The 122,555-nt window shown below is 39.2% G+C and overlaps 4 protein-coding genes and 2 long non-coding RNA genes across 11 annotated transcripts in view; 5 read left to right on the top strand and 1 right to left on the bottom strand.

Annotated features, from left to right (window-relative positions):
- The first annotated feature begins 2,154 nt into the window (after window positions 1-2,154).
- Window positions 2,155-5,790, top strand: LOC122997508 (zinc finger protein 2 homolog). Its single transcript, XM_044373683.1, has 2 exons — window positions 2,155-2,461; window positions 4,448-5,790. The coding sequence occupies exons 1-2, from the start codon at window positions 2,281-2,283 to the stop codon at window positions 5,407-5,409; spliced, it is 1,143 nt and encodes a 380-aa protein (XP_044229618.1). The 5' UTR covers window positions 2,155-2,280; the 3' UTR covers window positions 5,410-5,790.
- Window positions 5,791-9,001: 3,211 nt separating this feature from the next.
- On the top strand, window positions 9,002-51,335 carry LOC122996949 (equilibrative nucleoside transporter 1-like). Of its 4 annotated transcripts, XM_044372761.1 has the most exons (14): window positions 9,002-9,149; window positions 9,604-9,828; window positions 37,351-37,441; window positions 37,582-37,663; window positions 39,742-39,923; window positions 41,385-41,524; window positions 42,845-42,979; window positions 44,501-44,598; window positions 44,934-45,015; window positions 45,563-45,648; window positions 46,041-46,149; window positions 46,972-47,057; window positions 48,552-48,751; window positions 49,471-51,335. In XM_044372761.1, exons 3-14 carry the CDS (start codon window positions 37,413-37,415, stop codon window positions 49,580-49,582), a joined length of 1,341 nt encoding a protein of 446 aa, XP_044228696.1. In that variant the 5' UTR covers window positions 9,002-9,149; window positions 9,604-9,828; window positions 37,351-37,412; the 3' UTR covers window positions 49,583-51,335. The 4 variants fall into 4 exon arrangements, with proteins under 4 accessions (XP_044228696.1, XP_044228695.1, XP_044228698.1 ...); XM_044372760.1 differs by lacking the exons at window positions 9,002-9,149; window positions 9,604-9,828 and adding an exon at window positions 26,558-26,648; XM_044372763.1 differs by lacking the exons at window positions 9,002-9,149; window positions 9,604-9,828 and adding an exon at window positions 26,700-27,005.
- A 1,447-nt stretch (window positions 51,336-52,782) lies between these two features.
- On the bottom strand, window positions 52,783-73,414 carry atl2 (atlastin GTPase 2). 2 transcript variants are annotated; one of them, XM_044372764.1, is made up of 14 exons: window positions 73,311-73,414; window positions 65,595-65,764; window positions 64,470-64,682; window positions 61,102-61,236; window positions 60,915-61,019; window positions 60,763-60,813; window positions 60,598-60,654; window positions 60,323-60,415; window positions 59,885-60,023; window positions 59,642-59,769; window positions 59,187-59,243; window positions 58,989-59,060; window positions 57,869-58,300; window positions 52,783-55,629 (listed from the first exon to the last, which is right to left on the bottom strand). In XM_044372764.1, exons 1-14 carry the CDS (start codon window positions 73,381-73,383, stop codon window positions 55,510-55,512), a joined length of 1,845 nt encoding a protein of 614 aa, XP_044228699.1. In that variant the 5' UTR covers window positions 73,384-73,414; the 3' UTR covers window positions 52,783-55,509. The 2 variants fall into 2 exon arrangements, with proteins under 2 accessions (XP_044228699.1, XP_044228700.1); XM_044372765.1 differs by having other exon boundaries at window positions 65,595-65,761.
- Window positions 73,415-81,243: 7,829 nt separating this feature from the next.
- LOC122997305 lies at window positions 81,244-83,041 on the top strand. The gene is made up of 2 exons (XM_044373363.1): window positions 81,244-81,358; window positions 82,148-83,041. Exons 1-2 carry the CDS (start codon window positions 81,337-81,339, stop codon window positions 82,765-82,767), a joined length of 642 nt encoding a protein of 213 aa, XP_044229298.1. The 5' UTR covers window positions 81,244-81,336; the 3' UTR covers window positions 82,768-83,041.
- A 10,656-nt stretch (window positions 83,042-93,697) lies between these two features.
- Window positions 93,698-96,757, top strand: LOC122997439. Of its 2 annotated transcripts, none has more exons than XR_006407211.1 (3): window positions 93,698-93,862; window positions 95,480-95,982; window positions 96,617-96,757. It is a non-coding gene; the product is annotated as an uncharacterized LOC122997439 (long non-coding RNA). The 2 variants fall into 2 exon arrangements; XR_006407212.1 differs by lacking the exon at window positions 93,698-93,862 and adding an exon at window positions 94,855-95,230.
- Window positions 96,758-117,304: 20,547 nt separating this feature from the next.
- LOC122997148 overlaps window positions 117,305-122,555 on the top strand; it is a 5,812-nt gene continuing 561 nt past the window's right edge. Inside the window, exons 1-3 of the long non-coding RNA XR_006407156.1 lie at window positions 117,305-117,665; window positions 117,841-118,035; window positions 121,305-122,555. The exon at window positions 121,305-122,555 is cut by the window's right edge and continues 561 nt beyond it. This is a non-coding gene — a long non-coding RNA (uncharacterized LOC122997148). The remainder of the gene's footprint in view (window positions 117,666-117,840; window positions 118,036-121,304) is intronic.

Raw genomic sequence — 122,555 nt, 5'->3', positions numbered from 1 at the left:
GTAGTTTGCTTTAATTTGTTCCTTGTCTGTCAACAGAAAGAGGGACTTTGGCACTAAAAAGGCTGTAACATTGAAATACATCTACTTGATTTGACTAATTAGAACAAATTAAGTTTCATATTAGCTTCAGATAAACTTATTAAATACATTTTTGCACAGAAGGAGGCCTGTGGATTTTGGCCTCCATCACTTACTTTGTAAGTGCATAATGAATGTCAGAATGAGGAATGATTATAGCAAGAAAAACATGTTTCAGTGTTCATTTGGGCACCTAACTATTGTTTTAATTTAATATTTACTATTGTTTTTAGTCCTGCATGAAAGATCCTACTTAAGTAAAAGTACATAAATATTTGCAGCAAAATGTACTTAGAGTATCAAAGTAAAAGTACTTGTTCTACAGTGACTGATATATTATTATATATGACAGAATTAGATTGTTAATACTGAAGCATCAGTGTTTAAGCAGCATGTTACTGTTGTAGCTGCTGGAGGTGGAGCTTGTTTGAACTACTTTATATACAGGTAGCTAGTTTAGTCCAGTAGTTCCCAACCTACCCACCTGCCCCATAAAGTATGTATGAATGAAACAAGCAGATGAGTCATAACATATCAACACTGCTGTTTTCCATCAAAATATTCTTACTGAAGCTCTAAATTGGAGAGATTTCTTGTATCCTGAAGTACATGCTTCCCTCTAGTGGTCACAGTAAAGTCTTGCAAGTGCCTTACTGCTCTCACATTATGGAGCATTATGGCTATATGGTGGTGTATCGAACCAGTTTAACATGTTTATTCTCTTTCCTTAAATATGTTGAGAGGTTGAAAACATAAAATAAAAAAGCAACATAAAACAATAGTTATTTTGAAATACTGCTGAAACAATGAGTGTGGAATACAACATTTAGTTTGTCAAAGCAATAAGAAGTGAGGTCTGATAGTTCAACCTGTTCTGTCATTCTCAAACTTTTTTCTTTTTTTGAGAGCTCCACATTCTTGTTTGTTCCTGTATGTACCTGCTGCAGATGGAGATGCACAGCGTCCTCGCATCACGACTGTCCTTTCGTCTCCTTTGAGCTCAGTATGGGACAGATGGTCAACTGGGAGGACATGGAAGAGCACTGGGAGCAGTGGGTATAGATCACGACTCAGGCTACTCCTGACAAAAGGGCCTTTAATAAAAAAACAAAAAAACTGATGTCGTTCCTGCAATAACGCAGCATATTTTATATGTTTTGTCTGTGAAATCAAGGCAACTACTGTTAAATTAAATGCAAAAAAAAAGAAAAAAGTAAAAATAAAAAGTAGAATGTTAGTAAAGTACAGGTATAAAGTATACATATGACTGTGAAATGTTGGCATTGAAAATAAAACCTGACCTGAAAAAGGAAACACCGATATTGAAGCACTTTTTTTTTTTTTTTTACAAAAAATTACTATCGTATCATCTTATTTTATTTATTTTTAGAGTTTTTGCACTATGATGTGTTTCAATGTCAATCATCAGATTTTTTCTTCATGTTTGTCTTTTTTCAGTGACAGATTTTTGTTTTTTACACTCGTTTTTTTTCAGTGTCAGTGGTTTTCAGTTTTAACTTTTTGGTTTTCAGTTTAAGCTTTCTGTCACTGTTTTTGCGTTTAGAGGAGGGGTTTTCGGGGAGGGGCAAGGAGGGCATGATTTACATATAATCTGCATATAGATATAATCTACATATGTGACATATGCTCCTCCCCTCAAACCCTTCCTCTAAATGCCAAAACAGTGACAGAAAGTTGAAACTGAAAACAGTGACACTAAAAAAATACCCAACAGTGTAAAAAAAAAAAAAAAAAAAAAAAAAAAACTGTCGCTGTAAAAAAGACAGACATGAAGAAAAACATCTGAAGATTGACATTTAAAAACACATTGTAATGCAAAAAAATATCCAAGATAATAAGATTGTAAGTTTTTTAATGCCTGGATTTTACTTTTTAGTGGAACTTTTTCTAATACAAGTAGCAAAATTGGAAATACAAGTACTTAAAAGTGTACTTAAGTAAATGTTCTTTCCACCACTGTTAATCAGAAGGTAATAATGACACTATTCATCCTCCGTACATTGCTGTCGTTCATACCTGCTGTTGTCCACTAGAGGGCAGCAAAAGTCTGACATGCGCAGACGCTCTTTACTCTGTTTGTTTGTTGTTACTTCCGTAGCCTGTCTAGCTAGGCTAACACCACAGGGGACTGGAACCATAAAACCTGCTCACACACACCCACTTGATAACAGTTATTTTAAGATGTCCACCCCGCTGCTCCTCAGGGCTTTCGTTAACGAGCGGCTGACAGCTGCTGCAGAGGAAATATTTGAGGTTTTTGAACGAACGATAGCAAAATATGAAGAAGAAGCTTCCAGCTCTCAGCAGGAGATTGAGCGTCTCAGAGGACTGCTGCTGGATTTAGTTTCAAACCAGAAAACAGGTCTGTTTACTTTTCTTTACTCACATCTGTCTGTGTCAGTTGGAATAATGTTTTCACCGCTTTACATTTTATGTTTCTGTAACGTTATTGTAAATGTGGCATTTTTATGGCCCTGAATTAAGTAGCTAAGCTCTAATTAGTGCTGCAGTCAGTATTTTTTCACAATTGGTTGTTTAAAAAAAAAAAAAAGAAAGAAATTTCACATTTTGTTCTTCAAACAGTTATAAGTATAACCCTTTAGTAATGTGTTTAAATGTGTTTTTCCATGATTTTTACATAGGCAATGTCTAATAAATACTGAATCATCATTGTAATCAAATTTGTATTCTTTCATTGTCAACAAGTTAGTTAATTAATAGACTAACTAGTACAGCACAATTTACTGAATTGATTCACTAATTGAGGGTCTGTAGTATCCAGATGATAAAATAAGAACATTTCTCATTAACTTTAAGACAACTTTTAAAGCCTTACTGATATTAGGGTGATACCAATATATTTAAGAGCTTTAAAGATTCCCACCAGAGATGTTTTTAGATATATAAACATACTTTGAATAATCATTTATGTTTAATATGTTTCCTTTTATTTGTCCACAAAAAAAGTACAATTATCTCATCAAAATCATTAAAATTACATCTAGTTATTCTCCCTCATGAAAAAATCCAAAATCTATGAATAAGTAAACATTTTTCATTTCAAAAGTTTAACTATTGGACACAAGATGTCCCTTTCTACATTGTAAAGTCCAATGTTTCCACATCCCACTTGTGTCAGTTGAATATTAACCCACATTTTATGCCATTACGTGCACGTGAAACTGAGAATTAAGGTGAGCACAGAGAAACTTTCCCCCTTCATCAGGTAAAATGGGAAAACAGCCTTTTAGTGTCAAACTTTGCACAAACATCATTCTGCACAGTGAAGCTGAAACATCACAGTGAGAGAACAAAAAGCAAATCACATTTTTGAGTGGAGCGGGACTTTAAAATAATCCCATCACAATATACCGGCTGATGTTGATCCCTTAGATTTGTTTTTAAATAACTGTGACCAAGGTATGTACCGAGCGTTGCATTTTACATTTGAAAAAAACCTCTCAGCACTTTCTGTCGGACAAACTATGTCACAGTGACACAGTTTCTAAATAACCCCAACATATCTTTAGCATGGCTGTATTGCAGTTTCTTGTTACTTATCAGTGAACATATACGCTGATACCAATACATCTTTTATAAGATAATATCGGCTTTGAACATGAACCGTGTCACAACATCCATTTATTGTGGGAACACAGTGATCTTGTCAGCACAACATCATGGTTCTTGTTCCCACATGATGATATATTCATAAAATGTAAGATCCTTTTCCAAGTTGATAATATCTTGTTCTCACAAGAAACAGCAAATACCATCTTCTGGACTAGCTGCTGTCTGCTAAATGACTCAATTGTTCAATTTAAATAAGGAAAGTTTTTATTTGACCACTTAAAGTTTAATATAGTCAACATAACACCCTCTTGAGAGCATAGACACTATTATTTTGCCTTTCTGCCATAGAGGATTGAACACAGAACAACTGGATGATCATTAAATATTGTTTGTATTTTATATCCATATAAATGTATTACGACAAAATTCTCACATTGAGATATTTTACTCCACAGGTGTCATAAATCTGACTTAAATCTTGAAATAATAAATAAATAATGAAATAATAAAAAATATTTTTTAATTTTTTAAAATTTTTTTTATTTATTTATTTATTAAATGTCTAAAACAGTGAAAAACACAAATTTAACATTTTATCAAGTGATTTTAATACTTTTTAGTGGGTTGAATTTTGCAACATGTCAATATAAGATATAGGAATATAAGAAAAATATATTCCTCCAGCTCATATCTGGCATCATATAACCTGTTTGTCACTATTTTGGGGATAAAACTGAAGCAGAATTTAAAACAAAATCTTTACTCTTTTCTCCAGAGATCTCTCAATCGTTGGTCTGTAAAGAGGAAACTCCCCCTGAGCAGCAACACTGTGAGCAGGAGTCGAGTCTCAGCGTCTGTCAGAGGGAACCAGAACCCCGACAAGTCAAAGAGGAAAATCAGGAACTCTGGACCAGTCAGCAACAAGAAGATCAGGTTCAGGAGTTTAAGGAGGCCGATGTCCTGTACCTGCCGCATTCCTCTGCTTGGGGACAAAATGAGCAGGAGGACACGAAACCGTCTTTGCAGCCTCAGACTCAGATCGGTGAAAGTGAGGAGCAGTTTCAGGAGTTGCAGGAAACAGAAGAGGCACACTTCATGCTACCTCTGTCTTCACAACCTCTGATCCAAAATGAAAGTGCCCAAGATGGAAGAGAAAGGGCAAATCACACACAGACAGAACAAAATCAGATCTGTGCTATCTCTGATTCATCTAATTTGAATTCAGTTATACCCAACTTTCACTGTTACTTGTGTGACAAATCTTTTTCCTCCAATCATCACTTGATAAATCACGCTTTCCGCATGCATTCGAAGGACGCAGGTGTCCTCTGCGCCGTGTGCGGAAAGACCTTGGAGGCCACCGAAAGTCTTAGCGTGCACCTTAAATCGCACAAGGGCTCGAAATGTTGTCACGTGTGCGGTAAACAGTGCAACAGTACGACCATCCTGACTGAGCACATGGCCAGCCACGCCGGGGTAAAACTACATCGCTGCCATGTTTGTGGGAAAGAGTGCAGCCGGAAAGGGGATCTGAAGATACACATGAGGATCCACACGGGTGAGAAACCTTTCCGCTGCTCTCACTGTTTTAAAAGTTTCACCCACAGCGGACATCTGAGGAAACACATGCGAAGCCACACAGGAGAGAGACCGCACCAGTGTGATGTCTGCGGCAGAGGGTTTCTACAGAGTGCACACCTGAAATACCACTTACGGACTCACGCTCGGAAATACTGACTGTTTTCTAAATATTTTTTTTTGGGGGGGGGGGGGTTTATGCCTTTTTATTATAGCGACAACGGAGAGAGTCGACAGGAAATGAAGGAGAGAGAGAGAGAGATGGGGTGGTGACATGCAATAAAGGTCTGCTGCCGTAATCGAACCGCGGATGTTGCAGTTATGTGGAAGGCATCTTAAGCAGTAGGCTACAGAAATATTGACTGTTTTATGCACCTGAGGTACTTTACATGTTCCTCTTCACTGTTAACATAACCTGTGTTGTTGTGGGAACTCAATAGCAACTAACAGGAATGTGCTTTTTTTCTCAGTAGAGTCACTATTTTGATTAATAACACTTCTGTTAACAGGAAAAATAAACACTATTTGAATGATGTTAAATCTGTGTGGCTTGTTTTAATGGTTTATCTCAACCTATGCTTTAATCACATGCTCATAACTGATCATTAAAACAACCCCTAGAGACAGGACACCCACTAGAGATGACTTCTTGTCTTAGGATTCATATCCCATTGTGCTGGTCTGAGTCGCATCCAGAGAGAAATCCTGACAGCAGCACCAAGAGCTTCTATGTTGTTTTAAAAGAATAAATGAGTCAGTTAGTGTGTTTTTGATTTGGAGGGGTTGGGTTTTAACCAAAAATACGCAAAATATGCTTAGCTGATATTTTGACATATCACAGTAGGAAAAGCACAGGCGTAAATAATGAAATTAACGATGGCTGAATTCCTTTCAGCTGCTTCAGTTTCAGAGTCTTGTTATTGTGTATTATGGTCACTGTCTTCAATACCAGTTTTCTTGTAGCGTGCGTTTAGTGGCCAATTGAGTTACTGCAGCTTCAGACACCTCATCATTGGAAACACCTGGATTTTTTTTCAGGACTTCAGTATCTCTGAGATGGCCTGTTTGCTGAATAGCATGAATAAAGTGTGTTTGCAGCATCAAACTCTTTATGGTCAGTAAACTGTTACTGTGTTATTGATGGGAGCAGTTGCAGCCACTAATATGTGATATCACTAAAACAATATAAGACATGTTTCCTGACATTTTATGCTTTTCCCAAAGAACTTTGACTTTACATTGACCAGTTGTACTTGTGAATTTTAAGAGAAGTATTTAAAGGGTCAAACAAAACAGGAGGATTCATAACCAATTACGTGACTACTCTTCTTTGGCAGTAGTGCTGATAACAAAGATTTTGGCATCATTTTGCATTCCTGAAGTTTAAGTTTCGAGTGTCTGTGGTATCAAAGTATCAAAAACCTCTTCATTTAGTTTAGACACAGATATAAAAACTTATCTGTTAATTTTAGGCTGACAGATACGATGTCCTCCCCCAGACATGTAAAAGCCACTGAATGTGACCTGAAATGAACCTGTAAAACAAAGTGAGGACACATCTGCAGCTACATCTGGCAGTAGTTATGTGTTTAAATGAGAGCAAATACTAGTGTTAATAAGCCTTTTCTAGCCAAGATTGGCTTCATGTGCTCAACCATTAAATGCTCATGAGATTTGTGTGATTAGCCATTATTGCATTACTCACTAAAATGTAAACTTATCTGCACAATTAGTGATAAAATCTTTGCCTGCTTCTGCTCTGAGGAATGTGATTTACCAGTAGGTGGCACTGCAGGAGCTTTTAATTTATCCATCTACCCTGCAACTCAGCTGCTTATTGCTTAAAATGAGATGTCTGCTGAGGTTAAATTAAAAAGAACATTATATTTTTTCATCCTTTGATTGTGATTTTGCCACAAACTCAGTTGTGAAAAAATATTTGTAGATTATTGACAAAGTGCATTAAGTGATTATTGTGATATTTGGTACATCTTGTACATTCTGAGAGCAAATTTAATTCAAAGGCAACCAAGTAAAAATCGTTACAAGTCAGTAAATTTGTCATTGCCTTTTACTAAAGGCTCTGTCTTTATGTATTTATTTAATGTCCAAAGCTCTGAATTCCTCAGACAGCAGGTTTAGATTACTCTTCATGGAAAATCAGCTGCAAAATTACATTCACACAGTCGCCAGGATTTGAACCATTTTTCCATGATTTCTTGGTATAATCAAATAACCACAAAGACCAAAAAAAACTGGACTTCGATCTCTCCCTGGTGGCCTCAAATTCTAAGATAGAAGAAAAGGAGCTCACTCAGGAATCTCTGTGTTTGGGAAGCTGCTTCAGGCGATTCAGATTGTAGATTGTAAAGCTAAAGAGCTAATCGGGCCTCAGTGACCCTCCACCCTAAAACCAACTACCCTAATCTGGTTATGCAACCACCCCTACAGACACAGGATCACCAGCAAACACCCCTGGACCTTTGGGAACGATTTCTCACATGTTAGCTCATGTCTAATGGGAAGTCAATGACCAGATTCAAATCTAATCAGATATTTCGTTTACAAGATCCTCAGATGGCCTGATCCACCCAAATCACTGCTAAATGACTCTATACCTTATCTTATACCAAACTACTTATCTTATACCAAACTACTAAGGAGCTACAGTATGTTAAATTAGAATATTGCTGGATTTTGACCCAGACTGTGCCTATTGGAGCAAATTGCCCCATACTTTCCTGAAGAAAAAAAAGAGGGCAAGAGGTTAATCTCCTGTGAAGTTAAATTATGTGAAACTTAGCCAAGGGAGCTGGAGGGATTTTCTTTATGTGGGTCAGGCTGTCTCTGAGATTAACACAGAAAAAAGAAGGGGTTACATAGGCAGTTTTTTTTGTATGTGTGTGCAGTGTGTGTGAAAAGTGACAATTTGCACCCACAAACTGTTACGAAGAATTTCGCTGGCACTCAGCAACCATCAGGAATTCCACTAGCTCTCGGTTGCATAACTGGGTCATTGAGTTACTCACCCATGAGGTCTTCCCACAGGATCCAAAGTATTTGAAGGGATTCCAGATCTACAGTATATGCAGGTGTGGATGAAGAGGGATTTTCGGGTGTGGGGGAGATGGATGGATAGGGAGATCTGACAGACTCATCCTCATGGGTTGAGTTCCATGTGGAGGAGGCAGCAAACATCTGGTGAACACCCTCTGGAAACTAAAACATGCACACACAAACATGCAGAGTCTTGGGCAATAGAAATAAAAATTGATGATCATGTTACTGCGGTTTAAAATGAATGTTTTTCATATTTTTTTTCATTTGTGTTTAATGTGGGAGGTGTCACAATGAGACAAAATGCAGACACATGAACTCTTGTTTTTTTTTTTGAGTTTACTGGACAGATTCTCAAATACTGATGTAGTTTCCTGTGTTAAATTTGCAGTCCATCAAATCACATTCCTGAAATACAAGTTTTAGATCCATGTGTAAACTCAAGGACAATTTGTTTGTAGAAAATCTTGAAGAGGGCCAGAAGATACATTTACCTGATTGTTTACTCTCTGTTGCTAATCTCAGTATACATTAATCACGCGCTGGACCTTTCACGCAGTGAGTAGTGCTGCTATTAAAAGCAAAGAGAATGAGTGACACTGCTGCTGCAGTTGCTGCCGTGGGAAGGTTTCCAACGCAGTTGTTTCCTCACGTATGCCCACATGCTCGTCCTCTTACAGATCTGATGACTGGATCGAGTGAAGCCTTGTTGTCAGTTGTTGCTTTACTAAATGATTTAAGCCAAAAATGGCATGTGAGCCTGTAAAGTACGCAAGTTTTTAAAAAGAAAAATCAATAAGGAAGATCTCTTGTCTTCACCTCTCCTTCTTATTCTTCTGTTGGTGAGTTGTCAGAACATCACCACTCCTTCCCACATTCTGCAAAACAACCAGCTGGTTAATGCTGCTCTTTTAATGTTATTGTCTTACAAAACAAGTATTTTATATGGTAATTTCTTCCAAACTACTACACTGTGAATGATTGTCTTTCATTGTCTATTTTGATCAAGATCCAAATAACAAATGTTTTCTGTTAACAAAATTTAGAGGATTCTGTTCTTATTAGGGATGTATTTGATAGTAGGTTCAGTGCCCATAACTCTTTACACCCCTGCTTATGTTAAATCACCTGAATTAGTAGTAGTGGTAGGGGTACAGAACCAGAAAGGAGTTGATTTTATAAATAGAGACCTTTTTATTTGGTAATATATCCTCTCTCGCTCTCTCTGACCCAATATCTGGCCTTGGACTCTGACGCATGTTTTAAAGGGATTACAATCTGCTGGTTTATTTGCAGAAATCCAAAGTAACCAGCTGGCCCGCTATTTGTCGGAATCTGGACCAGTCAGACACCCCCCTGCAGCCCGTCTCTCTCTGCCAACTGCATGAATGTGCAGCGTTGAGTTGAGTTTTACTGCTGAGTGAGACGAGGGAAAAACAGACGAATGCATGCATGAATGCTGTTGTTTGGGCACCGACGTGCTGCTCAAATGTGAGGGCATTGCCAACCATTTGTGTGAAGGTAAGTCTCTTTCTCATACATCTATGATAGAAACTAAAGGATAATAGAGAGACTGCTGACACAGCCTGCCAAAAATACTGTGCCTGGGGAGGAGGTGGGGGGGGGATGCCCATGTTATTATTCTCTGCTAAGTGCAACTCCAGATGTTTGGTTAATAGCACCAGCCGATTCTGTTTGAATGTGGAGCTCCGGCAGAAATGGTGACAAGGTCAAATGGTCACGAAGTCGCAGTGCGCTGCTTGGACGTGACAGGCGCATCACATCTCCAACAGTGCATAGTGTTGAAAGTGCGCCAGATGATGTATGACTACAGTCCTTTGCTCATAGCTATACTTGATATATGATATCAGTCTAATGCACGCATGCTGACTCGCAGTATCTCTCTGTAAATAATCCAGCATGCATGTTGTGATAGCTGCAAAGGAAGTTGAAAGCTGACCTCGCTTTGGACTCAAAGTTTCTGGGCCAGAGGTTGAGACTTGTGCACAGTCTGAGTTGAGACATCACAGCAGGTGATAGTGTGAGACTATAGATCCTCCTCACACACACACACACACATACTCACTTCACAGCAGGGGACAGCATGAAAGAGCTCTGAGAATAGACCCCACTGAGCTAAAAATCACTACTGTATCATGTAAACACTTGATACTATGTTCTCACCATGCACACACGCACACACACACACACACACACACGCCATCTCTCTCCTCAGTGTGCTTGATTCAATGTTGGCGGAGTGTTTGACGACCTTTTCAGCTACTTTCTTATCAAGACAGGTGCTATTCTCACAGTGATAAGCTGCTGTGTTGTCAGTTTTCACTGCAGTAGTTTTTGGAGAACAACGGAGCTCAGCTACAGCACAGACGAATAAAATGAACAGGCTTTGGATACATACATAGTACTTGTAAATCGGATCAGTTCATTTTTAGTTAGACTCTGCACATAAGATTTATTGACAATATGAAAAATATAGCCTAGAAAATAACTGGATATGTCCCAAACATTGTGCTTTTTTGTGTCTCTGATCACCTGATCCCCCATAATGACCTTGTGTCCCGAGACAACTAGACAACTATAATTAGAAAGCTCTATCTCAAAAACCAGACCAGGGCAACAGACAGCACACAAGTATGTAGCAGGGTAATATGATGCACTGGAGTGCAACCAGGTGACTAAGACTGGTTCATCAAAAGCGTCATTATGTTTACAACCAGATGCCCTCCGGGACACGACATGAATTCTGATGAATCAGTGAGATTTGCTGAAAGGCAAAGCAAGAGCACAAAGGTCAACAAGAGTTGACTGTATTTTGCAGGGCTGCACCAATTTGTCGATTATTCTCTCAATTATCAGATGAATCGTTGAGTCGTTTCAACCAAAACTATCAAACTCTCAAGTGATGGTAGTGTTGATTGACCACCACTTTGGTCCAGATTCAAATATCTCAACAAATATTGGCTATTTATTATCTGGTTTGACCATATTTGGCTTTTTTAAATTATTGTTTTTATTTCTCTTACTTCTCTTTTCTTTTTATTATCCCTAAAAATATACTGTCTCACTCAACATGTGAATTTAAGCACGTTTAAACACATTAAGTACGTTTAATCCTGAATGTATGTATGTGTGTATGTATGATCTATGTTTTATGTGTACATGTGCATTGTGACACTGCTGGTAAGTGTGTTGTGTGATGCAGTGGCTCGGAGCCCAAGACAAATTTCCTTTGTGGGATGATAAATTATAAGATAAATTAACTTATCTTATCTTAAAGCCAGAGGGAGCTTCAGGTGAGCGAACTGTCAATCACAGACATCAAAGCTACTATAAGTCTTCAAATCTTATTAACGGAGCAAAAATTTCCCAAATTTAAACTGAGACCATAATGACGTTGAAAAAAATGATTAACTTAGTATTTATAGAGAGAAGTTGAAACTTTTTAAATGGGAGTCATCGTTGCCAGATGTACGATAATTATCGTATTTGTACGATAATTTTGCTCTCGTCGGATGTACAATGAATAATGCCAAAAGTCCCATAACGCACGATAATTTGACCATTTTGTGACATTTAGAAGATCAGTCTATCTCATTTTAATTAATTTCCTGACACAATCAGGATAGTAAAATATGGATCTTATGTCTGTGTTTACGCCTCTCTTCTCAAGGGACGTTTTCATGCTTGTTGTGATGATGGAAGTGACTCACTAGCACAGCTGTCATTTGCATGAGAGATAGCTTACTGCTGCTGCATCCAGGAAAAAAAAGTTAAGAAAATGTATTTATTTATTGAACAGCTATGCTTTTGTTTTCAATATTGGGACATTTTTATTTGAGTGAGTCCTGAAAGACTACCTCCTTCCACGCACATATAAGTACGTCAGCAATTTTTTTTTTTTTTAAACAATGTGGCTAGATTTGTAGGCAGTGTCAAAAAAGTAATTGTCTCAATAAATACATGTTTTCTGAAATTACACATTTACGCCTATTTGTTCTTTTGGTTAGTACGATAATTTTCCTCAAAATAAGATAATTTTAAGTCTCTGGTACGTACGATACTTTAACATTGCACATCTGGCAACACCAATGGGAGTCAATTAGAGCCCACATCTAGTGGCTGTTGGTGGTATTTCACCTTTGACCCCGTTTCGAGACAGCAAATGTGTCAGATGTGTTTTTCATGTTCATGTCACACACAACAGATACGCTGTCATTGTAATCTATGTAGCTGTCTGCACCGGACACAAAACTGTTTTTTGTACCAGGCTGTAAACATGTTTATTTCTGCTGTAAAGTTGGGCGTTTTAACATGGGGGAATATGGGGATTGACTTGCTTTTGGAGCCAGCCTCAAGTGGCCATTCGAGGAACTGCAGTTTTTGTCACTTCCGCTTTGGCTTCATTTTTCAGGCCTGGAGGTTGCCGCTTGGTATTTGGCTCTGAGTGCTTCCAACATGCAGGTGACCTATGCTCAACACTGCACCTGAACGCCTCCAGTGCAGATACACAGACAGAGCACTGGTTGCTTTTGCTGCTCTGCTGACGGGCTGCTCACGCTTCGTTTGCTGTCTAGACATGGGGTTAAGGTACTTCCACATTGGCTTCAACCTCACGCTGTGCTAGTGGCCACTTGGGATGAACTGTAATAACTTGGGTGCAGTGGTGGAAAGTAACATTTGAAAAAGTACATTTACTCAAGTACTGTACTTAAGTATAATTTTGAGGAACTTGTACTTTACTTGAATATTTCCATTTGGTGCTACTTTATATTTTCTACTCCACTACATTTATTTGACAGCTTTAGTTACTTTTCAGATGAAAATTTGACACAATGGATAATATAACAAACTTTTAAAAGACAACACATGTTAAAGATGAAACCAGTGTTTTCCAACCTTTTTGATTGTAGTCGGGGTCACGTATCAGATGTGTATGAGTTGTTAACAGCTCCACCAAATACTGATTTTTCCCTCTAAAATTCTCACATGGTTTCATTTCAATAAATGTTCAAATGATCCAATATTTCTCCAAAAATCAAAGATTAGAAAAAAAATCCAAAAACTGAAAACAGATTTGTGTATCAGAACTTTGTTTTTTATTCTTTTCTCTCCCATTAATCATCTCACAACCCCTCAGATTCATCTGGTGACCCTTTGGAGGGGCCCAACCCCTAGGTTTGGAACCACTGGACTAAACTAGCTAACTGTGTATAAAGTAGTTCAAACCAGCTCTACCTCCAGCAGCTACAACAGTAACATGCTGCTTACACACTGATGATTCAGTATTAATAATCTAATGATGTCATATATAATAATATATCAGTCAGAGGGACCAAACCTCTACTTTTACTGCAATACTTTAACTACATCAAGGTGCTAATACTTGTACTTTTACTCAAGTAAGAGTTTTCATGCAGTACTTTTACTTGTAATGAAGTATTTTTTTTACATTGCTGTATTAGTACTTATACTGTACTTAAGTAAAGGATCTGAGTACTTCTTCCACCCCTGCTTTGGTGATTCCCTAAGACATAAACTAAGACATTTGGCATAGCATGTTATCAGATTGATTCTGTCAATCAACCAATCAATTAATCGACTTATCGTTTCAGCACTAATATTTAGTATGTGTGTATTTGTGTGTGGTCTCTGTAGGTATTTAGTTTGTTTGCTGTATCAGATTCTCACACATAAACAAGGAAGTAGAGAGAGACTTAGAGAGATCCTATAGTTGTCTGAAAGAAAATACTGACTTAAGCATATTTGTTCAGAAAATAAGTCTTGATTCAGATCAGTTTAGTTTAAATACACTGGAATGTGGTCTAATTAACTTTCCATAAGTAAATAAGCTTAAGTTTGCTTTTACATCTTGAATAAAGCATCTCACAGTCACTCACTTACTCAAACACACATACACACACGTTTGTTGAGTTTATAGGAGGCAAATTGGGGTCAGTATGACTTTTATCAACAAATATTCATGCAGGTTTGTATTCATCACATAATCAATACAGTACATTTCACAATGAAAGAATGTGTCAGCGCTGTGTTTCTGCATGAAGAATGGAAGGGTAAGAAAACCGTTTTTCATCAGGGGATGAGATTACATAACTTCCCCATGTTGGTTCAGGGAAACTCCTTGAAATAATCAGAAACATATGTTTGCCATTTCAGTCTTTCGAATAACGTTGGATCTTGATCTAATTTTTGCCAGTGGTTTTCTGTTGTAAACCACGTTCTGTCCACAAAGTGACAAAGTGTGTCAGACTGGTCTAACTGAGAGTGGAGCCTAAGATTCAGGCAGAACAACTTGGAACAATTTGACACAGATACACGTCTCTGCATGTCTTTAGTAGGAGGCATTCAGCCGTACTATTGTGTATCTGTTGAGTTTCTGTGGGAATATGATGTTTTTGGGTCACTGCCATTTCGCACTTGATACACCTAACATCACATAGTGTGAGAGCTGCCGTCATATTTGGCTCGATTAAAAGCAATGTTTGACATTTTGACTTATTCAAGTTCTTGCCAAGACTTAGATGAGAAGATTGTTACCTCTCATATATGTTAGATGTTAGAAGCTGGAGCTGGAGGCTTGTTGCCATGACAAGATACCCAGGAAATCACTGCTCCCAGCCAAGAAATAGTCAGACTCATATTACCCTGTAAAAACATACAAACGTCTATGGATTAAACAAAGAAGATAAAATTTGTTAAGGCTTCACTCAGACTGAAATCAGCCCTGAGTTAAAACAATGCAAGGGGCTGCAGTGGTGAGGTACCAGTGAGATAATGAAATACAATCCAGGAAGTCCAGTTGGAGCTACAGATTAATGCGTTTAAAGGCTTATTACACCAAAACACCTCACAGCAGTTAGTAATACTCACAAACAGATTTTGCAACTCTGGAAAGTTATAACAGCAGCAACTGTGTTATCTTTTGTTGCGACAATTGTTGGATAGATAGACCAATACAACATTCACGCTACAAAGTAATCCACCAAGGAGCTTGCATGTACTGTATGTGACTGGCCATAATCATTCCTCCTGTTCATACTGACTATTAGAAGATCCCTTCATAATGCACTTACAATGTAAGTGATGGGGGCCAAAATCCACAAACCTCCTTCTGTGCAAAAATGTATTTAAAAGTTGATCTGAAGCTAATATGAAGCTTCAACTGTCTACATAAGTCAAATCATGTGGATATCTTTCAATGTTACAGTCTTCTTAGTCCAAAAGTTCCTCTTTTTGTTACTATACTTTCACTGCAGCTCAACAGGGAAACGCAAAGAGGAAATTAGATGCTAAAAAGGCTGTTAAAAGGCTGACAGATATGACTAACTCAGACTGCTGAAGTCTCATATAAGGTCAGATCAACTTTTAAATGCATTTTTGCACAAAATGACTGTGTGGACACACTGTGGATTTTGGCCCCAATCACTTACATTGAAAGTGCATTTAAAGAAGATCTTTTAACAGCCAGTATGAGCAGGAGGAGTGATTACAGCAAGGAAAACCTCTTTCAGTGTTCATATGGACACTTGACTGTTGTTTTAAGATAGACTTGAAAAATGTGAACCTATCCTTTAAACGCACAATATGTAATTTCAGCAGCTAGGGGGTCTCTCAATCAAAACAATAACAAAAGACGGAGTGTGATGACAGTGTGAAGTAGCAAGGGATCATAGGAGTTGTTGTCTTCATTGTTAAACAACCAGCTTCTCCGGGATAGGATTACTCCAGTGTTCGTTAAGGATGTTTTTACTGGGAGCCGAATTATCCGCAGAGGTCTCCTCCTCTCCAAAAACAAATGTACACGCAGATTAAAATCAGTAAAAATACTGAATAAAGCTGTTTCACCTAAAAAATCAATGTTTCTCCGACGATGTTCTGCGAGCACCGGACTTCCTGGGGGGGGCTGTTAGCTGCACTGCTGCTAATGCTGCCAACATTTGCCCAGTTAATTTCTCTGATAACTTAAGATAACAGTTTCTATCGAACAACCACAACACCGATGCATTATCTTGTATGTGTGCAAGTTACTCTTCGGTAGACGCAATTGTAGCGGACAAACACAACGCTGATGCATGCATCTTGTGCACTATACTCTTCGGTAGAGGGGTCTGATGCCATAGACAGGCGACCAAATGAAACGGTCAGTTACCTTGATTAAAATTACAGATTTCTCTGGGTATGAAAAATGTTGGAAGCTTTTGGGATAATGTAAGTACACAACTCAACAAAATATATAACATAGGTCTAGTTGTTTTTAGAAATTTTAATGCGGAATAATTACATATTATAGCTTTAAGGTGAACGTTGGACTCCATACGCCTCCTTCTTCGTATCTGGTTTGCTGATACTGTTGTCTGTCTGTGTTGACTGATGTGCACTGGGTATAATGGAATCACGATCAGGAGTAAGAGATTTAGGGAACTAATTGTAATTTTTCTGAACAATATTGCCCTTGCACTTGCACTTCAGCTGTTCGGCCAGCTCCTGCAGACTAAGCCTTCATTAAAATGTTTTTCCAAGAAAGAAATCAGATGATTTTGATACTGAGATGTATTTAGGAAATTTGTGTTGTGTGAGACGGAGCCAAGACCACACACAGAGCCTGAGTCGAGGGCTAACATTTACATGATTATGGGCACGAGCCTTTCAGGGTGATTTAGATGTCATGGCCTTATTTTCCGTACTTACTAGCACTGAATTGAACTGGCACATTTTCTCTGATGTGGGCTATCCACAGATTAATGAGATGAAACTCATCAAAGTCTGTATGAGTCACAGGATGAAAGAGTAAAAACGCTGGGACAATTGAAAAAAAATTCCACTGATTTTATAAAACTTTATTTCTGGGTCATTGTTTAGACTGGTATAGACTTCCCACAGTTTATGTTTTGTTTTGTTTTTTTTAGGTCTGCACAGCCACGATACTGAAGCCAGAGGAATAATATTGCTGCACTGCCTGTCATATTTGAGCCTACTGGCTAAGCCATATCCAGGAAATTGCATTTGAGTCTTCAGATTAAGTTTTAGATGTGGTTGCATTTCTGAAGAACGCACACACACACACACACACACACACAAACATCCATAGTCACTTTTTGAGGTTTGTGTTTTGATGATTCGGACAATATTACTCAACCAGGCTAGACTGCTTTATTTTCTAGACAACCACAACTTAATCAGCATAGTTTAGTCACCTAACTTGACTGTCTTACTTTCCTCTGCACCTTCGCCTGTGTCATGACAAGCTCATCTAACATGAAGCCTGACATGTTGTAAGACCTTCAACTTTGAAACCACATGGACATGCTACAGTCTCTGCCATGTTCAGCTTAAATTATTTAAAATATTGTCTATAATACTGTCTTCAATTTAAATACTTTTTGTGGTTTGATATTCAGGCTCTTTTATCTGTTTCATATTTAATGTATCTTTATTATCAAAACAAGTTGCTATGCACATGAGAAGTCAATTCATTGATTAGTCAGTTAATAGGATTTTTTAGATATCAAACATTTTGTCCACATTAGTAATGGTTTTAATCATTTTTGCAGTAAAAAATAAGGAGGGAAAACTTAAGGATGTTCTTGCTTTTCTGTTTAATCGTAAATTACTTTTGGGTTTTTTGACTGTTTGTTTAGAGAAAGTTTCTGACTAAAATCCAAAGTAGTTTTTATGTAATCTCAAAGGGATTTTCCAATGATTTAGTTCTCATTTCCATGATGTAGGACTTCAAAGAGACCTTTTTTTTTTTTTTTTTTTAAATGGTCAAAGTGTAAGCAGCAGAGATATCATGACTTTTAGTCCTCAGTATGTGTCAATCTCCCAAAACACTGGATTCTACAGTTCCCATAATGCATCTCAAAGGCATCTCTCGTTAGACCCTCCCTGCCTGGTAAAAGCCCATTTCTTTCAAACACCATTTAACATTGTTTGTAACAAAGGTTTCTGTTAAAAATATTTAGTCTCCAAGCTCAAACTGAGATGACCCTGATGACATCATTAGGGTTATTTTTCATTTCCTACCTCATAAAACATTACTACCTGTTACAGATCATTGCTGCCACCAACCTTTGATATATTTAAAATGCCTCTGCTGTACTGTGTATCACATCATCCCCATGCTTGAGGATGGTGCTTTGCTCCTCTGTTTATTGTTAGCTATAAATACCAGCTACTGTCAGGTTTCCATCTGTAAACTGAGGTTTCACCTTTCATTGTGTTGCACACTGACCCCCGAGCCATGCAGGGACAAAATACACAACTAAAAACAGCACTGTGAAGAAAATAAAGCTGTGTCTCAAATGCAGAAATTTGACTTTAAATCAACATGTGAACCTTTTTTATATAAGAATTGAAAGTATTTATGGGTAAAAGGTCTTTAATAGAAATATTATAGCAGCATATCAGCAGAAAAGTGAAACTGAAGTTAGTTAGTTGACCTGTTAGTTGGCTTTTCATTTCAAAGTGGTGATGCTCACATTTCACATGCAGTCAGGACATGCATGTGGCAGATGCATCTTAGTTAATCATATGGATGTCACATTGCCATGCGGTCCACATGCAGCTGAAGGATCTGGTGACAGCCCCTCAATTTACTTTATTTCAGCCTGTAAAAATACAGGGTGCTTAAAAAATGGAATATGGTTTGATAAAAGCATGTGAATAATGAATGACTTCTTGTTGCTTGGAGCTGTTTTCCACTAAATGTATACAAGAGAAAGATGTTTTCACTTATGTAGGCTGATTAGACCTCATGTCAGGCTTGTGTGGGTGTGTACAGACTGGTTGACCTCCAAATCTTCTGATTTTCTTGCAATTGTTAAGGTTGGACAACTTCCATCTTTACCGTTATTTAGTGACCTTATGTAAATCCTAGCAGAGCTCCACCCACCTTCAAGCAGAGCTCTAATCAGCCAGAATAAATGAAAACACCTGAGTTGGTGTGTATGGTCTTTAATAATATGATAAGACTCTTAGCATTGGTGGAAACAAGAAGTCATTCATTATTCAAATGCTTTTATCAAACCATATTCCATTTTTTAAGCACCCTGTGTTTTACTTAAGTGAATTAAGTCTACTCAAGCCTACTAAAAACTGCTTTTGTAAAAGTACAAGAACTCTTTTGAAAACATTTCAAATATGTACCAAATTTAATTGTAATCCATCCAATCATCAAGATATTTCACTCAAAACCACAAATGTGAACTTCATGGTGGCGATATAGAGGAAAAGTCAGGAGATCGCCAGAGTATCAGGGACTATGAAAGTCTGTACAACATTTTGTGCCAATTATTCTAGTAGATGTTGAGATATTTCACTGAATAAGTGAAGATTTTGACCTGCTGGTGGAGCTACATAAAAAGTCAGTGAATCACCCAAACCAAGACTAACAATTCATTAACAGCATGTATTTCTAACCACAGTGTCCCCATCACTCTGAATAATTCACAGAACACACTGTCAACACTTTCATTTGAACTTCTTTTTGAGAAAGCATAGTTCATATAAATCATCAGTTACTCATCCCTGGAAGACGGCCAAAGTCCTTCACTGGTGACTTACTGTAGACTTGAAAAATCCTCAACCTTCGATTCTGGCAGCATGACTGTTAAAAATATATAAAAATATAATTTCCTCGTCATCTTTTGTACTCATATTATAAGTTCGCTTCAATAACAACCTTGCATTTGTCGTCGTGGATGATGGCTTCAACAGATGGCCTCTGGGATCCAGACAGTAAAGCAAACAATTGGAACGGGTTGCAAACATGTCATGGTGTAATGGGCTGGTATCAGTGAGACTGGAAAACACAACTGGTGCCGTCTCACACTGTAAAAGAGAGAGAACAATTGAATAATGGGTTTTAAATGGGCAAACAGGATGTTAAATGGACATAACCACGCCATAGAAAACATGGTAATGGCAGCACTCCAATATAGTCTGAGAAAAAAAAAAGACCTTGCCCTCTGTTACCTCCATTTAATTATTTTCCAGATGAGAACATACCCACAGGATTGCTGACAGTCCCTGATAAGATAAAAGGATGGTCCAGGATGAGGACTGATAAGGATGATCTTTAAAAAAAAAAAAAAAAAAAAAGAGTGACAAGGATACTAAAAACACTGAAGAGAAGAGCAGATCCAAAGATGGTCATGAGCTGACAGCAAGATTTACTCACAGGACCAGAAGTGTCTTAACAGCTGAGACTGTCAACAGGGAATTCAGATTTCCTGAATTGATTTAACAGGTGATGCTATGGTATGTGGGGATGTACAGTGCACGTACAAAGAAAACATGTCTGCTTGCATGCAAACACACATTTATACAAATAACACACATGCACACACTTTAGAAGTACGGTAGATATATTGTGTAGCGTGCATATCGTGTGCAGGAACGAGCTGACACACAGGAAACCCCACATGCGTACATGCTGGTACAGACTGTACCATGATAAACAACAGCACAACAACCAAATATGCTATTAAAATATATCTTATCTGTACATCAGAAATTAATGTAACAGAATTCCTCTGCAAAGACCATTCATCATTAAGCTGCTGATGCTTTTTCTTGGTGGGGAAGGAAAAAGGATATGTACTCAAAATGCACTTCAAAGTACCTAAAAGACTGATGCACGCAAAATTGAACAATAAGCTTTCCAGAGTGGAAGTTCGTGAAGGACTCACAGTGTTTTGTAAAAATTTTGGACACAACTGCAAGGCCACAGGAAGAACATGTGATTCCTTAAAGAACAAGCCAATAACCAAATAACCTTGTGAAGTGAAATGATCTTCAAAACTTTTAATGCAGCTGGTTTTCTCTAGTTAATCATAACAATATGCACCAAAATCTCAGTAAAATGTATATTCAACACCAAATTAAACACCTATCTGCTGTTTAAGTTGCATCTAATTTTCTTCCATGTACAATTAAAGTATATCAAAAGGCTTGCAACATAATCAGCTTTCAACTTGTAGAGGTGGAATTCACAGCAAACACATAAAGCTCAATATCGCAGTAACTCACCATCCAACAATATAGCTGTCTAAGCTTTGTATTATTGTAGCTTCCCTAGTTAGTTAGCTGCCAGTTGTCTTTGCAGATAAGTAATCTGGAAGTAGAACATTATTGAGGAACGTAAGGCTCTTAATGAAGCCTGTTTGTTCTTACAATTGTCCAAACAAGCTCCATAAATCAGTTTTAGGTACTACAGGTAAATGATTTGTTGTGTTTTTAATAGAGGGAAAGAGCTCTGCCAGAGAAGAGCACTGTGAGAAAGAGAAACTCTCTGAGATGTCGGTCTGTTGAGACCAAAGTTTGTTTGTACATGAAGCTGAATTGTAACATTTCTGAATTGGACTTTTGCAAAATTGCAAGGTCTTGCTAAAGATTTGGGAAATGGTTGAATTTGATTATATTGTAAAGATATCGATGCTACTGTGTCCATCGTCTGTACCTTAGTTCCTTCATGGCAATTATTGTGAGTGGCGCAAATAAACACAATCATCCTACATTAGTCAGTTGAGGCTGTGACCATCATCAGGAGGTTTGAGTGTAATTGTGAATAGCCAGACATGCATCTTACAAGTTTGTGAAAGTATGGAGATTATTGTTCAAATAACTGAGATAAAGAAACCATTAGAAACTGCGAGGCTGTGTGTCCTCAAGCCTCTATAAGATATAACTCAATAACAAGTCATATATATATATAAATGTGTGTATATCAGAACTTAACATGTCCAATGTTTTTTGGAACACCAAGTTTCAACATAGCCACCAAGAAACCCATTAAAATAAGTTAAATAATTTATCTGAGATGCTAACTTCTTAACTATTAATGAAAAACACTTGTTGTGACATCAATAATTAGGTTGATGTCTCAAAGATTTGACCTCTCGACAGCAGCAGTTTTCGGTGTGGATTTGACCTTTAACCCCAACTTTCTCTGGAACACTGAATTCAACCCTGTCATCAGGACAATACTGTTAATACACATGTTAAATTCAAGCATAACAGCACATGAGTGTAAAAATGAAAAGAACGCACACTGGCACCATCGTCCTCATACGCAGAACAAATTTTGAACTGTTACATAATTTTATGAGCATTTATTGGACGAACATTGAGAACTGCTTGTTGGCAGAAATGATTGATGTGAACTCTCAGCTCTTAGCTTCAAGGCCTGTTTCAGTCTTTTCTCACAGTATGTGATATAAAGGATTACACTTGTTTCTCTTCGCTGAAATAAAAAAATGAAGTTACTGATAAGTGGAAAATGCAAAGGGAGTTATCGAGTTTTATTCTCCGTACATAATCCTTGAAAAAATAGAGAGGGCTGCATCTGAGCGATAAACGTTTCACTTACAAATTATAGGCTGCTAAATCTAAAGAACATTTGGCAACGATGCTTCATTTTTTAGATAAGTTTGTGCCCAAAATCTAAGCCTTTGTTATGAGGAGTGTAAAAATTGAAGGGTTGAACAGTGTAAATACAGCAAAGAGAAGTGAGATGTTCTTTTAGAGGTTTAGAGATTTTTTAAAGGTGAACAGACAGAAAAAGAAAGCAAATACACACAAGAATCTCAAATATGTTTAAATGTAGATATATCAATGTACACGCATGTATCAAGGAGAAGTGTTTAGTCCCTCTAATCAGTAGTTTATATCACAGCTCACACAAGTGAATTCATCTGCTGACATATTGAGAACATCCAGATATCGTACTGAAAGGAACGGGCCCTCCACAAATTCCAAATCCCAATGGTTTTTGAGGCTTTTCAAAGATTTACAAGTTACAACAAGAATGTGAGCAATAACCCACCACAAGTGCAGAATTTTGGTACTAATCCCAATTCTGCAGTTGCTGGTCTCCCCCTAAAGAGGTGAATCCCATAATGGACTGCCTCAAACTCGGCTCTTGTCCTTAAATGCACCACTGGATTGAGAGGAATTCATTGTCTGTAGCAGATTTGTGGATCATCCAACGTGACAGGGATTTCATACTAGTACGTGACCTTTGCAGACCTCTCACAATCTTACACTCTGTTGGGAATTTGAAGGGGCTACCAAGGTAAAGATGAGGAGGGATTTCACTCTCTCAGACCTCCCTGAGGAGTTTTTTTCTTTGTTTGCCCGTCTTCGTTGCGTCAGTCCAAAGCTTAATCCTTGAAAACGTAGCCATGCCTCAAAATTCTTAATCCCAAATGGGATTTACTTCACTCTCTGTGTGTCTCCTGAGCCATTTAGGGGTTGAAGAGGCCATCCATTGGAATTCCTTTTTCTACCGCTGTCCTCTTAAATCTCAGTATGTGGTCAGAAAGCCACTTCCAGCTCATTCATGTCATGCCCTCCGCCTCTCCCTGAGATCGCCTCTTATGCCACAGACTTCACAGGATACTCTTGAATTAGTATGATGTTTGTTTGCTCATAAACTTTGCGTTCTAAATATGGCACCAGAGGGAACTGTAAGGGGTCAGCAGGAAGTTGAAGGAGTTGGAGACATAAGATTGTCCTCTGACAATAGAAATGCCTTCAACCATGCATCAAAGGCCAGTGATTCTCCTTTACAATAACTTACGCGCTACTATGGAAAGATATGGGTTTATTAATAGGTTGATATGGCTGCATGTTCAGTTTTTGCACGCTGCAAATGACTCCACTGGATATAGGATGATATATTGGCACACAGGTGCCTCACAGAAATCAGTTGCTGGCAAAGACCTCAACCACAAATGCACCTGTTGATTTACAGTTGTTGAGACTGTTTTCACTGTTGCAGTTTGCTTTGCTCTTCATCATATGCAGTCATCTTTCTTACATTTTCTTTTCTGTATGGATAGTGTTTGTCTGATGGAGGATGAGGAGGTACTTGCTGTTGCTGTGTTGTAGGAACCAATGTCTCTCTTCTGTGTTTTCTATGTCTCACTCCTTCCCTCTTTTCCTCTTATTTTCTTTCGCCCTCTCCTTTCACCCCGTTGTGGAAAAACCCGGCTGTGCCCCACTACACTGAGGAAGCTGCTGACTGACTTTTCCCTGTGGTTATACAAGTCAGTAAAAAGCCAAAGGCTCAGAGAAACACAGAGAGTAGGGAGAGGGCAGGATACATTTTCAGCTGGTTGTGTAGGAAATAAAGAAGTTTGAATATGAATTATGGAAATCAAGTGCGTCTTTGTGTCTTTATACAAGCAGAGAGAGAGAGACAGTGGATCCTCAGTCTTGTTGGATCCAGCTCCTCCTCCTCCTTGTTGGGTACAGGTTAGTGAAGCAGCCAGACTAATGCTCCTTCACAGATGGTTTCTGTGCAAAACCACAGCAAGCTTTTTTTAGACGGGAGGGGGGGAGGGGGGGGGGCAGGGTGTGGATGACTGTTTACCTACCATGACTATATGAGCAAACAGCGGAGATGGACGCTTAGTGTGTGCAGACTCACACGCAACACAAAACCAGCCATAAACATCGCCTCTGCGCGGCGGTTCAGACAGGCCCATGTGTTATGATGGAATTATACATGGGTGTCACTTCTCACAGACACTTCAGAAAACAGGCTGTACTTTAAAAGCAATGGAAGGGAGGATTGTAGCATGTTTACTTCACATGCTCTCCTTTTTTGGACAGATTTACAACAGGACTTTGTGTTGCATAATAGTACCAATTGATTGTACATTTTTCCTGAAGGGCTCTTGTTCCATCTCATGTAAAGGACAAGAATTCAACATTTAGAATTGCTCTTTGTGTGGAGAAAACTTGCTTTCACATTTTACACTGTCTTTCTTATTCTCTATTTGTGTTGTTTTGTCTTTGACTGGGAGCCATAGACTGTTAAACACAGTCGGCATTGACATTCAGCCCAAATTCATGTGGTGTCTTTGCATTTGTAAAAACACGACAGTTAAGTCTGAGTAATGCAGACATTACAAAGTTTGATAATAGCTCCCTCCATGCCTGTTTTGTCCCATTTCCTCCCATGCATGCACACAAACAAGAGTGTTTAGCTGTGTAATTTGTGTCATAAAACTTTAAACTGTACTTCCAGGGTGGCACTGAGCTTTCGGGACAGAACACAAATAGCCCACTGCTACTGAAAGAGTGTTTGTATTTGAGGAATGTCTTTTTTAACATCTCTCTTGCTCCAAAAAGATGGACTGCTGTTTCTGGAAATGAACTCTCTGTTGTGCAAATCAACACAGAGCAGCATTGAATTAATACCAGCAGTCTTCTTTTACACACGCAGAGCAAGCTGACCAGCCAGCAAATGACTCTTAGATAAGAGACTGATTGTCTTCATACATTTCAGCGGCTGCTGCATGGCGTTTATATAAAACTTAAGGTCGGAGTGGTATTATTAGCCATGGTATACTTTAGTTATTTGTCATCGCTCTATCTCTCTGCTTGTGACAGTTGGTAATCACTGAAAGGTGAAGTTGTCATCTTTGCATACACATCACTAAGCTATATGGAAACACCCACTGTAGACAGCAAGTGAAGATGTTCGGGAAGTGGCGACAGGTGAGCAGGTGGATGTGGGAACCAGGCAGGAAAGTCAGTTGGCATCTGGTGGACAAGTGGAGAATGGCAAAGCCAAGAGAAGAGAGTGTGGGGCTGCAGACAGAGACAGGGACAGAAAGGGGAAGGGAAACAACATAAACAGGACTAAGGCAGGAATCATGACAGTTCTCTCTGTAGACTTTATTGACATCAATCATCAAAACAGCGCTGTAAAAAAAAATAAAAAACAAGGACACACAAGAATAATAACATAGAGTAAAAAATGTGAAAGGCACAGTTAAAGTATAATTATACTGTATATTATAAAATGAATAGACAAAAGAAAGAACTAGCCTGTAACCACTGCGTCTGTCTCTTTTTTTGGGTATGTCTTTTTATGTGTCAGTAAAGACTTGCGTCATCGCAAGACAGATGGTGCGGAAACAATCAAAAAGCTGGCAGATTGTTAACAAATGACATTTTGATGCCATCCCACAACAAAATACTATGAAATTCTCTGCGCCTCCTCCCTCGACTTCATGTAAAATCGGAAATTCTGGTTTCAATGTGGTTGAACTGAAATTGTGACATTACTGGTATGTCTTGGTGAACACCACACCATTGAATATTGAGAAATACATAAATTCTCTAAAAGATACTAATTCTGTTACATGGTCAGTCGCTGAAAATGTGTTGAAATGACTGCGCAGTAAGCAGAAATTTAACTTTTACGAGGAGCACGTGAATGCAACACGAGTGCTATGAAGACAGAGAGGTTCAGACACAACAAGACTGCACAGACTCTGATGATAAAGGTAGGTTATCTCAGTGTGTTGAACTAAGGACAGAGTTAACTGACTTAAAAGTCACTGTCAACCTGCTAGGACCGTTATTTCTGAGGCGAAAGCGCTGTTTTCACTTGTAATTCACTGCAAAACTGACGGTTAAAAGCGAATTTGCTGTTAAAATAACGTTAACGGTTACTCGTTTAAGATGGAATTCTCTCTAATTTCGGGTTGGTGGTGCGACTTTGGTCGATTCTGTGACTTAATGTGATGTATCTAACTCTTCCTGAGAGATAGAAATGAAGAAGGGTAGCGGTGTTTTGATGCTGGAAGTCCTGTGTCTTCTTTGTTTCCTGGGAATTAAATTTAGCGCCAACTTCGAGCGTGGTAAGTCCAGCCAGGGCAGCGAAGTTAACTAGCCGGACTGTTAAGCTTACCGGCGGGCGTTACAGTCACGGTGTTGTGGGTGAGATAGTTAGCCACATGTCGGCAAATGTTTAGTCTAAAAATAACATTTAGCGTTATTTTCACTGGTAATAAAATGATGAAATTGCTTCGTTTTATACGGGAGAAACCCCACACATGTTTCTTGCACATAGAAAACATTTAATAATATGATCTTATTGTCAGCCAACATGTGACACGGTATTTTTTGTTCATTTTAAATAAATCAGATTGTGATAAATAACAGTATTGAATGCAGAATTTGACTCCTAAATGTTGCAGTTTTTACCTAATTTTTGGGATGGGAACCAGCCAGTCACATTAAGCTCTTTACCTATATTTAACGTAGTAATTTTCTTGTAGTATTTTTATATTTTAGACCAAGATCTTAACTCTCAAGTGCATTCACTCTGTTTTAAAGACCATATGGACCGCATGACTGTTGCTGTCTACAGAAAAGCACGTGTGTGACTGGCAGCTTTAATGCAGTTTTATGCTATCACGTGCAGATAGTGGTTCACATGACCTGACAATAAGAGAGGAAAAAGAAGTAAAAAGTCCATTTAATGCTTCATAAGCATGCTGGTGATGTCACAAAACGGAAATGTGATGGGTTTCAACAGCAAGCACCAATGTAGCAGAGGAATCTGTGTCAAATCTGTGTTTGTCAGTCACTAATACGGTGATACGGCAATTACTAATGATAGTAATGATATTTATGTTTTTACCACAGTAGGGTTTGCTGTGGAGTATTTTTTCCATTAATATGTACATCTTTTTAGGGTATAGCTGTGTTGTATCCTGTTAAAATTTATTACAGGATTACTCTCACTCTCCTAAATGATAAGGGATGTATGTGACTCTGAGGGAGAAATGTGTTTTCTGGTTCGGCTCCATGTCACACGTGTCTGTGCTATTTGTGACTCTGCTCTTCATGGAGCAAGGAGAGGAGCACACCAGAATGGTGGCTTTGTTTTCCAATGAACAGCTGATGGGGCAGCAGCATCGACCCACCACCGCTGGGTGCCCATGAGCATCTGTTTTACATGAGTGGGAGTTTAGTTTTCCTCCACCTGTTGCCTGAGTTGACCGGTGTGATGCTATTGTCTACGCCGGCAGAAGAAAGCACTCATCATTTTTGGCTGGTGGCAGCTCCTCTTGTGAAGATTAGATAAGACTAGACTGACTCATCAAAGGGAATATGAAAACCATGGCCTCTCCCAGTGTTACTCATTTAAACCCAGAATCGCTGACTATAATGGAGTAGTGTTGAGTGGAGTTCCCAGTTCATCAGTCAGCTATTTATTCAGACTACTTGAACCAACTAAAAAGACAGGCAGCAGGAGATGGGCTTTGTTCCTGCTCTCTCGGAGTGGCGGGAAATTTTTTAGGGCATAAAAGGGGGGGGGGGGGGGGGGGGGGGGGGGGGGTCAGGGTGAAGACAATGGATTTGGAGATCTTTTTTGCTCCCTCCCTCTATTGGTGTGGACGTGATGTGTTTTTTTCCCTTTCCAGAATTTTCACCAAGGATTATTTACCGTTATGCTGTGTCATTAATGTTTCTTTTCCTGTCTCTGTGTCATTGTTTCCTGCCTGTTTTTTTTTGGTATTACCTTGATTACATCTGCGCAGACCTTTGTCTGAATGTAAGCTGCTTTGTCACAAAAGAAGAGTTTAATCATATGATTCACATAACCTGTCCAAGCTGAATAATGAGTAGAAAGCACAGTAGGTTCAGATTTCATCAGATATGCTCAGTTTAGTAGCAATTCATGTATGAAAAGAAAGAGAAGGAGTGGAGAGTGGTTTTGTTTGGTATGAAGCTGCACCCTGTTTCCATTCAGTTCTTCGTGCCTCCCCAAAAAGGATGTTTGCAGTCTTGTTAGAGCCAAAATACTCCAGTCCAAATTTAAGATTCTCAAATTTAATTCTTTGAAATAAATCAACAGTTTTAGCTTATTGCCATTGGAATAAAAACATTCCAGCTGGCTATATTGATATAATTTGATTCCACTTTTCCAAGAGCCGTAAGGTTTACAATGAAGGATGCAGCGTCTTCTCTTTGTGATGAATTATCTTGCAGAGACAAGCAACATGTACCAAGCAAAGTTTTATGCTTTGATTGGATTTTTGCCCCCCAGCTTCCCATAAAACAACAAAAAAAATCAGTTCCACCAGTTTTTTTTTTTAGAGGTTTGTTTGGTTTTATTTTCATCAGTCTGCATGTTTCTTTGTCTATCCGGGTACAGCGTTACTTAGGCCTGCTGTGCCTTCCTTGTTTGCCGCTGAATATCTGAATGCCTCTGTGCCCATGTGTAAGTGATGAGTTGACTGTGTATTTGGCCACCTGTCAGGGTCACAGTTTGTGTTCCCTGAAATGAGCTTTGGTAATTTAATCTGGTTTTTTTTTTTTTTTTTTTCTTTTTTTTTTCTATCAATAGGATTTAATTTGGCTACCAGTATAAAGCCAGCGGGTGACATGACAGGCCTGTGAGGACAAGCCATTTGAAGGGATGGCTGCCGACTGTGAAAACAGCCTCCGACCAAACCAAAGTGTGTGCGTTTGTTGGAAACTTGTGAAATTTTTTTAGGCGGTGTTTCATTTGGTGCCATGGTAACTGGCTGCAAATACTATCAAAAGTCAGATCGACAATACACAGCCTGCTGGTGCTCAAAAAGGCAACCCGAGTCACCACAGAATGTGATGATTAGTGATTAGTGGTTGTCAGCTTTTTTTTTTTTTCTCACAGACTTTTGTACAAAACAAAGGAAGCAGCCCTTGCTTGCAGGTTTAGATGCATGATTGCTGCTGTTAATTTAAAAAACAAATTGGGTTTTAACGCAGAATATAGTATGGACTTTGTGCTAAGCTAATTTGGTAATTTGTCAGCACAAGTAGCTCATAACGTGCATTTCAAGGTTAGCTGATTATCTGTGAATCATGTATTGCCCATTGTAGCTCTGCAACGCTTCCAATGAACACTCTCAGGAAGCTGACTCAAAGTGTGATTTTAATGACAGTATTTATTTTCATCAGATAATTTGGCAGAGCGGAACTTGCGGAAGTGTGCTTTGCTTTTGCTGTCTTCATTTATCATAAAATATCTCCAAACAGCTGACATTTCTCTTCCTGCACCTGCTCAAATACTGACAGTCTAATGTAACGTCGCTGTTATGTGATATCGGGTGCATTTGAATGGCAGCAATATCATTTTTATGGAAGTATTTTAATGATTATTAGTAGTTTATGAGCACAGTACTGGACTGATACCTGGGCAGTGCATCCCTACTAAGAGGTGTGATTAGCTGAGTGAAGCTAACACGGAGCAATTTGTAGAAAAGCTCCTTTCCAATCACTTAATACACATCTAAATTTGATAATATATCAAAGCCATTTCCTTTCTCTCATTGCAGCTGTTGATCTCTATCACAAAGTTAATATACAGTAATGATTGGACTTCCCAGTAATCATCTCCCTTTCAATAGTTAAACAAATTTGAGTGAATGAAAGAGTGTGAACATGATTACTTTGGGCATGTAATGAATGCATTACATGGCTTGATAATGTTGAGTACGACAGATCCGTATAGTGTTGTTGGTGCTCTAACGGGTTAAATCTACTGATCCGCTGATCTTTAAATGGTTTCTGCCCTGGAGGCTTTGTGGTGTAACCACTGGAACCACAACTGAAGCAGAAATTGCTCATGAATCTCTCTTCATTATTTAAAAAACAGACAAGACATCTTGAGAAATAGCAGTTTCTCATGTTTTTCTCGATGGTAATATTTGAGAGTTACATCGGTTAGGCAACGGTCACCCACATGTTCCTCCATTTTTCCAGTTTGTCTGATCGTTTGCTGAAATGTGTAATCTTTCCTGTTCTGGCAGACCAAGGGCAGTCACTAATATCGTCCTTGAAAGAAGAACAGGGGCAAATGCAGTGTGAAATGAGAACCGAGATTGTAAAAGTCAATGTGCTGCAACGTAACTGTAAAGTGTTCTCGGGCAGAGCTGTGGAGCAAGCTGCTTTTTGTCGGTCATTCTAGGAAGGGTGTGAAACTAGAAACCTGGTCGTCAGGCGCAGATGTGAACGGCATATGAATCATCATCACTGTATGGATTTATGAGTTTGGCATAGGAAACAAGGAAAACTTTATAAATTGCATGACGGTAATGTTGTACTTTTGCTTCTACTTTCGATCTGATGATATTTAGAACAAGAGGTCAGTTTGAGGATTGTCTGACCAACAGTCCAAGACCATGAAATATTCAATTTACTATAATGAAAGCCCAGAAAATGTCGCAAATTCTCACATTTGAGAACTTGGCACCATTAAATATTGCATTTTTGCTTGAAAAATGACTTTAATAAATTGGTTGATTTATTAATCTATTTACTGTTGCAGCTCTAATCTGATCCAGGCCCCTGAGAGCTTGTTCCCACTCCAACCCTAGATGGTAACCTCACTGATAATTTATGCACTTGATATGTTTTGTTGGAGTAGTGTAACATGACTTTAACAAATAAGGGTTTTGTCTGGTTTTTCTCCATGTAAGGAAATAATCGTTCTCTTGTTTGTTATTGACACTGTAGCAGCACTTCCTGTTTTGATTAATTTTAAGAAAACATGTTAGTATGACATGTCAACACTGAAGGGACACAGCGCACAGTTTGTAAGCTTTAATGTGATGAGTGCAGAGTGCTGTGATACTACATTATTATCCTGTTTGTTCTTCTTCTACTGCAAAAAAACACTATAACACTGTACACACAAGTTCAGTATTTACATTTTTACACTGTTTTTGCTCACAAAGGGGAAACAATACTTTCCAACTACTACTTCCACTTTAATTTAGTATCCCTTGTCCCCAGTTTACTGTTGTTATCCCATTTGTGAAATAACCTCTAATTAGATCGCTTTAATGGAAACCAGTAGTTCTTTAGATCCTTAGCACCAGGGTTGAGAAACTGGATTTGGTGATAGCTTAAGTTGTACTTCATTCAGAGGTGTACATTTCGAGGTTTTGAACATTTTTGTAGATTTGTAGCGCTGACAAATCACATCACATATATTTAATTGACTGATATTAAGCACTACAACTCCAGCTTAGCATGCTTATTGCTGTTATTCATATTAATTTTTGAAGATGTCACGTCTGATGGTGTAAGAATATATCTCCCCCGTTATCCATTTACTCTGGTTAGTTTCAAGAATGGCATCTCAGTCTGGGTAAAGCAAATGTCACGACTTTGATGGCAGTGTTCCCTTTCTATAAGCGGTGGGAAACGACCTCGAGGAAGGAGGGTATCGTTCCTTCTGACTCATCATATGACCAGCATCAAACTGTTGTGTGTGTGTTAGCCTGGGAATAAAGGCGACCCTGTTAGAGAGGTATGCTGGTGAGACAAGAAAAATGAACTCCTGTCCTTTTGCATTAAGATTTAGCCTTGTGCTCAATAGGTCACACTTAAAGATATATATTTCAATGTATTTTTTGTTTGTTTTTTTTAACCCACATTTTCTCCAAGTTTGTCATGTCAGCTGTACTGTAGTCCTTGTCGTTGCTGGGCACTGTTGACCCGGAAACAGCCGCAGACAGACATGTGCTACCTCTATTACACATGGAGTACTTTCCGTTCTGCTAATTATGCTTCCGTCCATCCTTGCTCCTTCGACCCTGGCCTGGAAATTCGTTGAGGTCTGCCATCATTCAGGATGTCTGGATTGTTAAAGGTGCTTTCCAAATCTTAGAGTAAGGAACCACAGGTGTATCCTATGTGGATGTTTTTTTTTTATTTTACCAGATCACAATGCCCCTTCGATTGTAATCTGTTTATTGATCAGTCAGCTGACCTAAAAGGAGCAGTCAGCTGTTGTGGAAACAGCTTTACTTTAATATTTATAACATAGCATGATCGAAATACTGACTACTCATTAACTTTAGTCACATCTCTTCATAAAATAGACATTTAGTGTGTAGAATCTGAATCATGAACGAATCCTAAAAACACTTTTGCAACTTTGTCTACTTCATCAAGTCAAAAGGTTTTTCTTCCTCTTTCCGTCTAACTTCGAGTGCACTTTCTGTTCTTTCTTTTGGTTTTCTTCAAACTAATTAGGCTATATTTTATTTAAAACATTTATAGCTGTTTTAATTGCTCCTTCACGTCATTTTTGTGCTGTCAGGAATTAACAGACTTTTATTGTCTATTTCTGTTATTTCTATCAGTTATGTTCTGACCAACAGCAGATGCTTAATGAATACAGTTTCTTGTGAGAAGAAACTTCAAGCAGGAAATTTAAATTTTGCAAGCTGTTAAAGGAAAAAAAAAAGTGGTGTGACCAGGCCGGGGTTCCAAGTTGCATAATTAAAATTTTAGGCACAAATGGGACCACCTACTGCCCCAGTTTGGCAAGATTTGAACTATATTTTATACCTTGACATTAGAGGAAACAACAAATTACCGTCACTCCTGGTAAAATCTTTTTTCATTGGAGTGCTTATTGTTGGAGTTGGATGTCGCTGAGAGGCCAACCAGTTAAAGTGTCAGACTGATGCCAAACTGCAGTTTTGTACCACTCTACAGACTGCAAAGTGCCTGTGTTAGTGTGTGTGTGTGTGTGTGTGTGTGTGTGTGTGTGGTGGGCAGAATTTCAACACCAGGCAACTCATGCCAGCTGGCTTGTTTTGATGATGCGTTAGGTTGAGAAAGGCATACTTTACAGGAATCTGGGACATGGTTGAACCAGTGTGTTTTAAACTGTGAGACATAGAGACACCAGAGGCTTGTCTCTGGTGAACACACTATATGCTAATTTTATATACTACAGTATACTAATCTTTATAGTATACTGTTTTTGCAGTTAGTATACAAGAAATCAATCAAAATCACTTACCGTCTTCTACAGGAAATGATACAATACTTGTACCGTCAAACGTTAATCACAGTGAAACTTATGCCACTGCCAGTTAATAAGTTTCAGTTTTACTGTTCCACCTACCATGGAACTTTTTTTTCCAGCTGTGACTTGCTCCTCTATTTTGTTTGTGGATTGCATTGTGAGGGAGTTATTACTTTTTGAGTGTACTTAAAGAGGTACTGCACACTGAAACGTGTTTTTTGAGCTGTTAACTAAATGATATGACTGTACTGTAACGAAACACATCAATGCTGGTGTTAATATTGACATTGACGCCAAATTTATAACAAAAAAATCTGCCCTGAAAAGGCGGGGCTAATGCTGACGTGGAGTCAACCATTGGGGAGTTCTATATGTCATGAAATTTATGTAAATGGTAGGATGATAACGCCCACCTCATCCAGCATATGCTTATTTTCAAATATATGCTGATTGAGAGAGACAGTTTTAGCTTCAGCAGCTAGCAGCAGCTAACAGCGGTGCTGGCCAGCTGGAGGGGGTCTCTTCATCTGCGACTGTCCGTAGGAGGAAGAGCTGCTGGCAGCCACAAAAACAACGGAAATCCTCCTCGCATCTCGCCGTGCAGTTCATCAACTCTCAGTTAATACAGTTATCAGCTGGTAAAATCTTGTTTTAAAATGTTAAATCGAGGCGTAATTGGAGCTCTGCTGAAACCGTCTGTCCTGTCTGTCAGTTGAACCTGACCGCTGCAGAGCAGAGCTGCGTCCCGGACAGGTTCAGTGACGTTTCAGTTTACACTGCGATTTACCATTTTAAAACAAGATTTTTACCAGCTGGTAACTGCAGGAACAGACAGCCGGAAAGTTAGCGAGCTCCAGGGCGGATTTTCAGGAGGATTTCTGCTGTTTTTGTAGCTACCAGCTCTGACTTCTGGCTCGTTTAAATGTGGATGCACTGTTTGTCTTTCTCTCATTATTATTATTATTATTATTACATGTCACTGGGCAACTCCTGCCCTCCTGCCTCACACAGCCACACTCCCCCCTCCCCTCTCCCCTCCTCAGCCCCTCTCCTCCCCTCAGCCCCCCTCTCAGCCCCTTTTTTTTTTTGTCATTTTTCAAAATTATGCGGTGGGTGGAGTAAGGCTCAGACTGAGGGGTGCAGTTACACTTTAGTAGAAGTAGTCTTCTCATTTCCCAATATGAACAAACTACATACACAAACCCTGCTTAGAATCAGTATGTAATTTGTGACACAGCTACAGTTCCTATATTACCTCAAAGATATCTTTGCTACTTTTCTATTGGGAATTCTTGTTACTTATCAGCTGACATATACACCACTATGTACGAGTGATGACCTAAAATTGATATGTTGGCCTGATTAATCAGACTTTTGTCCCGTCTCACATGCCACTCAGACTCTTCTCAATCAGTCCAATATAGTTTAGATGCATGTCACACAGGGAGCTATAGTATGTGTGTGGTTCCCTTCATATAGAGCAGTCTCTGTCCTTAACTGAGAGCATACTCATGACTAGGCAGATCAACCATGGGATTCATCATGTCTGTCAGCAACAAGTAAAATAGACGATGCACTTGGGAAGAGCTGAAAACAACAATGTATTCAAGTGTGAATAAATTAAATCATAGATGCCGGTCTTATGTTTTCTTAATGTAATTAATGAATAGATGACGTTTCGTGGTGCCAGAACTTTAACAGCGTGACTGACTATTGAAATGATGCGTTTATTGTTTTGACCACTTGAAAAAGCTGTGTTAAAATCTGTTGCTGGTTGATTCTTGGTTTACATTCTTGAGGTCTAACAAACATATTGAATGCATTTCCTTCCTTTTTAATATCTTTTCTTAACAGTTTAAAACCTACATGTTATATATTATTCGGCAATAATGTGTATCACATTACATGAAGACGCAATCAGCACAGTGAATTCAGAGCTGTCGAGTTTAAGTGCTCATGATTCATGTGCGTACTGAGACAACCTAAACTTTGCCCTGTGTTGTTTAGCTTGATTTGATGCCAAATTACTTGGTGTTGTTAACGAAGAAGTTTCTTTGACAAAAGTTGTTCTGTTTGGAGAAGGTGTCACACAGCTATCTGAGCAAATGTCTTCCATCAATTAAAGTAGAAAAGATGTTAGGAAGCCAGGAGGAAAGAGCACAAAGTTAAGGCTGGAGATGAAAGAAGAATGAAGGGGGAGAAATTGAAGGGCATAGGAGAAAGTAGGACAAGAAAATATGAGCTGCACAAGAAAGCCCAAGGGTGCAACAGACATGAAAATAATAATAATAATAGAGGTGCAGAAGAGGAACAGTGAATGAAATGAGATGAGAAATTAGTTGAAAGTGAGAAACATGGTGGGGAAATGGAGGGAGAAATGAAGAGGATAGACTCATGCTGAGAATAGATGGGGGTGTAAAGGCTTGTTAAATGCTGATAAGAGAAAGCAAGCCCTCACATTCTCTCCTTGAGGTGTTACATTTTCTTTTTACAAGCACTTCTTGTTTAATTTTCATAGGAATCTTGTCAAGGAAGAATCTGACCTTCGATATTTACAGTCGACCTGAAATGATAGACATGTAGGAGTTAATATCTGTATGCCAAAGAGCGTCACACATGCTTGAAATGTAAAAATGTGTAATGAGGGTTGGGTCGAAGAGAAAGGGGAGTTTGAGACGGAGGGAAGAGGGGAGGGATGGACAGTGAGATGCAAAGACTAGGGGCAGGTCCAACAGGCAGCAGACAGTTGGGTATCCACCTACTAAACCTTCTGTATGGTATAAAATGAATGTACTGCTCCTTTGCTTCTAACCAGAGGAAAGAGGAGTCTGTTGTGCCTGCTTGAACTCTTCTCTAAGTAAGTTTAAATTTTCTAAAAAAAAGTGTTTTTCTTTAAAGGTTAAGGGGGCAGGGAATTGTTATTGTTCATGTTTTTAGTATATTTAAAAGAAATGCTGTATTTTGAGCTTTTTGAAGGAGGTTTTTTGAATTTCAAAACTGTTGCTGTCTTGTGGATTTTTTTTTATCTCACTCTGTAATGACTAAAACATGTTCACAACACCAAAGTTTGGAAGCAGAGTTGTTGCTGTGTCTCTGTTGCTAAGCATGAGGTTTTCTACTGGTGGTGCTGGTCAAAGACAGCCTCTGAATTTGGCTAGCTGACTTTAAACTTCACCTGCCAGTTTAAACTAAATCACCTAGTTACCTTATTTTCTGTACACTCTGCAGCTTATTTTTGAATTGATGTGTTGGCTCTTCAATTAATGCGCTCATTAAAATAAAACTAAATATAGAAAGGCGATACAGATGGCGGCTGCTGATGATATTTGCATGTGCTGGTATGCTAAATGTTTTCTAAGTTACATGTTATCTGTGTGTTTCAGACCTGGTGCCACCCTGATTAAACCCTGACTGAACCTGTTTCTCTCGCTTACTAAAAACAACCATGACGGCAATTAATGCACCTCGGGACAAGTAAGAAAAACTCTCATTAGAATCAATATTTGTTTCCAGTGTCTGTTTTAGTTCCCATTGTTGATTGAGTTGTTTGTTGATATTAACTTGAATGACTTCATTGATGTACTTTCATGTGAACTTCCTTGTCTCTTTCCCAGATACTATGCTGTGTGGCTAATTTTTTTTGTCCTGGGCTTGGGAACCCTTCTACCGTGGAATTTCTTTATGACAGCAACAATGGTCAGTGAAGTATATTTTTAGGACAATTGTAAGCTTCTCGATGTGAGAATATTTGCTGGCTAATGCAGTTAATCTCTGAAACAACAGACAGATGGAGGTGATAAGAAAAGCCCTGTTGGTGGCCTGGTGGTTAGTGATTAGCTAATTAAAAGGTTGGCCGCTACTTAAAGGAAGGTCATCTAACTTAGAGAAAAGAAATATTGTTTGTTTGCATTCCCTCCTAAAATCACCTGGTTTCACTCAGAATGTCTGACTTGACTCTAGCCAGATGGATTTCCATTGCAGTGGTATATCCTCTCTAATCCTCTGCCAATTCTTTTTGAGTTTTAAGGAGTTAACTTCTTAAAATGTGGAATTTCAGTTTCATTATCCTGGGGGAGTTGATTTTTTTTCCCTTAGGGGAAGAACAAATAGCCTTCTTCCTTTTAGAGTGTTTATTTTGTTTGACAAAGAAAAGTTGGCTGGCTGACTTTAAAGGCTCCATATGTAAGAATTATGAAGCAATTTACATTTATTGTTTTTTATTGCCAATGAGTGAACAGGTTGTGACGTTTTTGCGTTAGTAGTAGTGCCTTGAAACTCTCTCGCTAACGTCTACTTTGCAGAAACATGATGGAAAACACGTTAGAGATCTTTTATGTTATTATAAGAAGTGTAAGTGAGGAAAAAGACATCACCTGTGATAGTCTTCTGCTGCTGCTCACGCAATGACAGGATGCTGACGACAGGATGCAGTTAACAACAGGATACTGACTGATTGCAGCTCGCTTAATGGCCACTGGTATCACTAATGAGAAGGAATTTCTGATTCCTACATATAGAACCTTTAAATGTTTCAGTTCAGCCATTTTTGTTGTGCTCTTAAGTATGTTTTATCTGTGCATTGTTTAAGGAATTATAAATGTTTCACCCAAGCAACCTCCCACCTTTTTTTTTTTTTTTTTTAACACAGTCAGTTATTAGTTTATTATATCCATCTTGCTACAAAACTAATTCAGTCCAATACAACAGTTAGTTGTACAAAGTTATAATGTTCAGTTGTTGAAACTGTTTTAGAGAGATGTTGATTCAAACTTGGTCATTTTTGGATGCTGTAGTTTGTGGTGCTGTTGTATTGCATTATACAGAGAGGTTTTTTTTCTAACATTTAGTCTATCTCACTGATATAAATGTGTTGGACAAAATATTAGAAACGCTCTCAGTATTGGCCTTTTGGTACAGCTACTTTTGTGCTTTTAATTGGTTGATAGCATATTTCCTGAAATAGATTGAAAGCAATAGTCAGGTGCCCAAATTAATATTGAAATAGGTTTTTCTTGTCATAATTATTCTTCCTGTTCACTCACGATGTAAGTGATGGAGGCCAAAATCCACAGTCCTCCTTCTGTGCAAAAATGTATTCAAAAGTTTAAAGATAATATGAAACTTCAGTCGTCCTAATTAGTCAAATCAAATAGATATCTTTCAACATTAGTCTGTTTGGTGCCAAAGTCCCTCTTTTTGTTTCTATACTTCCACTACAGCTCTACAGGGAAACACTGTCCAAGGAAACACAAAGACAAACACAAAGGAATTTGATGCCATAAAGTACTGTACTATATAGTATAAACTATATAGATTACTATAAACTGTAAATGTGGCAGATATCCACTTTATATGACTAACTCAGACTGCTGAATCCTCATATAAGCTTCAGATGAACTTTTAAATGCATTTCTGCGCGAATTGACTTTTTACACAATGGATTTTGGCCCCCATCACTTATTTTGAAAGCACATTTGAAGGGGATCTTTAATAGCCTGTATGAACAGGAGGAATAATTGCAGCAAATGATTACAACTTCTTTCAGTGTTTATATTGGCACCTGACTGTTGTTTTAAGACCTGACCTTACCTGTGAACCTATCCTTTTGATGTTAGAGAAAGATCACTTTTTTCTTGTGATACAAACTGTGTGCCTCTTACAGCTATGGACTTGTGGTGTTATCCAGTGTTACTGTTAAAGACTAGTGTGAGAAAAAAAAAAAAAGTAAGGTACTTATCGTGATAAATGAGCATTCCTCTATCCTCCGTCCTCAGTACTTCACCAGTAGGCTGAAGGACCCACTCAGTGACTTCCCCTCCAATCAGACGGATAATGTGACGCTGGAGGACGACGGCCATCGCAGCGTTCTGGAGTCAAAGTTCAACAACGTGATGACGCTCTGTGCCATGGTTCCTCTGCTCATTTTCACCTGCCTCAACTCTTTCATACACCAGAGGTATCACCACCCCGCTCCTGTTAATTTATGTAGCTTGTAGTCTTGTCTAGTATGTACACATACCCACCTAAAGAAAGAGATAACTTAAAAATGTCAGTACTTAAAGTCCAGCTGAACGAGAGTATCTAACCTCCGTATTGTGACGTATTTCCGAGTGAAACAGGATAGACAGTAGCGCTGTGCCCAAATACAAATACATTATTCGGCAAAGCACAAATAGTGGTTGTTTTTTTTTGTTTTTTTTTTTTTTTTAACGAATATTTGTTTTATACAAATATTTCAGAAATTATTTGTTTTCAGGGTTAGGGAAGAAAAATAAACCATGTCAAATACCAGAGTGCCGGTCGGTTACATCGCTATCTCAGCGTCTCTCCTCTGCTCCGCTGTGACGTCTATCAGTAGGTCTCAGTGCCTACGTAAGCACACGTCATATTTTGTTTTACAGGAAGAAAACATGATTGGATTTTGATATAAAAATACAAAATTTTTGTAATTTTTTGGGCATATTTGTTAAATAGGTGCACAATATGACCAGGGTTAGATCTGAAACAGTTTAAAAGGCATTTTTCATTTCATCTTGACTTTAAGTATGATTAAAACATACTTGCTGTTTACAGTGAAAAATTCCCCAAATACAAGGTATCAACTTTTTTGAGGCAAATACTGCACCTGTGCCCTCCATTCTTCTCTGCCTTTCCTCCTGATTATTGGTACCCCTTGGTCACCCCATGCCACTAAAGGTAACATGATCCTGTTATACCTCCAGTATGTTTGCTTTAATTAGAGTCGGATTGAGAGATCTGGGCTGGACCCCGACCACGGCGGACTCTTCCCCTGCACAAACACACCGAGGAATGCTATTTATGTTCTCTGCTTCTCCCCCATCTTCTTCTTTACCTCTGTTTACCTTCTCCTCTGTTCCTTTTTTCTCACTGTTTCTCTCTTCCTTAAATATACTCACTTTCCTTTTTAGAGAATTTTGTCTATTTTTTCCTCTTTTTTTGATGAACTAATTGTGAATTGACCTTTTGTACATTCCACTGGAGGACATCAACTTCCTCAAAATAGCAATGACCCTCTCTTTTCATCAGAAAAATGTTGTTTTCATTTCAGGTCAATGACTCATATCTACCCTTCCATATTCCCCCTCTCTTACTGCTCTTAACACATTTGAAAACACAACCTGCTCTTTTCCTCCTGCTCTTTCCTCAAATGATACAATGAACATAATTGGTTGAATATTTGTTAACCAGAAATTGAGGAAATTTACTTTTAATGTCTAATTTTTTTAATGAATAAATGTCACCAACTATTTCCTTTTTAAAATTACTTCTTAAAGTTTCCTAAAATGGGTACGTTTCATTGTCTTGACTATTGTTTTGGGTTGGTTAGTAGTTTACTGAAATACTGAAATGTATTTCTAAATTAAAGTTCCTTACGTTTTCACTCTTTCTCTCTCAGTATTCCTCAGAAGCTGCGGATCTCAGGCAGCCTGCTCGTCATCCTGTTGGTTTTCTTGGTGACAGCTGTGCTCGTCAAGGTGGACATAGCCCCCCTACCCTTCTTCACCGTCACTATGATCAAAATCGTCTGCATCAATTGTGAGTTTACAATATGTCACTAATAATAATTCAAGCTGAAATTATAAGTCGATTAATCATTTAGTTGATCGACAGAATAATAATCAGCAACTACTTTGATAATCATTCGTTAAATTGTTTATCATTTTTCATACAAAAATAGTGAAAAAATGCTGGTTCCAGCATCTAAAATGACAATATTTGCTGCTCCTCTTTGTCATTATAATAGGAAACTGAATATCTTTGGGTTTTTCGACTTTTGATTGGACAAAACAAGACATTTGAAGAAGTTGTGATTGGCATTTTTTCACTTACATGACATTTCATAGACCAAACGATTGATCCATTGATTGAAAAAACAATCACCTGATAAATTGGTCAGTTGCAGTCCTAATAAGTCTCTCTGCTCTCTGATCAGTTGGGGAAAGCTCCAATCTGTGACATAGTCACATAGCAAATTGAATGAAAAGATATTACAACCCTCCCTAAAGTAAACTACATGATACCACAAACTTTTTAGCTGACACAGTCCTCACTTGCGCTTGTCAGCATTTTTCTTACAGCGTTTTTCATAAATTTAGCTAAACAGCTGTGAAGGAAGATGACGTCCTCATTTTTGTTTCCACACTGAACTCATGCAAGTGATTATTTCCACATGTCATCTCCCTCTTTGACTCAAAATCATCTTCATTCACCGTGTTATGGAAAAACCCTTACACATAGGTACACACACACACACACACACTCCCTCGTACCACACTGAGCTTTTGAACACAGACTATGATCTCACTGCGTTTGTTTATTTACAATAACTCCCTGAGCAGCAGGGATAAGCTCACCCCCCTCCTTACCACTGTTGGGCCAGTCCTGACCCCCAGGTCCTCATGAGGAACAGCCCATCGTGTTTGATTTAGAGGGGAGAACGTTGTGATCTTGAAGCTTTGATTCCTACATCTGCACATTCCTCTTAATGGTCATGCATTGCAAGATTTCTGCAGTTAATCAAGTTCCTATGTTGCTGTATAAACTGCTGTAATCCAGTGGTGTCAGTGAAGTTTGCATGGAAAAGCTTTAATGGCAACAACTTTGTGTAAAGTAGGGGAAAGAAAATAATAGTTATGTAATGGTTATGTAAAACACTTTGTTTGCACCATTTTGTTCTTATAAATGGTGTCATCTTTCCCTGCTTGATGTGGCAGGTAATTTTGATAGACCTGTTTGAGCGGGCTGCAGTATTTCTGTTGCTGTGGGACAAAGTGTTTTTCTGTGTCACAGTGACACTTCGATTGAAAAATTCTAATCCCTACACACCCTTGTCTTGTTCTCTCTCTCCCTCCTCAGCGTTCGGGGCGATTCTTCAGGGCAGTCTGTTCGGGCTGGCGGGGATGCTGCCTGCCTCCTACACAACTCCCATCATGAGTGGACAGGGGCTTGCTGGCACCTTCGCAGCTTTCTCCATGATCTGCGCGCTGGCCAGTATGTCTCACACACAAACCACAAGTACACCTCTTCCATTATAACAATGCTGGATGTACAGGTGGTGGACAAAATAACCCACCAGTTCTGTCTGTTAACTTTGTAGGAGGTAGAACTGCTGCTAGATAAGATAGAAATCCTGCAGAAATGAGACCATTACATGCACAATTCATCATTTAAACAACAATTAAAATACAAAGTGATGTGGAAAGTTAAACTTTGTAGCAAATAAATTTATTTTTTTCAGTGGATGCATTGTTAAGTGAAAGATTAAATGTGTTCATTGGTGAATTATGTAGATTTTTTGCCGATATCCGATATTTCCAACCCACTGTGGCCGAATGCTAATACCGATATATGTGCATATTTTTTTCCAGCTGGCTGAGGAGACTATTATGCATGCAAGCTTAGATTGTACTAAGTATGATCAAGAAAGACAATATATAAAGGAAGAACTTAGGAAGACTGGAGTTCAGGAGCTCAGCGTTAAAACTTTAATGAACCTGCCAAGTGGGCAGAGCAGTTTTCTTTGAGTTTATTAGACAGACAGGATTAATGTGTAGGATTTAATCTCTGGTCCACACTCCAGAGCAGAAGGTGGCGGTAATGCTCCTAATACGTTGGTTGCCAACTGCCGTTATAAACCAAAAAGAAGAAGTTTTTTTGTTGTTGTTTTTTTTGCACAGAGTGGTACATCCTGTCAGCCGAAGTGTTTCCTATCTGTGCAGCCAAACATAGCAGCCTCAGCAGGCTGAATAACAAACTGGGGCTCTGTGCTCCGGTTGGATCCACATGGAGAGCTGAAGCTAACGTTAGCTGAGAGGCTAGCGGAGCGTTAGCCGCAGCATGAACGGAGGGAAGCACAGCCAGCTAGCCTCCCGGCTAATGTTGAGGGAAGCACTGTCAGGCGGCGGAGGAGGTGGCGACATATCAGCCTCTTATAATCTGCAGAATTCGCTGATGCTGATATTTCATTTTAGAGCTTTTATCGGCCGATACCGATGACGTGCCGATAATATCGTGCATCCCTAGAATTATGTTTTGGTAGAGGCCAGCCAAATGTTCAGTGAAATTCTGCGGGATGTTCTTTGAATTTGGTTTCCGAGACAGAGTTATTACGAGTTGCTTGGATGTTTTTAAATGAGAAAGTCTTCAAACTTTTGACTGGTACTATATATGTTTCCTGTAGGAACTGACAGCATTATGCAGAGATGTCACACACAAATACACAAACATAATCAGAAAGTTCTTCAGCATGAATATTACTGTGACCATTTTTGTATTTAGACAGGATGATCTTTTCACAGGAAATGTTACAACATGTATTCAACATGTTTGGTAATTGTTTGGAATTTTAAGATTTAATCTATTTTTGAGACTGTAGGTTATAGTATTGAAAAGAGGAATACTGACAGAAGAACACTTAACATGTTAACACAAGAATGACTGTAGAGTTTAATCAATGCCTCCGACAGTAAAAAATGATTACATATTCTCACACTGTCTTGTCTCTGTGTGTAGGTGGGTCGGCCCTGCAGGACAGTGCTTTTGGTTACTTCATCACAGCCTGTGTTGTTGTTCTCATGGCCATAATGTCCTACCTCGCTCTGCCCTCCATGGTAAGGCCTCATATTCTCTAAATTAAACACAACAATATGTTTTCCAGAACTTTTTCTCATTTGCTCTACTGTTTTCACAAGTGTTGAGGACTTTTTGAAGAGCACTTTGGAGATAAGTGCTCAGTGCTTTTAGATACAAGCTTTTAGTTTAGTTAGGTGCTGTATAAAGTTCAGTGTTTTCATTTTTTGATATCACTCCAACTACTTCTGCCTGTGAGGAGATAGAAAACACATCTCCCAGTGAGCATTTATAGCATCTCTGGGAACCTTCTTGTATTTATCTTTTCTCTACTGGCTCAGTGGAGTGTGCTCATTATGGTTGTTGTCATCAACAGGAGTTTTTCCAGTACTACACAGAGAGTCACGGGTCCAGACCCTCCGCGGATGAGGAGAACAAAATGGACTTACTCAAAAAAGGTTAACAGGCCTGCACAGATACTCAAGTTCCAGTTTCCATAAATGAAATATTATTGAAGTTGCAGCTGTGGACACTTTTTTTTTTTTTGACCTCACCATTTTTAGAAAACATTTTAGTTATAAACAGTCATGCAAACAAACACATTTGTTGCTAAAATCATCATCTATAACTTTGATTAATATTTATGACAGTATGTGAAACGTTAAATAGTTTAACACTGGTGCTGCGTCTGTTTTCACAAGCACTGAATGATTTTGGTCACTATGTTGTCTCGCTGACACCCAAAGGATTTTTGCCTTTACTACACACTGACCACGGCGGCCGAACCCACTGAGGGTGTTTGTTTCAGTTTATATTGCGGTGACAACTCCACTGTGACTGCTGTGAGCCTGTGGCGTTAATTACTAGTGTGTGAGAGCGTAATGGGAACCCTCTGTTACATAACAATAGAAACTTTGTGCGTACACCCTCACAGATATGGGACAGACTGCACTCCATGTGTCACTCGACCAACATAATTATAGAGGTGTTTTGCTTGTTTCTCAGAAAGTCCAGCAGAGAAACGGCCGGTGGTGGATCTGACGGAGGACGAGGCCAAACCCAGCGTGTCTGTGCTAAACATCTTCAAACAGGTGAAAAATAACATATAAAAACAAATGAATGAATGCCAAGATATCAAATTCTGATACCGTCCAAATGATTTTTATATTTCGTAAATCATGACATAAATCACAAAGTCCACAAACAATAATGCGTCGCAGATTTTTAAGCAACCTGACACACCATTGACCCTAAAACTCACATCCTTACAATTTAAAACTTCACATCTCTCTATGAGATTGATGAGTTTTAACTGTAGATGTGCATCCTTTCATCCAATCACGTCAAACATTCCACCAGTAGTCAGATATAACCTTCTCCATCCAAGTGACCTTTTCTTGTGCCTTTTTCCACCTTCCTCCTGTGTGACGGATTAAACCGGTCACGTAATACTGATTATGTTTGTCTGTTGCTCTCTAATCAGATCTGGGTGATGGCGCTGTCAGTGTGCTTCATATTCACCGTCACCATTGGAATATTCCCAGCCGTGACTGTCGAGGTTAAGTCGACAATAGCAGACGGAGGCGCCTGGGGTGAGTCACCATCTCTAACATCTGTACAAAGCTGCCCCGCTAGTAAACCAGTAACATCAGTTATCTTCCCTGGCAGATTTTTTTATTGGACATCTACCATGTTTTTTTCCCCTATTTAAACATTTATTCCAACACTTAAACCTTTTTTTTTCTTGATGAGAGGAAAGTAGCCTGGAAAACCTTTTAGCTCCAAACATCAGACTGGGTGCTTTGTTGTTAAATTTTTTTATGTTTGATCTCTTTACCACTGTTTATTTTACCCTCTCGTAACATTGATTTACTCAGACTCAATTGCTTTCATTGCAGATCTATGTAGTTAAAATTGAAAATGCCCTGAACGAGGCTTCAGAAACCTGTAAAAATACTGATATTAGTGTTTATTATCTTTTAAACACATACAATATCTCCTTAAAGAAATACTACACTGAAAACATATTAAATCTATGTCCTGTAAGCTTGCAGTGTAGCTCTGAAAGGTTTGCATCTTGCTCCTTCATGGAGGACAGAAGCTGTTGTCATCTTGGATTCACATGACCCAGAGTCACGACAAAAAAAGTATACAAACGCCAAAGTAGTTTTAGAAGTTGCTCAGTATGTTTTTTTTGTTCCGTGACACCGACCATAGTAAACTGCTGTGAATCCAAACTGGCGTCTAACAGCTGCCGTCCTCCAAGAAGCAGAAAGCCACAAACATTTTCAGCTCCACCTTTCAAGCCCACCGCGGGGGAGTACTAAATACTCCAGTGTAGCGTTCTTTTAGGAGAAGACATCTGCAGTCTTGTTGTTGTTAACAACAGCTTATTTGTTTTGGTCTCATTTCAGACACTTACTTCATCCCTGTGTCCTGTTTCCTCCTTTTCAACGTGATGGACTGGGTTGGCAGGAGTCTGACAGCCGTCTGCATGTGGGTCAGTAACAACATGATGGTGTTGAAACACAAATGGCATGTTTTACAAACAGGACTGCACATCTTGAGACTAAAAAGCCTGGTCGAAACATGTCCCGGGTGTGTAGAGATCCGGGTTAGACCGGACTGAAGGTTTGGGCTGCTTCTTTGGGTTCAGAGTGAGTTAATTAGTTTACTAACTAACTATAAAGTTCCCTTCGGTTTCTTGTCGGAACCGCCTGGTGGTCTCGGTTGTGTTAAAGGAGTTTGTTGCTTCTGAGAACATTTGTAAAATGCTTGAAGCATATTTAAAATGTTAACTCTTGATAGCTATTGTTTATATTTAATTAAAATAGTAATGATAGTGACCAGTGTTTCAACTATGATCTTTACCCAGAACGTATCAACATCCAGACCAGTTGTTTATAAACACTATTGCCTTGTAGGCTCAATTTTCAATGACCACATCAAAATATTTATTGTGATCTGCTGTTGTCGTGCTCTGTGAACAACAGGAGACTTTGGCTGTTACTGCTACATGAAATGTTTACATGTGAATAAATCACTGAGTCATTAGGGGAATGATGGAAAAACATGAACCAGAGTCCAATTTAGTTGCTAAGAACAGAGGTTTGTTTTGGACAGAGACGTGTGGGAGAGAGAATGCTGTGCGGAGGAAGTGGTTTTCAGGGTTGAGCGTCAGAGGAGTGACTGAGCTGGGTTTTTTTTAGGGTTTCCTCCCTCTTTTCTTACATTATGTCCACATCTGGATGAATGAGGGCATCTGAGTGAACTGCTGAGAAGCTCTGATACACATCTGAGCATCATGTCTACTGTCAGATTATTTTCGGTTTATTGTATTTCCAGCCGTCTAGTCTATAGTTAGCAGTGTGTTACTCATGATGATCGCTTGAGTGTGTTGATACTTGCATTCAAGGATCAGATGAGTAACCCCACCGCCTTCAGACTTTGTGTGTTAAATGTCACGTTCTTTTCTGGCAGAGCTTTTGTCCGCAAACAACAAATTAACAAACAAGTCTAATTTCCTACGATCCAGCGGAAATAATCGAATTGAATCAATTCATTTTGTACAAACACAGTAAAGATAAGAAACCCAGTCTGACCCTGTACTGGAATGTCAGAAGATAATTGAGTCTAACAACCTGCTTCAGCAGAGCGTCTTGGTATTAATGCTGATAACAGCAGTCAGCTGCTCCGCGAGCATGTGAGTTTGTTTATCATCATTAGATAAAACTGATCAGGATGCTGACAGTTTCCACTCAGGTGCTTCGTGAACTTGAGTTCAGGTTTGTCGGTCATTTGTGTCTTTAAGCAACTTCACGTTTGTCTTGCTGTCTAATGCACTGTGTCACTTTAAGATTTTATCATTGGACTCATTGAATCTGAAATTGAAAATACAGTTTACAGCTCATAAATCTCTCCAGAGGAACTTAGTTAGTGTTACTGTTAATTGAAATTGTGTGTGGTTGATGTTACTGTCTCTCTCTCTCTTCAGCCCAATAAGGACAGTATCTGGCTTCCTGTCCTGGTGGTCCTGCGTGTCATCTTCATCCCTCTGTTCATGCTGTGTAACGTGCAGCCTCGTCACTACCTCCCTGTGCTGTTTTCCCACGACATCTGGTACATCATCTTCATGATCTTCTTCTCCTTCTCCAACGGATACCTGGCCAGCCTCTGCATGTGCTTCGGACCCAAGTAAGGACTTCATACATACAGACCGTGCTCTCGTAGAAAAGACGTGTGAAGATTGACACTCAGATTTAAATAAGTTAACCATTTAGGGTAGATTTTTAAATGAATAGATCAACATTTGGGAAGTACACTTATTTGCTTTTGTTCCAAGAACTCTCATATCTGTACATGAAGTATAAGGCTGGAGCCAGGTGGCTGTTAGTTTAGCTTAGCAGGACTGGAGCAAGGGGAAACGGCGAACCTGTCTCTGTTCAAAAATCTATTGACCAGCATCTCTGAAGCTTGAAAACAATGAGAAGTTTTGTGCAGGACAATTTGTTGGCGAGGAGCAACATTTCTGGTGTCCCTGCTGATTCTTGGCAACCTCGTGTTGAGGACAAGAAGTCTTGGCCAAGAAATAGTTCTGCAAATAAAATCTAATAAAAGTTCACGTTTTTACACTTATGTGTATTTAAACAAATCAGATATAATATGTTCATACGCTTTAGAGGTGCAGATTTTATTAGTTTTGATCAGAGTCAGGCTAACAGTTTCCTCCTGTTTCTAGTCTTTATGCTAAACTACATTAAAATCCAGGAGACTGATGTCCATCTTCTCCTCTAACTCTCGGCAAGAGAGCAAATCATGTCAAACTGTTCCTTTATTTTAATGCAAACATCATTGTGTTTAAAGGTGAAGGACTCGTTCCTAATGATTTTTGTCCCTCTGTTGTCTCTGTACAGGAAGGTGCCGCCGCATGAAGCAGAGACGGCGGGGGCCATCATGGCATTCTTCCTGTCCCTCGGCTTGGCTCTGGGAGCTGCAGTCTCGTTTGCTTTCCGGGTCATGATCTAAAACCTCCAGCAGACCCTTCAGTAGACGTAGATTAGACCTCCATCTCTCCCTGTCATGACCTTCACGGGAGAGCCTTTGAATAAACTGGACTAGCCAACGACTGAGAGGAGACGGTACAGCCGACTAGAGATCTCAACCTCAGTCTTCCAGAAGTTACAGACTCCTCATCCAGCCATCACGGCAACAATATAAGCTGAAACATTTTACTGAATACTTTTTTTTTTTTTTCTGGAGGATCATTTACAATCAATGCCATCAATCAAACCGGATATTTCTCTTGAGACAAATTTACGAGCAGAGTGTGACTCAACAAGTGAATCAAAACCAAAAGTGTAGAACAGAAAATCCATTCTAGTGGACTCGTCACTTGGCAGAAATCCTTTGTGGTTCTGTGTAAATTCAGTTTTCCCAGATATCACAAATCTGCTGGCAGCATTAAGGAAGGCTGCATGTACAGTAGTATCCCAGAGCCTCATTCATAAAACTTTCTTTTTACACATTATATGAAAAAAAAACAAAAACAATGATAAAATGTTATATTTATTTCATTTTTTTTAGTTTTATAAAGTTCTTTCACTTTAAATTTCTTTCACTTCCTGTTAAACAATCATATTGGTAGAAATCACATGAAATGATCGGATGGTGTTTATATAAAGTCTTGACACGATTTTTAATTTTTTTATAAATGAGGCTCTCGGATGCTGTTTGGCTCGTTCACATTCACCATTAAATTTAACTCATGAATTTATAAACTGCGTTATCCTCAACCTTTTTTTTTTTTTTTTTACGAAAAACGTGGATTTACGATCTTTGCGTCACTGTTGGACTGTTGCAGCTTTTTTTTTTTTTTTTTTTTTTTTTTTTTAACTCTGATCAAGCCAAATACACAAAGATAACATGTGAAACTGATGAACTTTGAAGGGAGGTCATGACTCATCAACCAGCTACTGTGCCATATGTGTAAACCGCTTTGCTCCCCTCATGTCGACTCGGGTCACTTTTGTTTGTTCGCTTCCTCACAACAAATCATTGATTTCTCAAAGAATGTAAGAAGGGCCTAAAGCCGAGGTTTAGTCAATAATTTAGGCCAGTGCCTGCCTGGAAACCTTCCCCCGCTGAAACTCTTAGAGAGTGCTGTTTGTCGATTTGTCCATCTGGTAGTTTTATATAAAGTTGTATCAACCCGGGTCTAGATTCTCAGCCCACATTCGAGGGCTGTTAATGTTACTGTCTTCCTGATAAACACTTTTTGCCACAATGTATTTTAAACATGGTTAAAGAAAAAATATGCAGCTGTCAGTGAGATTTTTAAAAAAAAAAATGTCACTCTTCAGCTGTTTTGAGTCTGTACCATTTCTCATCAGACATGTTCTCATGGAAGATAAGTTTTATATCAGAAGTAGTTTTTAGCATGTTTTTAAAACTTAAGCCACTCGGCTTGTACTGAGTTAGATTGTTTTTATGTACAAGGGGAGATAAAAGGTCACATGCCTGTTGATGTATTTTTGTTTAGTTGCATATTTGTGGCCTTTTGATGCTTTTGTTTTTTGTTTTTTTTTAAAGTTTACTTTAGTTATTCATAGTGTTTTTCATGTTGCCATCTGTATACATCCTAACAGCCTGTTTAAAAGCACACCATTGGTCTGTTCTTCGATACTGCGTGTTGTTTGGAATGGACGATTGAAATGTTACTTAACCTTGTATTGCAGTTTAAAACAGTTCTGTGATAAAAAAATAAGTGTATTTTTAAGAATCTGGCTCCTCCTGTTGGTCATTTGTGGTAACACACTGCTCAACATTTCAGCAACTGATGAGGTCAGAAATGATCTGGCAATGAAGATATGAATGTGATATGAAACATCTGGACACCGAAGCTTCATCAGGTGACACAAACAGCTGCTCTCTTTATTCTCTGAAGCGTACAGTAGAAACTCAGCTGATCTCTCTCATGTGCTGCTGCTGCTGCATGTGACTGAATAATGAAGAGACGCATAAAACTGCCTCAGTGTTGGTCACAAGAAAAAAATGCAGCTGCTTCCCTCCTACCTCCCCCACTCCTCCTCCTCCTCCTCTTTCTTGGCAACTTCTCAGTGACCTTTATGAAACAAGGCCACTGATAGAGCAGCTCAGAGAAAGAATCACTTTTCAGTTGTAAATTTCATAAGAATTTAACATTGTTGACCTAAAAAAAAAAGAGCATAAGATCAAAATTAAAATGGTTTAAAGGCATACAAAATAATAAAACAGATTATAAATGTTTAAAATATCACAGCTGATATCATTATGCTACATTTATAAGCACTAATTAAAACATTAAACACAAATACAAACCATACACAACATGCAAAGCAATAATATGGGAGATATTATGGCTGTATACAGGCAGGACCTGCACACTGAATCAGCTGCTTTCACTTGTATTGGCAACGTTTTGATCAACTACACGTCTTTCTCAGGCAAAAATAGATATTTGAGAAATATTTAGGCTGCAAATAATTATTTTCATTATTGGTTATTCTGCAGATTATTTTATCGATTCATCTTTTGGTCTACAAAACATTTAAAAATAGTGAAAAATACCAATCACACTTTCCAAAAGATGTCTTGTTTTGTTCTACAGACACTTTGATACCCCCAAATATTCAGTTTCAATTATATACAACAGAAAAGCAGCAAATCCTCATTTGGGACCATGAAATGTTTGAAATTTTAGCTTGAAAAATGACTCAAAAGATGAATTGCTTATTGAAATAGTTGATTATTTTTTCTGTCAATCAACTAAATGCTTGATTGATTGTTTCAGCTTAGAAATATTAATCGAAATATGTACAAAATAAAGAATTAAGCCCTGTTTGAAACATGAAACAGAAGCATAACACAGACACAAAGATTAAGACAGACTGTCGCCTCTGTCAACATGTTTTGTTTTAAAAAATGAATCTAAGGACTGAGTTTGGCCCAGTTACAAACATTTTTCACCTGAGCCTGGACAGAAATTTTAAAATAAATCTGATCTGTCTGGGACTGTTTGTTTTGGTTACAAACATTTAGACACATTTAATTGCAGGCATTGCTTTAACCACAGTTACATGTGGGTGTAGTAAATCTATTCTTGGTTAATAGTTCCAGACTTTCCTTCAGGCAATTATGTCTCCAAAAAAAACAAACAAACAAAAAAAACAGACAAAAGGGAGCAAAAGAATTGTACGGATGATTTATTCTTAAGGTAAACATTTTATTCAAAAATAAATTACCAGAGATATCTTTAAAAGGCAGACAAGACATTTGTCTCCGACCCACTCGACACAATCAGAGATTTTCCTATCAGAGTATTCACACCGTTTTTCTATGAACATCCTCACAAACAGGAGAAAACTAATTTAATCCCTACAGCAGCAACTTATCTTTCTTTAACAAACCACAGACTGTTAAGTTGATCAAAAGAAGAAAAAAAAACAGCCACTGTCAACTGATTGACTATAAAATGTATACAAAGTTTATTTAAATATTTAATCCAACATACATGCCCGATTTGTAATGTGAACACAGAAGAAGAAGAAGAAGAAGAGAGACTGTACAGTACGAGACTGGCGCTTGAGGTGAGAAATAATAATGTGGATGGAATTGATGCAAAAGAGCTCAGACAGAAGTGATGCAGCTGTTAGAGTTGAACTAAGACATTAAAATCTGGTTCCTATTGTGGAGAAATCACATCTTATCAACCTGCTGTTGAAAAAACCCCGAGCTGACAGATAAATAAGACTTTACTGTCGACTCGTCACTTGACTCGACTGACATCTCTTTTGCTGAAAAGATGATCAACGGTCCAGTGACACTGATTTATCTGATTTATCCAGCTCAGGAGAAGGGAAAAAAAAGGTTAATAAGGGCTAAATCATTTCTTGTCAGTTAGAGAAACAGTTTGACAATTTTGAAAATAGAAACTTTCTTGCTGGGAGTTAATGGAAAGCTGGATGCCATCTCATGTCTCAGCCAGTTAGCTTAGCTTAGCATAAAGACCGGAAGCAGATGGAAACAGCTAGCCTGCCTCTGTCCAAAGTTTCAAATATCTGCCTACCAGCGTCTCTAAATCTCAGTAATTAATTACATCTCATTTGTTTAATTCTTTAAGTGTAAAAACAATTTGTGGAAGGAATAGTTACAGCACTAAACCCCCCCGTAAAAACAAATTGTCGGTTTAACAGTTCGGTTTGTGTATGAATTAAACAAATGAGATAAAAACTGTTAATAGGTGAGCTTTAGCTTGTTTCCATCTGCTTTCAGTCGTTATGGTAAGCTAAGCTAACCGGCTGCTTTAACAGATATTAGAGTGGCATCTTCTTGTTTCACTCTTGACAAGAAAGCCAATAAGCGCATTTCCCAAAATATCAAACAATTCCTTTAGATGGATATTAGAAGTTTGAGCTAAAAAAAAAAAAAGATCAATATCTCTAAGTCGAAGCAACAGTTTGATCGTTACAGTCAGGTATGAAAACCGTGAATGAGTCTGAGAGCTCCCAGAAGCAAGAATCAAACTTACAGCCTGTAGGTCCTAAAGATGCCTGAAGAAACGCAGGACTAATGCAGCTTTAATCAAAAAGGCGGTGAAAGAGGAAAAATGGTTCAAGATGATGACGATCCTCTCTGGTTACCTGACTATAGCTGGGATCTAAAAGCTCTTAGCTAGCTTCATGCTACAACACAGTAGCTTCTTAACACCATGCAGAGGGCCAAACACTGGCAGGTCCGCTACGAAACGCTGAAGGCCAGATAAAACATGTCAGTTCTAAAATAAAAACAGACCAAAAAAAAAAAAAAAAAAAATTCAGCTGAGAGGCTCGAGGCTCCTTACAGTTCTCTTCAGGGTCACAAAATATTAAAGGGAGACAAGACAGACAGACGTACGAGGGTCTCGTCTAGAAGCAACCTGAGCCCAGAGTTTGATTATACAGATGTTACCTGGTTAAACACCTCTTCCCGAATTTAGTGTGAAAAACTGAATGAATGGAGGCAGGCAGGTGAACCACTAGTATGTCAGAAGAGAGAAACCGCACGCGTCAGTTCAGTTCAGGTTTGAAGATGGAGACCGATCAGCCCACCGGGACCGGGTCGGCCGTTAGGTAGTTACAGTAGCCTTTTCCAGCTGGTCCATGACAGGAGCGATCAATTTACTTTCACTTCAGTTTCGTCAATAAAATTTGTTTCCTGATTTTACTGAAATAAAAAAAGGAACATAATCACCTCATAATTAGTTTTCTGAGTCGATTAGTCAGTTGTGCTTAAAGGAAACGATAATAAACTGAAGAGGAAGTAAACCGAGCGCTTGTAGACAAGATGATTCAATGCACACAAAGTGTTTCAGTTTGCATCCACGGTTGAAAACAGCTGCCCACAGCGGTGTCAGTTATCCCTGAATTACAGCTCAATTCTGAAGCGAGTGCAGTCAGCTACCAGCTGGATTTCAGACTTGCAGATATCACAAGTGCTCTGGTGTGAGTATATGTGTGTGTGTATGTGTGTGTGTGTGTGTCAGCCTAGAGTATGCATTACAACACAAGATGCATCTATGGCAGCATGGCACACTGGAGAAGAAAAACAGTCCTTCAAGGTGCTGTTTTGGCAAGAGGCGACGCCGGCTTCTCTGCTCGGTCCTCTGGAGAACGTGCAGTTTCTGCTCTGAGGCACTGGGGGGCGATGAAGAGCAGGGCGGACAGCGAGCCTACAGGTCCACTACAGATCACAGAGAAGGAGGAAGGGGGGGGGCAGCATGTGATGATGAGGGGTGTTTGGGGTGGAAGAAAAGAGGGTCAGCTTTGGTGTTGAACTAGTTCCACAGTTCTAGGATTGAACACATTGAGCGAGTGGGCAGGAGGGCGATGAACATGACAGGGAGATGAGGAGGAGGAGGAGGAGGAGGAAGAGGAGCGTCAGTGAGTCTTTAACTTGGTGTGCTGCGAGCCCTGTTCTGTCAAGCTGGCTTTGAGCGAGTTAACCACCGTCTGTCTGACGTTGTCTTCCATATATTGTTCAGTTAGTGGCTTCAAAACCTGCAGGAGAGGAGAGGAAGAGATTCTGCGTGAGAACAAATCAAGTTAAATCGTCTACAAAGAGTTTATAAAAGGGGACAAAGAAACTGAAAGAAAGAAGGTTATGGGGAAGAAAAATGTTTAAGGTAAAATAAAAAGGAACCAAAAGAGGATGTAGTCTCAACATGCCGACCACAGAAACACATCCCAATCCTCTCGAACTTAAGACTCATAACTTAACAAAACCTCTTCAACTCAAAATACCATCAAAGAAAAAGAGAAAACAGTCACACTTTACACATTCATCAGAATAAGATGATTAAAAACCGTCTGGGCAGGCTTCATGTCTGTGAGATCCTGAGATGGGCCCGGCCTGCCGATGTTCTGTGTCCACACTGAGGGACCCTGGGGTTAAAATATAAGAATCCAGCACCATAGGACTGAAAAATAAACAATAAAGAAGCCAGCAAACTGCAGAAGTTTCAATATGAGGAGGTAAGTTTAACAGTCAGCCAGTGAACCAGCAGCTAGTTAGTTCTTCTTGTAGTTGTTGTTGAGAGGAGTCAAAGCTCTGAGTCCTAGTGTGGCTCCTGATGGGAGTGAAGGGAGGAGAGAGGCGGGCCACGCCAGGCGGCTCCTGACGGGCTCCAAGAGTTTGGAAAACACCTAAGAGGAGAGCAGGGAGGAACGGGAGAGTTAAACAAAGAAGACGACAGACAGACGGAGAGACAGACACTGGAGCAGAGGAGGAAACAAAGATCCAGATGTTTTGCGGGGAGAAAAAAGGATAAAATGAGGAAGAAAGGAGGAAAGAAAATATAGCACCATACAAATACAGGGTAGCGGGGTGGCTGAGGTGGAGGAGAAAGTAAAAAGATAGAAATCTTGCAGGATTTTGAGCACAGAAAGCAAAAAAAGAAAAAGTGAACCGACACTTCTCACCTTTCTGACCGTCCTCTGTAAAGCAGGGGAGGTAGGGAGGAAGACAAAAGCAGGGAGGAGGAAGTCGTCAGAGGAGACATGAGGGATGAATTTTCTAGTGAAACGCAACAAAACACACCGCTTCCTGTCTTGATGTTTAACAATGTCTGACTTTTATAAACTTGATAACAATCTGCAGGTCAACAGGCTGAGAAGAGAGCAAATACAAAGGTGGTGGTGACGGTGCTGCGATGTGGAGGATATGCTGAAAGGTGAAAAGCTGATGACTAAAACAATGATCCTTTCTTCTGAAGAAATGACAGCAAAAACAAAACCAGAACGGCATGATATACTGGAAAGAGGGAAATAAAAAAAATAAAAAATAAAAAATAGGAGGGAACTCATTGTTTCAAAAATCTTAACGGGCAGGAGATGACGAGGAATGAAATGGAGTTCTGGTAAAATGAACTATTACAGGAAAGTAGAACAGAAACCAGTGCCAGATGAAGTGGAAAACACACACACACACACACACACCTTGAGGAAAACCAGTCACTTCAAAGCATAAGTGTCTTAACATATCTTAAAAATATTCCCATAATTTTCATAAACGTAACTCTATTTTAACACACCTTTATCACAAAAACACTTCTTACAGCTGCAACATACAAACACAGAAACATACTTATAACTGTAGAGACTTTCAAATCCAAACAATATACTCTAAACTCTAAACATGTGTAAGAAATAGATCTAAGTAAACTTCTGTTGTGGGAAATTACCTAAATTAAATTACCTCATCCAAATCTAATCAACTTCCAATTAGATTAAACATTAAAACAATATGAGATTAACTATTTAAATACCTAAATGTTGTAATAATAAACTAATTAGCCTTATAAAGTGATAACTGTTACCCATAAACCAATCCCCCAAAAATACCAATCCTTAAAAATAACCAATTTCCTGCCATAAAATCTCAGTTCTCACCTTCTACATTCATTTAAAGGAGTAGTTTGACTTTTTGGGAAATACTTATTTGCTTTTTTGAGAGATGAATGAGAAGATCAACACCACTCTCATGTCTGTCCATTTAATATGAAGCAACAATCAGAAGATGGTTAACTTAGTTTAGCACAAAAACTGGAAACAGACCAGCTAGTCTGACTACCAGCACCTCTAAAAGTCACTAATTAACACGTTATATCTTGTTTGTTGTATCCCTGCTAAAACAAAAATGTAAAAAGTTCCATAAATGTATTTCCCAAAAGATCAAACTATTCCTTTAACAAACAAACAAACAAACACACACACAGCTCCTCTCATCTTGACAACCCACCTGTTCCCAGAGTGTATCGGCCACCAGATCTATCAACGATCCCAGCTCACGAAACTCTCCAGAATACTTGACATATGCCCAGGCGCACAGCGAGAGAAGCGCCACGCCCATGACCAGGTTAGCCAGCACCGCTAAGGTGCTCAGACCGATGAATCCCGTCACCCCAGACACAATGTAGGTGACGAACATGACCGCAAAGAGTGTGGCGGGTGTACGGGCTGCGTAGAAGATGTTCTTCCCGTCGTTGTGCTTAGAGAAGTTGGTGTAGGTCTCGTCCAGCTCGGACTCCAGCTGGTTCTGGTAGCGCTGGCAGAACTCGTCGCCGCCCATTTTCTTCACGGAGCGGAAGTAACGCACCGAGTGCTCACGAAACTCCTCGTGGCAGCGCTCCAGGTCGGTCGGGGCGATGTATGGCTTGTCCCCTCCGCAGATCTGAGAAGGAAAGACAGAAGAAAGTGTGAGTGTGACTTCCTACTGATGAAATCAACAAAAAACACAACACAAAAGGCAAGATAAACAAGTAAATATTCATTACGCCCTAATTTTCACAGGATATCTGTAGGTCTTAAAAAGCGCTGAATCCAGTTCCCTCAAAAAATGAAGACTTAGAAGGTATAAAAAGTTTTAAATTTCATTCACAAAAGGTCTTGAATAGTTACATATTTTGTAATTGGTTAATCCATCCATCAATTTTCTTACACTTAATGTGTCCAGAACATGTTACTAGATTAATTATATTAATAGGAATTATTGTTACATACAGCTGGGAAGTACTGACAAAAATGTGATATAAATGTCAAATTCCTCTTCTTAATAAATAATTGTAAGCCTTCTGGTTTTCCATCATTCATTTATTTGTATGACTATGAATAATAAATTGAATTTTATGTGTTACTAAAAATATCTTAAAAAGTCTTTAATTTAATTGAGTGAAACCCAGTTTCAGGATGTTTTGTCAGCTAAACGGCTGAACTACTCTGTGCTGTTACCTTCTAGTAAATAAAACATAATTAATCCATTACTGCACCCTGCTGGCCTTTCAGGACAGCTGATGCTCTCTGGAGTTTGGTGCCTTCACTTATTGATTGTGACTGAAAGGTGAGTAAAAACACATCCTTACCATCTCCATGCTCTTGCTGTACATGTCTTTGGCTCCTGCCACAGCAGTCAGGTTGTTGGCTTCTGCTGTCGCCTGAGAAATAGGAAACAATAACGAGATTCAAGACAGCTGCTGATCTTTATGACCAGTAGAGCACAAGAGAGGAGGAATTACGACCAAAACCTTTACTGATCCACCAGTTTAAAGACAGTAACTAACCTGCAGCATGGACTTTGGGTGCGGCAGTTCCTCGCCTTGGTAGATCTTTATGTAAGCCTGCAGAGATGTAGAATAATACACAAAACTGCACCAGTGTTTCCTGTACAATATTCTGGCAGCAAACACAAGAAATTAACAACCTGGCAAGACACATTTCTATTGCCATTATGTTTATAAAGAACAGAAAACATAATGTGTTATTTTAATTGAGAAAATGTGTTACTTCCATTTGTTGCCTCTGGGTTGAACTGAACAGAAAATCAAACTTTGATTGAACCCTGTTTGAAACCAGTTTCACTGGTTGTACATTAAATCTTTACTTCAGTGTTGAGATTTTCATTTTCCTCTTATCCGATTATCCAAAAATAGTTGTTAACATCAGTTGCTCCAGTATAATTTGAGGCTTTATGTTTATCAGCTTGTGACGTATCATCGTGAAAGCCACTGGACCGCACCTTGAAGTACTCCAGGAGATCTCTGCAGGTGACCTTGTTGCCTCCGATCTCCTTCTCTACCAGTCGCTCTGGGGCGAGTAGGAGAGGCACCAGCTTGGCCAGCTGCTGCTTAAAATCTCCATCGATGTCTGAAACAAAAATACACACCCTGATTGTCCTCTGGAGCATGACGTTTCTGTCCCAACATACTTCAGTGATCACTCTTCATTATTACGGCACATACGCATGTTTCTGTTCTCTCACCTTTAAGCCTGCCGTCAAAGTACGGGTTGGTTGCCACCTTGAGACCAGGATGTGGCAGCAGGAAGCAGCCGATGTTGGAGAAGCAGGAGTGGATGTGCTTCCTTACGTTCTGCAATTCTTCGTGTTGGTTCTGTTTCACCTGTTTTAGGTGAAGAGAACAACATACTGACACTGTGAAAATGTGTTCAAGTCTTTGTCATTGACTAGCGTGTGAATGTGTACAAACGCGTCCTGCTAAACAAACTTGACACACCCGATTGTTTTTGCTTTTCTACACATGAGGTGTGGTGGGTTTGACAGGGACAGTAATTGGTACCTGCTGCATAAATATTTTCTACAATTATTAGAGATTTCTGGGTAGAAAAATGTTTCCTTTTCATTTAAGCAGGTATCATCACAATACAAATGTACAACTTTGATTTTAAAAATGATTCTCACCTGTAGTCTTTTCTCCAGGAAGGAGTTGCCTCCCTCAAGGCCGTAGTTGTGTTCATAAGGATAACTCCAGTCCCGAATCAGGAACATCAGGGACTGAAACACACAACCAACAGCACAGTGACAACAGCTCAGTCAATCATGATTTAAGGGAACTTGTCAACTTGCTGTGCAGCCACATATTTAATTGAACAGGCAGCTTTAATGGACAAACTGCATATTCAATGGTATATATTAATTAAGACCTATATGTCCCCGTTACATGTATGTACAAGCACCTGGAAAGGTTTCAGGTAGATCTCTTCCATTGCGAGCCGTCCATACTCTGTGAAAAGCTAAACAAAAGAAAAAAAAAACAATTATAATCAGAAAACACAAACTGAGATACTGTGAGAAATGTTGGTGCTACTTTTTCTTTGAGAGGAAAAATAAATAATAAAAACCTGCAGATGCTGCAGGTCGTCCTCCTGTATGTTCTGGGAGAGATTGTACACCTGAAAACAAAGATGAGACAGAAATGTTGACGCATTGTTTAAGAGAAAAAAGCAGCAGCGTATATTCGACCATGACAGTGTGTGTATGTTTTAAGTCTCACCTGCACAGAGCTGGTCATTGTGCTGAGGGCAAACACAGTAGCACAGTCCTTTATGGTGGACTGACTGTCAAACGCTCCCTGGGTGTCAACGAGGAGTACAGCAACCTGTTGGGATGAGTCTAAGTGAGTGTGTGAAAACTTTACCTACATTTTCTCATGAAGCCCCTGACTTTACTAAAGAGTCTACCTTGCTGCCGTCGGGCTTGTCGACCACAAAGACTTCGCTCCAGATCTGGATTCCCGTGGTCTCCCTCTCGCAGCCTCCTCTCCAGGTGAACCCTGTCAGGGGCTCATCATCACCTCCTATCCACGACTCGCTCTCCTGCAGAGGGAAGGAGGGGGCAAGAGGAGAGGAATCAGAGAAACATGAGCATTTTGTTTTCCAAGTGCATCTGAAGAACAAGTTTCCACACTGGAGGAAATAACAGTCATCCTGTTCTTTACTGCTGTGTGACTGATGTTTGACATAAATGTAACGGACGACTGAAAAGAAGAAATGTAGAGGAAGTAAAGGAGACTGAAATCTCCAGAGCACCTGTCTCCACAGAAAACCATTTGGTGAGTTTTGATGGTAATTTATTACTGCTTTAAAATGCAACCGGCGTGCAACAATCAGAAAATAAAGTTTTATTTCCCTCATTCACTCTTGTTCTCTCCAGGCTCTCAGTGGGTTCGGGTCAGGCTCTTTTTCTCTCGCTCTTTTTAAAGACAAGTCAGGATGCAGACAGCAGGCCTCACTTTGCTTTTAATATTTATGAACAACAAGAAATGTCCATCCCTTGTCCTATCACTGATACTAGAGTACTTCCTTGTTTTATGAATTAAGCAGTACACAAGGTGAAGCAGCTGCGGTGTCTGTGTTTGACCAATCAGTGAAGGTCAGCCCTACGCCCTTGCCCCTCAAGTTCCTGTACTTGTGGACTTTTTTAAGCACCTGCAACTAAACTTAATACCTGCTCCCTCCAATTGAAACGCAGGTTTAGTTCCGATAGATTGAGAGGACAGATGAGGGATTAAGTGTGAGGGGAAGAAGAGATGGAGACTGTGCAGAGGAGGTGGAGAGATAATGGTACGAGAGAAAGAGGGAGGAGTTGCAGGTCAATGGACTTTAGTCCATCAGCATTTAGCTCAGATTAGCGTTTCAACAAGAAACTGTTTTTATCAGGTATTTGTGGTGAAAATTACCTCCAGAGTTTTTCTGTGACCAAAATATTTTGTGATCTTCCCAGATTTGACCCTTCTAACAGGGATAAAAGTATTGATTTGGGTTACCCCTTAGCTTTTAATCCAACAGCATCATCAGGTCAAACTTTGGCGAGCCTTATGTAACTAACCTGTCATCTGCCTGCCCAGTACCATGTTGACTGAGAGCAACTGAATGAATATTAGGTCTCAGCAGAGGTGAGCGAGTTCTTGTTTACCGATCTAATCTCTCACAGGGCATGGGAACATCACACACAGCACAAGTTACACCATCGTCTTCATGTTTTACATGATATAAACACTGAATAAAACATGGCGCCCACAGTAACAAGACTAACAAGTGAACACTGAAGCTCCAGCACAAAAAAATACCACTTCATGGCAAAGGATTTAATGATGTTTGACTGATCATTATGCCCCCGGTCACAAAAAGTATATTAAGCTATGATTCAAACACAACAAAGAGAAAGTAAAAGCAAAACATTGTGACTTTGTATTTCTGGTTGACGAGTGAGAAGACCACAAACAGGAAATGTAAAAACGAGCCTCAAAACCAAATAACTAGTTTGCAAGTCTAAGTATGCAACAACTCTGATTCCTGGTGACAACATTATGATGGTGCGTCTCTGCTGCATGCCTGATCATGATCTTATGACACACAATGATAATAATCTGCGATTTGATAACAACAAATACCTACAGTCACCCTCCAAAAATAAACACGTAACTGAGAAAGCTGTGCAAACCTGTTAGTAACATTAACTGTTGTATGTAATTCAATAAAGAACGACGAAATGAACAAACATCAGTGTTCAGGAAAAATGACAACGTGTGTGGATCCAGACAGACTTGCATTGCATGAATGCCCGTTTTCATGCTGCCAAACAGCTGTGAGACAGAGTCATAACATTCCTCCATCTTTCCTGTTCTGTGTGTGTGTGTGTGTGTGTGTGTGTGTGTATGTGTGTGTGTGAGTGAGTGTAAGGTGATCCTGGCTGCTTCTGCGTGTCCAGCTGCTGCTACAAGGTCTCAAGGACTAGTTGTTGATACTTGTGTCGGAGCAAGTTGCACAGTTGTTGGATGGACATGTGCAAGAATGTGTTGTGAGTGTGAGTATTATTCATATTTACAGCCAGTAATCAAGCAGGTGTATAAGACTGAAACCCCTGATTAACCTTATTCCACAACCTCCTTTATTATTATTATAAAAATCAATCAAATTCAATGCTTAGAACTCTCGTTATAAAACTTTATTACGGTAAAATTCAGCTTCCCAGAAGGCCGATACCAGTAAAACCAGTCTTATTTATGCACCTTACTGGATGTCTTACTCACCTGGTTGAGTAAGTATCTCAGTATGAAACCTAACAGGAAACACTTGTCCTCGCTTGTGGTGCACATGCCAGTACTGGTTGTGATCACATCTGCGGTACTTTTCTTTTTTACTTCATCTAGCCCTGTTCTCTGTTTTTATAATCTCTACTGACTGAATAATATAATAATATTACACCATATTAAGCCCCAGAGGAAGGATGTGCTTTTATATGTTTACTTACTGTAGCACAAAGATAAACAAACCATCAGCAGGGCTGCAGGGTTGAATTTGAAATTTCACTGAGAACCGTGTGCCAGTGCAAGAACATGAAATGAGATCAGCACTGCGCAATGTTTGCTAAAAAATATGATATTGTACCAAGACTGTACAATATAAATATAAACTTAATATTAAAATTATGCCTGATGTGTTGCACATATATATACATACATATAATTAAAAACAAGAGCACTGAGGAGCATTTTCATTTTCTAGACATGATAGGCAGTTTTATTTACGTGTAAGAATGGCTAACCTGTTTAAAAATTGATTGAGTTAATATCTAAATATCGGTGCCTTTGTAAAAACTTGATTCTTCAACAGAAATCAATCAATCAATATTGCAAGGATGCTCCACCAGCTATGGAACAAATGCAAGAGCAGAGACGTTTAAAAAGTTATCCTAAAATCTTTCTACATTGGCTTATTTCCTTGGAAAAACTGTAGGATTGGTCATAGGAATAATGGAAAAATGACCATGTAAATATCAGTCATCAGATATTGGTAAATTTGAAATATTGTGTGACTCAATTTTCCATAATAAATAAAAACTATTTAATTTCAAAAACAAACACTAACCACATCACTGTCCAAGCTATAGGCTACTGTAAAGTGTGAAAATGTAGGACCACACTCCTCCAGTTCCAGCCTGTATATCAGACATGAGACATGTATAAAATTGCAGAAAAATATGTTCAGTCAAGTCTTTTAAATTAATCCTCAGAAACAGTATGAAACCAGCACGTTCTTCACCTCACCTTATTGTGCATGTAGCGCAGCATGAAGTCCAGCAGGAAGGACTTGCCCTTGCGGAAGGCCCCGGCCACAGACACAACCACCACATTCAGGTCCTTCACGTGTTCCTGCAGCAGGATCTTCTCCAGCGCCGCGGCGTCCAGCTCAAAGCTGTGCTCATCCTCATTGGCCAGGACGATCTGGATGGGTCTGGCCTTTTCTTCCTCTACTGCAGCCTGAGGACATGAGTTTGCAATCAATCAAGGCTTTCTGTGGCATTGAGAGAGGTTCAAGTGATTACGCCGCTGATGAGGAAGGTTTCATGGAGGACACAGAGTACTGAATTATAGGGCTGAGATCATCCAAACAAACATCAGGAGGAAAAACAGACTCTTTTTTTCCCCCCATTCTGTCTTCAGGATTTATATGATCATTATTGTCATTAAAGCTTTAACAATTAGTTGATTAATCGATTAATCATGAAGATTATGCTGCTTTTTCCTGCCTTACATTATAGTAAATCAATATCTTTGAGTTTTTGATTGTTTTTCGGACAAAATGAGATATTTGAGGACATCACCTTCAGCTCTGAGAAATTAAAATGTTCATTTTCACCATTTTCTGGTGTTTTATTGACCAAACGACTAATCAATTAATCAAGAAAGTAAGTGTCAGATTTAGAGATACAACGATTAGTCAATTGATTGAAATCAATCGCCAACTATTTTGATAAAGGATTAATCATTTTAGTCACTTTTCAAGGAAAAAAAAGACAAACATGTCTTTAATTTCAGCTCCATCAATATGAAGAGTTTCTACTTTTCTTTGCCATGTAAGAGTGCGTCACCCTGGACTCTGATAAACCATTGAGGGCATTTTTTATATTTTCTGACATTTTATAGACAAATCGAGAAGAAAATTGGCAGATTGATTGATAATGAAAATGAACAAAAACTGATGGTAAACAGAGAACATTTATTTGGACTGCCAATTCTTAATTATTCCCTTCCATAAAAGTACAGTAAAAAAAAAAAAAAAAAAAAATTCTAGATAGACAGAATGCCGAGTGGTGAAAGAAGAAAGGGAAACAAGTCTATCAAATCTTAGTTAGATATGGATTATATGCTTGTCAACAGGAAACACTTCACCTCTTCATCCAGAATCTCTTCATCTGGTGAGAGGGTGAGGCTGGCACCTTCTCCCAGGTTTGAGGCCATGGTCCTGGGAAGCAATTCATCATCCAGGTCTTCAGGCCTGACTACAGGAGACCTCTGCTTATGCCGATAAATAGGGACATCTTCTACTCCACTCAAGCCTTCTGATAATAGGACAAAGTAGAGAGAGGAAGATAAAATGACACTGGTTAGATAACATCATACTGAATGTTAGTGTGCAGACAAAGGGGGTGTAAAGTGAGAAGAATGTGGAGACAGGGTTTTGTGGACCTAAAACCCCTTTTCTAAGGAAAAGGTTTCACTGTAATACGTGTGTTTACCTGAGAGACTGACTACTGCTCTGAGAAGTTAAAGAGAAAGTTAAAATGCCCTATATGGGTCAAATTGTAGATGGGAATCTTTCCAGCACTCTGTGCTGGGCTAAATACTGTTATCCACTCTGGTCTACCCATCTAGGTCAAGCTCGAAAATAGCCTTGTGCTGAAAATCACAAAGGGCCGGCAAAAAGGACACGAGAAACAGAAGTTACGAGGACAGCATTGTCACATTTTTTACTGTTTCTGTGAGAGTCTTTCCCTTAAATCTAAAGCACATGTTCCCTCTAAAAACAGCAAGATTCCTTCCTTCCCATCACGCCACCAAAGCTGCTGTATAAGCAAATGTGCTGAAAGTGTACAAACTGTAATCCACACAGATGAGTAGCTTGTCTTGGTAGGTGACAAAACTGTATTTCTAATACTGAAATATTAAAAAAAAATGGCAAAAGTAATCATCTTTAATTTTATAGGAATTGTTCACCTTTTATTTCTAAAGATGTTCTTAGTTTTTAGACCTCTGAAGTGTTATTCACATACTAAGCCGCTTGATAAAAGCTGCTTTACCTCTTACATATCACATTTTACCCTTGTTCTACCATTTCTAGCCAGAAGGGAACATTTTTTCACCTTCTTTTTACAGATATAAACACCACTAGAGCAGGATGAAGATGACACTCCCCGTAGTTAACTACACACTGGAACTGGCAATCCCTCAGCCATACACACGAGTCCACTGAACAGGTAGAACAACAATTATCAAACATGGCTCATTCAAACATTTCAAGTGATTAGCCATTCATCTGTAGTAATTTGTAGCACCTGAGTGTCACAAACCGCATTCAAATCAGATTTCAGTGAACCAGCAGGAGCCATCCCAACAGATTTGGCTGCCATGCTCCTGATAATCAGAGGACCTGTATCTCAGTGACAATAAAGTAACAGAAGTTAAGTCCAGATGTTTGGCCGACATTAGCCACCTGAACTAAAGAGTGGACATGTTTCATCCCCCAGAAGCAGCCAGTTAGAGACCACAAACCACAACGGAAACGAATTCAGACCAGTTTGTTGTTAATGTTAGTAATTTTGTTGTTTTTAAATTCAGCTCTGAATCTGCTGGTTAACACTTCAAGACCAAATGTCTCCCAAGTTTCTGTTTAACTGTGAGAGCGACAACAGCGGTGAAACAGAACACCTCCTCTCAAACAAGCACAGTATTGTGCCTCGACAGCTGGATGCTGATACACCACCTTTGTGTCTGACACAGGACGAAGACGCCAGTTTATGCTGCACAAACAAGTTCATTACAATCTTATTCTCCATGCATGGCACAGGCACCAAATTTCACATGTGCATTACTACTGAAAAACTGGTTTTCTACTGGAAAAAATCAACTCTCTGGGTCAATCTGCTGGTTAAGTCAAGGAACCAGTGACATGAGGGTGAAAAAAAACAACAAATCGGATGATTAACACGTTATAAAAACATTACTATCAAGATAAAAGCAAAGATCTTTTGTGTAATGGTTTGTTGTGTTGCTTGAAATCTCGCATAAAAGGTCATGCACTTGGTCAAACAGACGGAAATGTGGGCTTCTATGTGAAAAAATGCTGGACTCGAAGAAAGTCTGAGGCCATTTCACGGTGTGGGAGGGCAGTTGTGAAGATATTAGGTAACATTCTTGCTTTAAAAAAAAAAAAGGAAAACTATAAATGGGACATCCATAGATCAAACTGGAGGTGCTGCAAATTCCCAAAGTGCAGCAGCAGCAGCATTGCCTTGCTAGTGTTTGAGGAGCTGCTGCAAGCACAGGGGCAGTTACAGTAATCTGCTCAGCACACAAATTAGCTCTGCACAGTCTGTGGCAGTGCAGGCTCCCATCAAGTCCAGAGCAGCACTCAGCACGATGAAGTGGCACACAGACTGCAGCCACAGAGGGGGATCTACACAAAGACACTATTCTGCTGGGACTGCAGGAGTCTGTATCGCTGCAGAATGTGTGCGAGAGAAACACAAAACACAATAAGCATGCGAGGACGCCAACTGCAAAACAGCCAGTGGAAAAAAAAACAAAAAAAAAACATTAGCTTTGCTGGTATGTGCACTCACTACTATACTCGCACATCATGATAAAAGTGGCTAATGTACTGTCCTACTCCTTGGCTTGCAGAAAACGAGGGCAGAACTAAAATTAGCTTACTTCTTATCTCACTGAGCAGATGTGAACTTGCCTACACGTTTTCCTGCCCATACAGACACACAAACTTTAATAAGGTCACCAAGGGATGGGTCTGTACAGTAAATCACGCAAGAAAAGCATAAAGCACATAAACACACAAAGTCTATTCAGTCTTGCATCCCTCCAGTTCTGATGGGGGTATATCTTTAACTACGCCTGGAAAGAATTAGTGTCTACGCAAGTTATCCTACATCTCAACACGGTCTCCCAAATCGGCTCTCCCTGTCCCTGGACTCCTGCACTATGTCAGAGGCAAACTTTGATAAGGCCGTGATCCACTTAATTTAACCAGCTGTCTAAACATTGGAGGTTTCATAGTTGAAAGAGGCGTTTCCGTTGCTCTTAAAAGAGACTGTAAGCTTGAAGATACTGGTAAATCTTTGGGAGTACAGTTGAATAGATCCATGTAAAAGTGTTTCGCAAGGAATATACACTACAATTAGTCACAAATATTCTGCAAGCAACATTATGTGAAATATTTTATGATGCCATCTTGATTATGACATTTTCATTGCCAGAGAAAATATTGCTGGTTTAAGCGTTTAGTAAGCAGGGAAAGTTCATGCAAAAATCTCCTCTCTATTGTTGCAACACTGAGGATCGATGCCAACGCTTCTCGAGCAGGGTTTCAACACCCTCTTCTAGCCATGTTACAGCCAGGTCATGCATTTTAAAAAGAGACTCTAAATTGTGAATATGTAGCTTAGTTAATATGTAGCTTGTCTTGCCGTCAGCTCTTAGAGATGTCATCTATGATTGTTAATTGCTCCTATGTTGTTTCTGTACCTAAATTTTACTATCTTTACTTCCTTGTTCAGATGCTGCGGTTTAAGCCCGTTAGGCTCCGTTTTGTCAAACGAGATAAAAAAACGGTCCAAATAGGGATCACACTTTCACCTTGGCGTCTTCTTTGACGTGTGATCGACAGTCATTAGTCTAATTAGTGGTGACAGAAGACGACCTCCTGACCTCTGAAACGTTGAACGGTGCAGGATTATTACAGCTACATTTGGCAGATTTTTCACCACAAAACTTCCAAGAAGCGTATATAAAGTGACGGAGAAAAAGGATATTTGCATAAAATGTGAACTGGATACAAAACGAACTGTTTTTTACGGGACTAAATGGCAGCGATAGTCTATGTAATCGTTACCACCAAATATATTATGGTTGTAGCTTATTGCATCATTAACTCCTCTCTCACTCTCTGCCACACCAGTAGACATGTGGAGCTTGTTTTGTCACGTTATGGGCTTGTTGAGTTGATTTATGGACCGATACTCAAGTAATTGATACTCCGTTTGTGTCTAGCACAAACCAGCTTTTCATTTAGTTTCTTGTTGGGTTGAACTTGGCGAAGTTAATCTGTGGATGGCTGTTTTCTGTTGTGGTTGTTAGAGTCTCATCTCAATCAAACACTTTCACACAATTTCAACTGTGTTTTGAGTTGAAAGCAACTTGTACAAATATCCAACAAGGCCCTGTGTGCTTTTTTCTATTTCAAACCAGTCTGTGTTCATCAAAGAGAGCGAGGAATCCACTGTGGCCTATTAGGATGCAGGTACACTGACTTCCCTGCACACCAGCACCAAAGGACAATCAGACTTGGCCTCTCTGAACACAAGAGAGGGCAAATGTTCAATTGCAGCAAGCAGAGCAATCGTGAGTCTGTGCTCCGAGGACAAAGTGCAGAATAAGAGCAGCTCCAGTTAGTGAATGTTGTTGCCACAGAGTCAGCGGGTCTGTATGAAAGTAGACATAAAGGTTATCATGATAAGGGACTCCTGACCATATCTCTCAGAGATGAGGCCTTGAGACTATTTACTATTTGCTTACCAGCCTCGACAGTTTAGAGAAGTCTAACAATAACAGACTCGACCATGTGTGTGCAGGAGTAAATTAGTTTTCCTTTGTCATATTGGAAGGCTAAAAGGATATTAGATTTTTTGTTTGGATAAACAAGGTGCCTCATTTCCCTCACTTTCCAAAGCAGCTATCACAAAAAACACTGCTTTAAATCGAATTTAAGGAGAGCACTGATGAGTCACAGATGGACAGATGGATCCTGAATGAAAACCTTGATCCCCAAAAAACAAACCTTAACCTTAAGCCCTAAGAACCCTGACAACAGTAATAGTTATCAGTAGAGCCGCAACAATTAGCTTTTGATAATCAATTAATCGTTTTCAGTCATTTTTAAAGGAAAATGCCACAATCGCCTTCCTAGATGTTAATATTTTATCTTTGGGTTGTGGACAAAACAAGACATTTAGGTTGCATTGGGCTTTAAGAAACGATCATCGGGATTTTTCACCATTTTCAGACATTTTATAGACAAAACAACTGATCGATTCATCAAAAAAAATGATGGACAGATTAATCGATAATTAAAATAACAGTTGCAGCCCTACTTATTACTTTTACACTGCAAAGCTTGGGAACACGGAAATTACTCCACATTTGTAACTAGTGCTGTGAATCTTTGGAAATCTCACGATTTGATTCTGATTCTTGGGTGTCTGATTTGATTCAGAATCGATTCTCGATTGAATGAATAGAAAAGGCAGCTCTATTTTCAGTCTCTTGCTCCAGTATGCTGTGTGACAAACCATTCACTAGTGTCCTTATTCCACTGAAATACAATATGAAACAACTGGCAGATACGATAAGTGGTCCGCAACCTTTTTATTTTAAAAAGTTAACTGCATCAATTTAATTGAAAGCATCTTACAGTCTCCTGCCTGTATGAGAATGACAAACTCTGGGAGGCAGAGTGCTCCGCTGTGTTGTTATTAGCATCATGTCTCAAGCAGCGGAGAGCAGCCTCTCTGCTGCACCGTTAGCTCCGGGGAAAGTCATCGGCAGAGCTTTTGAGGTGAAACAGACTGAGCATCGAGTTACTTTCTTCACCTCAGAGTTGGTTTAAGCCGTTTAATGCTGCAGTATGTGTTGCTCAGCTGGTCTCGTTTGTTGCTGCTGGAGTTTGCTGCTCCGCTCTGCTAATATTAGTCTCTGAGTGACAGCGTAGAAAGTTCACAATATACTTCACGTTCGTCTTGCAAAGGTAATTATTTAGTCATTAACTCAAATCATACTGCTGCCTTGTTCAAAGATGAACTACGAGATAACTCTAGCGTGTGTTCCGTCAACATCATGTTATTAAAAATTCACCACTTTGAATATGATGGTTTCTTTACACAAGGTCACCTTTGTAGTAGAAATGTGCAATTATTTTCGAAATTGGTCCTTTAACTAACATTTAGAAAATCGATTTTTCGATCAATTCAGAATAATAGAAGATAAGAATTGGGATTGTTATGAGAATACATTTTGTCACCCCTATTTGTAACTTAAAGCTATCTGTCATGAGATATCCAATATTAGAGGACGGGTTCACAATTTTTCAAGTCTGTCTTAAAACAATAGTTAGGTGCCAAAATAAATATTGAAATAGGTTTTCCTCCTATTCATACTGACCATTAGAAGATACCTTCTAATGCACTTGATGCAAGTGATGGGGACCAAAATCCACAAGCCTCCTTCTTTGCAAAAATGTATTTAAAAGTTTATCTGAAGCTAATATGAAGCTTCAGCCGTCCAAATCAGTCAAATCAAGCAGATATCTTTCAATGTTACAGTCTTTTTAGTGCCAAAGTCCCTCTTTTTGTTACTATACTTCCACTGCAGCTCAACAGGAAAACACAAAGAGAGAATTTGATGCTAAAAAGAAGTAAATGTGGCAGATATCCACTTGATATGACTAAGACTGCTGAAGCCTCATATAAGCTTTAGATAAACTTTTAAATACATTTTTTGCACAACATGACTGTGTGGACACATTGTGGATTTTGTCCTCCATCACTTAAACTGAAAGCTCATTTGAAGAGGATGTTTTAATCGCCAGTATGAACAGGAGGAATGATTACAACGAGGAAAACCTGTTTCAGTGTTCATATGGGCACCTTACTGAGGAGACTGGGACCCAAGGTTAAAGCAGGTCAAGTACGAATCTGACGAATATTGTTATAAAGAGGCATATGTCTCTTACTTCTAAGGCTGCATATTTCTGACTGTATAATGCACAAACAGACGTGTATTTATGTAGAGGATAACATTAGCTTCGCATTTGCGTGGATAAGTCTGCTGGCAAACCGAACAGACTAATAATAGGGCCTTTAAAAATATCCGAGTCATTAGTAGGATGACTGGATTAACGTTAAGTGTTGTTTGTAAGTGAAAACCCAGTTACAGGAAGCTGGTGTTTGACAGTTCAGAAAACGATGAAGCTCGTACAGGATGACAGTGCAACCCCGGCCAGGTTTACAGATAAGCCGCCAGGTGAGAGTGACGGCCCGGACAAATGAGTCGACAGGTGCCGCGGGAGAATTTTGTATCCGGTGTTACACCGTATTTGGTGACCCATCAGATTCTGTGACCTGCAGTGTTGGAAGAAGTACCCAGATCTTTTACTTAAATAAAAGTATCTGATATATTAAATAAATTTAACGAAGTACATCATTAATACTGATGAGTCAATGCATGAGCTGTATTTTAATATGTTAGTCGCACCCCGATTTTCCGCAAATAATACTTTTACTTTCTTACTTTAAGTAAATTTAGTTGGTAATATTTCTATACTTTCACTTTAGTATTTAAATACAGGATTTTTACTTGTAATGTATTTTTACACTGTGATATTGATAGGTTAGTTTTACTTAAGTAAACGATCTGTGTACTTCTTCGAATACTGCAGGTCACAGAATCTCATGGGTCACCAAATACGGTGTAACACCAGTCGGGAATCAGTTTCACAGCAGCTTTTTGAAGCCAAAGTTACACCAACGAAAACACATTTTGACACACTGACAAAATATATGCCCATATAACTCATTTTCATACTGTTTAGACTGTGTTGGCAGTATGTTTAAGAGGAAACAGATTGTGGCGGCGGTACCACATTTGGCAGGACACCTAACTGAAAACACTGGCGTCTGGCTAACGGAAAAGCGAGAGTTTCCCCCCTGACAAAGACGACCGAAACAAAACACAATTTACATTAAAACCCTCCTCCTCAGCTTCGTACACCATATCTGCTCACTTTCATAAATATACTCGACAGAATCAACAACGGTTTACCTTCGTCAACGACTCTGTTTTTGCATTTGGGCTCGAAGTGATTTCTGCTCCTCAACCCGCTCACCTCCGCCATCTTGGACTACTGAAAACTAACGTGGCTGACGTCAAAGAAGCTTTTTTTCTCCTCGCGCTGCCTGCTGAAGTTCATGCTGCCCCCAGGCTGCTGCAGCGGCGGGGCTGAAGTGTTTTCATTTTTTGAATAACTCAAACAGATGCAAAACGGCATTTAACTATCATGTCTTTTAAATACTTTAACAGCTATTTAATTTGTTTGAAAAATTAGTTAGAATTCCGGGACTCAGTATTGTTTTGTGAATGGGAGTACAACAAATACACACGAATTGCACATAATTTTTTTTTAGACTTAATTTACAGTTTTTAGGTGATTTTTTTTTTTTTTTTTTTTTTAAAGGGATTTAGCATTTCTCAGAATTATGTTCCTGGCAGTGTGGAACAGCCTTCCTAACCATCTGAGGGCAGCACAGACCCTGGACTCTTTAAAAAAAAAGGCCTAAAAGTCTTTCTATTCAGGCTTTTTCACTTTAACTCTTATTATTTTTGTATGTTGTATGTTTTTAATGCTGTAGAACTTTTATTTGATCAACTTTTTTATGCTCTTTTGCTTTGGAGACATACAAACAAACCACAATAACAACAATACAACACACAAAATATAGAAGATAGTACCAGCTACAGCACCATGCATTCTTGCCACTGATAGCTCCATATTAATTATATCAATATACGGTTATCCATTGAGATTTTGTAACTGTATGTGGAGGTTTCCAACATAAAGCCAGCATCTTTTTGGCAGAGAATAGGTCTAGTCAAACATGTTGTGCAGAGAGGTCTTTGAAACAGCCTTTAAGCCATGACTAGGGAGATAAAATTGTACAGTTAATGGAAAAATGTGAGAAAATTAAAATAATCAGTCACAAACTTTTTTTAGTGACTACTAATTAGGACTCATAACCCTAGCCTTGGGTTCTCCTTGAATAATAGGTTGCTGGAAGGTTTGTGGGTACCATTTCCATTGTGGGGCCAAGCTCAAATCATTACCATTTTCACACCTTTTTATATGTTTGTTTATTTAAAATGCGCAGTAGAGATAAGTATTGCGACATAGAATGCATGTATACATAGACTTACATTAGCCCACATGTTATGCAACATGTAATGAAAGCTATGAAGGGCCTCAGGCTGAAGCTGATTTGCAGCCCTCTGTCCCTGGTTAGGCTTTTAAATTTGAGTTAAAATACCCAAACAAATGAGTGGCTAAAACAGATTCAAGGTAAAAAGAACAGACAGACTGTGTGAATGTGTATATGCATGTACATGACTGTGTATACATTAATATATATTTGTATATGTGAGAGTGTGTGTGTGTGTATATATGTTTATATGGCAATAGGCATATATGTATGTGACAAGTGGATCCATTCAAACGTCATTCATTGTTCACATCTTAGTTATATGTGTGTGACAGTCGAACTGTGGAGGGAATAAATAACTTAAACTTTGTTAATCTACCTTGAAGAATATATATTGAAATATAATGAAGAATATCTGCAATCTGGGTTTATGAGACAAGATAAATCGAGGCTTCATTTAAATTATTTAACCTGTTAAAGCCAATAGACCTTGTTGGTCCATCACTAGAAACTCGTGTTGTCAAGAAAAGATCAATTTAAACGCACAAAACCTCACAATAGTTTTATATAATACACCACAATGTTTCCATAGATAACAAATAAGTCAGGCTGAACCCAACTAACGATTATTTTCATTATTGAGTAATGTGCTGATTATATTCTTAGTACATCAATTAATCATTTTGCCTATAAAATGTTAGAAAATAATGAAAAATGGCCTTATAATTTCCTAGAGAACAAGGTGAAATTTTCAAATTGCTTGTTTATCAGACTAACAGTCCAAAACACAAATATATTCAACTGACATATAGCTTAAAATTGATTGATCACTTCATCTCTAAGTTTATATTGATGCACAAGACATTTAAAAATGTTCATTTGGTGTAATGTTGCAGAAAAACATGGCATGAGTTCAAAAACTAACCCCTGTCCTCATCAGGACAGGGTGTGGTCTGATCTGATCTGACTGACAGTAACATCTCCCTGGCAAGATAAACAAACAATGTGACTATCATCACAGTTAGATTATGTATATTATATTCTTTATTTCTGACTGGTGCATGAAAATAATATCACCTTTTTTCAACATGACCCCAGATATGTTGAATTTAGCTATAAGCAGAAAAGACAAACTAATCGTTTGGTATATTTACTTTCTTATAAATGGTATGTTTGCCTTAATTGGACAGTTTGGGCAGTAGAACGGGTGAAATAAACAAATGAAATGCATCTTGGATCCCAGACCCCAGCAGGATGTACATGATTTGATGAGGTTTTTTTGTTTTGGTGGCTCTGGTGTTGTTTAATGAACACCTGATAGACATCGTAGTTTACCATTCTTACCATTTAGTGCTAAAAGACGACTGACAATCTGACATGGTGGTACATTTAAAGCTGCAACTTCACTTTTATCTCCACAATATCAAAATCTGTTACAACCATCTTAAGTATGTGTGATAGGAATCTTGGAGGAAATTGGATTCATTTCCTGAACATGTCTCGGAACAGCCTACACTTTGTTCTCTTGTCTTCTCTTCTTGCTTGTTTTTTTCTTGTCTGCTGATAATGACAATAAGGTCTTCCAGCACATAAATCAGCAGTGTGCATGATAAAAGAATGACAATTATTTTGTCATCCTGTTTGTCTGTGCTGTATTTCTATAATTTGTGTTTTATTCTCTACACACATCTATTGCATGTTTGTCTGTCTTGGAGGAGGGAATCCTCCTCTGTTGCTCTTCCTGAGGTTTCCTCCATTTTTTTCCCCGCTAAGGGTTTTTTTAGGAGTTTTTCCTTATTTGAATCGAAGGTCTAAGGACAGAGGATATGGTATTGCTGTACAGATTGTAAAGCCCTCTGAAGCAAATTTGTGATTTACAATATTGGGCTATACAAATAAAATTGACTTGACATAATCTTAGAAAATGAGGAATTGTTATGGAAATACTCATTCACATTATTAATAATAAATGATTCCAAATCTGTGTGCTTCCATTGTTGCATTGGCCTCATTTAAATTGCTTTGACTCTCTGAGGTATCTTCAATAAGTTGCACTATTTCAACATTTTTGATGTTGGTTTTCTGTCTAGGGATGGCAAAGTCAGTCTATCAGTTCGTCCACCACTAATTTCAGACTGAGATATCTCAACAACCATCGAATGGTTTGCTATGAAAGTTTGTAGCGACATTAATGGTTCCCGGATGATGAATCCTCATGACTTTGGTGATCCCCAGTGCCATCATGAGGTTGAAATTTGTGGTTTTGAGTGATCCATTAGTGTTTCAACAACTAATGGATTGCCATGAAATGCAGTATAAACATTGATGTCCCCTTCAGCAAGGCTGGATTACCAACCGGGCAACTGCAGAAGCCCAGATTTACTACATATAATTTGAGTTTAAATAATGGATTTACAACACTAAAGCACAATATCATCATCTTGTGGTCTGTGTCAAAATCTAGTTTTGAGACCTGAATTGTTTTAGTTTATGTTGCGCTTATTTTCTGTAAAGTTGTATTTTATCAAATTATACGCACAAAATTGAGGGCAAGGCAGTATTATTCCGTTATATGAGTACTGTGATGCTGCAACCAACAATTATTTTTATTATCAATAGATCTGACAAACTTGGTTTGTGTGACCAACTGTCAAAAACCCAAAGATGTTGAATTTATTATCATGGAAAACTGGGAAAATGAGCAAATATTCACATTAGAGAGGCTGATACTGGTGATTTTTTTTTTTTTTTTTAGCATTTTAGTAAAAAAAAAGATTATTCAGTTATCAAAATTGTTGCCAATTAATTGTCTGTCATCATCTAATCATTTCAGCTCTATAGCACTGCCCTGTGTAGCCTCACTGCATGCCTGTAGGCTCAATGTGACACACACATAATATTTATTCTCTCTCTCTGCCACTGTTAGCTTAACCTTCTGCAGCGTGGTATAATGTCTACACACTGAACCACGCTTTGACTCTCTGTGTACTCACTACCTTGATGAAGGTTAATTTTGCTTTCACAGGCGGACTGATGGCAGTAAAGATAGGAACTGTCTCCTCTGTGTAGCCAGATATCTGCGATGCAGTAGAGATATGTTGTTCTTCACTTACTAACTTTATGGTGTTTTATCTGCTCCCAGTGATAATGATTGCTAAACAAAAAGTTATAAAAGCACTTCACCTCAATGGATAAACTTGCTCCATGTGTTTACCCAGCTGTTCACGTCTAGCATAATGTACTGACATTGTGGAAAGACTATCTGCTGACAGAGAAGCATAAATAGGAGGGCAGCTTTTCTTCAGGCCTTCTAATCCTTTGTCAGATTCCACTCGGCTGGAGAGGCCCGCCCTTCGGTTTTCTGGTTAGAAGGATGTGTATGTAAAACCAATAATTATACTTGAGACAATGAAGTATTTGGTGGTTTTTGATTTGAAAAAGCATCCTGTTCTTCATGTGTAAAAGCTTGTATGACATTTCCTTTCTAATTAGACTATGCTGGTAAGTTCAAGCTGTGCTACAATGGAGGAATAAGCAGAAACACTTAGTTTCTGAAGTTTTAGGAGGTTTTAATATTCATTATACGTGGGTTGCAACTGTAAACCTGAGTTTTATTCCTATGTATAGCATAGTTTATGGAGTTGCTGCTCTTGTCAGTTAAAGACTCACCTGTGTCACTTTTATGATCCAACACATGGCTTAAAAGAGTACTTAAGTGGTTTCTTAAAGAATATTTTCACAGTTTTTCTTGTCCATCCTAAAACAACAGTCAAGTGTTCAAATGAACATTGACACATGTTTTTCTCACCGTTAAGGGATCTCTTCCTAATGCACTTTAAATATTATTAGTGATGGGTGATAAAATACACAGCCCTCCTTCTGTGCAAACATGCTTCATCTCTCTGCATACTCACTACCTTGATGAAGGCTAATTTTGCTTTCGCAGTAGGGCTGTGCAGAGGGCCCAGTATTTGTATTTCTATCAATATTTGTTGAGGCAGCAAAATTATTTGTATTTGTATTCGAATAAAAGTGGAAAGAGGCTTAAAAATCCTGTTTTGGTTTTTGTTTTTATTATGCTTTTAATTTTAGAAAACTAAAGGATTACAATAAGTGTTCACGAATAAACTACCTTATGAAGGAGGTCCCCACACCGTTTCTTGAACTCCCAAATCATAGACGACTGCGCTGACTACTGAGCTAAAAGACAGACCTCGACCTATTTATACACCCATAACGCAGAGACAGCACAGAGTGTAATGTGTAGGAAAGAACTTCAAAGGCGATTCTTGCTTTGGACTTTTCATTTTTCTTTTTGCCTATTTTTTACAACCTAACTTTGTGGAGAGGAGAAAGGTAACAACAGGTTATGGAGAGTCCCTTGGGAGCACTTGGCATGTGTCAGTAACTCAGTTTTATCTCTAAGGAACACCCCCAACTCTGGGACTGATGTCCAAATTAGGAAATGTGCATCATGTAGCAGGTGGATGTGACTCCCCTCGTTGAGACCTGCTGATAGACGTCACAGCGGAGCAGAGGAGAGAGACTGAGATAGCGACATAACTGACCTGCATGCTGGTATTTGACACGTTTTTTTTTTATTCCTGAAAACAAATCATTTTAAAAATATTTGTATGAAACAAATATTCGTAAAAATCCACTATTTGTACTTTGCCGAATAATGTATTTGTATTCAGGCACACCCCTATTTCACAGGCGGACTGCCTACAGTAAAGACAAGAACTATCTCCTGTGTTTAGATATCTGTACCAGATATCTTTAAAAGTTTATCCAAAGCTAATATAAGGCTTCAACCATCCAAATTAGTCAAATAAATTCAATATCTAACTAGCTACTGGCAGAGAATTGGGCATGAAAAATACTGTAACTTTGGAAGATACCAATTTGATTTGTCCTCCAGTTCAGCCTGCTAAAGCCTCATTTTAGCTGTGACTGAACTTAATGGACTGTGGAGTCTGTTCTCAATCTCTTACATTACAATTGTGTCAGCTATGGATTTCTTGATGGTCAGTATGGAAACAATTACAGTGACCAATATCTCTTTGAATGTACATAGGCATGTACAATATTGTTTTTTTCCTTGAGACTGTGTGTTTAAGTCAGCAGCCTTTGTTCAGTGTGTTTGCATTAGCTGCAGCAGTGATGTGTGTTTGCACAGGCATTGAGCTCATTCAAGTTGTTTCACTAACAAAAGCTGCCGTTTGGAGAAAGTTATCAGAGGTGTTCCAACTCTAAACTCGAGCTAGACAAACACACATAAACACGGCCTATATACAGTACATTGACACACAGCTAAGGAGAAGGTGACAGAGGGACAGGGTAGTCAAATGGAAGATGGATTCAAAGTTGGCCCTAAATAACCCCGCACATGAGCCAATCAGGTTTCAGTTTGTTGGCTGTGATTGGCTCTGACAAATGTTGGATCAACACTCTCTCTCTCTGAGGGACAACCCCACATATCCAGGAGATCCTGCTCCATCCAGGGATTAGATATGACATTTAGGAGCCACTCTCCTGTCTTTCCTGTGCAACTAACATTCAGATTTCCTGTTTGTAAACTTCAGACACAGAGCAGAGTTTATCATTTGTCTTTTACTTTTAGAGCAATATTTTTAAAGCCTTTTTAAAGTTTTTCCAGGACATGCGGAGAAGCTAAGGATTGGCATCCAGCAGCAAAAGAGAGAACAGCAATTTCCCACAGTACTTATATTCACTCTGTCCTACAAGGATTATTGTGGTCTTAACTGTTTATTTGGACTGCAGGTACCTCGGTGAGCTCCATCCTCCCTCTCCTTATACACTATAATGGATGAGGTCAGTAGTTGAACATAGGAAAAGGTCAAGACACACGCAGAGGAGGAGGAGGTTCACATTGTAAGAGTGACAGATGGAAAATAATCGGTTTTTAGAAAGAGAGAAGGAGAGAGACCATGAAGGCGTGTTAATCTGTGTCAGTGCTTTTCTATTCTTAGCTGCGGGTCCCATCGGCCTGCAGAAATATGAGAGACACAGACGTCATGACAAGCCCTGATAAATTTAGAAAGAGGGTCAGAGAACAGTGAAAGAATCCCCAGACCAGGAACTATTATTTTTTATTCCTTCATTATTTATCTGTTTCATGCCTTATAGTTTTTTCCCCCATCACTATGTATGTCTTGTTTGAACCTCTTTGACCTCATGTTGCAGTCAGTTTAGGTGAACCTGACATTGAAATTGAAATTGAGCTCCAGAAATGATGGAGGCTGAAGTGAGGGCTCCCTCTAGTGTCTGTAATATGCAAATACATTTTCTAAAAAACAAGCAAACAAAAAACACAGCTGCAATAAAGGCTTTGTTCTGCACACCTTCCATTGTATCACAATTAATTTATTTGTGTATTGTTTATGAAATTGTATACTTTGCTTTGAACCTTGGATTCAATTGATTACTTGTGAGAGGAAACATTTAGAGGATATTGTCAGAACCAACACATAAATTATACTTATAAGTTTATTATACACCCCCCACCACTAAAGAGTAATATACTATATAAAATACGATATTTTGTCTTTATATAGCAAACACATGTATAAAAAAGAAGAAAAGAAATATAATAATATAATATAATATAATATAATATAATATAATATAATATAATATAATATAATATAATATAATATAATATAATATAATATAATATAATATAATATAATAAGGCTGAGTTCCTGAATGCTGATTATGACGTCATAGAACTAAATGTCATACAGAAATACAGAACATTTCACTCTTGTTCACTCTACTAGTGAGTAAGTTAAGCAGCAACTGTCCTGACGAGATATTAACTGAAACTGAGTCAACGATTTAAAAACAAAACTATGGAGAAACTTTCCCAACCAAGTAAGGCATTTTAGACATTCATTTCCAACCAGTGACGATAATTGTTTTTTAATGAGAGAGAGAATATTAAAGGGTATCAGGTGGCAAATTTATTGAATAATGCCATCATTTCTTCTACAGGTACCTTATGTTTTTTCATATTTAATAACCAGGCTGTGAGTGTTTTTGTGGGCCATTTGATTGATGTAACATGGTTACATTATTTGTTTTATTTTTAAATATATAGTTGAAAGACTATATCTTACAAATAATGTCCCTAATTTTGTCCCCCAGATCTGAAATGTAATGTTTTCAAACTGGTGAGAAGTAACTAAAAACATTAACTTAAGTACTTATGTACAATTTTGAGGTACTTGTACTTTACTTGAATATTTCCATTGATAACTTGTTATTTTTGCAGATTCAGATAAATTCAGTTCACATGTCAAACATAAGTATCAATATTCAAATGTAGTTTTATAATAGTATAGTATTATATAATATCACAATGACAGGGATCATTCTGCTTTTACTTTTGAAACTGTAACTTCTTTTGTTGAAATACTTTTACTTAAGTAGATTCTTATATTCAGGACTTGTGATGTACTGAAACTTTTACCAGGGGATCTGAGTACTTCTGCCACCACTGCTCAGCTGTAAACTATGTTGAATTAATAACAGTGAAATGGGAGCTAATGTGGGAAACTGGGGCGCTACTAGGCACTATACAGTAGCAAAATTAGTAAACGTTTCTCACATTTTGACCATAATTTGCTGTTTTGTTGACATGTGATTTCTTCTGTCTTTCAGCGTGGATGCAAACAGTCACTTGCCTTAATGCTTTAAAAAGTGATGATGACAAATACTCTGCATGCAATCTTACAAAAGTCCTCGGGGAAAGGCTGTACGTTTACTATCCAGCCTCTAACATCTCGGAGCTGGACCGTATCTCCTCCCCACCATCCTCTGCTTTTTCTGAATCTGGACCCTCCAATGCTACACCAGGACCTGCAGGTCTCCACAAGTTGGAGCCAGTCAGCAGGAGTGCTGACTCCTCTCTCCTGGTGAAGGCTCCATGCAGACTGAAGGGTGATGTTGAGGCTCTGATGGACATGAGCCGAAGCACTGAGGTCACAGAAAGCAGCTGGATACTGAGGACTCTGCAGAAGCTAACTTTCAGCTCCAGCTACCTTGATCCCTACACATATCAAGGCTGTGAGACTGTTGGTCGCAGGTACCTCTATGCTCCCCTATCTGAAATATCTGGATTTGTGGATGAGGGCTTCCCGCCTTGCACCCGTGTTCATCCTGATGGACGGGAGCCAGAGGTCAGTACTCTGGAAAGTGAAGGACTGGTTGAGACATCCTGTTGCACTGCAGCTGCAGCCGAGCCGTTGCTTGTAGAAACAGATGAGCCTCCAGTTTTTTAACTGGAGCATCAGTGAAGAAGAATGATTCACTGCATCCATCTGATGTCCTGAAATAAAACATGGTTTTGAATAAAATGATAAACATAGCTTATTTGAAATTGCCATGTTGACATGTTTTTACACATTCCTATCAAAACACAGCAAAATATCTAAACTTCACCCTCTCCACTTTAGCACAGTTGTGTCTCTCCATTGACCTTTTACTTCATGTATTTATTAACAAATCAACTGTGTATGTATCTGTTGATCTTTGGGGCTTACACTGATAAACTAAGTTGTATTGAACTGTTGAATTGAATTTACACTGGTGGTTCACAACCATTCTGGCTTATAAAACTACATAAAATTAACGAACGCCTACATCAGAACCAACAGAGAATCATGGTTGGATATCGTTTTACAGGGTTCCTTTGTAACGTTTTCAGAGTTTCACTACTGGACTTTTCTTTTGCACATCTTTGCATCAGTTCATGTATATGGTATAAAACACTGTGTGGCACTGTGGTGTACTTTTTATACATACTGTCAGAATTTAAGTTCTTTTATGATTTTTTTCATTTTATATAATTTTACATAGTGTTCTTGTGTGTTTCCTGCCTTTTAAGCCTGTTTCTTGTGCTGCTCTAACATGTATCTTATCTTATCCTATCTTAGGGCTGAAAAAATCATCTCTTTTCTGTTTTCAAAAGTTCGATTGGTATGCAAGATAATTCACAATGCTCCTCCTCCACCATTGAAGAGCTTTTTTTCAGCTCCACTCTGAGCAAAAGAGCAGAACCTCTCTGCATTAAACTCAGACTTACACGTCCCACTGTGGCCGACTGCCTTTGTACAATCTGCTTTTTCATTTATGGCCATCAAACACTGGAATATGCTTCCAGCTGAGCTTAAGACTTGCACAGACTTTCATTCTTTTTCCAAGGTGCAAAAAAAAAAAAAAAAAAAAAGGATATTGAGCAACCAGTCATGTCAACATTAATTTCACCGTGATTCAGATTTCAAATTGTAATAATATGTACTGGATGAATGTGCAGGTATTTATATGTTGATGTGTGTTTTTAGATTTGTCTGTTTATTTGTTGGTGTGATAGAGACTATGTCATGGTGTTGTATGTGAAAGAATGTTTTTAGTATCTGGTGATTGACCTGTCCAGGGACTGCAGATGGAAAATAGCTAACAGCTAAATCTGGTGTAAATCATCTCTTCACATTCTGAGAGTAATGTTTTTGTGCATGGTCCTTGTTTAATAAAGACTAAAGAAAAAAAACAAACTACCAAAACTGAAACATGAAACAGCATTCTACCCTGACCTTACTATATAAGTAAACAGGACACTTACAGGGGTCTAAACTTGTACATGTGAGATTTACTTGGTGATATGCATCAGTGGAGCAACAACAGAGCACAGACACTGCAGGTTAAATACCTTTTATTTTTTATATTTTTTGCATTTTCTGCTGCTACCACATGGTGGCAGTATAGGCTTTGAGTTTTGTCAATCAGTTTTAATTGAGAGGCAGAACAGAATAATTCAGAGCTACTGGAGAGTAAAGATAATTATTATTTTTCAGTATCTGACCATTTGGCAAATACTACTTTCCCCTGTTGTGCTTTCACTTAATCAATCCTACTTCATCTTCAGAAAAAGTTTTGTGTGTTCTCTTTTGAATTAGGGAGTTTGACCAGACATTTAGACTCACATCTGAGCTTCTTCAGCCACATAAAGCCAATCACTAAATCAGCCTTTTATCATCTCAAACAAATAGCAAGAATAAGAAGTCTGTCTGATGTGCAGACGACATTTAGAGGAACTCATTCATGCCTCCATCTGCAGCAGGGTGGGCTTGTGTATCAGCTTCTTGTCTGGTCTCCTTAATAAGACTGTTAGACAACTTCAGCACAGTCAGAACGCTGCAGCTGGAGTTCAAACAAAAAACAGGAGAACTTAGCACAATAATCCTCTCGTTGAGTTTTTACACTGGCTTCCATTTAGTTATAGATACAGATTTCAAAGTGCTGTTGCTAGTTTTAAAATCACTTAATATCCCCTGATCAAAATGCATTTCTGATCTGCTTGAAGGATATAAACCCAGCAGATCTCTTAGATCTTTAGGGACATACTTCATGTTCTTGTACTGCACTTTATTGAATCGGGGTGACTTATAAGTTATAATGCAATGTAAATGTTCTAAAACTGTATTTCTGGTCTGTTATCATTATCTGTATTTTATTTTATTGCATCTACTTTTTCAAAAAATCTAATTTTGTTCAGTTGTGACGTATGTTCAAATGTATTTTATTGTATGTGAAGCCTCTGGGTTTGAAAAGTGTTACAAATTTAAGTTTCTTTGCCTTGAAGAAATACCAGGAATCAACTGCAATGAGTAATTTTACAATAAGTGGCATCATTTTGATGAATTAAATTAAAGTATTTGTGTTTTCATTGTTATAAACTTGTGTTTGGATTATTGCAAAGGCCTTGTTAAAATATTTTAGACATGCAAATACATGACTAATCATAACTCTTGATTTTCTAAACTAAAAACTGCCTAATGTTTGTGCATGAGAGAGAGAGAGAGAGAGAGAGAGAGAGAGAGAGAGAGAGAGAGAGAGAGAGAGAGAGAGAGAGAGAGAGAGAGATGAAAAAAGCACATAAGTAGAGAGAAACAGATAAAAAGACAGAAAGAACTGGAATACTTTGGGATAACATTTTCACTCGTTAAGCTCCTGTTATTCTTCTGCAGGTATTAAAATACAAACTCATTCCTTTGATGTGAACACCTCGCTGTGTTTCCTCCACTCAGCAACAGGTTTATTGTCCCCTCTCTCCCACTCCCCATACAGTTTGGTCGGGTTGCTGAATCAACAGCATTGCTGCCAGGTTGTCATGGTGTCTGATTGTTGAGTATCATGTCACGCGCCCCATCACAGCCGGACGTCCCTCCGAGCCTGCAACTGATCCCATGGTCGCCATGACGTCCACCTTGACAACCACAAGGGGCTGGCAAAGAAGTTGGTTGGTGTTGTGTCACCTCGTGTTGTAGGCGTAGTGTTTAAGGTTGAAGGCCGGTCTCTCATGTGAAGCCTGCAAGCACTGTTTTACATTTTCATTGAGATTTCTTTTATTTTTGAGTATTTCTTACTATATTTATGACTTAAAAACATGTCATATGTTATTTTTTCTCATTGAAATCAACTCTATACAGGGCAGGTTTTTGTTGCAGTCTAGTACTCAGCTGTAGAGCATCACACAGAGCTTGAAAATGAAATAAAAACTGTTTCCATTGCATGTTTTGAAGCTAGTTTTGACAGTTCAGTTTTTTCAAACTTCCATTGATGAAAGAGACTGGGAACACCAAACAGAGCGGAGTATTTTAAGATGCTTGCAATGAACATTTAGCACTTTACAAATTGTTTTGAGAGCGTGCCACACTGACTAGACACATTTTGTATAAAGGTGTCCTCTATAAAAACTTGAGTAGATGCATTTCTCCTGCTTATGGACCTGATGTGGTGTCACCTGTTTCCATTATTGGCCAGTTTAGGAATGTGATTGGCCTCAAAGCACATGACCACATACCCAGCCCATCCCTGTGTGAATACCCTATTGGCTGACAAGTGAGTGTATGTATATGATTGGTTGTCTTTTTTTTAACCTTCGTTAATGTTTTTTTTTTTGTTTCACACCCATCTTATTTAAATGTACTTTGTAATGTGTTGTATACTGACCCTGATGAAGGCCACAAGCCAAAACGAGTTGGTCTCACAGTAGAAGCTGTTGTTTATAATAAAAGTCTTGTTGGAGTTTTGAGTTTTTCAGACTTGTTTCTTTCTCCATGGACTTTGGATGTAGGGGAAGTTGTGCCATAAATCCCTGCTTTACAGCAGCAGCAACCAGAGAAACAGTACTCAGTATTTATCACTATGAAGCTCTCTGTCATGTGATGTATAATGTATTTCAAAGTTTGCCTACTTATACATATTAGTTCCCTTTTATCACAATTAGGGCGTGTTATTAATGTTGGGACACTGAGCTCAGTGTCTGCAGCAGCTCAAACCTCTTACAGTGCCTCAATTTCAAAGATAATTTTCAATAAAATGGAATAATGAAAATAATGTTAATATCTTTACCTTAATAATACGTAAATCCTTACTTTCACTTAATTTCTAAAAGTTTTAAAAAGCTTACAATTTGTGAACCTATCTATAACCTATAAAAGTTGGCTACAACATTTGTATGAGGGGTAACTATTCCTAAACTAGGACCTGGGCCTCTCCAGGATCCCGGTGTCTCCAGGGCTCCGGGCCCTCAGGGGCAGGAGTCTGAAAGGGAAAGCCAAAAAGGAGACTCCGAGGCCAGGCTAGCTAGCACGCCAGCAGGGGGTCTCATCACTCTCTCCACACTTCTGCTGTCAGGGCTTTTGTTTCAACAACATTACTCACTCACATGGTTCTGCCTCCCAGGTAACTACACTGCTGAGCTGGTGCTGCTGGAGGGAGAGAAAGTCCTCGGCCTCGGCACAGCCTTCACAACATGTGAACCAACCAAATGATACCCAAAGAAAAAGGAAATCAACCAGTGGATATCTGCAACAAAAAAAACAAAGTAAACTTCAGTATGAGCAGATTTCACCGAGTGGCAGATTACGGGGGCACCTTGAGGAAACAGAAACTGAGACAGACATGAACATACATGATCACATCCTGGCCATTGAAACTGGTGGATACAGACAAACCTGGCAACCGAGAAAAACAGACAGAGTCAGTTCAGCTACAACAAGAGGTAGAGACAGAGCAACACTTCCTGATACACTGCAGCATGTTTAACCTGGGTGTTGTTGAGTTTCACAGACCTCTGCAATTAATTATTTTTCCTTTTAAATACTTTTTGGCCTCTTCTCTTAACATATTAAAACACTGAATCTATAAGAGCATCAAAGTGAAAACTTCCCTTTAGCACAAAGTAGGCCTGCACACTTGATGAAGGCGACAAAATACTATTATTATTATTATTATTATTATTATTATTATTATTATTATTATTATTATTATTATTATCAAATCAAATAAGGAAATATATTGTTTTATTGTCATATTGGCTAGGCATTAATATGTATTCATTTTGTTTGTCTGTTATCAAACACAGCATGTTATCTATAGAGACAACCTGAAGGAATATCTCATGAAAAGATAACACCATTTACTTGCACTATGGTGTGGTGTTTGATGAAGATTAGCATTGTAAACATGTACTAACTTAGCTTTTTTATGACCTTTGTGCCTGTTTCAACAGCTATTTGCAGCTTTGTAGCTGTAAGTGTCTCATGTTGCTCTGAAATATTAACATGTTGTTCTCCAGACCTTTTTCCCTTGTTGACAAATGCTGCTGATTGACAATAAGATTAATATGATCCATTGAGACAATGTTTTTTGTAATTGTGCATAAGTTACTTAAATGTGCAAAAGGTGTTTACATTATTTATGAACCCTGTCTATACTCTACACTATCAATCGAGTTATTTTAAATAATGGAAAGCCACAACAAGGAATATTTTTGCAAAGACATAAACTATCTCTTAAACTAAGACGTATTGGTGAAATTTAAAATAAATATTTAAATATATTGTACCTCTAAAAAAGCCATCAAATCAAGAAACTCATGAGATTCAGTCTTAAGGACTTCAACAACAGAAAGGAAACCTTTTTTGTACACTGAACATCATAAACCATGAGATATTTCCTCATATACTGGCAGTCTATAATCAGAGAAACACATTTATTTAATGACACAGAAAGTACAGTCTTGTCATAAAATATCAAAGTAGTTGTAGGCAGCGACAGAATAAATAACAGGTGCAACATTCAGAGAAATATCATTTTGTTTTGCATCATTTTGTGGTTCTTTGAGTAGCAAAGTTTGTGTTCACGTCTCCTCAGATCCATTTCTGGTGAAAAGATGCGGTATAATAACAGGGTGCAGATATGATTTCAGTTGTCTGACATAACGACAGAGCTTCTCTCGTGTATTTGAATCCTTCACAGACCAAAGATGGATTTTAATGACGTTGTGTCTTCTGCTTTCCTTCACACCTTTCCATTTACTTCCACTGACAATTCAAATTTACAGCTTACCCCCTGGTGTCACGGCATATAGCAAAAACAACTCAATAAACAAAGAGGTAACATGTTGAACATTCTTGCAGGAATCACGCTGTGTTTTTTAAATGTTCTTTTTTTTTGTGCTGAATGTTTTAGCTTTTACTCAGTAATTATCTATGCTTTAATTCTCATCGACCAAATTTGCAATACCCCGAGTAAATATGATTGTTTACCACATTTTGCTGTTACAAGACTCTTATCAATCATTTACAAACAATTTTCTCTTTTAAACAAAAACAGAAACTTTTGTTCTCTTTTCAGAAGAAACCACGACTTAAGAGTTTGTCGTTGTTTCACATTTCACAGCTCGGACCATGATGTCTGGAAATATAATAACATAATCATCTTATATTGTTACACTATAACTCACATCATTATTGGTGCTTTCAGTGACATTAGTGCTTTTTGTGTCCTGCTTAAAAGAACAAGAAGACAGACAGAATGAATGATCACTAAAAAATGAAAAATTCATCATCAGCTATTTACATAATAATTGAATTGTTTATGTAATTTTTAAAGTAAAAATGATCTGGTTGCAGCTTCTCAAATTTTTATCTGTCGTACTGTATATCATTGTAAAATTATGACATTTTTCACTATTTTTCGGCATTTCATGGACTAAATGATTAAGTGGGAATATGATTGGCAGATGAATCGATACTGTCAATAATCGTTCGTTGCAGCCCACAGCCAAAATCCCACGCATCACTCCACTGCAAATCCAGGTGAAAGGCAGCCGTCCCCAGTGTATTCACCAGCTGCCACCAGGAAACCACGACCACAGAAACCCAGAAGATCAGCTTTATCAAAAATGTTTAAAAAAACACAAAACACTAAACTTGCTGATCAGTGCTCGGGAAAAATGTAGGTCTACACAACCCAGCCAGCTATAAGTCTGTGTGTCCTCCTGGCAAAAGCTCATGTCTTACATTACAAACATCCAGCAAAAACATGTTTCCAGTGCAGGAAACTCAGATGATGTGTTTAGTCTAGGCATTTCACTTAATCTGGAAGATAACTTTAAATGACCCTAACTGCATATTTGGGAACTGTGTTAAACCAGTGTGCCTCACACAAGATGAGCATGACAAAGAGGCCACAGTCTGGTCTCTCATGACTTAAGCATCTTCCAGTATCACACTGTTTCTCCTTCCTACTGACTCACCTCACCTCCTGCAGCCGGTTGCACCAAATAGGTTCTTATATCCATCACTTGGTTTGTGCATAAAGTCCTTCATAAGTTCTTAGTAGCTACTAGCTAGTTTCAAAGTAGTGATTTACTAAATCAGGTTGCACCATTAACACTTAAAGGGAACATCTCATGCACATTTTCAGATCTATATTTATATTTTGGGGCTGTACTGGAATAACTTTGCATGATTACAGTTCAAAAGCTCTTTATTTATGCTATACTGGCTCTTTATGCAGCCCCTCAGTTCAGCCTCTGTCTGAAACAGGTCGTTTTAGTTCCTGTCTCTTTAAGGTCCCCCCTCCTGAGGAGTCCACTCTGTTCTGATTGGCCAGCTCTTGGAAGCCGCCCACCCGACAGACGTATGCTGGCTGCAGAAGCTACATCAACAAACCATGAAACAAACTATAGTGGTAGGATATCACTACTTTGTCTTGTTCTTTACTCGAAATGTCAACTTCTCAAATACACCCGCACATGTCGGGCCACACAGCCTACCTCTACCTGAGCAGCGCATCGCTGAACTGCTGCGGCTCGCAGGCGTATGGTGTCCACACACACAGTGTAGCTGCTGCAGCGCTGCTACTTCCAAACCTGTCTCTCTACATTATGTACTTTGATAATGGCTATCAGAAATACAATGTTTCATATTGTTTCATTATAAATTTGATTTTTATTTAGTTTAGACAGAAAAAGGTTAAGAAATGTGTGCTTAATTGTGAAAAATAAATAATAATATGTGAGGTGAAAGTTGCTTTCTTTCTGATGGGCATGGTGAGGTCTGGTTGAGCATACTTCTGTGTCTTCTTCAAGTTAAACCCCCACTGTCACCGCTCCAAGTAATGAAAATACCTCTATGACAACACCAAGTTTCCCAAATGAGCTAAACACACAAACGACAAACGAACCTCCAAACAAATTGTAAAGAAGGAAACTGACAACAAATAAGGAAAATAATAACACATGGAAGCGAGTGAAACAACAGGCAGGAGTCCTGATTTGAACTAATGTCACATAAAGCGAGCAGGAGGAGTCGAGAAAAGAAGCTCCGAGTGTCACCGACTCTCTGTGCTGGAATTCCCCGCCAGAGAGGCTCCCTGCCTCGGTGTTCACCACGTAGGCTGACCCACAGTGGTGACACTTAATATTTTTTTATGTCTGTGACATGACAGATGTGACAGATATAGACATTGAAACTAATGTTGCTGGTATGATGTCAATATGACTATCAACAGATCATTTTCACTGCCTATTTTTGCTGAGAACCACGCGTGTCACACAGAAAAAACGGCGAGATGAAATGGTGAATCTCTGGATGACGAGCCACTCATGTGGGTTGAAGAGCAAGGAGCATTTCCACATAAATTAACCTCAAGATTTGGAACTTTGACCATGTTTAACACAGATATGCGACATCATAACAGTATATAAATAACAGAAAATCACTAAAAGCATTATATGTTCCCCTTAACAAATGTCTTATCTAGACATCTAGTAACGTGTGAATTGGTTGTTAGGAAACAACTGTAGAGCCACCCAATAAGAAACAGGAAGTCACTTTAGCATCATGAGCTGTAACTTAAAAAAATAACAGTTTTAGGGGCCAAAAGATATAATAAACTTAATGAACAAGTCTTTGTGAATGTAGGTCTGACTTTGTTTCATCTATATCTGCATATCTGAAGAAATATGTGTGTTTTAGAGGGAAATATCCAATTATGCTAACGTAAGATACGTCATTTTGTCATTTAGTCTAACATTATTGGGTTTCATAATTTGAGGTACATTATTATTTTTTTGTGAAATGTAATGTTAAGTGTCAGATCAGATGCAGTATGTTGATCCATATTCCATATTACCTCTTTTACTGTTCAGTCTAAGCAGGTCAGATATTAGCAACGTTAGCTATGTCAGTTGGTTAATTCAGCTGTGTTAATTTATTGATGTGTAAATCTACATTTAATAGCTACTTATGTTATAACTTGGGTAAGTTTGAACTAACAAACACCCGCAGGCAGCGAATCACATCAGCAGCAGAGGGAGGAGGACAGAGGACGGGATGAAAGACTGTTAGTGACTGATCTCTACGTTCCTCATTCTTTCTAAACTTCACTCAGTATTTTGATGTCAGGAATATTATTTATTTTATAGACATTTTAGATTTGTGCCCAGTGAGATATTATTGAGCTTATATGGTGCCTTTGTTGTTGCTACTCCAGAAACAATATTTACTTATATTTAAAAGATAAATCAGTTAATCCCCACTAATCCTGTTCCAAATGTATTCTTTTTTGAAATAATATATCTTCAAAAAAGCAATTCTTTAATAATGAAAAAGTACAGATAAACCAATACGGGGTATCAATAAGAGTAGTAGTATAAAATCCTGTTTATGATTATTATGATAATGCAGCCAATACACATTATTCACAAGGATTGCAACAGCACACTAAAAAATATATCATGAAGGAAGTCAAAGAAATGTCTGTTTCTGCTCAACCCCATAGTAACTATAAGCCTGTTTTCAATTCAGATTGTATTGGCTGCATTACATGTTGTTTGTTGTAGGATGACAAATTAGTGGGCAGATTTACTTAATCGTTAGTGTGGCTCTCAGGTAGACTGTGTCCTGCCGGTGCAGCTTATCAAATGTGAATATTGTTTGGTTTCTTTGGTCCTCTATGACAGTAAACTGAACATCTTTGGGTTGTGGACAAAACGAGACATTTGAGGACATCACCTCAGGCTCTGGAAAGCAGTGATCCACATTTTTTCACCATTTTCTGACAATTTATAGACAAAGAGGGTGTAGAGTACACACATCCAAAAAAACTTTCTACCAGAGATCTTCGTCAGGCATTGTCAAAATTGCCTGACAAAGATCTCTGTTGTGAGTTCATTTTATAGAACAAACCACTAATCGATTAATCGATAATGAAAATAATTGTTAATTGCAAACATTTCGGACGGTTTTGAAAAGCAAAGACAAAGAATGTCGTCCTGGAGATACTGTAGGGACGTCAGATCAGAAAACAGTGTGTGTCATCCTGGAAGGTGGTTTCAAACGTCGCTTAATTTGGAGAATTTGTTTTTTATTCCAATCTACAAAATGCTACGTTTTTGTACTGCACAGAAGATGCAGGTAAGTAGTAGACCAGGCAGGCTCTCATGAATGTTTGTGTGTGATTTATAAGTTTATGTACTGTGTGTTGGTGCATATGCATTTTTGTGCACAGATTTCTTTTTGCACATGTGTTCATACCTGCATTAGTGTACATTTGAGAGGGAGAGAGAAAGAAAGAGAGAGAGAGGGAGAGAGAGAGAGCAAGCAAGCTGAGTGTAGCTCCACCACCTCTCCCTCTTTCTGGGTGCAGCTTTGTGAGCCATCAAAGGCCCTGAGCAAAGAGACATGAGCCTTAATTGTTGTGCTTTATCAGGGGGATAAAGGCGGGATGGGCATCAATTTAGGACGCCTTTATTGTACTACAAAGTGTGACAGACTGACGGAGAGATAATTGGCAGAGAGGGGAAAGGAGGACGGGATGAAAGAGGAGAAGGATGGAGAGACGAGGAGGAGAGGGGACGTGGATGGAAGCGTATTTGATCAGGCAGTTATGGAGCAGAGAGGAGCAGAAGACTCAGAGGACGGCGAAATGAGACCGAACCAGATGAACTCGCTCCTCTGGTTGAAGCTACCCAGCTTGTTTTGCAGGAAGAAAATTAGTCCCCCGTCCATAACTTCACAAGTGAGCATGAGCTGTTTCTGCAAAATCCAAAATATGATCAATTTTGTGGAAAAACTATCATGACATCAGTGCTCTGCATTAAAAACGTAGGTGTTTTACAGTAAATTTTACCTTAATGCCTCTAATCATTTAAAACACATCACATATTTGTCCCCATTAGTCTCATCATCACATTGATTTATTCAGTGGGTGACTTTTTCTTTGCAATATAAAGTTTAAATATTTAATTTGTTAAATGGTTAATTAGCAAATAAAATGTTTGCCAAAGACGTATCGCAATTAAATGTCCCTCCTTGACATTTCGAAGGATTTCCTGGATTTAAATGTTTGCAGAGTTAAGAGTCAGATATTTGTTGGGGTGTTTTATCGTATTTTAAGGCTTCGAGTAGTGTCGGGATGCACGAGCAGCTCAGCTATCCTGCACTCCACAGCTTGCTAATGTGACTGGATAATGTTGGCCTCCTTCTATTACATCTGAACTAATGTGTTTTTCTGATTACACTGTGGCGATATGAGGACTGTAAAACAAAAGCTTAGCACAATTTTCAATCTGTCCTTTGCACAAAACACTAATTACATCATTTAGTTTTGATGCATATTAAGAAGCGAGACAGAACCGCTGAAAGAAAATGGTAAAACACATCTAAAGAACGCTATCTTCTCTATACTCAAAAGGCATCAGATCAGTTGTTGGGTTCACACTCTCTATGTTACACAGTCATTCCCACAAATCACACACACTCTCGTCATTCCTGAGTTCACACACTGACTGCGCCCCCGTCCCTCTCCTCTGCTCTCCATCCCTGACATGAATATATGAGTGTTTTTATGTGTGCAGTGAAAAGGCGTCACTGAGTTAAGTGGCCTTGTTGTATTCTGCTCGGGCCCTAACGGCTTCTAGTTGGGGGTGGCGGTGGTGGCGGTGGTGGTGGGGGTGGATGAAGGAGAGGCCTGCAGCACCATGCCTAATCAGCCTTTCTCGCCAGGGTCAAGACTTTCTGTCTGGGTCCGCGGTGCTCCCTGCCACCGAGGACTTGCCCATTCAAGCGCACAATGTCCCTGTCAGTCCCGACAACACTTCCTGCCTCTGCTGGCTCCAGCCCTCGCAGGGATACACAATATTTCACAGCTCCCAACAATGGCCTGTCTGCCTGCACCCACCATATGGTTACTATGGGCCACAATATTGACACACATCACTAATTATTCAAAGAGCTGAGAGAGTGAGAGAGAGAGAGTGAGTGAGGGAGCGGAGGAGAAGGGGACTGAGGAAGGCGTCTGCAGGTTGATTTCTGCAGGCGGGATGCAGAAAATGTAATGAAATGTGAGCCGTGTATGCACACACCATGAGGAAAAGACTTCAAGAAGGTGAAAAACTATATAAAATATAATGTTAATGAAAAGATTTATTGTTTCAAAACACTGTTTATTTGGTGGCTTTTGAGTAACACTGAGTAACAAGAAAAAGTTCTTGCAGTTTGGGATGTTTTGGTTTGAAGCGAGTAAGGATGTGATCCATATTGACTGTGCTTTGTGTGAACAGGAGGACATCTGGGCTACAGACTATAGGCATCCAGCACACCTCTGTCCAACATATGTCTGTTCTTATTCCCCTAGGAGCTTCCTTATGGCATGGGAAATAATATAACACCGCTAAATGATGTGATCTTTGACCGCTGCCAAGATGAAGAAGATGCAGATGAAAAGAAAAGAAAAGCAGGACATTAAGTCAGTCTGCAATCTGTGGTTGTTTACAGAATTGTTTATTGTTGAAACTGCAAACACAGTTATTTCATATGTTACAGATTAGTGATAAATGTTACCTTGATTGATCATTAAATGTGCAGCGCTTCAGCATTAGCCGCATTGTATTGGATACGTCAACATCATAGTCTGTTACTTATTTTCTTTTGTATGTTTTGTTATTTTGTACACATCAACATATTCTAATTTAACTGATACTGAACTGAAAAATATTTAATTTTGATTCACCTTGTACAAATTGAGTTAGGAGACATGTCGTTAACAGCTACCTGGAGAAGAAAGAGAAAATATTGTGCAGCAGACTCAATATTTTTTCATCCAGATGGGCCTCAAAGAAGAAATACCTTCAGGGAGCGGTAAGTTTTATTTAACAACCATCTGAGTTTTTCAGAGATTGTTACGTATTTTTCAGAAGATTGAATGCTAAGCTCTGTGACTTGAATGTAATGGCAATAAATGACATATAATGTATGCAAACAGCCCATAATGCAACTCTCTCTTAATGCAATGAAATGTAGCGGCCGGTATTATAGGGACTGTGGTTGGACTGGTACAGTTCTGTCATCAAATATAATATAATCCCCGCTTTTTCAAACATAACATCCAGAAAAAATATAGGCTTATATTCAGGGAAATACAGTATACAAAGAGAATACTTTGCTTGTATCCTACAGAGGAAGAGGCACACAAAATAAATTAATTAATTATGCAAGATCACATGAAAACTCAGGCCTCTGATATGCAAATTCACTGCTGTCCCGTCTCTGTGTCCTGTATGTTACAGCATGCAGTAAAACAAAATACAATCATTTGCTTCATCCTTACCGTGGAAAGTCAGCTAATTACCTGTTGTCTGCTCTACTGTGAAATTGTTCTTTGATTGTTTAATTGGGCTTCAGTTCCTGTGTGTTATTATGGTTTACCTAATGTTGAATACTATCTGTGAAATACACTGCACTGAAATACTTTTTTTTTTTTCTTCCATCGCAGCCTTGGCAGGAGGGAAACTTGTTTTCAAAATGACTTAACCACATATTCTTGTATTCAGATCTTAGAATTAGTTTCAGATCCAGTGGATTTAGTAGAAACTTTTACATTTCCACATTTTTGGGGTCATTAAACTGCAGTTTCAAAAGGGTGAAACTATTATAGTGACATATAGTGAGATGTGACATCATCCACTGGTTTGTATTAGAGCGGGTTTGGTCTTTTTCATTTGGAGTCAGGATCTTCCGAATGAAGAGTGCAGGCATGCTCTGGAAACACAACCCGCTACCTCGGTCCGAAGTGAATTCTAGCCTACTGGGAACACTGAGCGGTGAACACTTTTTTGGAGCCAACATCTAGCAGCCACTGGTGGCATTGCACTTTCAGGTACTTCCGCATTGGCTTCAAATTCCAAATTCTGCTTGGTTTAAAGGTGAGACTTGCTGTCCTACCAGTAGTTTTTAATGGAAGGTTGATATATACCCCAGAGCTGTGGGGACCCAGTTAGCCGCCACCAAAAGAGGAGAAATGTGACTCCAGGTAACTCCAAAGTTGTCTTATTTGCATTTTGTGCAGTGCAGGAAGAAGTACTCAGATCCTTTACTTAGGTAAAAGTACCAATACAGCAATGTAAAAATACTCCATTACAAGTAAAAGTCCTGCATGAAAAATCCTACTTAAGTAAAAGTACATAAGTATTAGCAGCAAAATGTACTTAAAGAATTAAAGTAAATGTACTCGTTGCGTTTCTCTGACTGATATATTATTATATATGACATCATTAGATTATTAATACTGAAGCATCAGTGTGTAAACAGCATGTTACTGTTGTAGCTGCTGGAGGTGGAGCTAGTTTCAACTACTTTATATATAGTTAGCTAGTTTAGTCCAACCTAGGGGTCGGGCCCCTCCAAAGGGTCACCAGATAAATCTGAGGGATCGTGAGATGATTAATGGGAGAGGAAAGAAGAAAAAACAAAGTTCTGATACACAAATTTGTTTTCAGTTTCTCTAATCTTTGATTTTTGGTGGAATATTGGATCATTTGAATATTTATTGAAATGAAACCATGTGAGAAGTTTAGAGGGAAAAATCACTATTTGGTGGAGCTTTGTTGTAAGACGTCAAAAGCCAAAAAGGTTGGAAACCAGTGGTTTCATCTTTCACAATGTGTTGTATTTTAAAAGCTTGTTTATATTATCCATTGTGTCAAATCTTAATGTGAAAAGTAACTAAAGCTGTCAAATAAATGTAGTGGAGTAGAAAGTACAATATTTCCCTCTGAAATGCAGTGGAGTGGAAGAATAAAGTAGTATCAAATTGAAATACTCAAGGAAAGTACAAGTACCTCAAAATTGTACTTAAGTACAGTACTTGAGTAAATGTACTTAGTTACTTTCCACCACTGATCTTGTGTCTTTTTAGGTCAGAGTTGAAAGGTGTGAGAATAATGCAGCTTAACTGTGAGGATGAGACCTCAGGTAGTCACTGGGGAAAACGTTAAGCAAGCTATTGATCAGCTGGTCAGTAAATACCTGCAACCTGCGGCGGGCTGCTTGTTAAGGCAAGTCTCGTTTTCTACACGTGTTAAACACAGAAGATGTAACGTGAGTGTGGAGGCTTTGAAGTTGCTTAAAAGGCACCTGAGTGACAAAAGAAAAGTAAGAAGTAAAGTAATTACGTTTCAGTTCAGTTCAGTCACTTTATTATCCCAGATGGGAAACTTGACTTTCAGTCAGGGGCACAAGATAAAAAAACAACACAAGTACAAAAAACAAAACGCACAGACACAAACACACCTGCTGCAGGTCACTACAAGAGCAGCCCCCAAATAAAATGTAATTGTAATTACGTTATGTAATTTGTAGGTGATTACATTTTTCAAATATCTTGCCCAACACTGGAAATAACATTCTGTATATCACAGCAAAGTTTCAGTCCCTTATTTTTCCGGCCCCATGCCTCTCTCCTGGCGGGCCCTTCCTGCGTTTCTCACTACCCGTAGAAGCCCCAGTCTGTCCCGGCTCGGCTGCCCCCTGAGTGGTGGGAATGTTCTCCTGTGCAGCAGGCCATGACAGGCCCATGTTGGGACAGGCCTCAGCGCTCCACTCCACAAAGCAAATGATTGACAGCCCTCACTGAGGGAGGTGGGATTCCTCATCTGTCAGTCAAAATGCTGCTGGAGATGAAGATGTGATGTAAGAGATCACATGGACATGTGACATGTTATGAGCCAGTGTTTCACCCTCTCCTCTCCTCCCAGGTCCTCAGCAGCTAGGTAAAGTTAGCTTGTCGGCTGAGGGTGAAGGTTGCCACCGGTCCAGATGTTCGGTGTGATGTGCTTTGCCACATCTGTCTGGGCAGAGGTGTGCCATATTGCTTCCCATCTGCCACATGGCACACCCACACTCACACTCACACACACACAGAAACAGAGGCGCACACGTGCAGCGTGCCCAGAAACTGCCCATTTTAACCAGGGCCATAAATAGTGTAATTCATGGGTGTGAAACAGCGGGTTTTTAAGAGCGCTCAGAGGAACGGAGCGGAGCTGGAACCTTTGGCAGCTGATGGACAGATTTTCTGTTCCTGGTAGCCACATGAAACTCTGTGAACTGCACACTGAACACACAGAGACAGAGAGGCGATGAAGACCTGCTGGTGCAAGAGAATGAGAGTCAAACCATCTTTGTCTTTCTCTTTCTTTCTGTCTGAAATTCTCTGTCCTTGTGTGTCTCACAATATGTCTCCTCTTCTTCTGTATCTCTGTCTCAGTCTCTCTTTTTGTCTCTTCCTCTGTCCTTTTTTTTTTTTGAGCCAGGGGGGTAGTATGGAAGTGAATGTCACCCCTGTCCCAATGTTACTTAAGGGAAAATGACTCCTTAGCCTCGGTGCTGTCGGCAGCCATATGCTGATGTTTTCATATTCCAGAGAAATGAGGAGAGGGAGTCGTAAAGACAGCTAAAGTCAGAATTACAACCCTGGCTTCCACTGGTGAGGAGAGGGAGAGGCCCCGTCTGTCACACCACGAGCGCTGTTAAAGCCCCAATCCCTCAGTCCTAGAAATGCCACGAGCTTGTGAAGCACCACATTAATGCCGGCTTTCAATCGAACATTGTTTTTTTTTTTCTTTTTCTTTACATTGCTCCATTAGCAGGCGATTCTGTCTTACTCATGGCTTATGTGGCGACATGTTTAGCTTCACTTTTCTTATTAAACATTCACAGCCGGGTGGAGGACGAGGCTCGGTTCAGTTGCTCTGTTGTGTGTGGCTTCAGGAGACATCACTGTCTTCCTCTGCATGGACCGTAGCGCTACAGCCGCAGTGTTTCCAGCTTATCTATATTTCATGCTTTTATCTGCTCTCAGCATTTAATTAGGCAGTTAGCAGCTCGTTAAATTATATTGAGAGCAAACTTTTACCTCGTTGCAAAGTTGTGCTGATGTTGAGGTTTTCCAAGCGATGGAGAATTTTGATTACCTTGCATCCCCAATGTCATAAGTTATTGTTGAGTTATGTTGTCTGTGTGGTTTAGTACCTCATTTTTTCAGGGAGAACATTCTCTTCTGACATTTTTTTCTTCTTATTGAGACAGATGGAGGAATAAATAGTTGTAAAAGACACTGGAGTCTCCAATATACCACCGATCGTACAAGTTTGAAGGAATTCCAATTTTTGAACCTCTTTGTTGTGTGAATATGGTCATGTTTGGGCTGAAATTTTATATCTACACATAGTATTTGTGGTCACATCTCCCAAGAAGCAGGAATTGAGAAATTATTAAAGATATCGGTGTATTTCACAAATACATTTTAAAAATTGGACCCACAAATTCTCTAACCGTTTTTTTAACTATTTTACACCCGCAGTGTCACAGCCCAAATCACACCCAGTTCAATATTTATGCATTTCTTTTTGTTTTTCAAGGACAGATACAGGCACAGTGGTCTACTAGTAACTCTCAGATGTCTGTGCCATAAGTTTTGTAGTTAAAATTACCTGGATTTCAACTCTTGCCCTGGGAGCAGGTTGTTATTCTTGGTATGGTGTCCTTTCTTTTCTTTGGTGTTATGGGCCACTGCTAGCAGACGGCCTTCCAAACCAAACTGCCAACCTGCTGCTCATAACAAAATGACATGTGTTGACCTCTCATATAGCAGAGACAGAGCGATAGTACTTACATTGCCTCCCTCCACGGCTCGGCCTGCAAAAACTTTCCAACGTTAAGCCTGTCAGTAGACCTGCGGGTCCCATGTGAGCCAATCAGGGCTGTTATGTAAGTGTAAGGTGTTTGAAAATGGCGGTGGCCGGCCACTCAGATATGGCTTGTTGCTGATAATCGGTGGCATGGCGTGGTGCGGCGTGCGGCTGACAGATGCCTGCTCCAGCTGGTACAGGGGGGGTTTATCGCCCGGTTGGAACGCGGGTCCTCACACCCCTCCACTGTGCTGGCCACCGTCGCCGTGTTTAATGAGTCACGAATTGCCTGTTTGTCTTCTGCTCCCTGCTGTTTCTGCACTCCCCCTTCCAGAACAATCCCTGAAACACATGCTGCTGCGCTCCGCAGAGCAGCCAGACAGGCAGGCTCAGCCAAACTGTTATAAAGAACAAAGTTGTCATTTTTTATTTCTCCCCTTTTTTTTTTTTTTTTTGTCTTTTTTTCTTCTTGGGTGTTCATCTGAGAGAGGGATGGGTTGTTCTGTAATAAAGCTGCCTTTTCAGATGCTGTGCCTGACCTCGCCAATATGGCTACACCGAGAAACCAGTGCCCATTTGAAGCCCCTGACAAACACATAAATGGCTCTATAATTGGGCTGCTTTGTTGTGCGAGGCGCTGGCTCGTCTGAAAGTGCCGTTCAACACTTTGTGGTAAATGGAGTTACATTATGACAACACATGGCAGTTGCTAAAGGAGCAGAAACTGGCACGCTGATAAGACATAAGCAGGTGGTGTTGACACAGAAATGGTTTGTTTTAAGTCACTAGAAAACCACAATTTGAAAAAAGAAAGTTTTCTGTGACAACTAATCAGATCACAAATTCATCTTCAGGCCAGCGACAGAGCTGTGCAACTCGGCGAGAGAGTAAGGATCTGCCTCGCCGCCGAACACACTGTCCAAGTAAACACACAGAGACGCTTGGATGACCATCAAATGGACCAGAGCGTGCACAAACACACACACACACACAAACACACTCACTTACACATTCACAGAAGGAGTTTTTGTAGCCTGTGCTAGGGGATGTTCTACAAACTGCCCAGAGCTTTGCCTTAATCTCACCTGTTTAATCTGCAAGGTTGGGCGACAGCTTCTGTAACAGGAACAGGTGGCTCAAACAACTGCTGCTGGACAAACTTAGAGAGACCATTCTGGAGAAGTTGATTAAAGCCCCAAATGGATTTTTTGAGCATATTAATGGGAAATTCATGCTTTTATAATCTTGAGGGGAAATACTTTGACAGAAAAGAAAGTTTTCACGCTTCTTAATACACCAAGAATGTTTATTTTACAGGAGAAATATCTTCAGTTTCATTATTGTTGAATGCATTTAACAGCCATATATTATCACTTTGTTTTGTTCAAACTTACCTGTGTCAGTGAATACAAGCAAAACATCTGTTTCCAATATATTTCTCCACCTTTGGAAGATAAACAAACACACACACACACACTGGCAAAGAGTGGCTCAGAGTGTCTGATGACCAGAAGAGGCGAGGAATCTTGGCAGCGTCCGGATTCAGCCCAGTGCCGTGAAATCCTCATTCTGCAGGGCTGCTCTTTGTGGCCAGCTCTGGGTTCTCGGAGTGGCATTCTTCTCATTGTACAGGTCACCGAGACAGAGGCGGCCGGCCTGAAAAGATCCTCGGTAGGGGGAAACAATGGCTTAAGGCAGCCCATAAATGTCTCCTGTTCAGCTTCGGCCCATTGACTCTTCGCCTCCCCGCCAAGCAGGGCCCTGTCAGACCAGCCCCTCTCTCTAACAGCTTAATTAGCAGAAAGAACAACAATGTCTGAGCCTGTTTCGACTGAAATAAAAACAAGAAAAGACCAAAAAGCTGCTCTCTCCGCCTCTCATTGTCCCCGTTCTGACTTTTCTGTTCAACTTAGTACAAATAAAACAACATTCCTACACTGTTCCATTAGGAGCATGACGACCAGCCAACAAGTCCTCCAAATTAAATGACCAAATAGGTCGTTTGACCATGCACTACAGAACGACCCAGAGGAGTGTTTTCAGAACGATCCATAGGAGCGTTTTCTAATCAGGCGCCTCTATCAGCAATCATGGGCAGGACAACATCATTTGCGACACGTCACTGTTGTAATAATGATGTTTTATGGTGTGACAATGCTGTGGTTAAGGTCTGGTTACGTTTGGGCACAAAAACCACTTGGTTAGGTTTAGGGAAAGATCATCATTTGGGTTAAAATGATCACTTGAAATGCAGTGTGGGTTAAAGTTACTACTTCCTTAAAGTTAGGCAACCTTCGTCGTCCTGGCAACAGTAAACACCATGACAATTGTAGTTGTGGTTTTTAAAAAAGTGTCCCAACTTGCGGTTGGAAATGGGAAGCGAATAGTGGTCTCCTGCAGTAAAGCCCACTAAGTCCACTTTTTATATGACAACTGTATGGGCGACCAAAACGTAACATTTTGGTCACCTAACAAAGTCTTGTTCAGCATTTGGTTGTACTAAAAGACCCTCTAAGGAGTTTGATGTTCAGTTTTTCCCAGTAAGCACATTTTGTTTTAATGGTTTTAAACCTGTTTTTCACTAGTGAAAATTAGCATTAGCATTATCACAGTTAACCATACACTGTGAATGCACCATGCTAACCAAGCTAGCAGCTAGCGTTAGGGTCAGAGACATCCTCTCGTCCAAATATGATTATTTCTGGCTCCAAAAATCCAAGATGGCGACGGTCAAAATGTAAACTCAAAGCTTCAAAACGGGAGTTCACAAACCAATGGGTGTTGTCATGGTGGCTACGTCCATTATTTTTTACAGTCTATGCCTTATATAGACATTATCTGAACTGCACCATTTCTCCGGGTCATAATTACTACGGCCTCTAAATTGTCTGTCACTCAAACGTAACTATAGGTCAGTTTTGGCAACTGACATTATGATCTATTGTGTCATTATATCTTTTTTCGGAGGACAGGCTCCAACTGGCTGATGGACAAGCAAGAGAGGAGTTCTCAGCTCTGTTTATGTGGACCTTAGGTTTAAAAAAGGGTGCTTCTGAGTTATTATGCTAATTTTACAACTTAGACACAGTATGTTAGCATTGGAGGGTTTTTATGAAGATACATTTTTGAGTCATATCAGTAAAATAAGAGATGCAGAGGGATTAGATTGGAGGACTGATATCTATCAAAGAATACCAGTCCTCCAATCTAATTTGATGGAAAACCTTGAAAAACCAGACTGTTTCTTTCAAAACTGCATTTATATTGAGATCAATATTTTTCAGGATTCACCCCTCACCACATTCCCCAGGTGTGAATCCTTTATCAAAAGCCGCCCAGCTGAGGGCTTTACTCCAAACACGATATGATTTTCATTTTTTATGATAATGGTGATGGCAATGATGATAATGCAGTTTGCATTGTGATGTTAATGCGAGTTCCTGGCGTCATGAAGAGACAGTGTGAGGAGACACTACACTGGTGTCCACCACGGTGGCTTTGAACCTTTCTTGCCCTTAAGTGTCTGACTGACTGATGGATTGTGTCTGTCTGACTGAAAGACTGTGTCCGTCTTTCAGTTTGTCCTCCTACTTGCATGTTTCTGTCAATCACGTGTTTTTATCTCTTACAACATCTGTACACCTGCTCGTCCCATCTTGTTTGGATAACTTTCCCCTGTCCGTTAGTAAATGTGACCCTTTGGCAACTCTTCATACCTCCACATTTTTTATCTGCCTGTCCCATTAATCTCCCTGTCTGTTTGTGCCCCATCTTTCCATATCTCCCCGCTGTCATTCTTTGTTTCGTTTCTTTTATCTGCGGTTCACATCAAACACTGGCACCAGATTGATTCTCATGTGAACAAGGCTGCAGTGGGGGGCCAGGGACCTCTTCCCCAGGCTTTGAAGCTCCTTCCCATCCTGTTCTCTGCAACCCCCCCGCCAACCCCGACACACACACACACAAACACACACACACACAGTTTCTCCACTGCCCAATCCCACCCATGTCCCTGGTTGTGTAAATTTCAAAATACACCAAAGTCAGAGGTAAACGAACCCATTTCCACACGTCAATGAGCCACACCATTTTGACATGTTCCTTCACCACAATTCTGGTTGTGGTAGTTTGTTTAGAAACGGCTCCAAAGATTAATAACAGCAATCATGTTTTCAGTCTCCGGAGAGTAGTTCTGTGTACGGCAGACGCCACTGCGCATATGTGGGAACGTGGTTCTGTTTACAAAGCTTTGCTAGCTTGTGCTACATATCACAACCTCTTGACTTTGTACTGAAGTTCTATGAGAAATGTACAATATAGCACAAAGTCAAGAGGTTGTGTTATGTGGCACAACAAGCTAGCAAAGCACTGTAAACAGAACTTTCTAAACAAACTACAGTGCCCAAACTGTAAAGCATGAAGGAACATGTCACTCAGTGCAGCGGTGTGGCTCATTGACACGTTTTTAATAGTTTTTGGACCACAACAGAGCTCTACGGCACAAAGGAATAAGATATATCAGGCTTTGGATACACACACAATACTTGCAGGTAGGATTGGTTCATTTGTTAACAATAAGAAAAATATAGAAAATCGCCAGTCAAATCCTTTAAGCAGAAATTCAGCCCAACTCTTGGTTTCTATGGACATTTACCTGTCTATACTGTTATGCATGTTTTGCAGGTATTTGGTCATAAACAAAAACAAATTAAAATCTTGACCTGATGTTGGAGGCAGATGGTGCTTCAGCTCATCCTGAAGGGAACATGAATATCAATATTTGATGATATTTCACTAAAAAAACAAAAATGTCAACCTCATAGTGGCATTAGAGGAAAGGTTATGAGATCACCGTCATCATTATTCATCCTCAGTGGATTATTAATATCAATACAAAATTCAATGGCAATCTATTCAAATAGTTGTTGTGATATTTCAGTCAGGACCAGAATAGTCATTCCAAATTCTTCTTTTTTTCTACTTGGACATAATGTTTGGACAGCAAAAGGTCTTCCGCAGGTCTCATATTTTTTAACTGAGGCTAGCTGTCATATGCTAGTATATGATGCTGATATGTCATGTTTAGCTGTGGAAACCCATGTATATACTCAGCTTCAATTTTACTCTTTTGGATTTTATTATTTTGGATACAAGGCTACACCTTTTTTTTTAAAAAACCCTATCACAACACTACCACAGCAATACTTTCTGTATCAAGCAGTGGCCAAAAAACCTCCACTAAATATACGGCGTGCAACCTGTGTTGTAAGCTTGACAGTCATCTTCTCACTATGTTCTATACACTTCATCCCCTCTTGCTCAGTCTTGCTTAAGTTATTGTAAATTAAACAGGCAACTAACCATCCTGAGGGGCCTCCTCATCATTTAGGTACAACCCATGTCTACATACTCTATATGTCAGCCTTATCAGTGCTTTACAATAGGGGAGAAAAGGCAGCAGAGGATTCCTTCGGGTGCTTCTCGAGACATTTTCACCCGTCGTAGAGGTGTACTGTAAGTAAGACAATATTTAAACTTAATACATAATTTTATTGCAGGTGAGAGGAGCAACCACATTAAATATAATTGTACTGAGAGAAAAATGCACAACATACCTCTGTTAAGAGTTTCTCTGCTCTGTCAAAATAGCAGAACAGACTGGATGTAAGAAACACAGTCTGTCACTGATATTATTCATTCCACGCTATGACAGATGACTTGTGATGAAACAGGCTCATATTTCTGACTCAGCGGTGAGTTTTTATTTCAGAGTTTGAGTTTAAAACTTTTGTAACTGTTTTCTCTTTTGGATATTTGTTAATTAATAGCAGCAGCAGCAGCAATTGCCTAATAAAGCTTCTGAAGTAACACTTAAATTTAGAGTCCCCATTTAGCATTCATAAACAGAGTATGAACAGTAAATAAATGTTTTATAACACACTATAATGTAGCTGCAGATATCAGTGTTTATTCATGTATTTGTCAACAACTATAAAACCTGTGGGCACCCATCAGTGGATGCTGATGTATAAACAAATATTGAATGATAATATAGTAAAACACAATTGTAATAATATAAATATGTCTATGTTATACTATATAATATATATACAACTATATTATAGTATGTATATTGTTTATAAATGCTAAATAGGGGGACTTGAAGTTAAGTTTTACTTAATTAAATTTCAATTATATGTTCAGCACTGTTCTGCTTGTTACTGGCTTTATGAACAGCGGTTTATTTACTAACTCAATTGTAATGATAATATCTATTTTGTTACTTCTGTCCCTATATGTTCTCACTATAAATAGTGAGTTGCAGACTGTCTTTCATCTAATAAAGTGTCTCTAAATGTCTGTATGGCTTCACTTGTGTAATATTACGGACTCTTAAGATGCATTTATCACCCAATTAGGTTGAATATTGGCCTGAAATCACTTGTCTCAATTCAGAAAAAGGTGCAATTGTCTCGTCAGTGACTAAGCTATAATGACTGGACATGCCTCATTGTATTTTACATTAGCTACACTTATGAGCCTCTGTTTTAAGTCTAGTTTGGCAAGTTAAGCTTTGTTTTACTAAGACATCAAAGCAGATAAAATGAAGTGATAAAACTAAGAAGACTTAAATTTGCTCTCATTTATTTATTTAATTTTAGTATCCATGGAGTCTCTGGACTTAGTGAGTCCTTACCTGTTCAAGCACAAAAGGACAAACTTTCTCGTCAAGGACAAATTACGACCCAAGGACCTTGATGCTCTCCAGCATTTTGAGATCTGTCCTACTGACATCTTCCTCATCACATACCCCAAGTCAGGTCTGTTGTTTACAATGATTTTAGCTGAGAGAGCACTTACAGCCTCTTTATCAAACAACTGATTACACATTTATATCTAGAACGTTAGTTATATAAAAAACTATGACGAAATTGGCAAAATTCTATGAAAATTGCTGTATTATTAACGCACCAGAAGGTTAGGCAGGCAGCTTGGATGTAACCTGAGAGGCGACTGAGAGGCAAAAAACCTGAGTATATCAACTCCTCTATTGACTCCTTTATAGACTCATCTGGATTTTGGCAGCTGGATAGTCATTGTGAGAGATTTTAGTGTGCCACTTTAGTGAGACATGTCATCTTAACCTTAAACAACCCTCCCTGTGTTTGTGTATCATGGTTGTTTAGTGGCCTCCAGCATTTTCATAGGAATGGCAGGCAGGAGTGTTTTCTCGTACAATAATTACAGTCAAATAACTTTTTATTGATCAATTTTAACTGCAGAAAGCAGGGCAAACCCTGACAGTGTTGGAGCCCTAGGCAAGATTTTGGAATGGCACCTCCCCCATATGTGCCCAACCCTAAACACTAAACACCACTTCATTTTTTAACTAAACACTTTAATGCAAGACATTAAACATTGTAAAACAATATCAATAAGTACAGTAAAAGAAAAGTACAGTAGAGTAGTAGAGAGTTGTAAAGCAGCTGGTTGGTATGAGGTGGATGGAGAGGCTGGATATCGTGCATGCTGATTGGTTACATGTATCTGGACACACAGCTGTTCAGAAAGTTGCTGGTGCCGCAGTTTGATTGACTGTCTTGATGTGAGCACTCTCGTCGCACCGCCAGCTTGGTCCGCATCACCAGGTATCCCAGCATGCTTTGTGCAGCAAATTAGTTGCTTCTCATAGACAATGAAAGAGTGCGGACGTTATCGCCAGTCAGTTCACATACAGTGGTGCTGCACCATTGCACTCGCTATTTTGAGTGCATAAGTGCATTCACATTGACAATTATGGCAAAATGATTACCAGATGATGTACTCATAGCAGTCAAAAAGTTGAATAGTGCAACACTGGACACTTTTCACACTCAGTGGTAGCCATCTTGGCTATGTAGCGGAAGGAGAGGGACCACCAGGCTAAAAGCTAACTTTTGCTGTAGGACTGTTGGACTGAGAAAAGGTAATCATGTATATTCCCAGTATGTGGTCAGTTTATCCATTTAACACCAGTTTGTTAATCTGCTGCAATGTTTTTGAGGTTGTTTCCACTGGCTGGGCGAGACCAGCCAGTCATCTCAGCTGCTAACAGCCCGACAACGTCCACCGTCATCCCGGAGTGAAAATGATCCAATAAACTGATCTGCAGCTCTTTGGTGATTTACTGCTGGCTCTAATGTCTCCATAGCATATGGTAAGTGCACAACAGCCATGTTCAACTTGAGACAACACTACCCTGTCAAAATTCACGCACCTCACAAGTAAGCACATAGTGTACAGTGTACTACATGGAAGTGTACTAATGGAAGTATCCGAATTGAACACAAGAGACCAACTGGACATCCACTTTGTGCAGTACGAGAACATGTTGAAGGTTGGGAGTCCTGTATTTTCTGTTGTATGTAGGTTATTTGACCATAACATGAATATTTGATTAAGTGGAGTAATGTAGCAATAATACAGAAGCTTGTAACTGTGCTGATCGGCCCAAACAACATAGATACAATAGCCATGAAGCAACAATGCAATTTTGTCAAAATTAAAAGCACATGGATTATGTGTAATGATGTCTCTTAATGTTCAGTGCCTGTTTTTAAAAGTCTTTTCATGTGGCAACTATGGTTAAAGTTACTATGTAGAGTTTTTGACCACTAGTAGCGCTATGGATAAATGTTCTTATGAGCGAGCCCCCATTTTGTTTGTTCTGGCACATGTACATGCATGAAACATGCAGGTGAGATACGTATTTTTGAATCAGAATAAAGTAAAATAAAAATAAAGTTTTTACATTACTCCACTGATCTACCTGTGGTGGTAATACGCCATGAGATGCAAGGTAGAGAAGAAGGGGACTGGCAAGCTCAAATGAATGTAAACATTGCAGGTTTTAAAATAAAAAAGGCAAAATCAAACTTGTCTTTGCAAATGTTTTATGAAGAAGGACAACAAATCCCACGAAAAGACCAAAACGAAATATTGTCTGTGTAGCTGAAGCCTGATACAGTTTATTCCTCTGTACCATAGACCTTCGTTTTTGTCAAAAAACTCTTAAAAACACATCAGTGAGCCACACTGTTGATGTGCTCTTTTATTACCATGAACATGGGCACATTAATCCCTCATACACTGTCCTGCTACATAAATACTCAAATGTGCAAATGTGCATTAATCTGCAGTTGAAAATAGTCCCCAACAAATGTTGTTGGACTAATTTTTGATAAAACAAGAAGATAGTTAGTGAGCCTTTTTTTGAAAACTAAATTATGTCTTTCTGACCCATTTTTATTGATTTAAACATCTTCAGAGGGAACCAACAGGCTTGACGCTGAGTGCCACAGACAAGGTATGAAATCAGAGAGTATTGAGAGACAGACTAACACACTGTTGCTTTTAGTCTTTTCCACGGATTTATTGTCACCAATAAACCCTCATTTTCTGAAGAAAACAGAGGTTCAAGTGATTAAACTAAAACACAAAATTATGCAAGAAGAACAAATTTACTGATGCACAAAATTTTAATTACTACAAATCTGATTTTACTGTGTGTTCTGGAGCAGGCTGTCACGTGTGTAATGTTTAACCAAGCTTTAAATCAGCGGCTTTCAAATACTTGAATGATTCCTACAGAGGTTTGTATGTTTTGTACACAGTATTAAAAATGCAGCAAACAGTGCTATAATTAAATATTCATCAACATCTGTAATTGACAGGACCTCAGGGGGGAAGTTGTGAAGGTTTGTGCTTTCCTTGGAAAAGATTTAACAGATGAAGCCATTGATCATGTTGTGGAAATGTTCACCTTCAAAAACATGAAGACTAACCCCAAGCAAGGACTTGACTGAAACACACCTCTACAAGTCTGAGACCATGCAAAAAGGTCATTAAACATATTTTCAACAATATATTTATAGGGAAAAAATGTTAAAGACGTCTAAAGGTGGGGGCACATTTTTGATCGTCTCTGACTTTTGTGTGTGTGAACAAGTGGCGACTGGAAGAATTTCTTCACAGTGGCCCAGAATGAGCATTTTTACAATGTGTCCAACAAGAAGATGAGCAACTCGCCTCTGACATGCACCTGGGAGATCAAACAGTAGCTCCTCTTAAAAGGCTCACAATTTTTCAAATCTGTCTTAAAACAGGTCCCTAATGAACATTTAAATAGGTTTTTCTTGCTATAATCATTCCTTCTGTTCATACTGACCATTAGAAGATCCCTTCATAATGCACTTACAGTGTAAGTGATGGGGTCCAAAATCTACAAGTCTCCTTCTGTGCAAAAACGTATTTACAAGTTAAATGAAGCTAATATAAAGCTTCAAAGCCTTCAAAGCTACCAAATGAGTCAAATATAGTAGATATCTTTCAACGTTACAGTCTTTTTAGTGCCAAAGTCCCTCTTTTTGTCACTATACTTCCACTACAGTTCAACAGGGAAACACTGTCCGAGGAAACAAGAAGAGGGAATTTGATGCTAAAAAAGACTAAATGTGGCAAAATTAGAGGGAAGGAGAATTTTTCAAACAATAATTGTGATATAGAATAAATATATCTGTCTTCTGATGAGGGGGTGGAGGCAGGAAAAAATGTTCATACCACCAACTTAGGTGAACTGACCCTTTAATACAAAGCAGAAATAAATGATCAATTAACTATACAAGTAGCACTATAGATCACAGTAGCAGTGTGTGTGTAGTGTCTTACATCAGTGTGTCTATTAGGAACTTAATGCATGCACTATGTTAAGATTTCAACCATTTATTTACTGCTTTATTTTTGTTTACTTCCATTTTTTTCTGACACTGAGGAGTTCAAGTTTATCCCCGTAGTTCAGAGTACAAAGAAATACAAAGGATGAATATAACCATTATATATGCATGGTCATTGTGTTGATTTTACACCTCTCGTCTAGCCGGGGCTTTGATGAGCCGTCAATAAATCCACCGGAAACAAGTGATGTTGTGACTGTTTTTCATTTGGACAGTCAACCATGAAGTTCAGTCCTGGGACAGCCTTGTGCCTCACTGCGCCAGTATTGTCAATTTCCTGACTGCGTGAAGACATACAGCCCACATAACTTATTTTTTTAACAGCGAGGCCCTTTGAGAGCATCCGTGGCTGAACCATATTTAACCTTTCTGTGTCAGACCACCCGCTAGTGGCTGGGCCTCTGGCGGCCCATTCACCACCTCAGTGGCACCGACAAGCCAGCCGAATATGATATAGAGCCGGACCGCAGATCAGCCGCACAATTTATTCCCCACAAAACCCAAACATCTTTAGAAGATGTGTTGTGCGTTGCCTCACAAAGGCTCTGTAGGCCACAATGCCACAGCAGCGGTATAAATTACCTTCAGTTTGAGGTGGTGGGTTTTATGTAGAGAATGTCCACACCCTGCTCTTCCCATGATAGAACAAGCAGTTTTTTCCCAAGTTATATCACACACAGGGGGTCTAGCTGAGTGACTTGGGGGAAGAAGGAGCTGCATCACTTTTTTTTTACAAACATCTTTAGTCCATTTTTAGTTTGGGTAAGAAGAATTGAAGGATTACAAAAACCTAAAAGTGATATTTTAAATTTTTTGGTGAAGTAAACCTGAATATATGAATGTTATAAAGGACGCAAGGACGTATTAAGACAGTTAATTGATTACATTAGGAACAAAAACATATTCCTGGTGCTTAGTTTACTAAGCTGACTCAATTAATTGGTTAACTGTTTGGTCAGTAAAATGTGAAAAATGTTCAACATAATCTAAAATTGTGTTTTGTTTAAAGACATTCACGCCACTATGCTTGAAAAATGACTTCAGATTATGATTATCTAAAAAAGTACATTACAAATTGAGTTAATCTATTATTAAAAATACCCTCATAGCTAAAAGGATATTTTATATTTTGGTTATTTTCAATGAATCCCGTAAAAAGACCAATCATGCATTATTCCATCTCTCTCAACTTCCTGAGCCTGTCAAGCCCATGTTACTACTGAACAAGTGAATCTAAAAAGGTCAAAAAATATAGTTTCAGATTCTGTCATTTCCAAAAACAGCTGGGCACTTATTTTATAGTAAATGTTACTTGATCCGGAGTAAATAAGTTGTTTGTTGGGGACTATTTTCAGCCGCAGATTTGGTACACTGGTGAGTATTTTCGACAGCAGGACTGTTTATGATCGTCTTTAAATAAACTACGGTGCCCATGTTCATCATAATGAGGGAACAGGTCATGTAGTGCAGCAATGTGGCTCATTTAATGTGTTTTTATAGTTTTTTGAACAATGGAGCTTTGGCAAAACACATGACACGTGTTCGTAGGATCTATTCACTGTTGGTTCTGCTATCTTCATGGGTTTTGTTGATAATAAGAAAAAAATAAGAGCTTCCATGATCCAAAGCTCTTGATATGAAAGTTGTGTAATTTGCCAGAATTATGTTAATTCAGTAGTCAGTATATCTCTATCTATGTGACTCAGGGGAATTTCCTTCATCACTGTGTTGCCTTGTCATGACCTTTGCAGATTGACACTCTGCGGTCCCAGATGACCAGAGGACTGCCAGACAATCCCAGTAGGTTAATAATTACTCCGAATCCACTGTGAAGGAAGCCTGACCCCAAGCACGGCACAGCAAGGCATGGGCAGCCCACAGCACCTCTGATAAATGAACGACAGACACTGGGGCTTCTCTCGTTTGTGTGTTTTCAAAGGAGAGTGGGCACCACACCTTCAAAGTGTTTGAAGGAGTACAAAGACCTTGGGAGTGAGTGGGAACGTAGGTTTGAAGCAAATGCATGTTCAGGAATGTGTCTGAGAACAGCCAGATGAAGAAATTCTCAGATACTATTACTTAACCGAAAAACATTGGAGCTACCGGTGTCCCAAAGTACAGATCTGAGCATTTTCCAGTAGTTATTTTAACTTCTGAATGTGGCTTGAAAAGGACTTTTTTTTTTTTCAATCCACAAAGCTGACAATGATAATGAATCTGGGACAACTGGTTAAAGTTTTCTGTGTGTGCATGTGTGCCAGACAGAGGGGATACAGCATGGAGATGTGTGGAGCTGCGTGGAGATAAAGTACAACAGAGAGAAGAGAGAAAGTCCAGCAGAGAGAAAATGACAGAGCGATGCAGAAGCGGAGAGGCAGAGGCCGTGGCTTTTCTCAGAGATGAACATTAATAATACGACGAGCCACAATAGAACCACTGAGATCAGAGAGATCACCTCCATTGTCCCGCCATCTCCTACTGACACCGACCGCTCTGGTGAGGGAAGAATAAGAAGAATAGAGGAGCTTAACCTGGCCGCTCACCATGCCCCTTTTTTTAAAATACATAATGGCCTGTGGTCCTCTGCTATGCCTTTTAAGTGTGAGTTGTGTTAAGATGTGATGTGCAGAGATGTGGAGGTAAAGGCCGTGTTTCAGCTCAAAGTCAGCGCTGAGTTATGGTGGGATTTCAGTGGGAGAGTTTTAAACATATTGTCAAGTCATCCCAGCAATTTCAGGGGTTAGTGAATCCATTTAGGTTCATTTATTTTAAGCTGTGCATTAATTTTTTGCTACTCCGCGGTGCCATTTATACTGTATATTAATGTTCAGTTTATCTGCACATGCATCCTCCTCAACACTCAGAAAAGGTACAGAAAAAGGCAACATTAACTGAGACAAATAAACAAATACATTAATGAAAATATTATTTACAGCAACAAAAAAACAAAAAAATTGAAACCTACATAAATACATTGTATATATAGAGTTTGAATTCTGAGTTTGATTTTATTTAAAAATCACAGAATAATAGCAAAACAGGTTTTATTTTTTGTCAAAGTTTTCTACTCCAATTCAAATAAAATATAAATAATAAAATCTTTTCTTGCTGCCGCAATATTTAAAAAAATATATACATTTTCATCAGAAACCTAAACTGCCACAAATCATAGAAAAATATCATTTCAACACATCTCTCATACAGTAACATGAACTGAACTTATATGTTAGTGGTATTCAGTCTTTGATAGTAAAAGGAGTTGTGGTATTTGTAGGCTGGTTAAAAATGTTGTTTTCAATGAAACTGGTAATGGCACACTGGTAAATACGGTGTAGCTGGTAACAAACATATATTTTAGGCAGAAACATTTTCATCATATGAATATAGGATGAACTATACAACAACATAGTGTTTACATTCAAAACAGCATCATAAAAAGACTTTGAGTGGCTCTGTGAGTTTTGGGTGCCATGCCATTGGTCCGACAGGCCACTATTTAGAAACCCCAATAGTTCAAGAAACTACTCATTGGTCCCATTAGTCCGACAGCTGAAGAAAACAAAAGCCCACTGCTCCAAAGGCCCGCTGGTCCAAAAATACACACTCTCCCTGGAGTTTTTTTGCCCTTAATATGTAAAAATAAAGATCCTGTTTACAAAGTGCTTGATTTTTAGTGTGCTTGCTTGCTAAAAATGTCAAGGCTTTAAAAATAGATAAATTAAATAAAAATTAACAAAATACATGACCTAACCCTTACCCCAACCCAACCCTAACTACTAAAAAGCAGACTCTAAGCTTTTTGCAAACAGTATCTTCTCGTCTGCAAGTGAAAATACACAAAGATATTAAAGGCAAAAGACAACAGAGATAACCTAATCGGACACCTATATCACCACCCCCCCCCCAATTCAGGACCATGGCTGGCAGTCACTGAACTCCAACAACTCCAGAGTATGTATTTTTGGAGCAATCAGCGTTTGTTTTTTCAGGATAACAGGCTGTTGGATTAATGGGCTTTCAGTCCAATGGGACATTTTTCGAACTATTAGGGTTTTGGAATAATGGGCCTTCAGACCAATGAGAAGTCATCCAGCAGTGCTTTGAACTAATGCTAGTGCTAATGATGCTAACTTGCTGATGTTTAGCAGTTATCATGTTCACCATCTTGGTTTAGTTTGAATGCAAAGAATTGCTCATTAGTGTTAAACACAAATTACATTAGTTTTGCAGGTATTTTGTCATTCACCAAAGTATTAGACAAATGGACATTTTGACTTGATGATGGCGTGAGAGGAAAAGTTAAGAGATCTCCTGAAGTCAGACATCTTCATCCTCTGGGAACTTTTAATTTATGCTCCAAATTAATGGCAATCCATTCAATAGCTGTTGAGATATTTCAGTCTGGACAGTGGTGGAAATAACATGATAAAGAAAAAACATATTTTTATACCTGATAGAACTGTTTTAGTTGAGGATTCTTCTTTTTTTAAACTTAATATAACATAATGTCATCTATTTCCAAAACCTTATACTAAACTTAGGGAAAGATTAGGATCAATTCCGTAGCATAACGTGCTGCTTTAAGCACAGAGACTGGTTGAACTAAAGGGATGGCAGGAAGAGTACGTGAGAACACAATGTTAAATGAATAACCTTTGGTAGGGAAACCATGCATCCATCATGGCCTTCAAACAGTGTCTTTTGTGGTCACAAGTCACTAAACGTTGTTGGGAGATGCAAAAAGGAGCAGAGAGATGTTCAGAAGAAAGTAGAATTAGCAGTTTTAACGTGTCGCAACAAATACATCCAGTACTATTAGTTAATCTTGACATAAATCAAAGGAAATGGTTAACAGTTTAGTGCCATCACATATTTAATTTTTGGGATGTCTGAGGAGATCCGTACAGTGCAGCCAACCACTGAAGGCTGAGTGAGGCCCCGAGGTGCTGCAGAATATCACTAGTGAAAGGTGGACCATGAAGTGTCAATAGAGCAGAGGTTCAGTGGCTGACCAGGGGAATCCCTCTGGTCATTAATCATAGGACTGGACAGCCTCAGACAAGCCGCTTTGAGGTGGACAGGTCTGGGCTACTGGACTACAACACGTCCTTGACCTTATCTATTCTTTTATCCACTTTATTTCTGTGATTTTTGTCATATCGCTGTTGCTTTATATTCTTGATTGTAGCGTTTTTTTGCACATTGTATTGTATCTTCATAGATGAAACATGTTGTATGGACACATTTTGATTGATTGATTAACTGCTGAAAGAAGACAGGTCTTTCTTCTGCTGATGGGACCCTGTAAAACAGAGGGCAGTGTCCCAATTTAGCTTTTGAGTTGTTATTGGCCCCTAAAACAGTGTGAGCCCTAAAGCAATGCTGTTCCAAGATTGGGTCATGACCTCAAGGTGCGCCAACGGAAGATTAATATGGATTATTTTAAGGGAATTTTTGGGCATCTGAAGCCACAACATCACACAGTAATGTTGTCAAAAGATGCCCATGTCACACAAAAAGGAAGAAAGTTGAATAAGCAAAGAGTGTTTATTCAAACCCTGATGGACCTGAAGGCTCCCACTCTTGAAATGTTAAAGCTCAGCCTTGCGTCTAAGCACAGCCACTTTGGCAAATAAAGAAGATGAATGTGTACAAATCTGAAAGCAAACAGCCGAGATTGTCAGCACCGCGGGAACACGATAGGGGCCGAGTGAATGATGATGTCGCTTAGTGAGCTGACAGATCACTTGGTGGACTGGGGGAAGTCTCCTCTCTGCTCCTGTCTTCTCCTCTCCTCCCCTCTCCTCTCCTCTCCCTTCTCTCTTCTCGTCTTCTCTTCCTCCTCCTCTCCAGGGACGGAGCTTTCGTCCAGAGCCATTTTTCAGCCAATTTATTTCTTGATGCGGTCTAACCTGGGGCATCTCCCGCTGGGGAGGCTTTATGTGGTGATTAATGACGGGTATTTAGCCCAGATACCTGAGGGAGCTGGAGCCCATCTGCACAACACTGACAGGTACAACACTGCACTCCGGGACCAGACAGGACAGGACAGGCCTGCAGCAGACTGGAGAGTGGCAGACAGGTGTGATGAGTGTCACTGTGCCACCACCACCACCAGCAGCAGCAGCAGAGTCGCAGTTACATGTAGCTTATTACCGTTGCAGTGTGATGCTGCGTTGTTTAACCAGCTAGAATTAAAACTTTGCAGAATAACACAAATCCCAAGTATCTGTTTTCATGTCTTGTGTGTGTTTCAGATACTTCACAGCCTGCATAGTCCTACTTCCAGAGCATCAAATGAAAGAGCAAGAGGACCCGCCGGCTGAGGCCAGATGATTTAGACATCTATTATACGCTTGAACGCCTTGTCTTCTTCACTCCATCATAGACCATCTCTCAGCAGAACAGGCCCAGATGCCAGAAGGACCCTAATGAGATTAGGCTGCGGACAGGTTGGTGGCCAGTAGCTGTCACAACTACTCTATCTGTGTGTGGAGAGATTTATGTGTGTGCATGCGTTAGTGTGAGCTTGCATCAGTGCCTGTTTGTGATACACAAGTCTAATGTGAGCGAGTGTGCGCAAGCTGCCACGTTGATGGTGATTAATGAGCGAGGTAATCCATAGTCTCGTTCTGTCAATGATAGACACATCAGCGGACCCCCCGAGCCTGATGAACAGACTGTGCAGCTCCATCAGTCACAGCACACAAATGTAAACACACACACAAACACACAAATAAGAAGTGCACACTCCATGTCAGTGTTGTTTACTTTGTGACGGACTCCTGGTTGTATTCCAGTTTATTATTGGATCTAATCATCCTCAGATAATTGATGATTCATCTTAAACAGATAGCTGGTTCTACTTTTCTTCTGAATCATTAATTGTCTTTGACCCCTGCACACAGCTTTGTGGACTCACACCTAAACACTAAAGGCTATGATAATACAATGCTAACGATAGGCTGTCCATAAAGCCAGCAGTCTGCATGCACAATGCTTGAAACCCTGTGGCCCCAGACTCCTTTGAAGCCCACTGAGATCAAAAAGCAATGCTCCATGGAGCACAGACTAGGTGAGGAGTATGGGCAGAACAAGAGACGAATGGTTGGAAGCAAGGAGGGAGGGACGGAGGACAATGCCTGCAGGACAGGGCTGCTGACTTCCGAAGATAAAATCATATTTTGAGGGCAGGCGTCCAAAACTCCCCGTCTGCCTCCGTCTCCCCTCCTGCCTTCCCTCCTTTCTTCTCTGAATATGGACAATGACTGTTTGCGTTTACAGGACCATAAATCAGAGGTGCCCATTGCCACAGAGCAGCTGGCACGTTTGCCAATAATTATAATTATTAATCATGCTGATTTCACGGTCTTCAGCGGGACGGCAGGAGACTGCACAGGACAGGGTGCGGCTGGCGCCTCCGGGACCGCAAAGCAGGCTGGGAAAGGTGGCTTGCAGGAGAGTGGGGGAGGAGGAGAGAGGGATGAAAGAGTAACAGAGATGGAGAATCAACAGAGAGAAGGAACAAAAAGTAAAGTTGATAACCTCAAACTACATTTCTTATAAACCGTTTACCTTATTTCCTCAGCGTCACACAAACAATTTAAGAACATATTTTGTACCATCTTTTACTCCCACGACTCTCATTTTCATCTTATTTTCTTCATCGTATATGTAAAGCTTCAGGTGATCATTCCAAACATCACGCCTCTGGAGGACTCATGTTTAACTACTCATTCTGACAGCTGTTGCCAGTTCCCTCCTCCTACTCAGGCCCTCTGCTAACCAGCTGCCTTGCAAAGCCCGGTAAAGCATTGTGAGGGACTGCCAGCTTGTGTCATCTGCCTTTCACTTCTACAGTACTGTAAATATGAGAATGACTATAATAAGACATCTAGTGGAATATGATGTTTTCCTTGTTAACATGCGTGCGCCTTGGGAAGCTGGCCATGTGTGTGTTTCTAAACCTGTGTAAGAATATATTCATGTGTACGTGTGCTTTTCGTGAAAATATGTGCTTTTGCTTTTTTTTTTATAATATGTGCTCTTGTGTGCTTTTGTTGTCTGTGTGTATGTTCTTACATGTGCGGTACATATCGCACGCTGGACAGATGGGTGCAGCATGGGTGTGATCAATAGTGATCACCAGTACAAACCCGACAAATACCATGAGACCTGCGGGGTCCCGCTCCAGTCTGAGGTCAACACATGTCTTTGTTGGCACAAACACATACTGAACAGATGTGTTATTCAAATCTGGGGAGAAATAGCAGCTCAGAAAAGTGCTTCATTTTCTCTTAAACGTCACAGCTAATCGGTGACGAGGGGAAACGACGTGAGAACTCCAAAATCCTTAAACTGTCTAGGTGTTGGTTCAGTCATTCTATCTTTCCCTCTCTCTCTGTGTCTCCCTAGGAGGTGGGAAAATTGACAGCAGGTTTGATGGATGACCTCCAGTCAACTCTCCCTCTCCTCCCCTCTCTATCCTTCCTTCTCCTCCTCTCTCCATCCCTCTCTACTGGCTCTCCTTATCCTCTCCATGCATAACACAGCGTCCCCTGGGCAGGCCCGGACAGGGGGCTGGTCTGGGAGGCCAGACCCAGAGACAAAGCACTCTCTGCTATTCGAATGCCCTCCCCCCGGGCCCCTGTCCTCCAGGGAGAGTGCTCTCTGCTGGGTCGGGGCTGTTAATAAGCTGCTAATGAGGAAATAGACCTCTATTCTCTGCTTACATCAAGACAGATGGACGCACACGACATGTTTGTTTTAAACTTCCTACTGATATGACGGATTAGAAGGAAGAAGGGCTCTGATTGGTCCGGGTGGCTAAAGGTTTGGAGGCTACACATTTAGTTGGTAGGATGACTTCATGGTTGGCTTTAGTCTTTTCATGGGTTTTGTTGACAATAAGAAAAATATAGAGAATCACCAGAATTATCCTGTAAAATGTCTAGAAAAACAGACACTGGACCATCTACAATTCAGTGACAACTGACAGGGCGAACTCCATTTGCTCAGGAAGATCATGTAATATGATTGAAAGCTCCAAAACAGCTACTAAATGGACAACAGTCTTGGAATAGAACATAAGTTTGCACAGGGAATAGAAATAAAACTCAGTAGTCCGGGAGACAAATGAGAGTGTTGAATATGATGTTGTCAGCACTTTAAAATAGATATTGTTCTGATATTGCTGCCTACAACCCATCATACAACCATAACATGCATCAACAAAGTTAAAAGTTTAGCAGCTGTTGTCTGACTGAAACGTTTTTCATGTCATCGACAGTAAAACTAAATAAAGGAGAGGATAAATATATATAGAGTGATTGATATAAAACGGTAAAAGTGGTGAAGACTGTGAAAATCAATGAAATTATACACAATCTTTCATTTCCAGGATGCATATTGTGAATCACTGCATATTTTAGAAACTCCTCAAAATCATCACATACAGCATGTCTTTCCACTTTCTCCTCACCTCTGTAGTCTCCTTTCTCTCAGCTTGTCGGAGGAAGCGGCATGCTGTAAACTCTGCAGGCCAGATGTGATCCAAAGAGACAACTGATGGTATTAAAGACACCAACAGGACTAGGAAGTGTGCCTTTTCAAACTCTGCTTTGTCTACTTAGGTCCATCAGTGCAACAGGAGGACTGACAGGAGGTCCGCACTCAAGTGCCACGCTCGCATTGAAACCCCATCCTCTCTCTGTCTCGACAGGAGGCCCATGCAGTGCTGTCTGTGCCAGGCAGGCAGCCTGGCTGTGTCTAGCTGTGGGAGGCATAACAGACAGGTATTGATATGGATTTCTCTCCAGTAGGCCCCAGCAGAGAGCCCGGGGACTGTTAATAGGCCTCTAACGGGATGACCAGCCTGTGGACGGCCCCCGCCGACCCCCCAGCACTCATGGAGAAGGGGAGATGATAACAGATGGAGGGGGGAAAAGGCGCTCTTCCTGTTTGATGGACAGACGGAGAAAGGTGGGGATGAGCAGGGGGGTGGTGCGCGGGTGAGTGACAGCTCTTGGTGGGACATCAGAAAGCGACAGTGCTCAAGTTTTTCTGAGGGCAACTTTTCCTCTCTGTGGCCCTCCAGCCTGTCCTTTGTGCAGCTGTTATATGTTCTGGAGTAATGTTCGGGAAATACTCTAATTTACAATTTGAAGTTGCAACTGGGAATATTCAGAGAGATGTTCAGGTGTTTTAGCACAGTGCTTCTGGTGTAAACCAGGTAGAAATTATACTTCTGATACTTATAGTATTTAGCACTTGCCATTTATTTGTATCTTCATTTTCTCTCTTTGACTCTCGTTTACAATCTACATTTTTAAATCCAGATTCTGAGCCAAACTTAAACACTACAAATCTGACTCTGAACACCTGTTTTCACCCCAAAAACCAACTTTCTCTTTGTCTCTGCCAAAAAAGAAAACATGGAGTCATTTTGCTCAGCAAGTATAAATCGAGTCTTACGTATTGCGTTGCCGTGAAAACCTGTGATGAAGTGTTGTGTACTACTACTCGACTGCAACAGGGTTGTAGATAGCTTGGCATTTCTCCCCGGTGGTAGTTAGTGTCATGGTTAGCAGCTGCTAGATTCCAGTGCAGCATCCAGTGGCTATTAGCACAGCATCTGCTGCTGCTGACATTATCAATATAGCTAATCAGAGCACTGCTGTTTTTATGACATTGTGTACTAGAGAGAAAGATTGCTGAACAAAGCTACTTTCACATCTTTTTTACGGAGCAGGACTGTGTGTGTTTACTGATATTTTATCATATTTTCAAACTGTATTGTAAATGAATGTTTATATTATTCAAAACTTAGATGCTTATGCAGAAATTTGGCTTTAAAACAATACACAACTGAATCACAAATTACCAACTGACCTCACAGTTGCTTCTAGTTTCTACAAGACCAGGTTTGACTGATTATTGATTACTGATACTGATTTTATTGTTTTCTACTAAA

This window comes from Thunnus albacares, chromosome 14 (genome assembly GCF_914725855.1).
Source record: "Thunnus albacares chromosome 14, fThuAlb1.1, whole genome shotgun sequence".
Lineage (NCBI taxonomy): Eukaryota > Metazoa > Chordata > Actinopteri > Scombriformes > Scombridae > Thunnus > Thunnus albacares.
The sequence above is the reverse complement of the archived record's forward strand: the minus strand, read 5'-3'. Positions and strand labels throughout refer to the sequence as shown.

Excerpts from the sequence above, each read along its gene's own strand:
- LOC122997508 (XM_044373683.1), top strand. The coding sequence starts at position 2,281 with ATGTCCACCCCGCTGCTCCTCAGGGCTTTCGTTAACGAGCGGCTGACA. Across the intron at positions 2,462-4,447 it reads AGTTTCAAACCAGAAAACAG|AGATCTCTCAATCGTTGGTC; the intron begins GTCTGTTTACTT and ends TCTTTTCTCCAG.
- LOC122996949 (XM_044372761.1), top strand. The coding sequence starts at position 37,413 with ATGACGGCAATTAATGCACCTCGGGACAA. Across the intron at positions 37,442-37,581 it reads ATTAATGCACCTCGGGACAA|ATACTATGCTGTGTGGCTAA; the intron begins GTAAGAAAAACT and ends TCTCTTTCCCAG. Across the intron at positions 47,058-48,551 it reads TGACAGCCGTCTGCATGTGG|CCCAATAAGGACAGTATCTG; the intron begins GTCAGTAACAAC and ends CTCTCTCTTCAG.
- atl2 (XM_044372764.1), bottom strand. The coding sequence starts at position 73,383 with ATGGCGGAGGTGAGCGGGTTGAGGAGCAGAAATCACTTCGAGCCCAAA. Across the intron at positions 65,765-73,310 it reads AAACAGAGTCGTTGACGAAG|AAGGCTTGAGTGGAGTAGAA; the intron begins GTAAACCGTTGT and ends TCCTATTATCAG. Across the intron at positions 61,020-61,101 it reads ACAAGCCCGACGGCAGCAAG|GTTGCTGTACTCCTCGTTGA; the intron begins GTAGACTCTTTA and ends TCATCCCAACAG.
- LOC122997305 (XM_044373363.1), top strand. The coding sequence starts at position 81,337 with ATGGAGAAACTTTCCCAACCAA. Across the intron at positions 81,359-82,147 it reads GGAGAAACTTTCCCAACCAA|CGTGGATGCAAACAGTCACT; the intron begins GTAAGGCATTTT and ends TCTGTCTTTCAG.